The 131236-nt window shown below is 40.0% G+C and overlaps 1 protein-coding gene across 5 annotated transcripts; it reads right to left on the bottom strand.

The window, feature by feature from the left end:
• Positions 1-11097: 11097 nt before the first annotated feature.
• On the bottom strand, positions 11098-66607 carry LOC136883337 (zinc finger protein 501). Of its 5 annotated transcripts, XM_068229689.1 has the most exons (7): positions 65166-65351; positions 64946-65075; positions 48957-49046; positions 40974-41051; positions 38847-38900; positions 35172-35218; positions 11098-20553 (listed from the first exon to the last, which is right to left on the bottom strand). In XM_068229689.1, the coding sequence occupies exons 3-7, from the start codon at positions 49026-49028 to the stop codon at positions 19866-19868; spliced, it is 939 nt and encodes a 312-aa protein (XP_068085790.1). In that variant the 5' UTR covers positions 49029-49046; positions 64946-65075; positions 65166-65351; the 3' UTR covers positions 11098-19865. The 5 variants fall into 5 exon arrangements, with proteins under 5 accessions (XP_068085790.1, XP_067011676.2, XP_067011675.2 ...); XM_067155575.2 differs by lacking the exons at positions 64946-65075; positions 65166-65351 and adding an exon at positions 66474-66607; XM_067155574.2 differs by lacking the exons at positions 64946-65075; positions 65166-65351 and adding an exon at positions 65438-66191.
• Between the last annotated feature and the right edge of the window lie 64629 nt (positions 66608-131236).

Genomic DNA, 131236 nt, shown 5'->3' with positions numbered 1-131236 from the left:
GAAAACAAGAGACATGAAATCTGCCATAAGGGCGACTGCCCTAAATGCAAATCAGTTGTGACTGATTGATTTCCAATGGAGACACTAGTGCTTTCTGTAGTTTCATGATTGATATCTTCCGCATTTTACGTCACTATTTCCTAATTATCCATGTAGGAGAGTGGCCTCTGAGTGCGCAACGTGGCAAGCCACACCACCTGGAAGATGAACACATGTGACGTGTCCTTGGTTACTTCTTCATCCTCCGGTTTGGCCAAAATCTTCGTCCAAACGTTACCCATTTCTTTTTTCCACCCGGAATTCTTGTGATCGCGATTGTACAAGAAGAAAATATGATAGGCCCTATACAGACACGTGTCCGGAAACGCTGTAGGCTATTCCATGTTATAACTCATTTTCTACGACTCTACATTAACCATGGGAAACACACATGAACAGCATGTACCAACATACCACATGAAATGTTCAAAATGCCCTCAGCACTGATACAATACGTTTTGCACATGGATTTTACAATTCGTATACGACGGATGAGAGATGAAGCTTGGTATCATCTGAGTGGTTTACGTAAACGGCCACATAGTCTGTTTTCGGAGAGTAAAAATCCTCACGCAGTTCACTAATTTACACTGCACAACGAAAAAGTCGGATTATAGTGCGCGTTTAGTGCAAAACGGATAATACAGTAGGTTATATATTTCTTCAAGACTCAGTGAATTCGGAGCGTTATACGAAATAACATTTTGCGACCATTTTGCTTTCGATGAACGGATATTTACCCGAGGACTTAGGCCCCCTCGTTCCCCAGACTTAATGATTTGTGACTTTTATCTCTGGAATAACCTTAAACAGAAAGAGTATATGAACAACCCTCGTACTCTTCGGGTTCTCGAGGAAGAGCAACCTTTTTTGAGGAGTATAACAAAATATGAAATGCAACGAGCTTTTCAGAACCTTCTGCACCGCTGCAATTTGTACCTGAAAAAAGGCGGTGTCCACTGTCAACGTATCCTTGCAATACAAAAGTTTTCAGTCGGGCAACATTGCCACCACCTCCCCTTACGTGCTGCCTCGGCGAGCCTGCCCGTGTTGTTCGCCAAGTTCTGAACGCTCGGTATCTGAATGAGAGCCAAGCAGCATGAAGTTGGAACTTTTTTTGTATGCTATCACACAGCGTGTTAAGGACTCGTGCGACGCGTATCGGGTAAATTATACCACATTGCAATCGGAAAGGGAAGTTTAAGATGGCCCCGTTTAACTGTTCTTTTGAATCACATTAAAAAATCTATGGAGCAAAGTAAAGGGTCATATGGCACTAACAACAAAACTTTCCCCTTCTGGAAGTAAGAAAACTTTCCTGAAAGGGACAGAACTAGTGAGTGGTGGTGGTGGTGGGTAATGTTTTAAGAGGAAGTGCCATTAGACAACCACTCTGTATCTAATTATAAACAGAGAGGGAAAACTGATAGGATCCTACGCTTCGAAAATGAAGATATCGGCCAAATACAGACAAAAGCCACGAAGAGCGTGAAAATGAAAGACTCCTTAGGCCTCCATACATAATCCCGTCGGAGTCGGAAAGGATAGATTAAAGTGAGGAAGCCAGGCACAAGTGAAAACAATGCCAGGATTCAGCTAGAGCCCCGTGGTCGCCAACCCATACTCCCAAGTTCAGAGTCCCTGGGGCCCCTTTTAGTCACCTCTTACAACAGTCAAGGGTTACCGCGGAAGTTATTCTATCGCCCCCCACCCATAGGGGGTAACAGAACTAGTGATCCCTCAGCGTTGAAAAATGTGTGTACACCACATCAGGATGGAAGAAAAAATGTGGGCCATAGACCGGCTAGTAGAGGATGCTATTGAACGGATCGTAATAAAATTTAAAGATAAAAATTTCATTGTTCCGTATTGAAAGTATTAACGTTAAAAATTAAATAATTGAAAAAGAGGTTCAACCTATTCAATACATAAAAGAAAGAAATGTAGTGATTACATTCTTATTTAATAGTAACTATAAATGGGACCGGTTTCGACCCTAGTCCAGGTCATCGTCAGCCGTAAAAACATGTAAAACAATGCATATGAAAAAGAAAAAGATTAAGTGAACTCTGGATCGGTATAAGATGAAACATAAATTAACAAAGGGGGTAGAAATTGTGAGTCACTTAGAAGAAAACAGTACGTAATATTAAGAATGGTAGTATGGCATACGCAATGATAGGCAAAGTCTCATAATGTTTATGAATATTGGAGAACGGTCAAATGGGTCAGTTTCCACACTCTGTCAGGCACAAAGTCACAACACAATGAACTTGAAGTCGCAGACGAATAGATTTGTAGAAGCAAACTGCCAGCTCCCGGTGATCAGCGCGGCACATTCAAGGTCATGCGCTGCGGTCTCGAACGCCAAAGTAGAATGGAGAATATCCTGAAGGTCCAGTATTTGTCTCGGTAGCGGGAAGTTAAGTACGTATATATAGAAATATACAACGCAAGCTCCTTTAACATTTCTGATACACTACCCTTTCTCCTGAAATCCCCTGTTACAAATCTTGCTGCTTTCCTCTGCACACTATCTATTTCTTTTATTAGGTAATCCTGGTGAGGATCCCAAACACTGTTTGCATATTCCAATAATGGACAAACCATACTTAAGTAACTTTTCTTTTTTAATTTTTTGTTGCACCCTTTAAGTAGCCTCATTATGACATGCAACAATCTGTATGCTTTCCCAACAATGTTATCAACATGACCCTTCCAGTGCAAATTACTTTCAAATCTCACACCTAAATATTTGCACTTGCCATCTTTTGGGATAACTACCTCATCCAAAGTATATTCAAATTCAGTTTTAAAACTCCTGTGTGTAAATGTAACAGTTTATTTGCCTCCATTAACCTTCATATTATTCTCTTCAAGCCATTGCTGGATACCCTCAAGGTCCCTTTGTAATTATTAACATCCTCAATGTTATTTATTTCCCTATAAACAATTATGTCATCTGCATACAATCTTATTTTTGATGTTATATTGTTCCCTAAATCATTTACGTATATTAAGAAAAGTAACGGACCGATTATACTACCCTGTGCAATTCCCTTCCAAACTTTCTCTTCCTGCGATACATTATTTCCTACTTTGACTTTCTGAACCCTTGAATTTAGAAATGTTTTTATCCAACGTGTAACCCTTACGTCCAATCCTATTCCCTCCAATTTCTTTAATAATATTCCATGTTCTACTCTATCAAAGGCTTTGGAAAGATCTATGGCTATGCAGTCTAACTGGCCTCCTGAATCCAATTGATCTGATATGTCCTGCTGAAATCCCACCAGTTGTGCCTCACAAGAAAATTTCTTTCTAAATCCATACTGGCTCCCCATGAACCAATTTTTATCATCACATATTCCTCTGATGTACTTTGATATTAAACTCTCCAGTATTTTACAAACTATACTGGTCAGGCTGATTGGTCTGCAGCTCTGGTTTCCTTTTATCACCCTTTCCTTTATAAATTGGTATTATTATAGATTCCTTCCATTTCTTTGGTATTACACTATTATTTTTGACATAGTCAAGAGAAATTTTAAATAAGGCACTATGTACCACCCCATTGTCTTTAACACCTCCCCAGTAATTTGATCACTTCCTGCTGCTTTTCCTTGCTGAAGCAGTTGGGTTTCTCTGAAAATATCTTCATTTGTGAATGAGAAGCTTCTTGTTTCCCTCTGTCCCTCTCCCTCTCTATCTTCTGTTTCGGTTTCCAACTCCTGAATCTCTGAATTCCCTACTAAATAGGTTTGCTTTCTCAGTATGTTAAATAGTGTTCACCCCCTTCTCCCACCATTGTAGGAATTTGGATTCCTTTTCCTTTTTGATTCCTGATATATGAATACAGCTTTTTCCATTTCCCTTTGTGGTCATTACCCTCTTGAAGTATGCCATTCATATAATTCTCTTTTGCTTCCTTTTTCACTCTATTCAGTTCCCTCATTAGCTGTTTTCTAGTTTCTCTACTGTCCCTACCCTCTTTGATTTTCCTGTTTACTATTCTACATTTTCTTTTTAATTTTCTTATTTCCCTTGTATAATAAACAGGGTCTGAGGTCATTTTACCCTTCTTAACAGGTACAAATCTTTTTTCTCCTTCCCAAATGATTCCTTTAAATTTAGGCCAAAGTGTATCCACATTACTCCCTTCACTTATCCAACAACTGAATTGTGATTTAAGGTAAGTCCCAAAGTCATCAACTTTAGTTTTTCTGTACAATTTCTTGTCTCTTCTTAAGCCTTTTTGGTACCAGTCCTACATCCATTATTACAGCCTCATGGTCACCTATTCCTTCAATTACCTCAGTTTTATCAACAATTTCCCATGGTTTAACCAAGAATACATCTAGTAGGTTATTGAGACGAGTCAGTTCTTGTACTACTTGTGTAAATCCTACCTCCCAAATTAACTTATTTGCCAGTTTCTGTTCATGGGCTTCACTTACAGCTCCATTCCATTCAACTCCAGGCAAGTTTAGGTCTCCCCCAATTATTACCATATCATTATTATTGTTTTTATGAGTATAATCTATTATTTTCTCAAATATTTCCATGTCTCTTTCCTCTTTTCCAGGCCTGTATGTTCCTATAATTCCCACCTCCTTCATATTATTACAAACTAATTTTATTCCTAATATTTCATCCCTTTCTTCAGTAAACCATTCATGTGAACAATAAGTTTCCTTCACCAGAATAAACACCCCCCCCCCTCTCCCTTTTTATCTCCTCAGTTTCTACGATAGACTGTGTACCCTTCTGGAAACACTTCTCTATTACCCACCCCTTCTCTTAACCATGATTCCACTCCTATCACCACATCAGTCTCATAAGATTCCATCAATGTACCAAATTTTAATTGTTTATTTACTACACTCTGACAGTTTACCAAGAGCAATCTCAGACCCCCTTCCTCCCTAAAACTTGACTGTTGCAATTGGGTAACTTGAAATTCCTTACTTTTCCGAGTTTCATTTTCTAGTTGACTGAGCCAGCTTGAAGTACCGCTGGCTCTTTCTACTAGTTTTCCTGGTCAGTATTATAACTCAAGGGAGTTGCCTTTTTTTTTTACAGTACATATCTTAAGGTGAATACAATCTAGAACAATATTTGTTACTTTCGTTTACCTGAATTGTTTAGATGAAGGCCATGCTTTGTGTAACAGTGTCTCTCGAAACTGCTGCTATCAATTACCTGTGTATTACGAAAATGTTTACAAATTTTAACCATATCTGTATTAACTTTGTCCACTTCAATGTTCTCTCACACACACACACACACACACACACACACACACACACACACACACACACACACACACACACACACACACACACACACACACACACACACACACACACACACACACACACACACACACACACACACACACACACACACACACACACACACACACACACACACACACACACACACACACACACACACACACACACACACACACACACACACACACACACACACACACAAAATCATGCCTGTGGGGCACATTCACTACAAAGATGTTAGTGTGAGTCAGCTTACCTAGTGTACATTTAAGTTGAGAAATGACATTCTTAGCGTCATCGTGAGCTACGTCGTTCATCCCGCCGATGATCACTACTGCATCACGACTTCCGAGATTTCTTTCTGCCTGTTCTGTATTTACCGATACCTTCTTGATTGGAGCCCCAGGATAGTTAAGGCCACGGCCGCTTCCTTCAAACTCCTAGGCCTTTCCTATCCCATCGTCGCCATAAGACCTATCTGTGTCGATGCAACGCAACGTAACGCCACTAGCAACAGTATTTCGGCTTCAGATTACAAGACAAGCATCGCTTGCAGTATGAGTTGCGAGTCCGTCAATAGGCCAGTTCCAGTTTGTTAATTCTCGTGAAGAGGACTGCTTTCTTTCACAAGTTGGGTTCGATCCAGTCGCTGAGGTACCGCCGCACTTCCAATTCTTCCGCTCCTTTGATGTTTACTCTGTTCTAGTTGACATCTCTGTGTGAAGTCTCTCCCATGTTGGCAAAGTATTCGTTTTTCTCCAGTGGCACTTGGAGTCCTGTTTTGGCTGCCTGTCTGCTGCGAAAAATGACCTGTATCGCCGCTATTTTAAGATATTCAGTGATCATTGCCATGTCGACTGCTGGAAAGGCCAGACAATCTACTGTTAGCCCTCCCCTCTTGTGACCCAAGTAGACCACACCCTGCACACCGAAGATGACCAATTCCTTGTGCCGTTCTCTTTCTCTATCAAGGGCGCAGCTGGAAAGTGGGAAAAACACGTCATCTTTTAAGACTCCTGTTTCGATCATGTTTCCGAGATCTCGCCTCTGAATTTAACAATGGAGTGTGGACAATCAGGGTTTGTAGAGTGATTTTTCGGGTTTTGTTGTCTATTCGTAGTGCTTAGAGAATTTTACTAAGGGTTCGTCTATCCACAGATTTGTAGGCCTTCCTATAATCAACAAAGGTGACTACCACCTTGAGGTTTCTAATCTTGGAGCAGGCCAGTACTGTTCTGAGGTTGAGGATTTGCTCAGCATAGGATCGGCTCTCCCCCAGTTGATTCTCTGCCCTTGTTAGTAAGACCTTAGACAGAACCTTGTATGTTACTGGGAGGAGAGAAATCCCTCTGTAGTTGTTCACATCTTCAAAACCTCATTTCTTGTGCAGGGGATGGAACAAAAAGATAAGGCCCAGTCAGATTGCACCTTCTTAGTTTCCCAGATTTTCCAAGTGGCCTCAATGAGCTTGTTTATTGCCTTGCTACCGGCAGACTTCCAGAGTTCAGCCACAATTAAGTTCTCTCCACTTCTTCCACTGAAGGAGGAAGCGAGTCCAGTTGGTCTCGTTTGCTGGTTGACTGGGTGGAACAAAACTGAGCAGGTTCTTAAATTACTCGGCCAGGAGGTGGATGTTATCTTCGATGTTGTGAGTCTGAATGCTACATTCGTACCACACCAAACGAAATTCCAGGCGTGTATAGCCGCAGGTAAATGTTAAGTGTTACTAATATAGCCAATACCATATATATCTTACCAGTACTCAAATATCACAGGCTTTATGTAGTTGCAAAATACCTTCGCTTAGCCCCAACACATGTTAAACACGATGGTTGCTGAAATGCCGTCCTCAATTTCGTAACTAAATTATGAAATATGATACAAATGCCCAGTCTACATACAACCGTTGATCCGTAAGTGTATAGTGACATGAACAGTGTCTGAAATGCATCTTATCATTGTGCCCCTCCATGATTATCTTTGTGGGTGGGAGCATATAAGGCATCCACAATATTTCCTGTCTGTCTGAAGAGACGACTACAAGAACTAACTCCCCGACAACACACTTGGGAGTGTGGGTTTGCGATGGGGTCTGTAACAGAGTCTGGCAATTCTTCCACTTATTTGCCAGCCGTGTGTCTTTCATCTTTCCCATCCGATCTCACTTGGCCAACTCTTGTTCTTTTAACCCCCTATGGTATTAGGTTTGCGATGCCAAGGGAGTCTCATTTATACGATCTTCGTGGTGGTACTATTTCCTTTTCCAACACCCTCATTCATTGAAGGTTCAGAACTCTGCCATTTTCCCTAATAAAGTTCTTGATTTTCCGTCCAACAGCTACTTTTTGCAGTTTTCGGAGATCCTGAGGTGCTGGCATTTTGTCCCGGAGGAGTTTCTTTATGTTCCAGTAAATTATCCACGCGAGGCTGATGTATTTCAACTCCTTCAAATACCGCCGGACTGAGCTGGGATCGAACGTGCCTACTTGGGCTCAAAAAGCCAGCACTCTAATGTATGAGTCGCTCAGGGATCATGTCTCCCAGTTATCCTACGGATAGGTTTTAATACCTGGTGTACCTAAGGACAATTTCGGATTGCCTACTACAGGTCTGTCTATGTGATACAGGGTTGGTTATTATGAGTAATTTAAGTCATTTATGTTGGCAATCACATTACAGTGAGAATTGGAGCAGAAAGTTTTTTGTTCAAAGTAGTTAAATGAAAGACTGCCTTGTCTAACCCCTGTAACTTTTATTGTTCATATTTATACATGAAAGGTGTAAAATGACAGGAAGGGATTCAGTTGGATCAAAATGTAGCAAGCAGTTTAGCCCAGGCTGACGATTTGGTGTTGATGGCAGACTGTGCTGAAAGCTTGCAACCTGATATCTTTGGCCTGAGCAGAGGTACATTGATTGTGGTATAAAAATCAGCATTATGAAAACTAAGTGATGCCAGCAAAAATCCTAAGAGGGTTGAATATCGGTTACTGTAGGGAATATTCAACTTGAACAGATTGATCATTTCAAGTTTGCCTATGAAGGGCCTATGAAGGGCCTATATAATGGCTTGCAAAGGGTACTCGTATGTTGTGGAAAGCTCATCGGCCACTCGACATGCCTCTACGATGCAATCAAAGCCATTCGCCCAGTTATCAGAGTTTGAGAAGGGGTATTGTCCGAATGTGCAAAGCTGGTAGCTTGTATTGATGAACAGTCCGCTACCTAGACCATTCTGATCAGACTGTTAGGGTGGATGCACAAAGGTATGCACACACGGCAGCTGGACTCAGGACGCTCTGGAGAGAGGAGGGTCCGATCCTCAGACAAGCATGAACAGATCAACTGTTAGAGAGTCTACCATCTAAGCATGTGTAGCACTATAGTTACAGGACTGTCTTCTCAAACCATTTCCAGTTGCTTGATTAAGGATATTTAGTCTCATGGTGCCCATTGTATATCCTGTCATTGACACCAATCCACCGTACCCTCCATTTACAGTAATGTCATAAATGATAAAACTGGCGCAGTATGAACTGAAACAGCTTTTCTTTAGTGGCAAATGAAGGTTCTTTTTGTGCACTGATGACAGCCATGTTCATGTCTTCAGGCCTCAATCTTACCTTTGCTGTCGTGGGACACAACACCCCCATTGTTGGTGTGGTGGCCTGGGGAGCCATCTCCAGTTGTGATACAAGGGATATTGACAGCACTGAGTTATATGTACGATATGCTGCAGCCACATGCATTACCCTTCATGACAGGGCATCCAAAAGGCATTTTCCAGCAGAATAATGTTCGACTGTACAGACCAAGGGTATCACAAGAATGTCTGCCCAATCACCAGATTTGTTGTCCATTGAACATGTCTGGAACCACATGTTGTGCCAAATTCATCAGCTTAGAAGTTCATACAATAATTATAGAGAACCAGTTGTAGCAAGCATGGACATAAATGCTACACATACAAAACCTGTATGTCTCCTTGCTAGCTTGTATCACATCCTGTGTCCATGGTAGGGGCAGATCCTCAGAGCACTAGAGTCCCACTTCAACTTTTCAGATTTTGGCAATAGATGATCCCTTTGCTCTGATACTGTTTTACTTGCATTAATATTATAATCACTTCCTTCAGGCTAGCAACCCGTCGGAAGGACATTTGATTGCTTTCAAGTCTTGCAAAAAGTAAAATGCAAGACCGTAACGGGTCACATGGCCCAATACTTGGAAGGAAGATGATGATGAATATTATAATCACCCATATTACATTTGATTCAATTGTGATAACTCTTTAGTGGTGAAATCATTTGTTTTGTTTGCAAATGTGTATTTCCCCAGGAGGATGGTAGTATAGTAAATCAAACTGAATTATAGCATAACAAAGCTACTGCAGTGAACTCACAGCTGTCATCAAAGGTATCCTGTGTCAAATTATCGTTATACTGGTCTGTTTCAGATCGACTTTGATGAATGAAGTAAAAACTGAGTTGACTCAGGATATCTTACGCATACATTGAAGGAATGAGAAAGATTGCTGGAATGAACAGGTGGAAGCAATGGACGGAGAGTATTCACAAAATGAGAAAACACCTAAGTAATAAATGAACTTGAAGCTGTACCTATAAATTAGTTTATGTGGTGGGATCATGCAAGACAGATGGGAGAAGATAGGTTATTACCAAGGAGAATAATGGACTAAACCACTAAGAGTGCGAAAAGCAGGACACCAAGTCAAACTCCGTTTTTAATGATTTAAAGAAAAGAAGTGGGGAACTGAAGAAGAATATGGAACTAGTAGCAAATAGGGGATTTATCATTTTAGGACTGGTCATGTTTAAGAAGAGTACACCTAAGAACACTAGTCATCTACCAGCTGATGTGGTAAAAAAGACAGATGTATTTTAAATTTCTCCCATCATAAATCCGAAACATAAATTATAATCAATATTTCAATATGATGAAAATGACAATCCAGCCTGTTTCCAGTCATTCGGCTGGATCAGGAATGGAATGAATGAAGCCCCCATCTAGCAGCAAGGATAGGAATTGTGCTGGCTGCCGAAGCCTGTCCCACCCTCTGGGGCAATGATTAATGAATGACAGATGAAATGAAATATCGGGATGTTGCTGGAATGAATTATAACAGGGAAAACCGGAGTACTCGGAGAAAAACCTGTCCCACCTCCGCTTTGTCCAGCACAAGTCTCAGATGGAGTGACCGGGTTTTAAACCATGGAACCCAGCGTTGAGAGGCCGCGCACTGTCGTCTGAGCCACAGAGGCTCAATATTTCAATATGATCCTTTTCCAAAATGTTGAGAAAACTATTTGTGCAGAGAAAATGGATAATAAAGAGATATAGTGTAATTAAAATTTTAAAACGTGTTTTCGATGTATTCAATCAGTGAAATATCACTAAGCTGTCTTTTTAGCTAGTGTGACTGTTGGCGATGTAGTCAGTCTGTCTTTTTTTGAAACAGCAGACATTCATATCATCAGCTGGTCCTATAAGGGTCAAGGAGGTGATTAGTTTCTTCCAGAGCCTCGAGACTGAATGCTGAAAGGCACACCAGTCTATAATGAAGATGCATTTTTGTTATAATACCTCTGATGATCAGCTAATAGGTCATGCATGTAACCTGTGTAAAGCTTAAATGAATTCCAAATTCAGTCCCAACAATGTTAAAATTTGGGTTCTTTTACAATACCTAAACTTCATAATAATTTAAATGGGTACATAAGGTGTTAAAAATGAGTACACATTAAAATGTATCAAATCTTTAATGCTCACAATTTGTTCTCTTTATATGCATATCTCCCAGTTGCAGAATACATAAATAACGAGATCCTTATACAAACATTATTTCAAAAATAGAACATAAAACTTATTTGCACTTTTCCTCTACACTATGATACAGATTTTTGTCAGAATAATGGAAACACCTATATTCTGGAACACAGCATCTTGATCATAAAACTGATCATTCATGCGCTGCGTCCATCGTTTGGTGTTGCAGTGAAGGACATTAGTCTGCAGTATGCCAGTGTAGTACATTTTCATGCAAGAAATAGACCAGATATAGGTGAAGCATCTTTGACTTTCAACGAGGGAAGATTGTTGGAACTTAATTAGTTGGAGCAAGGGTATGGACAAAACATCACCAGTGAATAGTAACAGTGGAAGAAAACTAATCCTCAGTGATCGGGATTAACCAATGTTTAAAAGGATCATCATTAAGAACTGTAGAGGTAATAGGATACAACTGACATCAGAACTCAATCAGCATCTCCAACAACCTGTTTCTGCAAATCACAGTCCGATGCCGAGCTGCACAAACATCTGCAGTCGAGTGACGATATCTGAACCTCTGATCAGCCACCAAGAACGCTTTAGCAAGACGCAAATAGTGTCTAGACCATACATGGACAACGATGACTGGAAGAGAGTAATATGGTCCAATGAGTCATTCTTCACCTTGTATCCAACAACAGGTCAGGTTTATGAATGGCAGACACCCAAATAAACTTGTACGTCGGGCTGCCTACCATTCAACATGGAGGTGGCTCTGTAATGGTGTAAGCCACAATTTTATGGTAATCCATAAGTCCTATTTGTACTCTCACAGGACGAATAATGATAGAGGAGTCTATGGACATTTTAAGTGATATGTGCATCGTATGGAACTGATGTTCTTCAATGAGCACACGGTCTCTCAAGAGGATAATTCACTCTGTTCAGATGGGTCTGATGAACATGTGGATGAATTACATCATCCCCAGTGGCCTACCCTATCACCTGACTTGATCATTACAAAGTATCTGTAGTGTGTTTTATAGCACAAGAATCCAGTGCAATTTCCTTCCCCATCATCACTGACAGAATCGTCTGCTGCATTGCATGAAGAATTGTACAAAATTTCACTGGTCACAACTCAAAAGTTGTATTCATCCATTTCACAACGAGTTTCAACTGTATGACAGACTAAAGGGCTCTACAGGTTCCAGAAATTCTCTGAGGAAAACTGTGTAGGCCTGGTCTTTGAGATGTACAGAATGTGCATACTGAAAAACTTCTTTCTGGCCTTATCCCTAATTTGTACGGGTCGGCACTTGATGTGGATTAACCCAGTTTTACGGCCGGATGCTCTTCATGACACCAACCCTATGTGAAGGGATGTCACCATTATGTGGTTTTGTGGTGGTTGTATGTAGATGAACAAAAATGTATTAAGTCTAAAACAAACACACAGGCTCTGAATCAGAGGAATTAACCATACCTAGTTAAAACCCCTTGGCCTGGCTGGGAATTGAATCTGGGCCCCTCTGAACTGAAGGCCACTATGCTGACCATTTAGCCAAGTAGCCAGAAGTGTGTGGCAGAGACATATGCAGTTATAATAGACTGTACAAGCTGCCGTATCAGAAGAGAGGACACATTTGATAAACTTGTGCAGTCACGGACCGAACAGGCTGATTGGAGCATCTGTAGCCATTGTCAGTTGTCGAGTGGACGACAGTTTCTGAAGAAACATGTCTTGTTACGTTATCGAGGAATTTCTTAAAAATATATACACCTGAACCGTGCCTCTGGCACATCAGGAGTAAAGATTACCACGAGGGGACCAAAAGAGAAACTGCCTGTATGTGTTTAATGGAGAAATAGCAGGTTATAAAACTAAATGCTACCAAAGTCAAATAGTTTCTCTCAGCTGCTAAAAAATTTAAATTTGATAAGAAAGCCATTCTTTTTCATTGTCAACTCAGTTAATATCACTTATATTTTGTGTTTCAACGTACTGGAAAAACATAACACTTCAAAGACTACATTAACAAAGCCTGCCTGGTGGCCACGATCGTTATGGTGTTGAAGTCTATATTAAGATCTCCCACCACAGTTTGTCGGTTTGAGAGTCCTGTTGCCCGAAAAAATTCACAGTCAAAATGTTGGTTGGCAGGGCAGGTGAGATGGTGTACAATTTCTAATCACTAGATTGCATGCCAAAAGCCTCTGAAGCTGTTGATAGTGATTCGTCTGTCGGATGGGGACATAAAGCTTTGAGCAGACCCGATGGTGTTATTCATCAGGAGTAGGCTATGTGCCGACACAGGGTTTCACCATCTCGCTACCTCATTCTTTTTCTCCTTCTTGTTTTGAGACCACTTTGGATCACTTTAATCAACCCTTTGGTTTGTCGATTTCTTGGTAGGAACTGTCCAAGCCTTGCCCTCCTCCCAATACTTCATACGTGTTGATATTCTTGCCCTTTGTTGTGTAGAGAATATTCTAGTTGGTACTTTCTTCTTTGTGAGTGTAAAGTGGAAAGTCATATTTTTAACTGTTGTGTTTATACTGTCTGGTGTAAGGCCAATTTCTTTCAAATCCTCCCTAATTTCTTTTATCCATCAGCATCCAGTTGTAGTATTTTTTGAAGCAAGATTATACTGCACTAGTTGTTTCAGAAGTTGCAAATCTGGCATTCTCAGGATGTGGCCAAAGTACCCCCTTATTTTCTTGTGCATGGTATCAGTAATGGGTTCTAATTTCTGATATACAATATTGTTGGGTACTATTCGCCATTGACCATCTTTTGGTAGCTTTTATTGATACAAGTTCTTCCAATTAGTCTTTCGATCTTCTGTAATCTGTCAGTTTTGGATTGTTTGTTTAGATCATCATCATCATCATCATCATCATCATCATCTCACATCCAGGTTGCCCAAGGGCGTCAAATAGAAAGGCAAGTCAAACATGTCCTTGGACACTCCTATCACTAAAAGCCATACGATAAGTAGGTACGTAAGAAAGACAGTATAACATATCTGTAAAAAAATATTCGTAACAGAATGACATGTTTTGTTCTGCAAGAACATCCTCAGATTCTATTAAGTCACTTTTAACCATGCATATAATGTATGTGAAGGGTACTCATGATGAAGAGGGAATGTCAAATTTTCCAAGTTAAAATTAAATACAATACAATAAAATGAAATACAATACTACAATACTAAATGTACAAGAATGGCTGCATGTGTTTCATTTATTGTCAAGAGTTAGAATGGTACCTACATAATGCTGAGAACCTGAACAATTGTGGTAAGAAAAGAGATTTGAATAGTTTATTTCAGAAACCACCTAAGTGACACTTTTATCAAAATTGAGTTTTTGATGGCATTGTACTATTCAGAGATAAATACATTGTTTTTGGCAGAAACAACCCATGTTCCATATAAGCAATGCTGTTAGGCAGCTATGTAAATAGTTTGTTTATTTCAGAAAGAACCTAAGCGCCGTTGCTTAGGTTCTTTCTGCGGTAAATTCATTCCTCCACGCGTGACGGTTGGTGGCCCTGTTAGGATACCTGTTTTGTGACAAACAGAATCACAGTTTTGCGTTTCATATTGAATCTCTGTGACAGAGGTCGGTCTGAGACGATTACGCATAACTTCCCTGTCCGTAGGCACTCTATTTCGCCTTGTGACAGGGATTTTGGAAGTATTAAACGGCTCTTGAGGAAGGTGGTCAGAATTTATACTCTAGATGAGTATGCTGAGCTCATGTTAAAGGCAAGTGTGTCTGGACGTTTTACCGTTTACCATCTTACCTCCTTGAATCCGGGAGATAGTGGGTTCGAATCCAACTGCCGGCAGCCCTGAAGATGGTTTTCTGTGGTTCCCCATTTTCACGCCAGGCAAATGCTGGGGCTGTACCTTAATTAAGGCCATGGCCGCTTTCTTCCAATTCCTAGGCCTTTCCTATCCCATCGTCGCCATAAGACCTATCTATGTCGGTGCGACGTAAAGCCCCTAGCAAAAAACCATCTTACCTCGTACGATGTCTTTAGTTTTAAACGTTGGTGGCCTATTTCGTACAAGAAAACAACAATCTCTATTGAAACATCAGGCAGGGAAGTACCAAGAGAACGCAAGGAGCCATTGAAGGTTTCTAGTTACAAACAGTTTCTGTACTATAAAGATACTCCAGGACAAGTTGCGGCAAAGGCGTTTATTGGAGGATTTTCATCTACTTTCGCACTACTGAAAACTGACAGCCCACCTGAGCTACCTTCCGAGAAGGCTTATACTTTGGGAAAGGTAAGTTGATTACAATAATATTATTAAAGGGATAGAAATTATTAAGCAAGTAAAAACATTTGTAGCCTATAATAACTTTATAAACCTTTAATGGGTTCTGCACAATGAAATTTTTGATTTTAGGTTCCAGTCAACAAAAAGAAAGAAGACTTGAAAAAATTAATGGACTACACCGTTGGTTATGAAGACTTATGACAGCATCATTCAATGGTCAACAACCGAGAAAGAACCTGCTGAGGATATGCCAGAGGCTGAATAAAGCCAGAAAGGGTTTTACTGTTCTAATTTGTATTTTGTGGTTCATTAACTCATGTCTGATTAAATTTTGATGAATAGAAATGTGTTATTTACGTAACCTTTTATCTTAAAACTTGCATAGATTAATCGATTAGCTGTTTTTTTATAATAATTGCTACAAAAATTAACAGGAAAAGTTGTTTATTTCAGAAACAACCTAAGTGCAATGTTTAAAAAAATTGTTTATGGCATTTAAAATTTTAAAAAATTTCATGTTTACTACACCTTTCTAGCACATTAAAGTTTAATTTAAAAAAATTAGAAGGAGATCAGACTTCAACTTATACTCCCACACAGTTTTTTTTTCATTTTTCCAACAGTTTGAAAAAGTGTATTTAGGTGGTTTCTGCAATTAGCGATTCATTTGTAAAGCAGTGTAACTACACACTCATCATGAAAATAACAGAATATCAGTGGTATCTGATATTCAGTATATAACCTACAAACTTCAACAAACCATCAAGCTTGTACCAGTGGTTTGTGTTGTTCTTGGTGACTTTTAACATAAATCTTTTCTAACATAACACTGATTCTTTTCCGGCCCGTACTTGTAGACATGATATAGGCTCATACTCCATACGTCTGTAGTTCTTTTCTTCTCCTTCTGCTTTTCCCACACTGGTGTCGCACATATGGACTTGGCCTGGTTTTACAGTTGGATGCCCTTCCTGATGCCAACCCTATGTGGAGGGATATATTGACTGTTGTGGCGGTGGTTAGTGGGGTGTGTTGTGTGAAAATGAAGAAGAATGTGAAAAAACACAAAAAGCACTCCCTGAGCTGTAGCATTTAAGCATACACAGTTAAAACCTCTGACCTGAAGTGAATTGAACTTCAGGCTCTCTAAACCAAACACCAGTCCCCTGACCATTCAGCGAGGGAGCCAGACGACTCTTAATAAAATTATATATATTAATACATTAGGCTTGCATAAATTATTTTCAAAATCCTATACTTTTGCTTCACTATCAGCTTCATTCTGTGAAGCAAACATTATGGTTATTTACAGGTGTAAAACACAGTACCTCAGTTATGTAATTCATCTTCAATTTGCTTGTGTGCACACACTGTGCCGCTGATATAGTTCTAAGTTCGACCACATGTACTTTAAACATCCTGTGCAAATATTCACAACTTATTTGAAACTTCTCCAAATTATTTTTTCTGATGCTTTCATAGAACACCAAAATGCTGGATGCTTTTCCACATACACAGTATATGTTTTCTTAGAACTTCTCTCTAGCAAGAACAATTTGTGGGAATTGTCGAGTGTGCTGTGGATGTATCTATCCTTCAAGGACTTTTATGATATTTTGAATGGTTTCTGAGCCAATTTATAGTGCCACATTCTGCAACATACACCTGCTGACATTCCCATTCTTCAAACATACAACAATGACTCTCCCTAATCTTAACGTGTACAGTTTTCTATATTACTTCATATCTCCATGACCATTCCCTTTTTGTGTTGGACAACTTCTGCAATAACTCTTCAGCCCTTTGTGTACATATGAGCTGAAATGGCTAATTATCTGTAGTCAAGTGACATTCATGCACAATACTGTTTACATTGCATGAATTTGTCAGTGATTATGAATAAGTGTTGATGGGACAGATTTCAGGTCCCTGGTATTGACTGTGGCTTGCTAACACAAACATGTCTGTACAAGAAGGAGGAGCAAGAAACAAATCGGTCCGGTGGAGAGGGAGAAATTTTATGTGGTTAATGTCTATTTGTCTTCATGTGTATTAGAATATGAATGCATGATAGTGGTTTTTGGAAGAAATTAATGTGCGTCAATGGAGATTACTCTGATACAAAGTATGTCTGGAATGTGGGTCAGGTTATACTTATCTGTACAAAATTCTATGAACTTAGGCAGCGGCTGGCTGGGACCGTTTTTTAGGTTATTACTTTATCAGTAATGCTAACATCATATAAGATACTCTTTAATTCAATGCTACACATTCATTTCTTCCTAAATTCAATTCGGGCTTGGGCACTGGAGATAACGAACGTGAATCCGGAACGAGTTTTTAAGTCAAGTACAGAACAGTTTCTCAAATCTATTAAAGTGTCAATAATGGACTTGAACATTCATATAATTTGTCACACTTGTTCTTAATATCACCCATTCACAATCTTTGACAAGTCTACGAAACAAACAATATACATATATATGCATAGTTAAAAGTGTTTTGATAAAATCCAAGGATGTTTTTATACAAGGTGTGTTCCATAAATAATGCGACCAAATTCATAAAAAATCATTAATTGAATATATTTGTACAAATAATCAAAAATCTTCAAAATAGCACCCTCTTGCATCGATACACTTCTGGAGGCGGTGTTTCCATGCCTGGAAGGCCTTCTCCGGAATGTCCCTTAGAGCCGATGTAACATGTGCCTGGATTCTTTCAATTGTGTCCCAATGTTTTCCTTTCATGACTCCTTTTAACCGAGGAAACAAAAAAAAAGTCAGCGGGAGCCAGGTCAGGACTGTAGGGAGGCTGGGGAACCACTGGGGTGTTGGTCCTGGCCAGGAAGTCGTTGACAATGAAGGCGCTGTGACTCGGTGCGTTGTCGTGATGAACTTTCCACGTGTCCTTGATGTCGCTTCGGCAGCGCGAGACCCTCCTTTTCAGTCTTTTGAGTACCTCCAAGTAGAAAACTCGAGTTCAGTGTAGTCCCGGTAGGTACGAATTCGTGGTGGACAATGCCTCTGACGTCAAAGAAGACAATGAGCGTGGTTTTGATCCTGGACTTGCTCATGAGTGCCTTCTTGGGACGGGGCGACGATGGGGTGTGCCACTCTGAACTCTGCCTTTTTGTCTCAGGGTCGTACTCTAAAATCCATGTCTCATCACCAGTGATAACTGAGTTTAAAAAATTAGGATAATTTTCACACATTTCCAACATTTCTCAGCACCGAAGCACTCGCATGTCCATGTCGGTCAACACTTTTGGGACCAGTTTGGCACACGTTTCTCATGTTCAAATCTTCGGTCACAACGCGTAAAACGGTTGTTTTTGTCATGTTTAGAGTTTGTGCTATCAATTGAAGGCTCAGCCGTCTGTCAGAGTTCAAACAATCGCGCACACGCCTCACATTTTTGTCGACTCGTGAGGTTGATGGCCGTCCACTGTGAGGTTCGTCGGTGATCTCCTTTCGGCCCTCCATGAACGACTTGTGCCATCGGAAAACTTGTGATTTGGACAAGCAATCAGTCCCAAAGGCCTGCTGAAGTAATGGAAATGTTTCGGTGGCGGACTTCCCAAGTGTAACGCAAAATTTGATAGCGTACCGTTGTTCTACAGAACGATCCATTGTGCCGTGTTACATGAACTTAAAACGGGTTTGACGGAAACGCACGTCCTGACTCTCCGACAGCTCGCTGCCGAATGAGACAAAGAGCGTTTGAAGCTAACACCCCCCTCCACCTAGCCCAGCAGGTTAGAACATGCTGCGGTGTACAGTTGCGTCAGAAAAAAATTGGCGCATTACTTATGGAACGCACGTTGTAGAAGAAAATTTCATTTTGTTACTACTATTTCTTGCAGGTAAGTTATGATGTTCTAAGTGTTATATTTAGTCTTTTGACAGACTGGAAAAACATATGAGTTATAAAAACCTTAATGTCACCAAGTGTCTTGTGAGGTGAAATAGCTACTCGCATAACAGTGTCTTGTTTTATAGTGAGTAGCTTAACTAATATAGTTGGTCCCTTATTGGACATAATAAATTTTCCAGCTAACCAATTTCAATAAGTTTCTTCATCCATCCTTAAACAACCATTTCTGAGAGCAAGTTCATATAGGAAAACTCTGTTCATTTTGTAGCCACTCCTTCCATCATATAACCCTCTTAACAAGCTTCTTCAATTGCATTTTAATGCATTTTGTTGAAAACAAAAAATAATGTCTGATTGTGTCCAGACAAACAACTGAACTGAAAGGTTTTCTGGAAAGAACTTGTGATCGAGGGCGAATTGAGGCCGATCTTAAGTCCAGGCCTACATCTACAGTTTTTCTTCAGACAATTTCTGGAACGTGTGTGGGGCCCTTGAAGTGGGGGAGGAACTAAGGCCATATTATTCATGTTCGCTGAGGTGTTTCCATTATTTTTATTATCAACTGTATTTACTGAAGTGGGTCTCTTTCTTGGAGTAAGTGGCGACGTTTAAGATGATTAATGAGAGCTGATTTTCTTTGAAAGTTTCTCTCACACTGACTACAATCATGAGGTTGCTTTTTACGGTGCACAGTCATATGATATCGTAGACTAGATCGGAATGCGAAACTTTTCATACAATAGAGACATGAGTAACTCTTCTCAGAATTATTACCAACAGGAGGCAAGTCAGGACTGGAAATTTCTGCACATTTTTCCTTGCACCCCGGACATGAGTATTTATTCTCTCCTGCACAGACAGACTGAAGTGAAGGTTCGCCTATGAACGACTTGTTACATTCGGAACATATATAACATCGCTTACCGATATGTACTGCAGTATGAGCATCAAGCTGTGCACTGTTGGCAAATATTTGATTGCAAAGACCACATGCAAAAGAATCCTTTGTATGTATTGAAACGTGCTCAGTCAAGTAGGCCTGCTCCTTAAAGACCTGAGGACACAGCTCACAAGCGTAAGTTTTTATCTCACTGTGTTGTAACATGTGCTTCACCAGACTGCACTGTTCTGTGAATGTTTCATTGCACAACTTACACAAAATGTCTTTTCCATGTTCAAAATTAACAACACCGTCTTCATCCGGATCTCTTTCACCACTGTCTGGGCTGTCTTCAGCTATGTAAGAATGGTCCTTCCTGTTATCAAGAACAACAAGAAAAGGTTTTTAGAATCCCAAACACAATGGAAGAAAATATATTCAACAGACAAGGGAATGGGATGAAGAGCTGACAAAGTAAAAAAATATATGAAATGTCGTATGGCTTTTAGTGCCGGGATATCCCAGGATGGGTTCGGCTCGCCAGGTGCAGGTCTTTCTATTTGACTCCCGGAGGCGACCTGCGCATCGTGATGAGGATGAAATGATGATGAAGACAACACATACACCCAGCCCCCGTGCCATCGGAATTAACCAATTAAGGTTAAAATCCCCGACCCGGCCGGGAATCAAACCCGGGACCCTCTGAACCGAAGGCCAGTACGCTGACTGTTCAGCCAACGAGTCGGACAAAACAAAATAAATTATATATATATACAAAACTGGCAGAATCTACAGTGAACATCTGAACTAGGAATCAGCTGCATGTTTCTTTTCTACTTTTTGTTGGCTGTGGAAATGTCTATAAAATCAGGCCACATATACTCGAACCTGAAGGTAACAATATATATATATTTTTTTTGCTAGTTGCTTTACGTTGCACCGACACAGATAGGTCTTATGGCGACGATAGGACAGGAAAGGCCTAAGAATGGGAAGGAAGCAGCTGTGGCCTTCATTAAGGTACAGCTCCAGCATTTGCCTGGTGTGAAAATGGGAAGCCACAGAAAACCATTTTCAGGGCTGCCGACAGTGGGGTTTGAATGACATCATGCCCTCATATTCGGGCTTATAGCTCCAGGACTGAAGGTCCAATACCAACGTTTAAGTACCGTCCGATTGAAAATATGGCACACAAAATATAATATGACACACCTGTGGGCCTCAGTTGGGAAGGGAAGATTAAGAAAGTGACTATTTTGAGTAACATGATTTGGTTTATGATTAATAACACAAAAACCAAAAGACATACGAAAGTGGTGGAGATCTCAAGACAGAGCATTTGACTCCTTACGTTTGCATGATAAAATGGCCTTACTACCAAAAGAATAATGAGGCAAGGAAGGGGCCCAGAATTTAGAAAGGTTTTCTTTTTAACACGTTTGCTGCCACCATTTTCTAAAATATCTTTCTCAGAAGCTGTATTGGCAGTATCAGTCAATCCTAATAAATGGCACTATATTTTATCAAAAGCGTGTCTATCGAGTTAAAAAAAGTAAATACCGTATTATGCATATAATAATATCTATTTTTTTACGCTTTAAAGCGTCAAGCAATACTTTTCTTTTGTACTAATTATTTGTATGACAATCCACAACGAGATGGACCAGACAGCACATTATTGTAAATAAACATCATTTGTCGCCAATTGTGGCGAAATCCAGTTTTTTTGTTAAACAAATTGTTAAACAAATACTATAAATAACTGAAACACAAACATGCTAATTATGTCCACATAATGTTTATGAATGGCACAAGTGCTAAGAGTTTTGATTGTGCATCTATTTTTGACAGATGACACTGCATCGTAGACAGTACCCTGGTTGACCTGGACATATCGGACATTAGTAAACTGTGTCTGTTCACCTTCCTTCTTGAGTACAGAGTGTACATCTCTTCCTCATAATCTGTTTCTTCCCTGGTGTTGGTTCGCACTTTACAAGAACATGCTGCCGTGGCACATCATGTGATGGGCGGTTCTTTCCACTCATTGAAGGTAACAGCTGCTTGATGTCGTTCAGTCCAGTCTGAAAACATAAAGTGGCATAGCTCCACCGAAGTATTTATTGAACAAGTAATGTGAATTCAGTAAAATCATTTCAACAAAGTGTATGAATAGTTTCTTAGGCCAACAAACTGTTTTCCTTTGGGATGGATAATAGGATAACATTTGATCCTGTTTATCCACTTGTCATGAATTTGTTGTAACTAACAACTGGTGAAGACTTTTTTGCTGTTTCTTTCCGTATGTTTTCCACTTCCACAAGTCTATTATCATACTCCGTTGAGATGTAACTTGCATCTCATTTGTCTTTCCACTTGCCTGTCATAACTCCTTTAGCATATCTAGCAACTGTCTCCCCCCCCCAGTTCTGCAACTTTCACTTCCTTAGGTGAATTCCTTCTATCCAACCTTAGCGTTCCAGTACAGTGTGTTTCTTCATCCAAGAGTTTCTTAGCCTAATCAAAACTCTTGTAATAGTAGTCCATAAAAATGTGGTGACCAACATTTAATTTATCTGCTAATAAATGGATAATTACCTTCTGTGCATGACCTTTACCACCACAATCATCCAACAAACCAGTATACATCGTAACTTTCTGGGTGAATCCTTTTGCTGTTGTCAGCATGTAAAATTTCACTTCATATTTATTACACCTGTTCTGGATGTATTGACGAAATGACAAATGACCTTGGCAAAGAACCACACTTTCATCTAGTGATAGTTTACAACCTGGATGTTACACTTCTGACATCCTGTTGTTGAAATACGTGATCACTGGTTTTATTTCGTACAAGTGGTCGCTTTGTTTCGATTCACCTTCACCAGGATTTCTTGAAAAATGAAGAGCGCGCAACATCAGAAGAAACCTGTTACGACTCATGCTCGCTGAAATGCCTTTATTACGGAATAAAACATCTTTTGTCCAATAATCCTGTAACTATTCATTTTCACATTACCCACATGGAGAAACACACCCAAAAATACCAGTAACTCTTCTAAAGTTATGTCTTTCTGCTGACAGATTTGCAATTTGTCTTTAAATATCTGTATGGCATTGTAATTAGTTTAATCTACAACTTCTTGGAGAAATAAATCTTCCAATAAAAGACGGAAGTAGTCAGTAGCCTGGTTATCGTTCGGGCAAATAAGAAGGCTTTCCTTTTTAGTAAACGGGAAATAAGTTGGCTCACCTACCCAATTAATTTCCTCTTCATTTGGGGATGTTGATTGCACATTTTTATGAACGTTGTCATCTTCATTCAATGCACTGTTGTCGCTTTCACTATCAGAATTCCTTCACTCATCGCCCTCACTGTCTGACAATATATCAGATTTGCTGTCAGAAACCTTTCAATTCATTTCATTTCAATTAAATCTTCATTAGTATAAATTATCTCTCATATTTCTTCTTCTTGAGCCTCCGTGGCTCAGACGGCAGCGCGTCGGCCTCTCACCGCTGGATACCGTGGTTCAAATCCCGGTCACACCATGTGAGATTTGTGCTGGACAAAGCGGAGGCGGGACAGGTTTTTCTCCGGGTACTCCGGTTTCCCTGTCATCTTTAATTCCAGCAACACTCTCCATTCTCATTTCATAGCATCTATCATTCATTAATAAATCACTTTGGAAGTGGCGACCCCATCGTACTAACAGCCTATATCTGCTTCATTCATACATAACTGACCTGGTCAATGACTGGAAAACAGTTTGTAGGTTTTTTCATTTCTTCTTCTTAGGATGAAACAGACCGGGCGCTGACCTGTTGTTCTCCATTTCGAAGCAATACAGATCGTCACCTAATTGCTCAACATTGGAACCGCGTGCGGCAAATTGGTCTAAAGGTAACCTTCCTGCAGTGCCGGCATAACCACAAGCTTCAAGCGCTAAGCCGGCACATTTATATGTAGCTTTAGAAACATAGGGCTTTGGACACTTTAAAGCGTCAGTGGCAGTGAAGTGTTAAGTGGTACCAAGCGATTTGGATCATGTAGCTATGAGCTTGCATTTTGGAGATAGTGGGTCTGAAACCCACTGTCAGCAGCCCTTAATAACGTTTTCAGTGATTTCCCCATTTTCACACCAATCAAATGCTGGAGCTGTACCTTAAGTAAGGACTTAAGGCCACAATTGCTTCCTTCCCAGTCCTAGCCATTTCCTATCTCATCATCATCAAGACTTGTCTGTATTGATGCAATGTAATGCAAAACGTGTATATTTTTAAAAATTGGTAATTTGGCCGTTTAAATATTAATTCCGCCCCCTTCTTGGGAGTGTACTGTTAGAAAGATGACAATGTGATCATCATTACATTTATTCTTTCACCTCTATAATCTTTCCTTGCTGCCTTTACAATGTCATCCATCACCATTATGAACAGTAAAGGTGACAACACACTCCCTTGTTTTAGCGCATTGTCAATTCCAAACCATTCTGTTCTAGCCACTGTTGTCTTCACACAGCTGTAACACTTATCATATATTGCTTTTATCATTTATCATGTACCAACATATGTACAAAACAACGGAGTCATTTTAAAATGATTTTATACTGAAGTGCAACTTATCATGTACCATATTTAATATTAATCTATGTGGGTGTTACAGTATGTTTTGAAGTTGTTTCTAGTTACTGTGTTTGCTTGATTTGACTCTGTGGCTAATGATGGCACAAGTTTAGTGCCAAAACTAGTACCTTATGTGAACGACATGTGATTGATTCACATTAATAAATGTTTGCGTATTAATTTCAATTATTGTTATTGCTATGTGGCTTTTGTATAGCTGTTACCGGAAAACAAAGGGAAAATAACTCGTTGGGTTCATCCAATAAATTAAAAGAGGGACGAATCAGGTCTGTTTTATACACTATTTGAAGATCTAAGAAAAGATATAAGAAAGTCCTTTAACCACTTGACGTACTTTGACGGATCTCTCCGTCCTGGCTCTCGATTGCACTCCGGTACAAAGACGGATCTCTCCGTCCACGCGTAGTGTTTATTTCCGTACCCGCTCCAAGACGGTTTCCTTTGTGAAAGGATTTGATATTAGTAAGGTAACCTCTTGACAGATGGAATCACTGTTTTATTCCATTGATGTATTCGATAAACACGTCCGTGCAGTTATTCCACAGAAAGGATAACCAGTATCTTAGCAACCTCATTGTAAGCGAAATCATGGCTGCCTCCATGTTGAGTGACGAAGCGATTATATGGGAATTTTTAGAAAAGAATTACATTGATATAGAAATTAGCGACGAATAATTTAGTGGATATGGAAAGTAGTGAAAGTAGTTCGTGTGATAGAAACTTTAGCGCTGGTAGGGGTGAACAAAGTGCTGTTTTGCCGTCAAATATGTCGCTGAATTTTAGGCCTACAACTGATGCGGCACCAGCGGCTTCTAATCATGTTTTATGCGAAAGGGAGTGGGAGCACATAAGTAATACTCCAGAGTATCATTCATGCATCGCAACTGGTGAAATAGTGTTTTCCAAAGGCACCTAGGACAATGCCCGAACGAACTACAAGTTGTGAACGAATTTCTAACAGCAGACTTTTCGGGAACATCTAACCAATGAGGTAAATGCTTATGCAAGTAAATGTCTTGTACCGGCTGCCGAGGATATAAATAGGGTAATGTCATCTGGAAAGGAACACTGGTTTCCTGTATCTGTGGATGAAATGAAGGCCAGATTACCTTGAAGTGGTAATGTATGATGGAAAAAAAGATGTTCAGACCCAATCTTGTTGTTGACTACAACTGTGGAAAGGGTGGTGTTGATTCCCATGACCAGGGATTCGCATCATTCCTCTTGATGAGGAAGTATGTAAAAGGATACAAAAAATATACTTCTACATGCTAGACATGACTCTTCTGAATTCCAACATCATTCATCCCCTCCTCAACCCTGAAAAGAAGCAAGTAGGCTTTACCACGTTCTGGATCAATTTGGCCGAACAGCAGTTGGCAAGTGTGACCTTGCCTGACTATCCAAAATAAGGCACCCAAGCCCTGGGGATACAAGACTGAGACTTCAAGAGAGGCACTGGGGACACTTTCCGACCAAAATACCCCCCAAAACGAAGAAGGTTATCCCATCACGGAGATGCAAAGTATGTGTGACACGGGGTCTGAGGAAGGAATCTTCATTTGAATGCCACCGGTGCAAGGAGGCGATGCACGAAAATGACTGTTTTATGATTTACCATATTCATAAAGACTTCACAAAGTACATCTGACAGTAGTTTGGATATTTCCTCTCATTACGTTGCTGTAAAGCATGCTTTTTTAGTGTCGGTGATAACATCATGTAAAGCAATGAAAATAAATGGTACACCAAGGCATAAATAAGTTCAGTTAAATGGTATGTGAATGGGTTAACTATTTTCATATGTCCATTTCTACACTTGACGATTTACATGAGCGGTTGAAAGATACCATTCAGCATCAGAACACCAAGATGAGGAATTGCAGTCAACCTGAGCAGATGTTGGCTTCTGCAATAAGGTAAGTAGACATTTATTAGCTCATCTCACAGAGAGCTGAAGTCTGTAACTGTATTATATGAAAAAGTTGACAACACCTGAGATGCACTGTCTGAGTGACTGATTTCTAATGCCGATGTTGTAGACGAGTGTGGACCACAAGTTGTGTAAAATTGGCTTAATGACGAAAATTACATTCTCGATGACCCATTACTAATGCACGGGGAATTTCCTTGAAATGCCAGCGGCTGACTTGGATTGAACATGTACTGACATGTTATTTGCACATCGGAAATGGCTGGAGACTGATTAAAAAAACTTGGCTTTTTCTATGCTGAATATTCACTATGAGTTGAAGGACACCTATTTGGAATTTGATGATTTCATCATCAAATGTTTGTCAAGAATGTATAATAGCATTGATGAATGACAGGTGGAGATTTGGCTGGCTACTACTTTCAAGTGCCTGCAACGTTTTTATCTCTAGCTCATCAGGTTTACGACGCTTTCGGAAACCCTCTTCTTTATTCGGCATTTTCGATTCCTGGGAGAATTTAGTCCAATCATTTACCCCATCTGTGTATTGTATTGTCTGCCAAGCTAACTTCTGTATGCCGTCCTTCAGTCAACTTCATAAAAAAATTTAACTGTTTTAGGCATACTCTTAAAACTCACAACTACTCCTTTGATGTTCTTTTGCCTTTTCTACATGATATTACGAAAGCATCTCTCATGTTTCCCCACTTTTCATTACTTCTTTACCTGTAAAGAATATACACATATTATTGTCCTTGTTTTAAATATTTAGCAAGTGGATGCACTTTCACAGGCCTCCACTACAATTACGGAATTGGCATTTCAACAGCCATCTCTATAGTTAGAGATGTGTATTCCAGTATTTGGTCCAACTTACAACGGGAATGTATTCATACACCTACAGAGGACCGCTGGGAAACAACCGCTTCAGAATTTGAAAAGAGCTAACTTTCCCCACTGTCTAGGGTCAGTAGATGGAAAACATATCTGAATAATTAGTCCATCTGACAGTGGTATGTTGTTTTACAATTACAAGATTTTTATTTATTTTATACATCTGTTTATGTAAATATTGGAAGTTTTGGAAAAGACTTGTGATTCATCAATTTTCATAAAGTGTTCATTGTGGAAGTCAATCGAGACAAACAATCAGGAGGTACCAGAGGAGAGATGTCTTCCCAGCACAGAAAGTCCAAATGTGTCTTACTTTTTTTGTTGGAGACTAAGCGTTTTCGCTACACAGACATCTACAACGCCTTTATGGAGGATCTAACCTCACACTCAAAAAAAGGATTTTCAATTATTGTCCGTGTAGAGCAAGGAGATATGCTGAATACACATCTGGAATTTAAACAAATGGAGAGAGAAAGCATATGACAGTGTAACGAGGGAAAATATGTTCACCATACTGGGGGGCTATGGGATTAAGGGTAGATAATTAAAATCAATCACAGGCATTTATGTTGACAATTGGGCTGCAGTGAGAATTGATAGTAGAATGAGTTCTTTGTTCAGGGTACTTAAGGGGGTTATACAAGGCTGTATTCTTTCACCTTCATTGTCCATAGTTTACACGGATCATCTGCTGAAAGGTATAAAGTGGCAGGAAGGGATTCAGTTAGGTGGAAATGTAGTAAGCAGTCTGCCCTATGCTGACGACTTGGTCTTAATGGCAGACTGTGCTGAAAGCCTGCAGTCTAATATCTTGGAACTTGAAAATAGGTGCAATGAGTATGGTATGAAAATTAGCCTCTCGAAGACTAAATTGATGTTAGTAGGTAAGAAATTCAACAGAATTGAATGTCAGATTGGTGATACAAAGCTAAAACAGGTCGATAATTTCAAGTATTTAGGTTGTGTGTTCTCCCAGGATGGTAATATAGTAAGCGAGATTGAATCATTAACTCCCCTGATAAGGTTTACGTGAGGAAGAGAATTCGGTTGTAAAAACTAACTACGAAGATTCGTCTCGCTTCTTATTTGACTCCGAAGAGAAAAGGAATAAGGGTATCTTATTATTGTATTATGCATTATTAATCAAAAGAACTTAATGGCCAGTTGTCTCTCAACTGAGCAGTAGGCCTACCACACAGTAAACCTGATCACGTCTTTCATTTGAATTATCATCATCTTGTGCCGCCAACTTCCCTGATACCGGCATGTCGTCATTCAAGATTCTGTCTTTTCTTAAATTCTAAAAATAGTTTTGTTCTCGACTATGAAGTCCAAAAAGTGAGAATCTATTCGCAAATGGTTTGTGGAGATGGTGTCTTATTCCCAGTTGGTATATGTGTAGCAGAAGCCACCCCTTCCGAATAAAGCTGTGCTGTATAAAGCGTGCCAATAGACCAGCTGATAACTAGCGTATATTACGAGTTGAACTTCTGAATGTAATACACAATGACTTGAAGCATTCTTTGGATAACTGCAGCTGTTAAAAGCGAGACCTTTATTTTTGAAGTATATTGCATGCTTTTTCTCTACAATTATCACCACAGGATTTACCTAAAGAGCTGTAATTGAGATAAGAGAAACCGCATTGTTCAGGTTAGGTATGTTATCAAGTGCCCGGATAGTGCTAGAAGTTCCATGGCAGAAAGAATTAAAAAAAAACAGAAAGCTTGCCGCATTTACGGATATCTACAGGTGTGGTGGTAATGCGTTTTAATATCATAATGTTTAATTTTGTACGTTCGTTGTCTCCAATTTTTTATTAACACAGGATACGTTTTGCTTGGGGTCTCCGAAAATCATGAAAGTAGTTAGTGGGGACATAAAATCAATATTATTTGTTAGGTACATTGCTGAGTAAAATTTTCGTTATAAATGGATTGTTTTTATCACATTTTAAACCCACTTCTCTCCAAAAGTTACGTATATTGGCCCGAGTAATGAGATATTAAATGATCACTTTGTTAATGATCTCCCCTGCTATATTGCTTAACCAAAGTAAACTTGTATCCTCACCCCGAGGTGGTGCAGCTCTTTTTAGGCATGCCCCCAATGGAGATGGGCTGCATGCACCATTTATACTGTATATCAACCTTACTGCCTTTCTTAAATCTCTGGCGGTACTGTACTGGGAATCAAACTCAGGCCCCTCCCTGAGAATGGCACCAAATTGTGCTAACCATCACGCTGGCGACATTCTTGATGATGCTTGTTGTTTAAAGGGGCCTAACATCGAGGTCATCGGCCCGGACATTCTTAACTACAAAACACAGACATATAGCATGACCAATGCATGCTTGCAATACATGGGCTGGTTACAAAACTTTTCACCTATTCCTGCGACATCATCAGAGCTGCAGCAGGCCTACGCTATGGAGGCGGCTATTTCTTAACTACGAAAAACAGATGTACCGCAAGACTTTGATGCGTGTTTGCATTGCAACATAAAGGCTAGGGTGCATTAATATCGGTAACAGAAAAATCTTGCACGCCTAACAGATCGTTATTACGAATGCGTAAGTGATAGGGCTCTCGCTGTAACCGAAGGATAATACACAGTATAAAATAGAAATTTTGAAGGAACAGACAACAACTGTTGTTATAATAAGGTTCTCGTCATATGCCGCACTCGCTATATTGGACAAATTCACAAGAATTTGGCAAATTATTTGTTTCACTGCAATAATAGGGTGTGGTGTCCTAGCAGACCTCGGACACAGTCCCGGTCTCGCCATTACATTCAATTATTCAATAGATGAACTTTCTATTGACAATAAGCTTCTTTAAGATATTTGACTGTTGTCTTCCTACCTTGTGTAGCACTATTACTACGACAATTTCTTTTCATAATTGCCCCATTCGATGATTATGTGTTGCAGAAGGGTACAGAATGACTTCAGAGGTTAACGCAGACTGCTTACAGGAGAGATTCTTCTATATACCACCAGATGGTGTTGAGAGGAAAAATACTAGATTTGGAGGGGAGTGTGTAATAGTATTTAGGTCACACTAGGTCATCATCATCATCATCATCATCATCATCATCATCATCATCAAAAATTAGGTCTATTGTTCCTGTGTGACCTCTGAAGCTGTCTTGTTGTTCTTCAAACTGATGTTCTATCCTTGTTTTTAACCTCTTCACTATGATCTTTTCCAATATCTTGAGGCAGTGTGGTAGCAGGGTAATTCCTCTGTAGTTTGTACACTTTCTTCTGCTTCCTTTCTTGAATACCGTTATAATCAATCCTTTTTTCCATTCATCTGGTATATTATTTTTATTTTCTCTCCAGATTACTCCTAGTGTTTGATGTAGCCACTGAAGACCTTACATGCCTGCCACTTTGTATCTGCAGGTGATCCATCTACTCCTTGTGATTTTCCTCCTTTCATAAGCTTCAGGGCATTTTCTATTTCTGACCACGTCATTGGTCTTTCTTCTTCTCCATGTTTGATAGCTTCATTGCTTTTGTGCTTCTCTTCTTCACTGCCATTTAATAACTTGTTGGAATAGTTTCCCCATTTCTTTTCTGATGTTTTCTATGTTCCAGATTAGGATTCCATCCTCTGTTTCAATTGCTTTAATATCCTCTTTGTCTGATCTCCCACTCTTCAATATTCCATACAACATCTTTTGATTCCCTTTTCAGTCGTCCTCTAGTTTTTGTGTGAACATCTCCCAACTCTTATCCTTCTCTTCCTTCACAATTCTCATCACTAATCATTTTTCCTATATATTTGTTCGAGGTCAGCTATTTTTTGGTTATCTTGCGGTAAGACACCTTGCATTTATTTTTGCTTCTCAACATCTTTATGTTTCTTTGCCATATTTCCATCTTGAATAGCTTCTCTTACTTTTTCACTCCACCAACTGGTCTCCTTCTTCCTTCTCTTGTTTTGCCACATACTTCTGCTGCACAACTCACTAATGTTGTTTTAAACAGGTTCCATTCCTCCTGTGGACTTTGTGTTTCATTTTTCGGTACCTTTTCCATTACTAACTCTTGAAAAGCTTTTTTATTTGCTTCATCTTTCAATTTCCAATTTTTTATTCTTGGTATTTTCAGTGTACCTGGTGTTCGCACAATCTCATAGTTCAAGTCAGCTACTAGTAGCCTGTGATCGTTGTCTAAACATTCACTGGGAATAACTTTTACATCTCTCACGCCTTCTCCACTTTTTCTGTCTTATTACATAATCAATGACTGTTTTAGTTCTTCCATCCCAGCTGTATCTGGTTATTTTATGACTCTTGTTTCTTGAAGGTGTTTTTTATTATGTTATTTCTGGCACAGAAATCTAGGACATTCTCGCCTTCAGCATTCCTTCCCCCATACCCAAAGGGCCCCATTACTTCTTCATAGCCTGTTCTATCTACTCTAACATGGGCATTTAGATCCCCTATTATTATCTTGTACAGGGTCCTCCAAATTCTCAAGGAACTCTTGCTTTTCGTCATCATTACATCCTGCCTGCGGAGCATATACTTGGATTATTGTGAGACTGTTACTGCCAAGTTTTACTCTGGCTTTAATCATTCTTTCATTTATATATGCACCTAGCTGATCTACCTGTGCTTCGCTACGGAATTCTACATTTGCTAAATAAGGAAGTTATCTAACTCCCCAGCTATTTTCTGCCAATATTCACGCAGGCTGTTACACTCGGTACGCAGCAGTAATCCCTTCTATCGGAGATGAGTGGCAGCGTAAGAGACAAAGAAGATCACAACAATGGTCAATGTAATGTTGTTGTTTATCACGGTTATGCGCTTCCGATATTTTAGGCATTCACATTTAGTTTTCTTCCAACTCTGAAATACCACTCTTATTATAGTCGGTATGGTAAAACTGAATAAAACAAATGATTGAAAATTGTATTCTCTATAACTTTTGTTATAAAGTACTTTTCGATAGGACCAATAACATAGGTATTTAAAAATTAAATTTTAGGCGCCTTCCCCTGAACTACCATTTTATCCAGGGTAAATAAAATTGTTTATAGCTTAGACTGTAGTTTCTTATTCCCCGACTCTATATACAAATTTTCATTAAATTCCGTTTACCCATTTTCTCGTTCCTCGATGTTTATATGGACTTGGCAACAAAAATCCCAATTCATTAATATCTCTCTTATCATAGCCAGTACAGTAAAAATGTAAAAGACATAAATGATCGGAAATGTTATTCTATATAACTTTAGTTATGTAGTATTTATCGATATGACCACTGATAACATGAATATCTGAGAATTAAATTTTAGGCCTTCCCCTCAACTACCATTTCACTCAGTGTGAATAAAATTATTTATAGCCTAGATTGTAGTGGCTCATTCCCCGACTTTACATGCCAATTTTCATTAAATTCTCTTCAGCCGTTTTCTCGTGATGCGTGTACATACATACATACATACATACATACAGACGTTACAGAAAAGTAAAAAAGTGCATTTGCTTGTTACTGTGGATATGACCGATACAGAAATACCATTCTTTTTAAATTCTGAGCAATATACAGACAAAACTCTTTATTTTATTTATATAGATATCTGTTATGGCTTCAATATCTTATGTAACACAAATACAACTCCATTCTTTGTTTCCTTTTTGTTACCATGCCGGTATAGCTTGTAATCTTCCCTTAGTTTCTTTTATTTCATCCCCTTCCATTTTGACTCACTCATTCCAAATATATGAGTCTTCCCCCTACTAGGTAAACTGCACAAATACACTGACTGACAGAGCAAATGCAACACCAAGAAGGAGTGGTCAGAACTTTATGCCAATTGCAGGGTAGACTGACGTCACTGAGGTATGCTCATGATGTGAAATAAAATGTACAATATTATAGGTTAGGATCCACCTTTCAATACTCCATAATAAGATGGTAAAAAGTAGTTACAACCTGTTTAATGGGACCGGTTTCAACACATTTTAACCGGTCCCATTAAACAGGTTGTAACTACTTTTTACCATCTTATTATGGAGTATTGAAAGGTGGATCCTAACCTATAATATTGTACATCTTATTTCTCTATTCAATACGGAACAATAATGAAGTTTTTAACTTTACATGATGTGAAATGCGCCGCTGTGCTGCGCACGTAGCGAACGATAAATGGGACACGGCGTTGGCGAATGGCCCACTTCGTACCGTGATTTCTCAGCCGACAGTCGTTGTAGAACGTGTTGTCGTGTGCCACAGGACACGTGTATAGCTAAGAATGCCAGGCCGCCGTCAACGGAGGCATTTCTAGCAGACAGACGACTTTACGAGGGGTATGGTGATCGGGCTGAGAAGGGCAGGTTGGTCGCTTCGTCAAATCGCAGCCGATACCCATAGGGATGTGTCCACGGTGCAGCGCCTGTGGCGAAGATGGTTGGCGCAGGGACATGTGGCACGTGCGAGGGGTCCAGGCGCAGCCCGAGTGACGTCAGCACGCGAGGATCGGCGCATCCGCCGCCAAGCGGTGGCAGCCCCGCACGCCACGTCAACCGCCATTCTTCAGCATGTGCAAGACACCCTGGCTGTTCCAATATCGACCAGAACAATTTCCCGTCGATTGGTTGAAGGAGGCCTGCACTCCCGGCGTCCGCTCAGAAGACTACCATTGACTCCACAGCATAGACGTGCACGCCTGGCATGGTGCCGGGCTAGAGCGACTTGGATGAGGGAATGGCGGAACGTCGTGTTCTCCGATGAGTCACACTTCTGTTCTGTCAGTGATAATCTCCGCAGACGAGTGTGGCGTCGGCGTGGAGAAAGGTCAAATCCGGCAGTAACTTTGGAGCGCCCTACCGCTAGACAACGCGGCATCATGGTTTGGGGCGCTATTGCGTATGATTCCACGTCACCATTAGTGCGTATTCAAGGCACGTTAAATGCCCACCGCTACGTGCAGCATGTGCTGCGGCCGGTGGCACTCCCGTACCTTCAGGGGCTGCCCAATGCTCTGTTTCAGCAGGATAATGCCCGCCCACACACTGCTCGCATCTCCCAACAGGCTCTACGAGGTGTACAGATGCTTCCGTGGTCAGCGTACTCTCCGGATCTCTCACCAATCGAACACGTGTGGGATCTCATTGGACGCCGTTTGCAAACTCTGCCCCAGCCTCGTACAGACGACCAGCTGTGGCAAATGGTTGACAGAGAACGGAGGACCATCCCTCAGGACACCATCCGCACTCTTATTGACTCTGTACCTCGACGTGTTTCTGCGTGCATCGCCGCTCGCGGTGGCCCTGCATTCTACTGAGTCGATGCCGTGCGCATTGTGTAACCTGCATATCGGTTTGAAATAAACATCAATTATTCGTCCGTGCCGTCTCTGTTTTGTCCCCATCTTTCATCCCTTTCGAACCACTCTTTCTTGGTGTTGCATTTGCTCTGTCAGTCAGTGTACAAGGATTGAAATAATTAATGCCAACATGCACCTTATCTACAAGATTAAAAGGCTTGACTTACCAAATATTCAGCACATCATCTTCAATGGTAATTTCGTTTTTGATGTCCTAGAAGAAATAATAAATCTGAGAATGTAATTTAAAGATTATGGTAACACAAATTATGAGGTTATCCTATTGTAACTTAGACCTAGGGTGTTTTTCACATAATGATGCCACTCATAGGTAACGCAAACCCACGGTGTTCCTCACATAGGTGTACCAATCACAGGGATTCGTACTATCCCGTGGTGTTCCTCACATAGTGGGTACTGATCATAGGCAACGCCCAGACACGTCGTGTTTCTCACATAATGGTAATCACAGGTACTGCAAACCCACAGTGAAGCACTCTCTGCTGCTACTAATCACAAACCTATTGTGTACCTAACATAGTGGTACTACTCGCAAGTAAAGGTGACCCAGGGTGTTCCCCGCGTGTTGGTACTAATCACACGTAGTTTCATGGCTCTAATTCAATCATCCTTTGGTCGCCCCTTTCATCGCAAAGGAACTTTCAACGGAAGAGTTTAAGGCAAGCCGAAGATGGGTTTGTAATTTTTATAAAAGAAATGGGTTGAGCGTACGAAGGCGTACCTCAATTTCACAGCGTCTTCCTGGTGCCTGCGATGAGAAGTTATTGTCTTTTCAGCGTCACACCATTAGAACAGGTGTACGGTAATGTTGTGTATTCTTGCTGACTGAACCAAATTGCCGTCATACATTGTTCTCAAGTGTAAGAGTCTTCCTAAACATCTACTCGCTGGTGTTATCGTCAATCTCAGAACTCTAGCTGGATGGACAGTTCACTTGTGGAAGACTGGGTAAAGTGTGTCTGGCAACGTTGCCCTGGTGCATTATTGGGACAAAAGAGCTTGCTTGTTCTTGACAGTTACCGCGGCCACACAACAGACGCTGTGAAGAAACATATCAAGGATGGGAAAACCGACCTAGCAGTCGTTCCGGCAGGATGATGTCTATGCTACAGACGCTGGATATCTGTGTCGACCGTCCATTTAAAGCAGCCTTGAAACAGCTCTATACAGAATGGATGGCGGCTGATAATCACACACTGACACCAACTGGTCTCATTCAGCGCCTGGAAGTTCAGCTGCTGTGTTCGTGGATTTTGAAGGCATGGAATCGTATCCCTGGAGACCTCACATGGAAGAGCTTCAGGAAATGTAGCATTTCTAATGCTATGGATGGCAGCGATGACATTTTGTGGGAAGGTCATGGTGATGAAAAATTCCGAAGTTGGTACTGATGATGATGAATGAACTCGTTGGATATTGTTCTGGAAATGCTTGTTTACTTTTATTTGTATTTTTTAATCATTTGATGTGTGTTAGTAAAGATTGGAAATAATTTTGACTTCACTTTTCTTTTAAATTTTGTTCTTTCAAAATAAGGGTGAGGGTCTTATTCAGTGGCAGGTGGTATTTGAGATTATACGGTAAATCTTTTAGATAATACCTTTACATCTCTGTGGATATCCCTGTTCTATATCAATCCTCCCACACTCTTAAAGAATCCATTTGCAAACTTTCCTCTTTCATTGATTTCAACGCGTTTGCTTCATTTTCTCCAATTACACTTCCCAGGTATTTAAAGCCTTCAGCTCTTTTCAACCGCTCCCCTCCTAATGTCATGCCATTATAAGCTGTGTACTAATGATCATCATGCTCTTATATAATAAGCCTACGGTTAACAAATCCGACTGTGATTAATACAGCCTAGAATGGAAACTTAGTACATATTATAACTGTATTCATTCCGTTTCTGATTTACTTTGTATGTACTGATAACGTTGTCACATCAAAATGACTAGTTATCTTTTGTTCCCTTGAATAACACACACTTTTTGTAATATGGACAAACTTCCGCCCCCTTTTAGTATGAGTTATCGAGCATGGACCGTAGTGTAATTTCTGCTGCTAGAAAAACTTTTTAAATAACTAAAAATTAATTTTTTATTATATGAGAAGAAAAATGCTATGCCCACTCTTTCACCCTTGATAATTAGCAAGGAAATGAATTATTATATGTAGTTTTTTCACAGGTAAAGCTATGGAAGGTTTGTTCTTTAATGTTACCGAAATAATTCTGCTTGAGAGAACAAAGTTATTGTTGATAAACTTAACCATGATAGGTTAATATGGTTGTTTGATCTGTATTGACTTGTCTGAATGTAATACAGAACTATTTAAAATAGTTTTACTTGAGTCCACCGTGTCAATACACCTTATAATCCAAGAAAGCTATTTATTTTACCATACAGATTTTGGGAAGTCATCTATTCCCTTCATCAGTGGTCAGTTCAAAGAATAAAACAATATAACACTATCTCTATATTATAATGTTATAAATATAATCCACCAAACTGCTCGTAGCAATGGATATCCCAGAAAATTTATTAATAGAATGATGAATAAAATGAACGATTTTTTCCGACATGAAGGCATTTTACAACTTGTATCGTGGGTACAGTGGAAACTATATCCACCATTTCTCAAGATGAGGGGAAATTATTAAAAGGTGTGTGAAAATTTTTTCTGCTGGAGCTTATAGTATTATTGCAGATCACGCCAGAAGCCTTTTATTTTGGAGCAGTGGGTTATAAAACATTTTCTGGTCACACTCTTAGACAATGAATTGGAAGTTATACTTGGCCATGTGCAACTGCGACAGAATGTCTTTGGCTGCCATTTCGAAAAACTTAGACCAAGTCGAAACTCGAAGGTGCGAGTTCAACATTTGCGACCTCTGTATGCTTAATGATGTGGATGCCAGTCCATTTTCTGAAAGATTTTAGTGTTGTCTTCATTAGAAAGGAATTTCACTTTTCCCATATCAATACCTAGGCTATCACAAGACAAATATGCACCATGCTAGTAAATTTCACACAATGATGTTCCTGATCCAAATTTTGGCTACTGTATCACGGAAAAATAAACAATTGTGAATGGAATACAAGCACGAATAGATTCACTTTTTCCGTAACCACACAACTGTGACGACGGCTCTCACCTGAGTTGTAAATCAAGTTTCTTTAAAAGGGATGACAAATATCATTCTCAGGGCAAGGCAAAATGTGATCGTACTAAGTGGTAATAGCGAAAATTCGTGACGCGATAAGTGAAGTATTTTAATATAGATTTAATACGATGAGAATCGAGACTTAGAATTTACGACGTGCTAAGCGGAAAAATGTGTTAGTGAGGAACGTACTAACGAGGTTTCACTGTATTCAAAGACAGCCGCGTATAAAGCTGAGGAGACTGTCCTCATCCTTTTGTGTTTTCAAGGTTGTCCTTGTCTTCTCTTTCTGTTGATCTCTCTTCCCATAATGACCTGCCATTATGTTTGACCTATTATGTAATAATAATGTTATTTGGGTTAATGTTTTTCAGAAGTGCCACAGGAGTTTTCCTATATGCTGGTAAACCTACTGAGCTGAGATCAAACCCAGCAACTTGAGCTCAGGAGGCCAACGCTCTACCACCCGAGCTACTCAGCCTGGCCGATCTATTTTGTGGTGTTCCTTCTTGTTCCTATCTCTCTATATATGACTTGATTTTGACTCTAGTTTGTTCCTTTCCAATATTGACCTTTCACTGTGTTTATCATATTACTGTATGTGTTCCTTTCGATGTTTATTTTTCTATGTAAGATTACATTTACATTTTTTACTTACTTCACAAACAGGATCATTCCAATCTGGCTCACTCTTCACAGTTTCCTCCATCATCTATGTAAAACAGAAGAAGAAGAGAATATAAATTCTTGAACACCAGTACTCATTATGCAAGGTTACATAGACTGCAATCCAATTAATTAAAGTACCGTACATGCCACAAAAGTGAGATTTTTAACTTGCCTATAAATCTACAGGAAGGTCTCTTGCATTTCAACATTCATGAATGCCAACTGACTGTACAGTATATGGATTTGATCTCACGGTCTACTTAGAAGGCTATCACGTAACCTACTACAATGTCTTCCATCTTGTCCAATATGTTGATGGCCGAGAACGAACGGGTTACAAATCAAAATCCAAGATTTTTCAGAAGAAGAGTTTAAAGTTTTAGCAGCTTACATCATTGTCTCTCTAAAATACACTTATTACATAATTTTTCTGCAAATTGGGGTGTACATAGCTCTTACATCATTTACTATAATCTGGAAAAAGTTAAAACTCAAAATGTAACGCTTTTGAATTAAGCAAAGTGACTCATGTCAGAACAGTGAAAACCATTAGAAGTGTTTCCTGGCATGAATACATTAGATTTTGTGTTTTAACACTTTCAGAGGTTGTAGAGGTTGAAATACATTGATGGCAATATCTCGAAAATGCATGGTTTTGAGTGGTAACCATTTCAATCTCAGACATCGAGGGGTGTATGTTCTTGTCTGGGTCCGGCAAATGCAAATTCTGAGTTTTGTTCAGTATTCTGAAGTCTAGCTCTTTGACTGAACGGTCAGCATCGTAGTCTTTGGCTCGGAGGGTCCTGGGTTCAATTCCCGACTAGATAGGATTTTACTTGTCTCTTTTGAATTCCTCTGGCTTGGAGACTAGGTGTTTGTGTTCGTCTCAGTACAGATCTCCTCATAGACACAGTATATCAAATTTAGACAAATCTGTCCCATGGAGAATTCGTTTTATTTAATTACTTTGTCCACACTATCTGTAACCATAGAAACAAGCAATAGATCACACTCTACACAGGATTTAAAAAAATTTGTTAGCTTCTTCAGTCTAATTAAATTTTTTTTTACTAGTTGCTTTACAGTGCACTGACACATAGGTCTTATGGTGACTATCGGACAGGAAAGGACTAGGAGTGGCCTTACGTACGGCACATCCCCAGCAAAAGCTGTTGATATGAACAATGAAATTGATGGAGATCTCTCTTTAAAAGCAAGCATTGGCAGGTAAGATAAATTTCAGTTTCATCACTATGTTAGAAAGCTGGACATAACAGGTTGAAAACCTGAGTGCGGATAGTTCAGGGAATTTTTCATCACGACATTGGTCCTTACCCCTAATGGACAATGGAGTTTCTACTGCATTATATCACCGTTAATATCTAAGATGGCAATTTGTTTGCTTTTTTGTATTAATATTCCTACAACCGGCACAGCCTTCTGCCAGATGATTTGTCCTCCTTTCAGTACAGCTTTAGTTATAAGTGTGTAAATATAGGCTATAGGGAACTTCAGAATATATAATTTATTATGCTTGAAACCATTTGTTAAAATTGAACTAATTAAAACTAAAACAATTCAATTAGGACATAAAGAAAGGCATACTTGCTGATGCTTGAGATGTTTGACTTAGGAGACATGATCAGATGTACCATTTTATTTTATTTTTTTATTTTTTTTGCCTTACGTCGCACCGACACAGATAGGTCTTATGGCGACGATGGGACAGGAGGGGGCTAGGAGTTGGAAGGTAGCGTCCGTGGCCTTAATTAAGGTACAGCCCCAGCATTTGCCTGGTGTGAAAATGGGAAACCACGGAAAACCATCTTCAGGGCTGCCGACAGTGGGGTTCGAATCCACTCTCTCCCGAATACTGGATACTGGCCACACTTAAGCGACTGCAGCTATCTAGCTCGGTAGATGTACCATTTTACTCTGGAGAATTAGAATGGATATCAGAAACAAAATTGCTGGAAGTAACACAAAAAGTTATAGACTTATTTAGAAAAACTTTAATATAAGGAAATAACAAGTCAAATGGATTATCCGTTCCCCCAACTCTCCTTCATTACAATGGATAATCAAGGTTCTACTATATTTAATAATTCCTACTTACGTCATGAGAAAAATCCTCTGTATGGGGTTCATCCTTGACGTCTGGATATGCCCCAGAACTTGTTGAATTTGACGGGACCTGGAACAATTCAATTACGACATAAAGAAAAGCATACTATGAAAGAAAAGACAGAATTACAGTATGGCAAACGTAGAACCTACCAGAGCAAGGACATGGAAGCGACAGGAGTGTAAGGGCAGACTATCTTATACAAAAGATAGAACACACACACCACAAACATCAGTAGAAACAATATCCCTCACATGTCTTCTTATAATAGAAGATCAGAAGTCCATTGAATGTGTACACAAATGTACATACCTCGACACTATTATAAATGACAGGTTGGATAGATCTGAAGAGATAAGATTTTGCACAGAGAAAGCCAGGGGTTACAGTATCTTCAAAATATGGAGAAACCTCTTCCAAAGCTGTGAGATAAGAATTAACACAATAGGTCTCTCTGTTCTTTCCTATGATGTTAAAATGTGGACAAGGACAAAGGCAGTTTGCAAGAAGTTGGAGGTTTGAGATGCGGCTGTGTGGGAGAAAAAATGTTCAGGGTACTGTGGCCAGGCCGCACGACAAAACAAAAATTCTATGCAGAAAGAAGAAAGATTAGGAAGTACTGACAACTGTGAAAACACAGAAGCTCCAATACCTCAGTCACATGAGAAAAACAGACAATACAGATACCGGCTACTACAATCCACTCTGCTAGAGAAGAATCCAGGAAAGAAGTGTTGAAAGGAGAAAGATTTCCTGGTTAAAAACCCCTTGTGGGTGGGTGGTAAAATACATCCACAGTATTCCCTGCTTGTCAAAGAGGTGACTAAAAAGAGGACCTCAGGGGCTCTTGGTTTGGAAGCCTGAGTTTGTAACATTGGGGCCTCTAGCCGAGTCTGACGTTGTTTCAATGACTTCTGTTGTGTTCCTCAGTTTCACCTTTTCCATCTGACCACCACTGGTCAACTCTTGTTCTCTTCCAACCCCAACAGTATTAGATTTGAAAGGCCTAGAAAGTCTTCCATTTCCCCACCCTTCATGGCCCTTGCTTTGCTTTTCTTGATATCTTCATTCTTTGCAGTGTCGGCCCTCTTCCATTTTCTCTTCGATTGGTGTTAAGAGAGGATGGTCGCCCAGTGGTAAATCCCCTTAAATCAATAATCACCATCACACCTAGTTAAAAATATCTGAGAATATAGACGTTGAATACAACCACAGAGCTATTCCGAGCAACAGTCGACAGGAAAGACACAGCTATAATGGCCACCAACATTCAGAATGAATAGAAACAAAAAAGAAACAACACACAGGTGTCCACTTTTATGGATCAACTGCAGTGTGTCACCAATATTTCTGAAATATAGTCTGTGTCCATGTAATGTTTACATTAACACGACAAATAATGGGGCCGATGACTTAGATGTTAGGCCCCTTTAAACAACAAGCATCAAGACAAATAATACAAAATTTCACATCTTGATGTTGGCATTGCTGGACTTGTTTTAACCCTTAGTACTTACGCAGCAGGGCAGTCCCCAGAGCAAATGAATCTCAAGGAGAACCTATATTAGGCCTCACCTGACAACTTGTTCCATCTATAACTCCTGTGCAGAATTGCACCTGCCTGGATATCATTAGCATTATATTTCTGCCATCTATTGATGTCACTCTGTCATCTAATGGCCATGCATGTTTAAAAACAGTTGTTGCCTAGCAACATGGGTTCACTGGAAGATTGTGAGAAACTGTATCAAAATGCATTCAATATTTTCCTACATGGATTTCCATATAAAACCCGACTGCTCGCACACGCCTGAGCAAGTAATGCCAATATAATGGTCCGTTATTGGACATTATAAATTTTCCAGCTAACTCATTCTTGGTTGCCTGCGTTTTGTCCTCGTGTGCCAAGTTAGGCTCGTCAGTTGGGACTTAGCACACCACCCAAGACGCAAGGCTAGTGCATACTGTGGAGGCCAAGGTAGATAGAGTATATTAGGTAGGCCATTCCCGCTCACAGCGCTCTCATTGGTTGATCGCGCGTGACGTAGCCGGGAGGGCTAGAAGCGCGCGCCTGCATTGCCTGCATGCAGCATAAACCTCGATAATTAGGTAAAATAAGTTCAATTTCTTATAAATAATCAAAAGGTTTGCATTATTATAATAAAGTGGTACTTTACACACCACCTGCAATCAGTGATATAATACTGTTGATAGAAAAATAGAAGAAAATCTGAGTAATTACATCTTAAAAGCCGACTGTAAGAACAATACATACATAGAAACACTGGAATAGTTATTGGTTTAATTGTATTTAAAACTCACTTTTTGATGACTTAGGAAGTTGTTGAAGAAGCTGAAGCTGCCCACAGTCGACTCTTTTTCGCTGAATACTTCTTCATAGCATCTATATAATGTTTTTTGTTGAGGTGACGTATTCTAATAAAAGTCCTAGTTCTGACGTATAGTGATATAATATTCTCGTCAAGTTCTGGAAATTTTGATTTAATTATAGAAATCAAAGTCTGCATTACTCTTTCACATTTAGAGATATAAATCCCATGAAAACTGCCAAACAGTACCTCAAACTGGATAACTTTTTGATACCATTCTTCGGTTGGACGAGTAAGGCCTCCTTTTGAAATGATTGATAACCAGTCGTGAGGCACTTCCTGTGGCAAGGCAAACATTTCACCTTTATCACCCAAGCTGTCATCAACAGAGCGACATTTGAATGCCAAGTAGCCTGCAAGGTATTTAATTGCATCCTGGTTTACGTCTTCAGTTTCGAAGTCCTGGCTCAAGTCTTCCATCCTTAACAACTCTAACGTTTCTTCCTGTTCATCTACGGGTACAGTTGTTAACGGCCCCTCAAAAACATCTATACATAGTTCATTGCTTACGAAGCTCAAGAAATCTTCTTCATTATGAGCATCAGGATGAAAAATACCCGTATCACACGGCGATGAATAATTTTCGGCTTCCACTGACACACTACAGGAGAGAGGGATTTCATTACTCCCTGTGAGTAATAGAAGTCGAATTCTGTTACGAACTTCAAAAGGGGACGGATTGCTATAAAAAACTCCTAGGCCACGGACACGTGAAAAAAAATTCTCCAAACAGTCTTGGTTTAATCTGGCAGTTAACATATAAGACATATTTGCATGTTTCATGTCTTCAAAAAGCCCTAAGAGAGAATTTATAGATATTATGAACCCCTTCTGAAACGGAAGTAAAGTTTTCCGTTTACCAAATCTCACCTGTGTAATCACCTCCAGAAAGCGCTTCAGAGTATTTTCCTGACTCCTTAAGTTTAAGCCGTACCCACTCCTAAGGGGAGTCTTTTCATCCTTAGGCGCCCTGGAGTTCAACACGTCGAAGGTGTCATTGACTAGCTCGATGAAGTTGCTTTCAGCGTCCTTGTTTAAAGTATACCGCACTGCCAGAGCTGTGCGCCTGGAAAATAACTGCGCAGCCATTCTCACATTTTGACGGGATCTGCCTGTTACACTCAGATGAGCCTCATTAATATGATGTGTAGTTGATAGATCCCCTGTTTGAGTTTGTAATAAGTGTTCTATTGTCTTCTTCTGAAATTCTGAACCATCAGCTAACGTCAAACCTTCATCTAAAAAGTGGTTTCTCAATAATTTCAAGAGGTGGGGTACATCACAGAACACCCACACCTTCCTTTTATCGTCCACTGGATTGGTAAAAAAGCTCTTGTCCTTGTGTACATTTAATTCCTTCCACACTTTGGCATTTTTGCCCCCCATGTCACAAGTTACTGCGACAGTATGAATGTCACAAGCCTCAAGTTTACAAATTATGTTTCTTAACAACTCTGACGTCATTGTCACGTCGAAATCATAAAAAATGGGTTGCTTCCATGCAGCAAAGAGCCCTCGAACCATCGCTACCTGGACGTTGCTGTGAGGTCCTAGTATGCGGTCATCAGATGAATCGTATGAAATGCGTCCGTCTATATTCATTTCATCAAATGTCAAAACCGCGATCTTTTCAGACTCCTTGTAATTTACTGCTCTGGCTTTCAACAGATATAGCACCTCTGTTAAAATTCCGGGCCTACATTTAAAGCGCCGAATCCATTTTTGTAAGGTTGACCGACATGGTAAAGGAATGTTCCGGTTCCTCAAATAATCATATGCTTTTCTGGAAAGCGATCTCAAAGACAAAGCATTTGCTATGTCCTCCGAGGACCATTTCACTCGTTTATTGCCTACCAAGAGACATCGAATCTGACCTGGCGTAAAACATTTCGACAGAATCTTAACTACTTCCTCTCTGTGTGCACTCTTCTTTACTTTCGGCAGAGACGGTTGTTGTCGTCTTTTTGAGACTAGATACCTAGATCCCTTGAGCTTCTTTAGAGCAGCCTCCCTTCTTCTTAAATCGCGTTTTCCTTTTCCAAAATCTCCACCTGCTTACGGAGTTTTAAGATCTCCTCATTTTGAAGCGATTCAGTGCTAGTCGCCTGGTCAACTTTCCTTTTCTTTGGTGACAAAGTCTCTAATGTTGATCGCGCCCGCTTCTTCACGCTCCTGACTTCATGATGCAAATCTCTATCACTGGAAATCTGTAAAATGAAGATAAACCTTTATGAGCGATCACGTTTTAAACATTTATAAAATCTAAACTACGATCGTTAAGTAAAATAAGCCTTAACTACTTAACGTTCGAAGTATATGAAGAGTTATAAGTTAATATAGGCCTACTGTCGTAACTCGGTGTTCTCACATAAAACGTTCTGCTGGTAAACAACAGAACAGTGTAAAAAAATTCGAAAAATTGTTCCAGTACCAGGAATCGAACCCAAGCCTTCTAAACGTAAGTCAGCTACCCTAGCCGGTATACAATACCGTAGTACGACAGAATAAGTTTATTCATACTTCCACGTAGCTGGTCAAATTTATTACGATTTATTAAATATTGTATTTATTAATTATTAAATATTGTATGAAAATTAGTACACAAACCTGCTCTGCTGTTTGGCTGGGAACGGTGCTAGTGGTTGAACACGAAGCTTTATCGCCATGCCAATTTGCAATGTACAGAGACGGAACAGCATCTGCCCGCAAGATTTTTCTCTGTGGTAATCCCAGTAGTTCATTTCTCAAATCTCGTTCATAATCCTCTTGACGAAAATGTATGGAACATACCCTGGCATTATCAGGATTAAATTTGTCACTTCGCTTACAGCGCAACACCCACACTCGCCTAATCTCCTCACGTTTTGGAAATCTGTGGTACAAGACACCACTTGTTTTCGATCCCCAATTAGTACATTGTGCCATCGCACAATTAACTTTATAGTTAGAAACCTTACTCATCTTTAACACAACAATCAACACAATTCGGAAAATCTTACAAGACTGCGTACCGTACCGCAAAATAGACCTATACTGAAAGCGATTTCCTTATCGTTTACCGCCACAGCTGCTGACAGGAGACCTCCACGTGACGTCAGCATGAGGCGATGCTACGCTGGAAGCAAAGCGCGGGAGTCGGGAATGAGCCCCCCCTGTGTGGAGGCTACTGCATAGGCTATTTGAAGCCACCAGCAGTGCTAATGCACTATGAGAGCTATGTCTCATTTCCAAAAATAGATGCCTGTCTGGCCATCAAATGATGTAGATGTTGATTCCCATAGGGAACCTAAAATATTTGTCCTGAATGAGTAAATTTATAATACCAATATAATGGTCCGTTATTGGACATTATAAATTTTCCAGCTAACTCATTCTTGGTTGCCGGCGTTTCGCCCTCGTGTGCCAAGTTAGGCTCGTCAGTTGGGCCAGCCGGCCAGCCTCCCCAACACGTACAGCCCACCTGTATTCTACCTCCACTTCTATAACCTGTAAATCTGTATATATGAGAAACTAAACTCTTATCTCATAGCAAATGCTGGAAAAGTCTTCCTTCTGCAGTTAAATAGGCAATGTACCAGATAAACAAATTTCAGTTGACATGCAACTGTAATGGTTCTTATTGCAGTTTGTATGCTTTCCTTATATTCCTCCAATGTGCATGGATTTGTTTGGTACATTTTGCCCTGAACTCCCCGTTCGTTTCTCTCTGGCCGAGAGGCAGTATTTTCGATCTTCTAATTAAAGGATTGAGATAGAACAAAGTGCAGGGGGAATTCTGGATGTCTATTTTAATAACAAGAAGGTTTTTTTTTTTTTTTTAGAACGATTAGCAGTTTTAGAGTTTCAACATCACCACTTTACAGTTCCTGCTTCCCGGGTACCGTGGGCGAGCCTCTGTCACTTACCGAGATATGTTCTGTTAATGACAACCTCTAGTGTCCTTCCCCAATCTTCAAAGTCCATTTTTTACAATTTCCATCCAGTGGGTTCTTGGTCTTGCCTTCCTGCCACATGCCTCTCCAAGTTAACATAAGCTGTCCTTGAAGAGTTTTATGATATCAGTAAAAAGTACCACCTTTACAATACAATATATATTAATATACAGGTTCTCTCGTGTAAACCCAGACCGAATGCACGGTGTTTGTACTCTGGACTACGGCAGCTGCAGTATGGGAGGTGTGCGCATAGTTCTTGACCTTGCAAGCAGCCTGCATGTTATCGACCTGGCAAGCATCAGTCGCCAGTCTGAATCTCAGCTCTTAACATGGTGAGACAGTTATCATTACAACACCGTATTTTCATATGTTAAAGTTCTGGTTTCATCTTAATGGTCACGTGAACAGTCATAACTCTTTCTATTTGGAGTGTAGAAAATCCTAATTGTGTTTATGAAGTCCCTCATTACGACAGAAAGATTGGTGTTTGGTGTGTTGTTAGTGCAAGATGAGTAATTGGGTCTATTTTTGAGACGACAGTAAGTGCAGAAAGGTACGAAGATGACATTTTGACGCCATTCTTCCATCAGTTAATGGAAGAAATATCACGTGGGTGGTTTCAACAAGATTCAACCTCTGCTCGTACAGCAGAAAATTCCCTTCTGACAATCTCGGAAGTGTTTACAGACAGAGTGATCAGTGTTTGTCTATTTGCCCCTCGTTCTCCAGATCTAATAGCGTGTAATTTTTACTTGTAGGGTAAACTGAAAGAAAAAGTATCGAACAAATCCTCACACATTGGAGGAACTGAAAGAAAACATTACAAATGAAATCAGAAAATGACAGTGGCAGAACTCACTCGCGTCAGCCAGAATGTGGTTACCAGATGAAACACCTGGATAACCTGGGAAGGATGAAACTTCCAGCATCTTTTATAAGATTTCATGTAAGACTGTCGCGCGTAACACAAGTTCTGCTCAGGCAGCTCCCATAGCACAGAGTACTAACGCCATGTGTTCAGTCTGAGTTTATACGAAAGACCCTGTATATGTATTACATGCAATAAGCTGTCCTTATTAGCTCCATCCTCATTAAATACCCGAACCACCTCAATCTGGATATGCTGACCCGATCTAACAATCCCAGCTTCCTTTCTTACCATGTCATTCCTTGATTTTTCCAAGTTTCTTTTTTTTGAATTGCGGACCTGACGAACCTTATCTCTGATGCCTGTAACCTTGACGAGTCCATCTCAGTGAGGGTGCATGTTTCGATACCATGGGTTAAGATCAGTATGAAATATTGATTGAACATCACCAGCTTTGTTTTTGTCAGTACTTTGGGGTCCCAGAGGAGTGCTATTGCTTGATGGTAAATGTGAGAGCTCTTCTGTACTCTCATTCACCACCTCCTTTGTTGTTAAGTTTATTCAATTCAACAGACAGTCAGTCTGACAAAACATTAAAAAAATGATTATCATCTCCCAGCTGTGTTTTATCATCATCGTGAAAAAAACACCAAAACTACAAATGTAGGAACAGACACTACACTCTTATTTTATCAGCAAGATAAAATCATGTTAATTCTTTGTGGATCTGGCCACCTTAAGAGCAGTATTAATTAATCAGCTATTTTGTCAAATTACTCACCAAACTGTCAGTCCCACAAGCATCCTGTACCCACTCTGGTTCACACTTGATAAACGTCAATTCCTCTGCCATTTCAGAAGTTTTTACTTCCTAAAAAAAGAAAAAATCTTCATAAAAAAATCAAAACATTTCACAGCTGGAAATTTCTATAGCAACAACGAAATAAGAAATAATGGTTTCAGGGAAATTCATGCAGTATTAGTTTGCCCAGTCCAAATTTTGTCCTCTCAATGAAATTGATTACTTTTCTCATTCACCGGGACATTTTGTCTCATCCTAATTATCCATTACTATGTCCAATTCTTAAAATTCAGCCATTTCATATAATGCTAAGTAACCAGTGATCGAAATATACCGGGTAAGTGGCCATGTGGTTAGGGGCGCGCAGCTGTGAGCTTGCATCCGGGAGATAGTAGGTTCGAACTCCACTGTCGGCAGCCCAGAAGATGGTTTTCCATGGTTTCCCATTTCACACCAGGCAAATACTGGGGCTGTACCTTAATTAAGGCTACGACCACTTCCTTCCTACTACTAGGTCTTTTCTATACCATCATTGCCATAAGACCTACCTGTGTCGGTGCAACGTAAAGCAAGTCGTCGTCGTGATCTAAATAAACTTTCAATTTATTATGTAGTGTTCAGTACATGTAGTACGTATTGAATATGTGATCATTAATAATAACTAGGAGACTGTCATTCCATTTCTGCAGCGACTTGCAATTTTTAAAATTTATGAGTAACTTTTAATCCTTAAAAACTGTCAAGGAAGATGATTATATTTAGCTAAACTCCCGATATCCGTATCAGTTAACTCATTTTCACACGCCATGCACATCAGTCTCCAAAACAAAAATACCAAACCCACAGTGCAACAGCCCGAAAGGGCCATGGCTTACGAAGCGAACACTACCCAGCCCAAAGGCCTGCAGATTACGAGGTGTCTTGTGGTCAGGACAAATCCTCTTGGCCATTGTTCTTGGCTTTCTAGACTGGAGACGCCATCTCACCATATTTTATACTCGTAAAGGTCTGTACAACTTTAAAAAACTAGCTCAAATTAGTATAGTCTTCAGTTTTCACTCCTGATTTGATACATTTTGGGTCGAATGGGATTATGTACATAGAACTCCAATTATTTGAAATAATAGTGGATTGGCATGATTGAGATAAGCTGAAATATGGATGACTAGGTCTGAACTTAACACCAGTGTAGCAAAATGTTGCTGTATCGTGAAACTGCGGTAGGCTATCACATTATCATTTTTTTATTTGTTAAATTTGCTTTATCTTTAAACACACAGGTCTTACGGCGACAATAGGATAGGAAAGGTTTAGGAATGGGAAGTGGCCGTGGCCATAATTAAGGTACAGCCCAGCATTTACCTACTGTGAAAATGGGAAACAACGGAAAACCATCTTCAGGGCTGGTGACAATGGGATGCGATCCCACTATCTTCCGAATGTAAACTGACAGCCACGCGCCCCAAAACCATGTGGCCACTCGCTCGGTATTACGTGTATTAAGAAACAAAAGTTTCTATTTCTAAATACAGTAAAACATACAACAAAACATTAAAAAGAACTCATCATACTGCACTACAGATAACTGCTATTAATTTACAAAACTCCCTCAGTTGAAGGTTGCCACAATGGACAAAGCGTAACAAAACAACAAAATGTATAATTTTGGCTTACAATAATAATTTTGTTGATTATGTTATAATTATTATAAATTTCATTAAATTACAAGAGTTATAGTATGTAACAATGATTTCTGAGCAATGAAATGGAACATTGTAAAACTAATAAACAAATAAGCTTGCAGTTCTGGAATGTCAAAATTAAACTACAAAATACATAAAATTTTTTAATTAAACCTACTGCAATCGAAATAGACTTTCAACCTATTAGGTTGTGTTACATACATTCAGTACGTGTTGAAGAGATGTTATGTACAGAACAAAAACGGCCATCCGGACACCAGTGGGTTGAAAGTCTATTTTGATTAAAATGCGTTCGTGAAAATTCAATATTCATTAAACCTACTGTATCTAACAGTTAGTTGAGGAGGCCGATACTCTGTTTGTAGCCAGGTGTCGCAAGTGCTTAATGGCAAGAAGCTGTGCAGGATCACATTCAGTTTGTTCTTCCAACTAATATGCTGTATGCCACACACACAGATAGGCCTTACGGTGACGGTGGGATAGGAAAGGACTAGGAGCAGGAAGGAAGTGAATGTGGCCCAAATTAAGGTACAGCCCCGGCATTTGCCTGGTGTGAAAACTGGAAACCATGGAAAACCATCTTCAGGGCTTCCAACTGTGGGGTTCAAATCCCAACCAATTTAAGGTGGTTTCAAAACAGGATAAGAGTTCACTAGTTCACCAGGAGTAGGTCCTGTTTCTGATTCATTTTCAATCATGTTGTCGCAATTACTATCCACTTCCAGAGATTCTTCGTTGACACTTTGTACAGTTTCATCATCACTTAAAAACCCAAAATCTTTGGTCTACTGTGTCGTACAGTAACCACTCATTTACATCGTCGGATCAATATCATTACAGCCAGGACACGGCACTGGCAGAGTTAAATCTTTCCGGTCTTCATCTTCCTCAAAGCTACTACTCAGTATGAGGGCAAGAGGTTCCTCTGCAGTCTACTGTTACTCCTATATTATGGAATACAATACCAGAATGGTTTAAAGCTACCAAGCAGTAATGCACTGGCAGTGAACAGCAGGGACAAGTGGCAAGTGACGAGCGCAAAGGTCACTCAAACCGTTATCTCTGTATTGACTGCTCCTGACATTCTGGCCACTCTTAGTAATGACAAACTTTTAACACAGCTATGAAGATATCAAGAAGGTCAAACTTCTCCAGCAGTCTACCAAAGAGAAGCAAAGAAAATCCTAACCGCAACAGTTCACTGGCCATGCGACATCGTTCCCACATGGCTGCTGGATTAGTCCACCAAATACCCAGCAACGTTTTCTCCTGGTTGCTACAGCAGTCCACCAGAGTGAAAAAGTATGTTCACACACATACACCAGAATGAAGTCTTTTCCGTTTGGTTTAGTGAATGGTAATAAATCTGAACAAAAATCATCCCCACCTCCCCTCCCAAGTGGTCACTGTTTGAAAGACTGATACTGGTAATTTTTGGATACTCTTGCACTTATTCACTTCTGAATCCTCACAGTAGTCTCCAAGAAGCTCACAGAGTGTGTCAACTAGAAACCACAGGGTATCAACTAAGCCTGGCATTTTTTCAATCTGTCAGTGCCAGGCTCCTATCTGACCCACACGTCATCAATTTTATAAGGTAAGAGTGGTGATGATTATGGTTTTAAGATGAAGTACAACTGGGCAACCCCTATCTATATAACACTAACCAGAGAGAAGAAAATGGAAGGGATCTGACTTTGAAAAATGAAGGTATCGGCCAAAGAAAGACGAGGGCCACGAACGGCATGAAAATTAAAGACTCCCTAGGCCTCGAGTGCAGTGCTCTAATACAATCGGGGTCAGAACAGAACAAAAGTTTATCCAGAGAGGTCGGATAGGATAGATGAAAAGGGCGAGCCTGGCACTTGAAAGCAATGCCAGGACTCCGCTAAGGGTCCTGTGGATACCAAACCACGCTCCCAAGTTCAGAGCCCCTGAGGCCCCACTTTTAGTTGCCTCTTATGACAGGAGGAAACAAGGTAAGAGATTCTTTTATTTTCATCCTTCCCCCCCCCAAAGGTGAGGACAGTAGAATACACTCATGGTATCCTTTCTCTTCATACGAGGAGACTGAATAGGGAACCCTATGTGCTCTCAACTTACAGGCATGGGTACGTGATTCATCATAGAATAAAACATGAAAACAAAATGTAGCATTATAATTATATTGCAATTTAAGAATCTCATACTGCAATGCAAATGCTCATCAGGCTGAAAAAGTTGTGAACCAGTATCTAAATCCAAAAATCAAATTTACTAAAATAGGCAAAGACATTGCCTTCTTGAAAAACTGTAATGACACAGCAAGTTGAAGTATTTCAAGACTGATCTTTCATAGGACTCTTAGTGCTGTGTTATATTTTTGTTTTCAAGGCTAAAGAAGGTCCAATGGGGGCCAAAACATGAACCTTTTATATGAAAAGTTTCTTTTAATAGATGTTTTGTTGCACTGGCCAAAGTGGAATAATTATACACAGTACTTTTCTTTATAATCATATATGTTGCTTCATGACCTCATTTAAGAGGCTTGCCAGATTGCCAGACGCCAAATAAAGAACAGTACATTGTAGGAGTGCATAAATACGTCACGCAAACATAGATTCCTACAGTACGGTACAGTAAGGTTAGTTTTCCTTTACACACTAGCATAAGAAAATGAACACAACAAAAATTGTTCTGATGGACTGTATATCCATATGTTGCCAGAGTTCTCCCACACGGGCATAGAAACCTGGCGTGGGGTAAGTGCGTCTCTAGCGCCAAATGGGTCTGGACCCACGAAACGAGGCAGTTGAGGGAACGGGATATGGCAGTGCGAGTCAATCAGCAAGCTGTTACGGAGCACTGTGGTGGTGTTATTCATTACAATATGGCCCGGAGCCGTGTGGATGACTTCAACAGGGAAGAATCATTGGGGAAACTGGAAGGACAAACTGTGACGAGTGTAGCCCAGGAGTTCGGTATTGCTTACAGCATTGTTTCAGGTGTATGGAGATCATTCCAAACCACAGGCCCTGCTGCCCGAAGGAGAGAAAGAGGTTGACCACAGTCAACTACAGCAGCAGATGACCGCTGCACTGTGCAACAGGCAAGAATAGACTCGCGCCAAACAGCGGATGCAACTGCAACCACATTTAACATGACTGCAAGGCACCCAATCTCATGCTCCATAGTGCCACGGCGACTGCTTAGGGGTGGTCTGTTTGCTCAACGACCATTACGTTGTGTTCCACTGACAACTGCACATTGGCAGCACCGTTTGCGAAGGCACCAAGAGCATCAGGTCTGGACTGACGAGGAGTGGGCTCGTGTGTTCTTCTCAAAAGAGAGCAGATTATGCCTGAGTAGCGATTCTAGACGTACCCGCATCTGGCGAGAAGTGGGAACACATAATACACCCAGGAACTTTGTCGAACATGATAATTTTGGAGGTCGAAGTGTTATGGTGAGGGGAGTCAATGTTGCAATATTTGGACGGGGTACACTCACCGGTTAATGTTATTACGACAGTGTACTCCTTCCCCATGTGCATCCTTTCAAGAGTGCATTCGGCCCCGACTTCATTTTTATGGATGACAATGTACGAGTGCATTCGGCCCCGACTTCATTTTTATGGATGACAATGTATGACTGCATCGAACAGTGGAGGTGCTCTTGGAACGAGAGAATAATATTCGGCGAATGGACTGGCCTGCCCGTTCCCCAGGCTTAAATCGCATCTGGCACATGTGTGACATGTTTGCCAAACGTATTGCAGCACATCCACAGGCACCAACGACCATCCAACAGTTCCCAACTGCGCTGGTGGAGAAATGTAACGCCCCACCACAAGAACTCCTTACCAATGGTTTGTCACCATTTCCGTGCTTTTGTAGCAAAGGAAACCAATGACTATGCAGTGTTATGCCTTGACAGCACAGTAGCTTATCCCCCTACATCAAGATACTGGAAGAGACTCCTTGGCTGAATGGTCAGCGTTAAGGCCTTCGGTTCAGATGGTCCTAATGTCACTTCAGTCGGAATAATACGCAAGAACCGATTCATCGTCATGAATATATTTCAATCTGAAGAATGCCGGGCCCTGTGCCCTCATGCTTGACCCGCCATGTTGAATCTCTAACCTCATTAACCATAATGACATCGTCCGTTCGCGAAGGCTCGTGTGGAAATTTTACCTCCATTCACCTACAGAGAGTTGGTGAGGAGCGTGGTAAACGGACACATTGCACGTAATAATAAAACTCATAGAAGTCAGAATGTTAAAGAGACTCTGGTGAATGTAACAGCTGTACTCTTATGTGGTGAGGGATGAATTGAGGTTCTGGGAATCGGGCGGTCTGTGTGATATGACTGTCGATCGTCTTGGCATTAATCTGAATGATCTGAGAGAGAGAGAGAGAAAGAGGAAAATCCGACTAGGAAGGAGTTCGTCCTTTATCAGATTCTAATTAGGTAAACTGTTTTAAAAATGGTCTTTCATATTGTCTTTTCAAAACTATATTTCCTTTCTAGAATTCAATTTAATTGAAATATTAAATATCAAAAGTGTGAATTTTTCCTTATATGTGCTGCTGTGAATGATGTATTACGTATCAACATTTTGGGCTTGACCTGAAATCCATCAACCTTCTGTAATTTATTTCACTTTTGAGGTGTTAAATATCCAGATGTGATGGAATTCGCTAGTAGTTTATTCCTCGCGGACAGTGAATATAATTAGTTTCGTATCCATAATATCATAATTGCATTTCATCTACACATCATCAGTGGCCCAGCAACAGTCTAATGCAATCGCAGCAATCAGGCGAGGTAATGACAGTTCCTAGTCAACCCCACGTGGCTCTTGACATGTTCTCGGAAGTAGCCCGGTCATTCTCCAATCAACATGAAGACCATGGATGGACACATGGTCTTTGTTTCCATCAGTTTTGGTTCTCCCAATGACGGCAGAATAGTGTGTGCATGCTTCGAAACAGTAAGCCGGCACAATCAGCTGTCTCAACACAACAATGCTTCACTGTTTCGAAGCAGTGAGATTGCTTCGTGTCACAATTAAATTGAAATAAGAAATAATGTAGTTCAACCTATTCAATACAAATAAGAAATGTAGTGTTACATTTCTATTTAATCATAAGCAGAATCGGTACCAGTTTCGACCCCAATCTTGGTCATCATCAGCCGAATAAAATGCAAAAAACAATGCATAGGTAAATAAGAAATTAAAGAGCGAGTCTTTCACAAAAATAGTTGAAGAGGCAAAATATGTTAATGGTGATTGGCACTGCGCAATTTTAAATTGTAAAATCTAGAAGAAGTAGAAAGTCATTCACTTATAAGAAGTAAGGCGCGATCTTCTGAATAGTAGCACAACACACGCAAAGTTCAGCACTGCCTCATAATGTTTACAAGAAGAGGTGAAAAGTTAAATGAGCCAGCATGCATATGTTATCAGGCACGAAGTTACAACATAATTTAATGAATATGAAGTCCCAAAATTGTCTAGAAGTCGAAGACGAGTCGCTTGATTGAAGCGAATTGCTAGCTCCTGGATATCGGTGCAACACACTCAATGTCCGGCACTGTGCTTTCAAATGCCGACAGAACTCTGCGAATAGCTTGATGTACCAGTCTATAATTGTTTCGGTTGCGAAAATGTGTGTGTGTGTGTATATATATATATATATATAAATAATACAATTTAATAAAACTGAAGTATGTAAACAGGATTTCATTGTGATACAGTTCAATACGGAACATCATGAAATTTTTATCTTTAATTGCTTCATGTGTTGTGTTGTGTGAACAGAAACACACGTTGTTCCTTACACGTCAGCTACATCGATGCTTCGAAACAGCGATGGTGTTTTGTTTAGCCCCTCGTCTCAACAGAAAATCTCCACCGGACATTGCTCTGAAGATGAACCGACACTTGTTAATAGAATTTCATATTCCGAACTGCAAGTCAAGTTACTAAATGAACAATGTATTCCGCAATGTAAGATCTTAGGTTTTACACAGAAAAAGAACATTACTGTTCTCAAAGCAGGGTCATACAACAGAAAGACGCTCCTGTTTGTTACGTGCAAAAGTTTCAAAAATTATGTTTATAAACTTCAATTTGAAGTAGATTTTAAAAATGGATTAGGTCAAGTCTGTTACTGCACATAATAGCAATCTTCGACTCTTCTTAGATTTCGTTACTCATTTTATATGAAGGCCACTAGGAAAGTTTTGCAATATGCAAAACGGTTGGCTGGACACTCCTGTTATGGTGAGGGATGAAAAGAGGAGTGAAAACCGGTCTAGAAGACAGCAAGGCGTGACCTTCACACCAGTTGTTACTAAGCAGTGGGATTGAAAGCAAGTTGAGATGTCAATGTGGTCTAAAAGGTGAATATCGCACGATTATCCACTACAATTTTGCTCGTGGATTAACTGTTGACCAGTGCCTGGAGGAAATTACTCCTGTGCTAGGGAAAGACTGTCTACATCGGACAACAATTTTCTTCTGATACAAAGAGTTCCAGAGGGGAAATTTTGGGGTTGAAGATGATCCTTGTTGTGGGCGACCGTCTGAATCAGTGATTGAGGAAAACATTGAAGCCATGAGGAAAATGTTGCAGCAAGACAGGCGACTGACATATTGGCAGGTAGAAGAGACTCTCCACATCCCTGCACCAGCTATTAATTCAGTTTTACACAACCATCTCCATGTTAGAAAGGTTTGTTCCCTTTGGGTGCCCCATTCACTTTCAGAGGAACAAAGGTCACATCGAGTGAAATGGTGCCACGAAATGCTAATGAAAATGGGACTTCGCGCAACGTCAATAGCATCGTTACAGGTGATGAAACTTGGCTTTATTATTACAATGTCCCAGCAAAATCCTAGAACAAGGTGTGGCTGTTTGAAGATGAGGGTGCGAAAGTCAAGGTCAGTGAAGAAAAGGATGATTGCAGTAATCTTCACTAAAAGGGGCATCCTGACTCGGGTTGTGCTAGAAACACAAAGGACAGTTACTGCGAAGTGGTACAGTGAGACTTGTCTGCCTCAGGTCATCCAGGCTCTCAAGCAGCTCCGTCCAAGGTCACGGCTCAACACTTGGCTCTTGCATCACGACAATGCTCCAGCACATTGTGCTTATCTAACAATCTATTTTCTTGCCAGATCAGGGTTGACTGTACTTGATCACCCTCCATACAGTCCTGATCTTGCCCCATGTGACTTCGCACTCTTCCCAAAAGTGAAGATGAAGCTGAAAGGGCGGTGTTTTGCATCCGACGAGGAGCTTCTGGCAGCATGGGATCAAGAGTGTGAAATTGTAACCGAAGAAAAGTGGCAGAGCTGGTTCAGTGACTGGTTTCGATGTACGGAGAAGTGTATTGAGTGTGGTGGAAATTATTTTGAAAACGTATAAAGCGTTCACTCGCATTGCAAAACTTTCCTAGTGCCCTTTGTAATTATTCAAGTTAGTTACTATTTCAGTGTGCTTCTAAGTGTAAAACCAATTCCCTTTAGTCCTTTAGCATCATTGTGTGTAGTGGAGAAACAAATGCAATTTATTACTATATACTGTATCTATCATATGGTATTTTGTACATCTGCTCATTAAATATTTGATGAACCTCATATTTTATAGTTATCAGAACGTCAAACATTTTATTCAGTTAACTGGTTCATGTTTCACCACGCCATTGCGAAACACTGTTAAGATACCGTGTACAAGAACACTGCTTCTCTTGTAGTCCAAGACAGAAGTGCGCTGCGTCTTGACACGCTATTTTGAAGCAGATTGCTGTGCCAAATAAAATGCTTTCAAAAGTCATCCGTGTCGCTTCGCTCACCTCTACTTCAAAGGTCATGTATACATGGTTTGTCAGAAACAATCTACCATTATAGTATAGGTCCTAAGTAACAATAAATAGGGAATAAAATGACTTGAGTTGTAAATGATAGGTAACAATGCCACTTCATGCTGCAATAACACAAGCCATGTTTTATTTTCATTTTTTGAAAAGCACATCTTTTAGATAACCAGTGCCCCTTACGATGCACGCATGGAGTTGACGAACGAAACTGTCCATTACTTTCACCAGCAGTTCAGGTAGAATTGCCTGAACCTCTTCACGAATGCGTTGCCTCAATGTCTCTAAGTTGGGGATACATGATGGAAACACTTGGCTCTTGGTACCCCCACAGAAAGAAATTGCTAGCACTCGAATCAGGGGATCTGGCCAGCCATGGTATGTCCCTGAAATGGGAGATAATTCTTCCCGCAAACACCGCACATAACATTGCCATAATGTCTCAAGCGGTATGTGGTCTTGCTGGAAATAGTGGAAATAGAATAATGTCAAATGAACGCTCTATCTCCGTAATTCGGGAATCAAGAAGATAGTAGGCCTCTGTAACATTTCAAATTAACTTTGACAGTTTCTGTGTTGATCCTCAAAAAATAAGCGCCCAGTATTCCTGGAAGCCGTAACACCACACCAAACCGTGACCTTTGCATTACGGAGGGGTTTTTCATGGAATTCTTGGGGATTCACATTACTCCAGTATGGCGTGTTTTGCTTGTTGACATAGCATGTCAGTTCAAAGTGTGCATCATCCAATATTATCAAGTTGGGAAGAATACAGACTTATTGGACAAGAATAGGGACAAAGTTGGTACAGAACTGTTTCCTGGAGACATAGTCACGCTGCAATAACTTACGAGTCACTTGCATTTTGTACGGATGGTAAGCTAAATCATTGTGGAGAACGCAGTGTACTCTTCTCACTGAGATGTATAAAACTGCAGCGTGTTTGTTTCCTGAACGCCTAGGATTCTTGTCAATAGCATTCCGTTCTCTCAAGGTTTTCCGGCATCCGCACTGTTCTTGGCTTTCCCGGTGGCTTTGCAGTAGCACAAACTTCTCAACCCACCTCTGAATTGTGTGCTTTTCTGGTACTCGTCCATGTCTCCCAATTCTGAATTGCTGTTGAAACATCCACTGCGTAGCTACCACACTGTCTGCACACTTCAAATATGCTGAAATCACAAAAGCATGATGCATCGCAGTCCAATACTTCATGGTAACTAAAATGGCATCCTTCCTGCTACACGCTGCCCTGCTTGGTTCCCCCCCCCACTGCAGGGCTGAACATGCTACCAATGTTGAAAGTGGTAGATTGTTTCTGCCGGACTCTGTATATCAAACAGTACTTGCCAAACAAAACCATTAGCTAAATGGGGCATAAAAGTCTGGTCACTGTGCAAGAGCAATACAGGATATATACTCTAGTTCAATGCGTGTACTAGGGAAGACGTGAATGTAGATACCACTGCCGAGGATGGGTTATGTACAAGAGATGTAAAGACGTTAGAGGATTTTGAAAATCAAGGAAATATTCGTGGACTGCTATTAATGATATGCCAGTACGTACCTGGCAATGTACGAGAAGAATTAACATGTCATCTGCAGTAGGAAATACTGGAGTTACTACACTGACGTTTAAGTAAACTCAAAACTTAACTTGCAAGTTAGTTACAAGGAGTACATGGGTGGAGTAGACCATTTTGAATGCTACTGTTCAACCTACCCATTTAGTAGAAAGACAGTCAAATGGTATGAAATAATCTGGCATTTCATTATCAAAGTAGTACAGTAGAACCTCAATTATACGTTCCCGGAAACTAGGTTTTCCCGTATTCTTCGTTCAAACTATGTGGTCCCGCGAGCATCCTAATTAAATCACGTTGTAAAAATCCTGCATTATCCGTTCCTCGAAGAATAGATTCCCGGATTAGCCGTCCAGAAATTTCAGTCCCATCAACGCTAAATCCTCGATCACACGTTTTCCAAGAAACTGCACCTCACGAAAGGACGGCTACGGCATACTTACGGATCTTGGTGTTAACGTCTTGTCACTGCAGTAATTTGAGGAAGTACTGTACTGGAAAAGAGATAGGCTTCAAACTTGCATAAGGGACCATCTTAGCATCGCATTCGGGAGGTATTGTTTAGAGAATCCATGGAAATCAAAGCAGAGAGATTCCACAACAATTGGAACGAGACAGAGCGCATTTCGACAGCTCTACCTGAAGATGGAACAGATTTCGTCAAATGTTCGCACTTGCAAAACATCTACATTATGTCCAGAGTTTTGTGTTTATTTTTTATTTTTTTGAGTGTTTCGCCGAACAGGTTTTTTGCATTTCCCTCAGGGCACTGTATAGTCACTGGGCTTTCAGGCAGGAATCAAAACTGCTCCTTCTTACGTAACACAAATTTACAGTAGTATTTTAATATTAGGCTATCGTACACGATTATGTTATCGAGACATGAACAGATGTTGCACGTTACACACAAAGCCATGGGAGGTTTCGGGATTGCCTATTACTGTTTTCGTCCTAATATAAGACTGGGAATTTCACGTTTTTGTGTTAAAATGTTGTAAAAACCGCAGTCGTTTTATATGTGCACGTTACATTTAAAGCTTTCTGTCATTTCGCACTCGTACCAACTTGTACAGCGAACGCGCTTTCCAGCTGAGTTCAAGGTCTCGAATAATCGTAATTTCCGAAGTGTTGATATTTTTTCTTTCCAATTTGATTGTGATTAGTGACGGGTGGAATTGAGTTTAATGTATTCGAGAACTTTGAGATCGATGCTTACATTTGAAAGAATTCGAAACCACATTCTCGAGTTCAACGTAAACTTGAAAAGCCGATGTAGGCCTAATTTACGCGGTACAAGATTTCCATAAACTGACCATGAACAGTATACCGGTGACCAAATTATTAATACAATGGAACATAGAAAAGAGGATTACGCCATCATGTTGGGCACTTTTGTATCTAATGTGCTTTATTTTATTAGATTAGAAAATTTAAAACTACTTGTGGTCGATTATTGTTTGGCTTGCCGTAACGGGTATAAGATTTTTCGAAGAGTTTGGCTCAGGCTGATCAAAGTTGCTGAACTGAAATAAGTTTTCAGAGCAAAACTGACGAAGTTTCCCCGGTAAAACTGACTGTAAAGTTTTGAGATTTTTAAGTTGGTAATTAATGTTTGAAGCCGGCCCCGTTATCTAATTTGCCTGCCTCTCACCCAAAAGGCCCAGGTTCGATTACCGGCCAGGTGAGGCATTTTTACATCGATATGAGGGCTGGTTGCAGGTTCACTCATTCTACGATTACCTACCTTTAATTGCGGAGCTATCGAATGGTGAGATGGCGGCCCCAGTCTAGAGAGCCCGGAATAACGGCCGAAAGGATTCGTCACACTGACCATGAGTCACCTCGTAATCAGCAGGCCTTCGGGCCGAGGGCGGTTGCTTGGTAGGTGGAAGGCCCATTGGGGCTGTAGTTTGGTTTGGTTTAGGGGGTCTTTGTAAGATTATAAGTATACATATTTCATTTTTGTGATGTTTAGCCAAATTGTTGATGGTTCATTCGTTCCTGGATTTACTGTTTTCCCCTGTTGTACGTTCTTTATTCCGTGGGCCCTCCAAAAATGGAGAATCGAGGTTCCACTGTACATGTGAATGGTTGCTTCTCATAAAAGTTTGAAAATCCTCCAAAGCAGCTCACTGCACATTCTGGCAAATAGTAACTGATGGACTACCGAAAGGATTTGAAAAATTATCAGTAAGAAAAAATGTCATTTCTGTAACCCACTTGAAGTAAGATTTAAAAGAGAAGCATTCTGCTTCACTATTTGAGGACTAAAAGCACAAACCGAATTGTTCTGCCTGGAGTATAAAACTCCTGCAAATCGTCAAAAACGCAGCAGGAGTAGCTGTAAATGGAAGCAAACCACTTCTGCATCATTTATTGTTTTAAGAAATACCACAGCTAGGAAGTGGACAGAGCATCACATGAATGCGTTGTGTAGTGGAACAATCCCTTTATCTTTATGTAGGTCGTGTATGTAAAATATCAAATGTGGTATGTATAATTGTAATATTCCAATCTGCTGTCCTTATAAGAGAGCCTGAGGTTATTTAGATATTCTTGCTCTTCAGAAAATGAAATAAAATTTACATTCTCACGTATCATCAATAATACACACTGTTAAAGTCCAATAATTACACTTACAACCTCTGACAAAGTTTGGTGAATGAAGTCAGAACGGTCGATTCGGCTACACTGGCAACACGCAACGCTGCAGCTGCGTAGCAGCAGGTTTTGACCACCTGCTCCCAACGTTGTTCAGTTGAGCATCTTATGTGTGCTGTGTAAGACCTGTTTGACATAGTGCGTGTTTAGTACGTTGGTTCTGAACTGCGAACAGGAACATGAACGACCAAAAGATCAATGTACAGTTTTGTTTTAAGCTTGGCAAGACACCGAAAGAAACGCATGCGATGCTCGTAAGTATTTATGGAGATCAAGCACTGTCCTTGAAGTGTGTGTATGAGTGGTTTGCCCGTTTGAGGAGGCCGGGAAAGTGTTTCTGACAACCCCCGTAGCGGAAGACTGACGACCGCCGTCAGTGACGAAAACTTGAGAAGGACATTAATCACGAACGATAGGCCATTAACTGTGCGCATGATAGCAGATGAACTGCAGATTAACTGTGAATCCATGCGACAAATCGCTACCCAGAAGTTAGGGAAGAGGAAAACTTGTTCTCGTCTTGTGCCACATCACTTGACTGACGATCAGAAGCACGTACTTTTGCATTTCTTGAACCGTATTGTCACTGTGGATGAAACCTGGTTATCTAAGGTACGCCCCTGAAATGAAACTGCAAAGCATGGAATGGCGTTCTCCGGTATCCCCTCGTCGGAAAAAGGCCAGAGCTGAAAATTCATGCATCAAAACGATGTTCATCACCTCTTTCGATAGTCAAGGCATTATCCACAAGGAATTTCTACCTGAGGGAACGACGTTGAATGCTGCACGGTACACTGAAATTTTGACCCGTTTCATGAAACATCTACACGGGGTACGACCCCAGTACGCACAACAAGGTTCATGTTTTTTGTCCATGACAACGCTCACCCACACACAGCCAATATCGTCAAACAGTTCATGGCAAAAAAGGGGGTGGTGCAACTTGAACATCCCCCATACTCCTCAGATCTCAATCCTCCAGACATCTTCCTATTTCCACAACTCAAACTCGCTTTGAAAGGAGAGATTTGACGATATTCCTGACATCCAATGGAACATGACAAGGCTTTTGAGCACCATCCCAAAGGAAGCCATCTTGCAATGTTTCCAGGACATGTATTGCCAATCTCAGCAGTACATAGTTATGGGAGGGGAATATTTCGAAGGACAGTCAGATCACTGTCGTGCATTGTTCATCTATGTTGATACAGGACTATTCACTGAACTTTGTCACAGGTTGTATTTACTTTAGGAAGTTCCTATTTTGTGCTGTAACATGGATAGCACATAAAAGACCCAATTTGAAGATAAAATTATATTATGAGACAAAAAATTATCATTAATGGGTAAATTTTTGGCCTCATAATAGCATTCTGTTGTTAATGGGTCAGTAATTCGTTTCACAGCATAACCTACACACTTCTGTACTTTTCATTCATTATATAGCCATTACCAGAAATATTTTTTCATATAGGCTATGCATCAGAATGAAATAACAGAAATGTGTTTTTAAAGTGCTCTTACGATTTTCTGCACCAATTTAACTTTTAACATATACCCACCTCTCTGGCAGTTTTATTTTGTGAGGGTTAGGATTCACTGGCAGGGGTGCATGTTAGGAAGCACAAAATCAAGCAAAAATAATGTGAAACTATTCTTCAAGTACGGGAGAGGGGAGATCATTCTTTCTTATATTATAGAATAACCGAACGGAGACTATGTCAATGGGAAATGGAACCATTTTGTGTGTTCGTATTGGCCGCAGTTTACTATCGTGTCCGATAGAGCTCACATCATGTTTGGCCACAGAACTGCCACATTAGGTAAAAAATAACTTAAGATTGAAGTGTCGATGTATCCATTACGGAAATGAAGGAGTGAAAATTACTGATTTTTTAGCCAGACAAATGGTCTGCCACCAGCCATAATCAGGTTGGCAGCCTTGTGTATCGCGCTGACCACGTCATGCTGGATTCCTAACCTCTCTTTTGCAAGTTTGACATTTGTTAGGGTGCTGCTTCCGTACCCAGTGTGCAGACTTAGGAATAATAAAAATCATAAAAATGAAGTGCAACAATACCTGAAGTAGCCGAAAAGAGAGATCCTGCCTTTATGCTTGCCAGAAATCCACCATTCCGCCCAAAAAAGTATTCTTACTTACACAGAAGAATTAAAACCGAGGCTGCGTAAATCAGCTGATTGCGACCATGTGCTGTGTTTCTATTCGGACAACCTTCCCCATGTCTCTGGCAGAGCTTGCATCGTGTGGAAGTACAGCGCTGCCATATTTGCTAAAAGTAAGAGAACCACGAATTTCAAAGTTCACTTGTTCTGTCACTAACCTACCGTAACATAACCAGACCAATTGTTTTGTCACTAACCTATCCAAACCAATGGAGGTGTCACGTGGGATAATAGAGGCCTGAGGGCCGCTCCCCGGCTTCTAACCTGGAACCAATAGAGTCCAATGGTGTTGTCACTAAGAATGCGTAAATTGGCAAGCCTGCTGAGTTACGTGACGTCGCCCGAGCCGCGCCATGTTGGATGTCTAACCTCACTTTCGCACAACGGGCACGGAAGCTTTACCAAAAGATGGGAGGGAAAATTATGCGAATTTAATATTGAATCTGAAATACCGATGGAATTCCACCACCTTTTCGATAGGGTCCTTCGGCAATCGCTGACAATGAGATGTCCTCCTTCGAAGAGAAAGGTTGTTCCTCTTCATGAATCTAGTTACCCAACCTCTGCTTGCTTTAAACTGCGTGATTCCTATTTTGTTTTTCTTTGCAATCTCCAGTGCCATTAAATGTAGCATTTCGTATGAAACTGAACTGCCGTCGTTCCTTAATCCGGTTACATAATTCAATAGTTCTTTTTCAATTTCTGGATACTGGCCCGATTTTGGTCCCCTAAATGATAACAGTGTCTTCTTGGCACACTGCAACTGTTCTTTCTGTTTACTCCAGTAGCGTACATTTGATGGCTCTATACGAAACTTACGAGCTGCAGCACGATTGCCCTTACTTTCTGCGAACGCGATCACTTTTAATTTAAACTGTGCGTTGTAACTCTTCATGAATCTACACAGACGCCCTTTGCTTGCTTTCAACTTGGAGATCCCTATATTGCTTTTCTTTGCACTCGCCAGCACCTTTAAATGTAACATTTCGTATGAAACACTATTGGCCGTTTTTGAATCCGTTTTCAATTTCTGGATACTGGTCCGACTTTTGTCCCCGAAATGACGAGACTCTTCTTGGCATACTGCAACTGTTCTTGTTTACACCAGCAGCGTACGGTATATTTCATGGCTCTACACAAAACTTACGACCTGTCTTCATTTCCTGCGAACGCGACCACTCAATTTAAATACAAATAGTGCGTCGTAACTTTCTTACTCACTGCTAACCACATTCACTTACATGTTTACAAATTAAGCACAGAGACCGCTCAACACCAGATACACTTCTCCCGCATGGTTTTCTTCTTCTTCTTCTTCTTCTTGAAAGGTTGGACCGTTGCCTACGCTATAATTCTACACGCGAACCTTTTCTTGAGCCCTGAGCTCCCTAGCACCTTAAGTGCCACATATGCAGTGAAGGAAAATTCTGGAAAATTCCATCCAGGCCATTCTTTCTTATTTTACTATAGAGTATAAAATAGCGCATCTTATTACAGAAAAGTACCTTTTAGTCATCTTGGGCCAAAATTGTAGTCATAACATTGTGTTGAAATTGTGGTGACACATTGGTCTCACGCGGCTTAGTGATGTGCGCGAATCACTCCTGGAATCGCGAGAATCGGTTCCTACGACTCCGCGATCACACTCAATGTCGCATGCGAGGAATCAGTTCCCAATGACGTCACCAGAGTGTACTGGGCGCACTCACTAGAGTGAGTCTTCCGTACATAAGTGGGGCAAATTCGAACGTGCAATATTTACTATTTCTTTTGTATACAATGAAATGCCTTATTGGTTGTCACGAATGAATTATGCCACATAATGAAATAACCATTCATCCTGGTAATCTTGAAATCACATTACACATATCGACACTTTGTGTAGCAATCGACATTGGTATTTATGCTTACTATGAAGATGGACTATAGCCGTGTGAGCGCTAAAGGTGTGTTTTGTATGTGCCATCTGTCAGCATTCAACTAAACTATTGGAATGGCGGTAATAGAAAGCGATTTGAATTTCTATTGCGTACTACTTCCTACTTCCTAGCGAATGACTCCATGGCTAGCGTACTGGCCTTTGGTCACAGGGGTCCCGGCAGGGTCGGGAATTTTAACCATCATTGGTTAATGTCTCTGGTACGGGGGCTGGATGTATGTGTCGTCTTCATCATCATTTCATCCTCATCACGACGCGCAGGTCGCCTACGGGGTCAAATCAAAAGACCTGCACCTGGCGAGCCGAACATGTCCTCGGACACTCCCGGCACTGAAAGCCATACGCCATTTTTTTCCCTAGCGAATTTTTTACTGCATTGTACTTGGCGGCAAGGGCCGATGATTTGAATTTTTAGAGCGAAGTACTTCGTAGCGTTTTTCGCTTTGGATTCTGGATGAAACTTTCGATTTACAGTTATTATTCTGGGCTTTTCTATTATTACGTTTAACTCTGCTTGGTTTTTGGTACATCGTCTTGAATTCTGGATGAAGTTTGCTCGATTTACTGTTCTCTGGTCTTTTAATTAATAATAATAATAATAATAATAATAATAACTTATCAATTTGCCGGTCCCATGATGTAGGGGTAGCGTACCTGCTTCTTACCCGGAGGCCCCGGGGTCGATTCCCGGCGAGGTCAGATTTTTACCTGGACCTGAAGGCTGCTTCGAGGTCCACCCAGCCGCGAGAGGATTCGACGTGCTGACCACACGACACCTCGTAATCTGCAGGTCTTCGGGTTGAGCAGTGGTCACTTGGTAGGCCAAGGCCCTTCAAGGGCTGTAGTGACATGGGGTTTGGTGGATAATCAATTTGCTCGGTATGTTTCACTTGATAATGATACAGATGTTGCTTCCCACAGGGAATCTGAAATATTTGTCCCGAATGAGTAAATTTATAATACGAATATAACAGTGGCGTGCGGTGGTTTCGAAAAGCGGGTATGCTGTCCAAAGTAGGGCGTACTAATTACGGGGCGTAGGAAGTACAATTTAACGTACATTATATAAAAGAATGTAACGAAGCTGTAACCATACAGACTTGTGTAATATCATGAAAATTGAAGGACTTCTAACCAGAGCGTACGGTATCATGTCAAATCCTTGTCTTCTCAAGAAACACAATAACTGGTGACATATCTGTAGATTTAAAAAATCGATATAATTTCTAAAGCTGCAATGAACTTATTGAGATTATAGAAACAGGTTATCTATTCCCAATGACAGTGCATAATCCAATGACCGTGCATAATCCTTAAAAAAGACAAGCGTGTCATTGCGTTTTCGTCTTAAAACATTTATTTTACTCAGTTTCCTACATCAAAGTGCATAGATTAGTAGAAATCACTTATATTTCATGAATTACCCATCACTATTCTGTTAAAAAAAAAAAAAAACTCCTTGATCTCTTATGTATGTATCAGAAAACTGTCCTGTTGCACTATTCACCCTTCAGGCTAGAAGCCAACTTGAAATACCTCTGACACTGATGCAACAGCACCATATATACTACATTGTACACATTTGCCTATCTCAAAATTGATAGTAACTTATTTGCTAAGTTTTTGTCAGAAGTTCTTCTATTGTCCACTGTATGCTCCACTACTAACAAAACTATGCATTAAGTCCCTCCATATGATTTGTGGTTGCTTTGAGTCTACTTGAAGGTGAAATCTAGTTTGTCTCTCTTGTTTTGTGAATGTTGTGATGGCATTATCATAAAATGTGTGATTTTCAGTTGGTGCAGAACTTCCCCTTCTCTGGACTGCCAAGCCTGAAAGTCGCTCTTGACTCTTTTGACCTCTGATAAGTCTTAATTCTCCTGAGAGCTGAAAACTATATTTCAACTGACGCTGTTGTGCTTGGAACAGTTACTCTAACTACACCCAACTTTTACACTTCAGGCAGGGCTGTATATAATTGTTTGCTTTTCAGGGAACACTAATTGATGAGCGTGTTAACCATAAAATTTGTCAAACAAATACAGCACGGTAAGTTCATTCTTCAATCGGATAAAATCAAACAAGTTTTTAAAGGATAGTTTAAGATTTTCAAAAGCAGAATGAGGAAAAGTAGCATTGCACGCTTCATACTTCAGAGGATCCAACAAGGTAGTAAACTATAATAGGTTTTTTTGGCCCAAATCGTTCATCTAATTGTACAATAATGTTGTCAAAAATAGAGTGGTTAATGGCATTTCCTTGAAGTTATTGGATCTTCTTCCCGATATTGTCGTTTAGTTTGTAGAGAGTCTTCGACCCTATGATAGACCAGAGTCTTGGCCCAAATTACGTAGCATTTATTCCTGAGGTTTAGTATCTCTCTTTTGATTTCCTGAACTTTATTGGAGCAATATAGGACATATAAATGCTTGGATTGAAGGTTGTTGAAAACAATACCGATGAAGGTAAAAATGTTGCTAAAATCAGTAACACAAAGGAACTTTCAATGCTAGTTAGTATTTTCATGAAACCTTGTGCCACTACTTCTGTTTCACTGTTCCAGTTTGAACTTTCATCTAAAACACTCCGAAAGAATGAAGTGCGATGTTCTTTCACTAGGTGAACAAGACGAGATGAAAAATTCCACAATGTTGGGGCATTTCTATCAATCAATCCTGATCTGCATTTAGGGCAGTCCACCAGCTGGCAAATTCCCTATCTGTTGTTTTCCTTGCTTTTTCTTAAATGATTTCAAAGAATTTGTAAATTTATTGAACATCTTCCTTGGTAAGTTATTCCAATCGCTAACTCCTTTTCCCCAATTTGTCCTCTTGAATTCCAACTTTATCTTCATATTATGATCTTTCCTACTTTTAAAGACAACACTCAAACTTATTCATCTGCTAATATCATTCCACGCCATCTCTCCGCTGACAGCTCGGAATGTACCACTTGGTTGAGCAGCTCGTCTTCTTTCTCCCAAGTCTTCCCAGCCCAAACTTTGCAACATGTTTGTAACGCTACTCTTTTTGTCGGAATCACCCAGAACAAATCTAGCTGCATTCTCTTTGCTGTAAATTCTTTCAGTTTATGAGATCGTTTAGAGGATTTATGAGAAAATCATTCTAATCCCGTTAAGGTCTAAGAAATATTCTACAATCCTTGATACAGGAAACTGACTATGACTAAATCAGATTAAGCTTGTGACTAAAGCAAAATATGGCCTTCGGAAAGAGTTCTTGTACTTTAGTTCTTAGTCCACTTGTGTGGCCGGCCATCAACCCTGCTCCGTCAAATGTTTGTGCAACCAACCTGTAGTTTAAGTCAAACTCAGTAAAAAATTTTCACATGTTCAAGCAAACCAATGGCTGTTCAAACTGCGCTCTAAGCAAGAGTTGATATTCGATTCCTTCCAAGGTAAGATATTTCTTTCTCCACATATCCTTTGTCACTCAAATCTTCATCTTCATTTTCTCGGTCTTAGCGAGGGATCCCACCTCTACTGCCTCCAGGGCGGTGTCTTGGAGGTTCAGAATCTGGGTCGGAGGACACAACTGGGGAGGATGACCAGTACCTCGCCCAAGCAGCTTCACGTGCTATCCTGAACAGGGGCCTTGCGGCGGGGGATATTGAAAGGGATAGACAAGGAAGAGGGAAGGAAGTGGCCGTGGCATTAAGTTAGGTACCATCCCGGCATTTGCCTGCAGGAGAAGTGGGAAACCATAGAAAACCACTTCAAGGATGGCTGAGGTGGGAATTGAACCCACCTCTACTCAGTTGACCTCCCGAGGCTGAGTGGACCCTGTTCCAGCTCTCGTACCACTTTTCAAATTTCATGGCAGAGCCGGGAATCAAACCCGGGCCTCCGGGGGGTGGCAGCGAATCACACTATGGATGGCGGGATAGGAAAGGGATAGGAGTGGGAAGGAAGCGACTGCAGCCTTAATTAAGGCAGAGCCCCAGCATTTGCCTGGTGTGAAAATGGGAAACCTGGGCAAACATCTTCAACAATGAAGACACTGGGGTTCAAACCCGCTATTTCCAGAATGCAAACTGATAGCTACATGACACAAACCATGTGGCCACTTGCTCAGTCCTCTGTTTTTGTTTTGTTTTCAAGTCCGTCATTTTGTCCTCTTTCTGTTGCTCCTCCTTCCTGCACCAACCGACCTGTCATTGTGTTCGTCCTTTTAGGCGTTTCTTTCCTTGTTCCTGTCTCAATACAGGAGTAATCTTGATGACAGTAAGTTTTTTAACATTGAACCGACACAAAAAAGCTCTTAAGGGATGGTGGGATAGGAAAGGACTTGGAGTGGGAAGGAATCGGCCATGGTGTTTGTTTGTTTGTTTGTTTGTTGCTGGGCGAGTTGTCATGCAGTTAGGTGCGCCCAGCTGTGAGCTTGCATCTGGGAGATAGTGGGTTCGAACACCAGTGTTGGCAGTCTTAAAGATGGTTTTCTATGGTTTCCCATTTTCACACCAGGCAAATACTGGGGCTGTACCCTAATTAAACCCAGGGTTGCTTCCTTTTCACTCCTTCCTATCCCATCATCGCCATAAGACCTATTTATGCCGGCATAATGTAAAGCAAAATTGTATGTTTGCAAGCACAAGATACAGCTACAGTGAGTGCATTTCACTTGTACTGTCAACAGACTAACAAATGTAAACATTCATAATAAAATATAACAAACATACAAAAGATAAGATCAGGTATACAGTCTACTAATAACTGTCCAAAACTGAAAACAGTATGAATGTCCATGTTTATAGCCAAGTTGTCGTGGGTGAAGATGGCACCAACTGTCCTAAAGACGTTTACACCTCTCTGTAATATACTTGATCCTATATTAAGCTGTTGTCTTCCTATTTATGGTCCAGTAATGCCCACCTTCAGGAGTATATTAATTGTAAAAACCTGTCATTTTTACCTTTAATACCTCAGCAGCCACAGGGATCGAATCAGACTAGCAGTGTCGTGTAGGTATTACGAATGTCCGACCAGCCTGACAGCAGCTGGTTGCTAGGGTAATGTGAAATGGAAGTCTTATACTAATTGCATGCATTCTAGCACAGAAATAATGAACCTAAGAATCTCAATGACTCTTTGGTAATCCAGTGGCATAACACTGTTACCCAATTCAGTCAGCTTCACAGCATATAAAATGATGCTTATATTGGCCTTATCTGGTCAGCATTTGCTTTTACTTGGTAATGACCAAGGTGAAATTGGGAACTAAGAAATTCTTTTATTTTCTTGTATAGTTTTTCAACTTAAATATACATAGTAATCATTTGTGTGTACTTGTGTACTGATGATAAACCATAAACAAGGCAAAAATGTTAATATTCAAGGGCTTTCAACTGCCTTGCCTGGTCAGCTCATTTACTTTTGGTCATTACAAGCCTTTACGGCATAAAGGACTGTCAATGGCTTAAACTATGCCACTTGCTGAGTATTACTCATTTCCATAGACACTAACAGACAATAGACTTTGACATAGTGAAAAGAAGCTAACAACGTGGCTTGAAGTTGTCACGTCAAATCTCCCGTGAAGGCTGAACATTGGCAACTGCCCAATTGGGTCAGCAGCTTTATGTGCGTGTAATGACCAAAACTAAATGTGCCAACCTCAGAGCCCCTGAATATTAATATCATTTATGGCACTTGTACACTATGAAATATGGAGATACCATGGTTCATTCAAAATGGCACTTAAGTGAGGGATCGCCAAACGTAGCACGACAGCTACCATGTTAAAGCATTACAGTACCCACCCGGAAAGCCAAAGGTGATGTCACTGTTTGTACCAATTACTGCCCAATCCATCTTCTGTGTGCTGGTGGGAAGGCAGCATTTTGAATTAATTGGAACTCATTTATTTGGCTGTATAAAAATTATTTACATCTTGCTAGCTTATTGTGAAAAATGGATAAACGGTAAAGGTTGGTCTGAATGTTTGGACTTTGAAATGTACTGCAGAACATACACAGTCCTGGTAGCATTATTTCTGGTTTCATAAGCCTGGACGTTTCCAGAACTTGTGCAACTAACAGCATCAACATTAAAGAAGAGCAATTTCATTGGACAGAACGAAAGGGTTTTCTATCGGTTAATGTAAAATCCTATTGGCATCCCTTTGTGCTTACAACACTCCATGTTTCTCAAAAATTCATCACTCCTTGAAAGGAGCGAGGGAGGTTCTGTTTATTCTGGTTAACCATCTTAGCGGCTAGATGGGTGCTCACTCCAAGGTCCAGCACTTGGGGAGCCCACATCTTAGGGTAAGTGCTCTTGTTTCTTATTTTCAGTTGTACTGTCACTTAAATTTTAAATGTAATACTTTTCTTTAAATACGCAGGAATTCGCCTTCGGATCTTACGTTTACTGCAAACGTTTTAATTTTGTGATTTCAGCTTTTCAGCTAACATCTACAACCTTCTTTAAGTAAACTCTTGATATTTTCTCTTTTATTAATTTTAATTTATCCACCAGGTGTCCGGCTCCATGGCTAAATGGTTAGTGTGCTGGTCTTTGGTCACAGGGGTCCTGGGTTCAATTCCTGGTAGTGTCAGGAATTTTAACTATCCTTGGGTTAATTTCGCTGGCACGGGGGCTTGGTGTGTGTCGTCTTCATCATTTCATCCTCATCATGACGTGCAGGTCGCCTATGGGTGTCAGATCAAAAGACCTGCATGTGGTGAGCCAAACATGTCCTCTGACGCTCCCAGCAGTAAAAGCCATATCCGATTTTTTTTAAAAAATTATTGATCAGGTTTGCCATCTGTTAGTTTGTTTCACTTAATGTAATTTAATTTTAACATTCACCTACTGCAGCGTTTTGAAGTGACCTTGTATGTCTTGAGATCTTTATGTTAACTAAGTTACTCTTGAATTGTGTAGATTGAGACTTGCCCTCCGTAAACAGAGACTTAAATTGTCAAAATAAGTTTTGGGAGGTTTATCCTTTGGTGCCAACTTAAATGCGACTCCTTGTATGTAACCTGATTTAGTGCACCGCACAAGTTTGTTTAGAAGGTATATTTTACTCAAACGTAATTTTTTTTTTTTGTTGTTATGTGTTTAGCTTTTGCCTTCCTGAGTTTTTGAATCATGTAATTGAAATAAAAATTATAATTTTAAGGAAATTACCTGTCTCAAAAGATTTTTAGCCATGAAAGGCTATGTTCCACTACCTTATAGAGCTGCTTCCGTTGTCCACATCCTGCCTGTAGTGTATTTAACCTTGATTAATTTTCATTTTATGATATGGTTTTAACAATATTCTAAATTTATTTTCTTTCCTGTTTCAATTTTTTCCTTTTATAATTTTTATGTTCATGCACTCAAAAGCAGTTACATTCTATGCCACAACAAGTTGTCGTGGGTCAAGATGGCACCAACTGTCCTAAAGACATTTACACCTCCCTGTAATATACTTTTACTTGATCCCAAATTTGTAGCATTGTTACCTTTTCACCAAACCAGTGTGCCTTTTTGAAGGAATGACCAACATGATCCATGCTGTTTGTCCGCTAATAGAGAGGCATTTGGAGAAATTAACAGTCCACATGGAGTTTCTGGACTTCGAAAAGGCATGTGAACAGATCCCACAGTAACTGCTCTGGTACTTCCTCAGTTCCTAATGTGTTCCTGAGGCTTATATTCACTGGGTACAACTAGAGGCCGAGGAGAAAGACAGGCCGTCGCGTGCACAACACGCTGAATGTCATGCGACTATGCCACTGTACTTACAGAACACATCACGAGGACCAAGTTACTGTAGTCTCCCATGTCAGCCTCCGGATTTGTTCTCTAAGCACAGTGGCACAGACACGTGACGTTTAATGTGTGATGTGCGCGCCACAACCTGTCTTTTTTTCATCGGCTTCGGTACAACTCCTATATACCACTACCAGTTCTGTTCACTGCACTGCTGGTATCACTTAGTGATTTAGCATTTGAGCAGGCGTCCATGAAGGTGAGCTATATTAATATTTCTTTTCATTCTCTGGATGGACTCTGCGACTACAGATATACAGAACTCTCAGCCATGGCCTAATTTATACTGCTGAATTTATACTCCCGTAACAGACTTAAACAACCTGTCAATCACTGGAAAGAAAAGCCAGATGTATTTGAACTACCACTTTACCTCTCGAAGACTGTATGCCTGGAATGTGGCACCCAGACAGATGGCACAATTTTGGCCAATTAAATTCCTCTTTATTAAGTCCTGCAAGTTCAAGTAACTGTTCTCCCCTGTCAGTAGCTGATGGCATGCTCGAGGATATTTGAGCTGGAGTAAACTCTGCCTGGCTTAAATGGTGGCAAGTTACAGGCATTCACTGTAACACAGGAAGATATCTCTGCATCTGAAATCAAAGATCTACGGCACAATTGTCTGCCCAGTGGTGCTCTATGGGATGGAGCGTTGGCCTTCGACTACAAGAAACTAGCAGATGCTTCATACTATGGAAATGAAGATGCTCCGAGTGTCGCTGGGAGTCATAGGCTGAATTACATCAGGATTGAAGCCATCTGGGCCTCATTCATAGTCTCTCCAATACAAAACAAGATGCTAGAGACAAGGCTTTACTGCTATGGGCACATGGCCAGAGCTCATATAACATCCATTCCGCCACAAGCCCTCGCACTTAACCTTGATGGATGGAGACCAAGAGGAAGGCCAAGAAAACACTGGATGGACTAAGTGGCATGTTGGCATACAACCTGCTGATACCATTGACCGCATGAAGTGGAAGGCCTCTTGTAGTATTTTGGTGGACCCCAGCATCTTGACAGGAATACACTAGGAGGAGGAGGAAATTATTTTACCTTTGAAATAGAGTTTTATTTGGAGTATTTTTAAAAACTCACTATTTTACTCTTTCTTTATTCGTGTCAGAAGTATCAACTTATAGATATTTAACAAAAAGCAACATCTACATTTCTACTATACAAATATACAAGTCTATTATACAATCACAGATAGAGCAACAATATTCAAGAGCTAGATGATGCTTGCCCAGTATTGGGCGACGTCAATAGCGTTGGGGGAGGCTGCAATCAAGTCTGTTCAATCCCTATATAATGCTTGGCTTTCGCTTTGTTCCTAGAACATTTAGTTGAGTCGAGTTTTTTTTAGTCACACTGACACCGATAGCCCTCATGGCGACAATGGGACAGGAAAGGGCTATGAGTGGGAAGGAAGCTATCCATTTTAGGGCTACTGACAGTATGCATATATCCTCTAGAACCATAGAACACAGTCCTTGAGGATGTTGCACGTTTTTCTTTCTGGCACTGTATCAAAACAATAGTTTCTCTACTCTGGCATTTTTGAAAAATGAAGTGAATGAGTTTATCTAAGTGGTTTTTATTTTTTTATTTTATTTTTTTACAATTTGCTCTACATTGCACTGACAGGTAGGTTTTATGGGATAAGAAAGGCCTAGGAGTGGCAAGGAAGCAGCCCCAGCATTTGCTTGCTATGAAAAACAACTTGGGTGATACCATAGATTTTAAAACTGGCTACCTTAATGCATTAAGTATGCCTGCTGTACTTTTTACAGAGCATGCTGAAATCCCTTGCCATAAGCTCCAGTTCTAGTTTCTTTGAATGATTCTACCTCTGCTATAGTTTTTAATAGTACATTAACCACTTAGTGCTTTTTCAAGCACATCAATTTTGAAGGACACTGTCTTAAGGAATATAGCAGCATAAATAAGAATAAAATGATAAAAGCATAAAGATAATTTATTTACTTTGATTACATACAATGTATGTTAAACATCAACTGAGTTATAAAAACCACAATCTATATCAGCACAAATTAATTTTTTTTTTTTTGTAGAAAGCAGTTTTCAGAAATGAAATTCCATCATCAGTAACAAATTACTTCCTTAAAATTTGGTTACAACACTTCTGAAAATACACCAACATTTGTGAAAATTGCAACATTATTCAAGAATGGCCCAAATGAATACAAACTCTGGATGTATAGAACAGAGTGCCAGCAATAAGTGATTAGGATTAGAGAGATCAGGTACACACAGGCTCAGCAGGGCCCTGTCTTGTGTAAATAAGGACAGTATTATGCCAACTGTGGTCAGTGAAAACTGACCAACAAGGTGGAAATTTGAAAGCAAGTGCCATTATGCCTCATCGATGTAAGAGCTCAATATCAACATGCGAGGGCAGATTGATCCGTCTCCATAAAGCAGGTTTGTCATACTGTGACATTTTGGCTTGTACAGGACATGTTGCCACAACAGTGATGTGCGTGAGGAAGCCGTGGATAGAAGAGGGTCATACGCAACAACAAGCTGCTACTGGACCGTGCAATATGACCGCCATCTTTTCTGCATGGCCATAACTGACCATACAGCTTCGTCAACAGTGTTGGCTTGACCCTGGAGCATTGTAATCCTGCTATTCAGTACAAGATACCATCTAGTAAGCAAGGAACTCCATCTTACAGTACAATAAATTATCTTGTCATAAGAGAAGTATGAATCTGTCTGTATCAACGGTTCAATGCCATCTACCGTGGATTCTACTGGTTGCACAGATGCCATTGCATCTGCTTCCATTGTTCAGAAACCAAAAAAGCCCCAGATTGCAATGGGCAAGCAACCAGTCACTGGCATGTTGAGTGGAAAAATGTACAATTTTCAGCCGAGTCTTGCTTCAATCTGTCCTACAGTGATTAACACACGTGTTTGGCGCTACCGTGATGAGCGCAGTCTGTCAGGCTGCACTGTTGAGTGGCATAGTAGACAAATATTAAGTGATTGTTTTGGGTGCTATTGTGTACAATGACTGATCTCACTCCTGTGGTATAAAGTTAATTACAGTCACGTGTTTCCTTCTTGGTGTTGCAATTTTCGTAAACGTTAGTGTATACATGTTATATTTTTCTCAGAAACAATTAAACCTATGGGTATAATGTTTGTTCGGGATATACACACTGTACAGGCTGTATGAGAACTATACCAACAAAACGAAAATCGGGGATGCTCTTCATGTCATGGATTGGCGGATCGCGACAACATTCTCAGGGGGTTCTCAACAACACTTGTTCACATCTCGAATGTACCAAAATAGAATGCAAACAGTACAAAATAACATACATCTCACTGGAAGTTCCTGGTAGAGTTCCTTTTCTACTCATATGGTAAAACCCCTACAACCAAGGATGCATTTTCCCCGAGCGTAATCTGCGAGTATACAACAAAACTACTACTAAAATATTTTTGTTTAGAACCCTGCAGGGATACGGTGGACCTCCTACAGGACAACATCCTCTCTCACCAGGAGATGCCTTGTGGTGATTTGAAGTGTGGAGAAAGCAAGTGCCCGTAACCTTAGTGATGAGAATGGAAAACCATTCTTAGATCAGCCAACGGTGGAATCATTCTGCTACCTCCAAAATGCAGATCTGAAAAGTCACGGTAAAGCCGTGGCGATCATTAACTGAAGCAACTCAGCTTGGTGAAAGTAAAATTCACAGCAATCTTGCTACAATGCTGTACTGTAGCGAATATTAAAGGATAAAAGCACCATTCTTGGTTTTACATATGAAAGTTCACCTGGGTATGACAGCAAGCATAGAATTAATGCATACTGGTACCAAAATTAACTGTACTTTAAATGATTCTCCACCCACAATGTAAAGCAAACTTCTTCCAGTGATTACGAACACCTGTGCAGAATTACCTGCTAGCAAAATCTTCCGGCAATGTAAGGGTACGTCCAAGATGCACGCTGGTTTTCTGAGTCAGACAGTCGGCGCCGAGTCGACATAAGTATGACCTGTGTTTTTAAGTGGGTCTAGCCATAATGCACCTGCGTGCAGGAAGCCTGCGCACTGGTAGTCTGACTCATATTTACCGGAATGATTCGTTCATTCTGGTTTCAGACAACCTGCCGCGTAGGCTGTTTATTTTTGTGTTGAGTGTGGTAATTCGCCCAGTTCTCCGTAAGCCTGTGTTCAAATTTTAACAAAATAAAACAAAACGTATCCGAACTCATTCTGAAATATTCCAAAATCTGTTTTCGTCGACAAGTAACTGTGGAAAAAGGTGTTTGTACTCCCCGTAAATATATCTTAATTCATTTAGTGGATGTATATCACTTCTCATTCGTTTTAACTTGGTTGTAACATGGTCACTTAGCAGCAATAGAGCTGCAGTCTGTTCTCTTGTTAGTTCCATGCTACACTGATCAGTTGTATTTCATATCTTTTCTTTTGTGGCAGCTCTGTCTGCGCTGACAACCAGCTTTCATAATGGCCACATCCCACCTGCCACTCTGAGTCAGACATTCAGCGCCGACTGACTCAGAAAACCAGCGTGCATCTTGGACGTACCCTAATGCAATAGTAACTTCTGGGAGGCTGCGGCGAGCAGCAACAGGGGAGGTGGTGGACCCTTTTAGTCAAATTAATACCGACTAGTTCAAGAGTGGTCGTAGACCGAAAGGCACATACATTACTGTGCTCCTCGCTTACGGGGATATCTGTGCATAAACCATGACATCATCTGCGTGCACATGCAAATAGCCTTTAGGATGAAACTACAATCTCCAGTATCCTCCCCGAGTTGCCGCCTGAAATGAACAGGTGGCATTTTAAATGACCTATGTAAATCGAATGTTTTCCATCTATTGATGACATCAGGTTGAAACACTGGAAACATTATCCATGAACACGTGAATATGCATTAGAACCGGGTGTTCATGTGCTACTGTGCTGACGAGAGCCCACTGCCACTGATGTTATGTTAATGATGGTGCAGTCTGATTGGTGGAGAAAATCTTTCTTTGAGAATACGAGGTTACATTTTTATTTCAAATTGACGAGCGTTACCTCCTTCTCCCAATTCCCTTCCCTCCTCTCAAGCACAGCAGCAGGCAGCAGTTGGGTTTCTTGCGTAACAAATTTGGCAAGTTCATCAATTTGAATTGCACGCCCGGAAGTAAGAAAGTAAAGTCATTTTCTCTAAAAGAAAAAAAATTTTCTCCACCAATCCCATTGCACTATATTCCTTAACATAACACTAAGAGCATCCCTGATGCTTTTGTCTGCATAGTTCTGATACATCCTGTATATACACTGGGTATCATTGTTATTATCGAAATATAATTCAAGTCTTATAAAATATTAAATGCAAAGAAGAGACACAGAATGTCGTTGGAGGTAACTGAAGACTCAACTTTCACAATGCATTTTACAATTGGTTGCATTTCATAATGGTGTCTACCACCAACAAATGTATTTATTATTATTATTATTATTATTATTATTATTATTATTATTATTATTATTATTATTATGACAGTAAGCTTTAACACTTCCTGAACACTAATTTACAGTCATAACAAGCAGAATAATTAATTTGAAGATAAGAGGGCAGAGTACTGTAATGCCATGGACTGTGATTATACTCGTAGTATTCTTAACGATCGGTACCTAGGGTTGATGATCCTTTTCAGTAGGATTACCTAGCAGCTAGTCTAAGCAAGAATTAAATGCATTTTCTTTATCTGTAGACTAGGTAAACGTTGATCAAATATCTACAAAAATTTGTATTTGTATTTTCAGCACTCAAAGACAAGAGTGTTTTGAATGCTTAAGTATTCAATGATCATTTCTGGATGAAGGTGTTACTTTGAAAGTGAAAACTAATTAATTTATTCCTTCCTTCTGAGGGTTGGTCATATTGATAATTTTTTTAAAAAAATTTGATCTCTCACTGCGTTGTCATTTTCAGCTTCTGGATTTAGCCAAACAGACAGCTTCACAGGCAAATTCGAACAGGCTTTCTGAGGTGGTGTTTCTAAATCTGCATGTGGCTTCAGACTGGGTTGATTGCCATGCCGAGAAATCAGCATCAAACAGAAGCACACTATGAGTTTCAACCGGTGTCACTGTAGTGCTCTTCCTATGGCGCGATCCTGTCAGCTCGGAGGTTTGTGTTTAAATCCTTTCCCGGGTGAGCTATTTTTTTTGTTCAATTAGTGCTCTTAAGCCACATGCAGATTTAGCAACACTGGCACACGAAGCCCACTTGAATTCACCAGCAAAGTGATCTGAAAGGCTAAATTCAGAAGGTGATAAGATGACAACACAGCAAGATATGAAAATTTGAAAGAAAAAATACATCAGTATGACCAATGCTCATATACCCAGTTTGTGTTTCTGACCAACACGTGTAATTTGACAGCCAGAAATATATTTTGCTTTATTAGAACTCTTACAACCATGGTTGTTATTCAACTTGAAGTTGAATATTTTCCAAAACCAGACATATGCATGGAGTTGTCAACGCTTCATTGTTTCTTTGGTGCAAATTCTTCCTTCACTATGATTAATATAGAATAACTATTGGTGTAATGATGCAGTTCTTTTGCACTCTATTTTACTTTAATGTTAACCAAGTGTACCTACTGTTGGTGGAATGGAGGGAATGTAAACAACTTTATAGAGAGCATGTAACACGCAACAATATTCATGTCAGCGTTTTCTGAGCGTGTAGGCCGTGGTCCAGAAGCATGCGATGGTTCTGTTGATTCACCAAAGACTGCATTCAGCATTATCAATGGTTCCAACTTCAATGGCTTTTTTTTTTTTTTTTTTAATCCTCAGCTTTTAATCATCAAATTACTATTAGGACACAGTGACGTCATAAATGAAGGGGCGGTTAAACCTCTGAATTAAGGCTACAAATAAGAACACATAAAATACACTAGTGTACGCATTAAACATTTCATAATGGTCAAGTGGATATAAATAAAAACTAGTAGGTTACAAGATTAATGACACTTAAAATGGTTTCAAAACTGCACTTGCGTTGAAGATTTTTTATTAATAGTCCCATCATGGATCACAGTAAAATATGCATTCTACGTAAATATCATAGTATTGATGAAAATAAAATTAATTGTTGATATGCCTGTCACTAAAGGAACAATCTTCTTTTGTTACAATATTTTCTTGTAACACGCATTTTACTATGAACCATGATGGGACTACTAATAGACAATGGCTTTTCTTATGTAATCTTTTCTTTGATACAAATGCAGTTTTGTTGCAAATGTTTTCAAGGATATCCTGCATTATATGGGTACATGTTTACACATTATAGACACTTATTGCAGCAAATCCTTTCAAGATATTACGTAGATGTCAGGGCTGGTAGGTTCATTTTCTCTGAAGAAATCTTGAGACAGTGTTGAAGAAAGACAGCAGACACTCCTTTCTGAAAGAGAGAAATATTTTGTCAATTTTGTTAAGAGAGATCTAAGTAGATGGCAGCTCTCAGCCTGTGCAACACTCAACAGGTTCTGTTTACAAGTCTGACCGGAGATAGAGACACAAAATGGAAATTTAGAGCCGAGGATAGCAAATTGGTGTAAGATGCATGAATTTGGTGGACTAAACTGCATACAGTGATGGCAGTTCTAGGGGAATAAGTTTGGACCCACTCAAACTACATAGCTCACATGCTCATTTTCACACAAATTCAAAAGCAGCAAGATATTCAGAACTTCGTTAATGCAATCATGTTATAGGGATGATTCAAATTCTTTCGAAACATGCATTTTCCAAACTTCAGAAAATATACAATTAGACTGTAATATAAATATAAGCCAGTTCCGAAGTGTAGGAGATAGCATGCCTGCGTCTTACCAATAGGCACTGGGTTAAATTCCCAGCTAGGTCAGGGATTTTTACCTAAATTTGAGGGCTGGCTCATTCTACGCAATTCCAATTGAGGAGCTATCTGACTAAGATAGCGGCCCAGGTCTAGAAATAGAATAACAGCCGAGAGGATTCAACGTGCTGACCACACGGCACCTCAATCTGCAGAGCTTCGGGATGAGCAGCGGTTACTTGGTAAGTAATTTATTGGTCACGTCATGGTATAAAAAGAACTGAAGCCTGCAAGTTTGTCAATGATGGCATCTGGGGTTTATATATAGATGGCTTTTCTCTTTCTTACTTTAACTCGCTGCTAGGTGACTAAAGTGTTCCCCAGTCATAGTCATTTGAGTGTTTTGATATATTTCATTGTCAAGAAACTTCGATCTACTATGGTAGTAGTCTCAAGAAGAACTAACATGCAACAGTAATAAATCATTCACCTCCTTGAAAATGCCGTTTCCATTAATGCCAACCAATAATATTGTTAGAAACAGAATGGAGTGAGTGAAGCTGCATTAATATATTCTCATCGTGCTCTTGTCTTTTCCAATGCCATTAATTTTCCCTAAAATTAAGATTTTTCAGAATTTGAAAATCTCATGTGGGCCCACCCGCTGAAACTTCCACCGACTGCATAATAGGTTTTGTTCCTTTTTGCTGTATCTTTGACAGATGGCTTTTTAACACACATGATAAATAATATCAAAGGCTGTGAAAGTAATTATCTATAAGCGAGATTCAGTAACTTCTGTCACCCAAAGCTGATACTACCCACAATCGGCTTCTCCTGAAGTTGTGAATTCTAAACAAGGCTGACAGAAAATTTTTTTTTTTCTATAACTGAAAAAGAACTCCTGTACAACAGCCATTTTGCTGTGAACAGGAAAGTTAAAACAGCCTTTCAGTTGTCATATTATTATTGTAAAATTGCCTCAAGTCTCTCAAAAATTTAGAGGATTCTGATTTGAGTCCAACTCGTTCCACCCAAAGCCATTACAGTACTTATTTGGTTGTAAGTTAGACCTTCTAGTATTTGATCTTGAACAACTTATTTTTTAAGAAAGGATGACAGGATATGGCAGGAAGAGAGAAGAAAAAATTTGTGCCTTAAGCTCCGTAATTTAGAGGGTTGAGTGGTGTACAGTTACCAGGACTTACCACGTGGAGGTGTCTGCCTCAAGCCCCAGGGTAGAGACACATCCTCTACCCCCCAGAGAAGAAAAATTCTCTGGTACTCATTTCAGGCTGAGCTAGACCTTGAGTCAATGTCTTAAGCACTGAACTCTAATTGTGAGCACTGTTACATATGCTCCATTAGGTGGGAGGAATGTAGAAGACATTTCAGGTTTATGAAAGGTTATTACTGTGAGGCTCAAGTTGGAAGACTCCAGGAAGATAAAGCAGATATTTTAGATTCAAGAGGTATTGTTAACAACCTATCCTTTGACAGGCTAGAACATGGAAGACAATATTGGACTAGACAAAAATAGAGACTTTCTAGAAAAGAAAACTAAAAAACAGAGTAGTGAAGCATTATTTGATCCTGCAACAATTAAGAGGGATGTCCCGCAAGGCACTATTATTGGACCTCTGTTTCTTCTTATATATCGTATCGGTAAGGCACTGGAATCACAGATAAGACTTTTTGCAGTTATACTGTATGGAGTGAAATACATTACAGGATTGAGAGAGAGTGCACAAAAAAACCTCAGCAAAGTTGTGAAATGAACAGCAGACAATGGTATAATAGCAACCGTTTTAAAAAGTCAGGTTGTAAGTTTCACAAAGAGGAGAAATCCTCAATTTTAATTAGGTACTGTGTTAATGGGATGACTGACTCCTGGAAATAACTTAATATAAGGTAAAGTCTTCATTGGGGTAATCACATAAATGGGATTGTAAATTAATGTTACAGAGCTCATCACATGGTTATGGGGGTGTTTAGGGTCATAGCAAGGATGTAAAGAGGGCTAATAAGTCACTGGTAAGACCCCAATTAGAGTATGGCGGAAGTATGTGGGACCCTCACCAGGATTACTTAATACGAGCACTGGAAAACATTCAAAGGAAAGCAGCAAGATTTTTCTGGGCAATTTATGGCAAGAGGAAAATGTTGCAAACTTTGGGCTGGGAAGATTTGGAGTAAGGAGACGAGCTGCTCTAGTAAGTAGAATGTTTCGAGCTGTCAGTGGAGAGATGGCTTGCAATGATTGTAATAGATGAATAATGTTGAGTGTAATTTTTAGTAGGTAAGATTGATAAATTTGGAATTCAAGAGGATAACTGGGGCAAATACTTGTTTATAGGAAGATGAATTAGGGATTAGAATAATTTATCAAGGGACATGTTTGGTAAATTTTCAACTTTTGGAATTTAAGAAACATCTAGGAAAACAATTGATAGGGAAGCTGCCACCTGTGTGACAGCCCTAAATGTGGATCATTGATTGGCTGATTGATTAAATGAACATCAATATTAATCAAAGTCCATCTTTAGCTGAAAGGAATGTAGAAAAATGATTTAATCAAGTTAATCCAAATCCATCATCAGCTGGAAAAAAAAAAGTTACAATGAAATAGGCCATGTTTTGGAAAATATGATCTGAAAACTACAGTTATTTTACACTTCAAGAGGCTTAGAGGTGCAAATTGTGATCTGAAAAGGATGTAAGCACATTTAACAGGACAATGACATTAGGAGCAGCAAATAGTATTAACTTCTGAAATAAAAATAAAATATTGTTATGGCCTTGACTGAAATACGCTGCAGGAACTAATCTAACGAATGCAAAGAGTAGAAAAAATGAATATTATGATACAGCTATAGCTGGGTAACTTAATGCAAGTCCATTAGGTGCAGAAATGGAGAACTAACCTGGAAAAACAAATTTTCTTCGACTTCTGAGGTATGATTTATGATGAGCATAAATACAATGAGAGGTGAAAAGGAGTAATAATCTAAGGAATACATACAGGTACAAAAATAGGTACTTAACACTAAAATGGATACATTAGGAGCTATAAGGAACACTGATCTAGAACACATACCATACATTGAGCTATAAAAGACCAATATTCTACAGAAAAACCATAATAGGTATATGAGCTAGAAAACACCTTAGTCTAGGGAGTCAACATATATACACAAATAGCTTAAATTTGTAATTATTCTAGAGGTTTAAAATATAATGTACATTAGGAGTGCAAATGGATCATTGTTCTAAAGATATTGACATAAAACCCCCATGGCACTACAGCCAAATGGGACTTAGCCTACCAAGTGACAAGAATAAATAAATTAATGAGATAGAAAGGTGCCTTAGACATAGGAGTTAAGATAGACACGAGATACAAAGCATAAGCACAAGAATAAGTACATTACAAGCTAGAATATATAGTCTGGAGAGGTAACAAAACAGGTTTACATAAAGAGCTGAAATGCATCATCATTTGAGGAAATTAATACAAGAACAGATATGCAATAAAGGAACCTTAAGCAAGGGGGTACAAATATACACGAGGACCTGAAATGGATTGTTATTGATATTATTAGAGAGAGAACAAAACTATATGCAAGCTGAAGTGGATTATAATTCTGTGGAATTAACATGAAATTAACACAAGTATGTAAGTTATTCATTATAAGCTAGAATGTAATATTAGGCTAGACTTAAAATATTCATTACCTATTCTAGGGAATTAAGAATAAGCACATTACAAGCTAGAATATATATCAAGACCTGGAATTTATCATTTTCTAGAAAACTAATATAAGGTACCGGTACCTTACAAGCTAGAATATAGTACCGGTATTAGTCTAGAGAGTTAATGTAAAACACACATGCTGAAATGGATCAATATTTCAAGGCATTAACATAATATGTACATTACAAGCTAGAATATAAAATTAGTATAATTATTGTGGGGAATTAACAGAATAGGAACATTATGAGCTAGAATATAATATCAGTCAACAGAGTTAACTTAAAATATAAATGAAGAGGTGAAATTGATTCATATTCTAGGGAATTGGTACCGTTACATTACAAGCTAGAAAAGAACCTTGATCTAGGAAGTTACATAGAATATTCAAGAGCAGAAATGGATCATTATTCAAGGAAATTAATACAAGAATAGGCACATTACAAGGTAGAGTATAACAGTCTATAGAGTTAACATAGAATATACACGAAGAGCTGAAATGCATCATTATTCTAGGTAACTAATGTAAGAATAAATACAAGCTACATTAACACAAAAAAGAGGCACATTAAGTGATAAATGAATTACTTCAGATTTTCAAATGGTCAACATTTGAAACTATAACTATTTTGGAAAATGAGGAAAATGTGGTCTGAAACATCTGAAATTATAAGTTATAGTTAACATGACTTACTACTATTGCTGAAAAAATTTCCATGCTAATTGAAATTAATGTAATGATCAGATTAATATGAACAAATATCTACAAACCATAATCATAATAGGAAATAGCCTGTATCCATACATACAATAAAAAAGCAAATCAGCAGCAATATTGTATACTGTAGTGGGAAATCTGAAAAGCAATTGTGTCAAGAATATTGAGTATCAAAATTGCTGACAGGAAACAAAAGGATAAGATGAAGAACAGCTGGAAAGAAAAATTATTAAATTAACTGAGAAACCTTCAAAATACTGTTAAAATAAGGAAAAAGAAATGTCAGAAGCCAAAAATAAAGATAAGGAACAACAAACAGCAACACCTGTAAAATACAATCATTGGCAATACATCAGACTTAACAGTACAATCCAGCAAACCATGCTAATCAGAATAACTGAAAATGTAAGCCATATGGATGAAACCGGATAATGGAGTAGCTGAAAATGTTCATTTAATGATTAGTCAAATGCTCATACTGGATGGAAGTGTAAAATTACTGCAACAATAGAAGTATAAGGGCTGAAAGGGAGTACGCATTGAAACAGCCTTGAAGCTCCTCTAGAAGTTTAATAGTGTTCTGGAATAGTTGGAAATCAAAATTAGTAGAATGATTAGGATATAGTGGATCAGCTGTAAAAAAAAAAAAAAAAAATCAACCAGAACAGTTGATGGGATCTACCAAATAACCTGGAAACATAGTATAAGGAAGTGAGTATTATGAAAAGTAAAATACAATCGTAAGTACTGGTAATAAATACTTTAGAGAACTGAATTTTTTTTTTGCAGGAAGTCTTTCCTACCACCATACCTGAAAAAAAATAACCAATGTATGTAAAGGGATCTTAGTAAACAGGTGAAAGGAAAAGAAAACTGTCAGATTTTTGACCGGCTGTAAAGGAAATTTAGATCAAGGGTTGTAATATTCTTGGAGAGAATAAATATAAAGAACAGCAGGAAATGCAGGAAAAGGGACAAACAGGAACAGCTGATAAACACATGGAAGTTTCATCATTTTTGAAAATGACTGAACTGTGAAAGAAAAAAGCAAAACTGAAAAATTGATTCGTGTAAAACTACATAAAAGAAAAAAATGGCACAAGGATTGGAACATTCTGGAACATCAGATATTGTAACTTAGTTAAAGCAAGGAAAAATGAATACATGAACATTCGATTAATAGAATTAGGATAAATATTAGGACACATTTACAACTAGAAGTAAATTTGATATAATCAGATAAGGATTGAGACCAAATCAAAACTAAGAAAAACATGTCTTAAAATTAGGACATGCAGGACAAAAGCACAAAATGTACATGGAGATGTATAATTACAATAAAAAATGACAATTAGGATGAACATTGTAACATTGTTATAGCTGAAAAATAAAATTAATATAAAGGTCAAACAAATTAACATACGGTAAGACAACAAGACACTGATATTCTGGAATAGAGTGAAATTTTACAGTATCTGGAAGGAAAAACAGTTCCAAATAGCTAATCTATATAACTAAGGTAAAAGTCAAAGAGTACTAACACCATACAGGGATGAAAATTACACAGAAACAGGTGAAATATAAATTCAAGCAGAATATCTAAAGTATGGACTGAATGTCCTACAACAGATTCAGACCAAAATGATGTCCTGGGAATGCTAAAAAGTAAAATTAGAATACCATCTAACATTGTATTAGATCTGAAACATTAAGCTATTTTATTATTATATTTTTAAAAATTTACAAATGGCTGTGAATAAAACTAAGCAAATTGAAGTTATACAGCTGAAGGAAAATATGTATTTAGAAGAAAATTCTGTAATAGCTAAAAAGTACAGTAAGAACAGCAATATAACAAATTATATTCTGGAATAGTTAGAAAAGCACAATAAGAACAAGGATCAAAATGTATAACAGATTAACAAAATTAAGGGAAGTAATACTGTATTCTAGAATGACTGAAAAGCACAATTACAACAGACATTATGAAAATAAGGATATTCTGGAACAGATGGAAAGCATTAAATTACTATAAAGATTAAGATGTACTGCACTGGATTTAAGTATTAAGGAAAAGAATACTCTGGAACACCTGAAAAACTCTAAACAAGGAATGAGATGTTAAGAATAAGGAAAATCTGGAAGAGCTGTAAATCCTAATTAGAACTATCATAATACACCAGACTGAAAACATTAAGGAACAAGAGCTGAAAAGCATAATTTATACTTAAAAATGTACCACTCCAGATTACAGTTGGTACAGGAATACAATATTCTGGGACAGCTGAAAAGTAAGACATCAGAGTAATCAGCGAGAAGCATAAGGAATACAGTACTAAAAAAATACTGAAATGTACAATTAATACATGGATGGGGACAAATCAGGTCGATAGATAATTTCATGTCCAATGATTTGAAACATATTGCTAGAACTGAAAAAAACATTAGTACGGTACAGGTAATAAAGGTTACATGACAATTTAAGAAAAAGAAAATACAAGTATGTTACAGTTGGACATAAGAGTGCTGCTGAACAAAAACCAAGCTGGTCAAAAACAAGACTTGTTCAACCTAAAAAAAAAATCTGAAATTAAGACATTAAACAAGCTGCAAGAGACAACTGGTACTGCTTCAATAACTGAAAGAAACTGCATCTGCAACTGCATCTCAGTCAGCAGAAGTTCTGGCAAAATGGTTGAATGGTACGGACAGAATCTTTGAGGAGCACAAGATGAAAAATAAGTCCAAAAGTAATGGAGTACAGTCAAAGTCTGCTGAAGCAGGAAATAGATTAAATGAAGTGTGGAAGGAAGTAGAATATTTTTCTTGGGTAGTGAAATAACAAATGGTGGCTGAACTTAGGACATAAAACACATACTAGCAGAAGGAAGGCCTGTAAGAAAAATTTCCTGACTTTGATGTAGGAATTACTAAGATGCTTTTCAAGATTTTCATCTGGAATGTGGCATCATATGAAAGTGGAACATGGACAATAACTAGCTCAGAAAGAAAAACTAGAAGCTTTTGAAATGTGGTGTTACAGAAGAATGTTGAATGGTAGATCGAATCACAAATAGATACCAAATTGATTTGGTGAGAGGAGATTGATTTGGGTAAATTTGACCAGCGAGATAGAATAACAGGATACATGTCAAACACAGAGCGACAGTTGCTATATTTCTAGAAAATAGATCTCAGAGAATTAGAGTAGGCAAAGCTTTATCTGACCCTGTAATCATTAAGAGGGGAAATCCTCAAGGCAGTATTATTGGACCTTTAGGTTTTCTTATATATATGATATGAGTAAAGAAGTGGAATCAGAGATTAGGCTTCTTGCAAATGATGTTTTTCTGTATAGAGTAATAAAGTTACAAGATTGTGCGCAACTGCAAAATTACCTTTATAATGTGCAATGGACAGGAGGTAATGCTATGATGAAAAACTGGGTTAAAAATCAGGTTGTGAGTTTCACAAATAGGAAGAGTCCTCAGTTTTAGTTAATGCATTGATGGGGTGAAAGTTCCTTATGGGGATCACTAAGTACCTAGGTGTAAACATAAGGAAAGATCTTCATTGGGTAATCACATAAATGGGATTGTAAAAAATGGGTTCAGATCTCTGCACATGGTTGTCAGGGTGTTTAGGGGTTGTTGTAAGGATGTAAAGGAGAGGGCATACAAGTCTCTGGTAAGACCAACTAGAGTATGGTTCCAGTGTATGGGACCCTCACGAGGATTACTTGATTCAAGAACTGGAAAAGAATCTAAAGAAAAAGCAGCTCAATTTGTCCCGAGTGATTTCCGACAAAAGAGTAGCGTTAAAAAAATGTTGCAAAATTTGGGCTGGGAAGACTTGGGAGAAAGAAGACGAGCTGCTCAACCAAGTGGTACGTTCTGAGCTGTCAGTGGAGAGATGGCATGGAATGATATTAGCAGATGAATAAGTTTGAGTGTTGTCTTTAAAAGTAGGAAAGATCATAATATGAAGATAAAGTTGGAATTCTAGAGGACAAATTGGGGCAAATATTCATTTATAGGAAGAGGAGTTAGGGATTGGAATAACTTGCCAAGGAAGATGTTCAATAAATTTCAAATTCTTGGAAATCATTAGAAAAGGCAAGGAAAACAACAGGTAGGGAATTTGCCAGCTGGGTGACTGCCCTAAATGAAGATGAATATTAACTGACTTACGCAATTGGATTTTGAGACGTTTAGGCAGTAAGAAGTAATAACAGTCAAGGTAGACCAAGATAAAAACATGACGAGCAGTTTGGAGCAGGTGCAGGATATAATAGGTTTTTTTTTTTGCGTCGCACTGACACAGATAGGTTTTATGGCAACAATGGGAAGAAAGCGGCCTTAGGGTATAGCCCCAGCATTTGTGTGGTGTGAAAATGTGAAACCACAGAAAACCATCTTCAGATCTGCCAACAGTGGTGTTCAAACCCACTATCTCCCGAATACTGGATACTGGCTGCACTTAAGTGGCTGCAGTTATCAAGCTTGGTAGGATATAGGTTATTTTCATTTTCGCCTTGCCCAGCTAATGCCAGGTCGGGGAGTTAACGGCACTTTTAACCGATGCCTCTTTCCACCACTCCCCTTCAGTAATTACATTCCAGTCCCGTCTAGTTTTTCTTATACCATTCTTGATGGAGTCCATCCATCTTGCTCTGGGCCTTCCTCTTTCCCTTTTTCCTTGTATCTTAGCCTCCAACACTTGTTTTGGTATCCTTTCCTGCTCCATTCTCGTAACATGTCCAAACCATCTGAATTTGTTCTCCATCGTATCACTCTAGTCTTTCTACACCTATCTCTTTTCTGACCTTAACTTTTCTTGCTCTGTCTCTCCTTGTCTTCCCTATCATACTCCTGAGGAACTTCATCTCACTGGTCAGAATTTTACTCTCATTTCTTGCTGTAAAAGTCCAAGTCTCTGATGCATACATTAATACAGGAATATAATAAGTCTTGTAAATTATCTGTTTACATTTCATAGGAACTTGTCTGTTCTACACCAAGTTCCTTACATTCTGGTAGAATGTACTTCCTGCTTGTACCCTTCTCCTTATCCAACCCTGCATCTTGCTTTATTTCACTCTCGAAATATTTGAAGGATTCAACAACCTCAAGGTTTTGTCCCCTGATGCTAACTATTCCTTTTTCTTCTCTTTCTCCTCTTGTCACCATTGTTTTGCTCTTCTCCACACTGATTTTCATACCATATTTCTCAATATTGCCATCTGAAGTCTCTAGTTGGATTTGCACTTCTGTTTTGTTGACTCCCCAGATCACCATCTCGTCTGCAAACAATATTTCCATATCTTGCCTTTGTTTCATTTAGAATTTCATTCATAACCATTACAAACTTAAGTGGAGATAATACATTTCCCTGTCTTAGTCCAGCTTGGTTTCTAAACCAATCTGTTCTCCCCACTGGAGTTTGGACACAACTGAAACCATTCTTATACATTGCTTTCACTAGTTCTCTTTGTCTTCCACATCCTTTTCTTTCCAGGGTTTCACCACACCTTTTCTCCATTAACACTATTGTATGGCTTCTCTAGATCAAGGAATAACATCACCAGATCTTTTGCATATTCCCATTGTTTTTCCGTCAGTAATCTCATCTGCCACCTGGGCGACTGCCCTAAATGCAGATCAGTATTGATTGATTGATTGATTGATTGATTGATTGAAGGAGCCTCCGTGGCTCAGACGGCAGCGCGTCGGCCTCTCACCGCTGGATACCGTGGTTCAAATCCCGGTTGACTCCATGTGAGATTTGTGCTGGACAAAGCAGAAGCGGGACAGGTTCTTCTCCGGGTACTCCGGTTTTCCCTGTCATCTTTCATTCCAGCAACACCCTCCATTATCATTTCATAGCATTTATCACTCATTAATAATTCACCTTGGGAGTGGCGACCCCATTATAATAACAGCCTATATATGTTTAATTCCTACCATCCCTGACCTGGTCAATGACTGGAAAACAGGTTGTAGGTTTTCATTTTCAATCTCATGGTAAACACAGGGTCCACTGTTTACCTGTCCTGTCAAAATCCATACTGCTCTTCTAAATTTCTTTCCACCCTTCCTCTCATCCTCTTTTCTATTCTCTCCAATATTTTGGCTACTTGTGACAACAGTGTAATTCCTCGATAATTATCACATACCTTCCTGTCACCTTTCTTAAATAATAGTATTATTCCACCTTTACACCAAACATCAGGTACTTGCTTTTTCCTCCACATACACCTTAGCAGCTTATATAACCAATGTAGACCAATAGGTCCTGCTGCCATTATCATTTCCACACATTTCAACCACTCCTACTTTTCCTGTTTTTATTTGTTTAACTGTCATTCCCACCTCTGCCATTGCAATAACACTCCATTTCTGGATAATCCTTTTATTACTACACTCTTCTGCATCATTTCTCACATCCAGGAGTTTGTCAAAGTAGTCTTTCCACCTATTCTTCATCTCCTCTGGCTCTGTTGTTAAATTTCCTCTCTTCCTTCAGTTGTTTTGTGTAGATTTCTTCCTTTCTCTTATTTTTTATCAATCCATACAATATCTTTTTTCCACCATTTTCCAGAGTAGTTATATAGAAAAGAAAAGTTTAACACAGGGTAGTGCAACACAGAGCAGCAACCAGTCTATGGACTGATGCCCCAGACAGCCCTTGTCTAGATGACGAAGGCAATAGCTGATGTGCTGAGAGAACTCTCAGCGTTCAGCTGTCGACGAAACTGGAAACATACAAGCAAACACATAATTACTAAACGTGTCTGAATTAATGAACAGTTATTTCTAGAAATATTTGTAATCATACTGTCCATTTTATATTTGCATTATTAATGAACAATTAAAGAAAAATAATATAAACAAATATTATACAACCTCACTGAAGCAAACTGGTAGAAAATGAGACACTCAGAAGATCAGGCACCAGCAGTGAAGGTGGTTCTCTAAAGACTGCTGGACATCAAGTGAACACCAGAGAAGCCTCCTCCACCAGTAGTTCAGACCATGAAACATAAAATGTAACATTAAGAAAAGCATGATATTTCATTCATGAATATGGTAAATATTTCAAGTTCTTTGATCACTTCAGCTCATAACATTAATGGAACACTAAAATTTTATACCACCTGACAGATCAATTCATCTTCATTAGAAGCTGAAATTTTAGCAGCTTACCAATACTTATGATACACTTCCATTATTAACTGCTTGCTGCTCATGAAAGAAAATATACCAGGTTTAGACCAATTAAGAATTGAAGTCATCCTGCAAAAGAAAATGCTATTAATCTTTTCAAGATCACAAGGATTCAGGAAGGTTGGAGTTGAATGTAAACAGAGTGGTCACTCTAAGATGGGCAAAGACACAGTTTGAAAGTAACTCAGGACTTAAGCATGAACAAAAATCACCACCCAGACATTGGAGTTAGCACAGTACTTACAACAACCACCAACCTTGGGTCCTGAAATAAATAGAACTGTGGGAAAAGAAATATATTAGTAATGAAGGCATATTATGGTACAGCCCCACAATCACAAATGACACACTAAAGCACCATGTCAGCCGTATAGTTATATCTCTTTCTTCATGGCTGGAGGTGTGTCAGAATAGCACTGGCAATACAGCTTCAGTGTTCCTAATGACTTACCAAGATGAAACAAAGTAGAAAGTGTCGACCGAAGCCTTCCTGTAACAGAAAACATTCAGTATTAACTTATTGAATATCACAAGAGACCCAAGGAAGGTCCACCAAGTTGAGAGTAACTGAGCAGTCCCTCCGAGATAGGCAGAGAAACAATCTGAACATAATTCTGGGGTGGGGGCCTAATGTAACCTAACTTGAGCATGAACAGACTGAATCACCACCCATACACTGGAGGTCAGCACAGTGCCAACGACAACTACTGGTACCGACCAACCTTGGGTCCTGAAACAAATAGACCTGTGGAAAGAGAAGAATTAGATTAGTAAAAGAGGTGCGTTAGGGCGCACCCCACAGTACAAACGGCACAGGAAAGGTAGCAACATTGGCAAACCCTGGCCGTATAAGTAGTGGTATCCATGCTTTAGGGCTGGATGGACCCCGGACAGGCCTATGGAGACCACAGGCAATGCAGCTTTGATCGCCCTAACAACCGAGCTACCTGTCCAAGAAGAAACGAAGCGGAAAGGTCGACCCCCCTCCCCCCAACAACGATGGGTGCCACCCATGCGGAGTGGACACTTTCGCGGAACTATGGGTACGCGGTCTCTAATGTGGTTTTCTCTAGGCTTACAACTATTACTTACATTCATCCAGGACTGGTACCCGCGCGTCCCCCGTTGGCACAGACGTAAACAGCGTCACTGCTATTTCTACCCCTCTACCAACCAGTGACGCTGCCTTCATCTGCACTGCTGCAATAAAACAATAGAGCACAGCACAGCACATACGCAACAGACAGTGGGATATTTTGAAAAAACATTGGTATTTACTGAAGTGTGTACTGTGCTTTCAAATAACACTCAAATCCCACTAGAACATGCCTAACAAAGTCTGCAGGGACTGATTGTAACCATCTTCACCAGTATCCACGAACTTTGTTAAGTAGCACAAGTCCTCCTGCAATCTAGCTGAATGTACAACAATTCCTGAGGGAACTGCTTCAGTCAAGACAGCTCCTGGGGGGAACTGTTAGATCATATCAAACTGTTCTTGAAGAGAACAATTCTGGAGGACAAGTGCTATATCTTAAAGCTCACTCACCATTTGAGGTCCCACGAAGTGAAGGGATGTGATGCGAAGAATCTTCTGTCTTGATGCTTTGTGTGGGGTGTAAACAAAAGTAGTTCTTTAGACAGCCTAGCTTAGTTGGCACCGTTAGGATCCACTTGGTTGTCAGAACTACAATGTTTACATGTTTGTATGTGTATGTGTAACTGTCCTAATATTAGTGCTAGCCCTAAATATTACAGTCAGAATACCTGACTATATCTCACAAACCTATCATCCTATTAGTAAGGAAGGGCTGATGTCTGTTCATATGGCTATCTGTCTGGTTATCCTAGCATCCCATCCGCTATGTAAACTAGGCCCTAGCACTATCAAAAGGACAATTCTCTCCTGATGAAAATATAACTATACTAACCACTATACATACTAGGCCCTGGTACTATCAAGAGAGCAGCTATCCAAACCAGACACTAGCACTAACAAGACAATGAAGTTCTCATGATGTGGTGAAAAACTATGTAATTACCAAACTATCTACTTCCTATTTAACATATAGTCAATGCCAGGACAAAACTCCTATGGGATAATATTTTTGGAGACATACTGACCCACAGCACATATATTATGAAGAGCGAGAATGCCTTGACAATATTATTCACAGAATACTAAACCTTAGATGACAGAACCTTACCGGACATAATTATAAGGTAAAATTTTTCACATAGGAGGTTTTGTCCTGGCAGCGACTATATCCTTCCTTACTAGTCCCTACAAAATTAAGAGGGCACACATCTTGAAGTGGACAACTACTAACTGTTCCTGACATCTAGGGGAGGAAAGTGATGGCTTGATGCGGGTTCTTCGTATGTTCTTTAGTTGCACACTAGCTGAAAAGGGAAATTTAAACATTAATTAACCTTCGATGAACAGTACATACTAGAATGTTAGAGAAAAAGCTAGGTAAGCAATTTATAATGAATCTATTATCTGAATGATAGTCCTAAATGCAGATTTTTTTGCTAGTTGCTTTACGTCGCACCGACACAGATAGGTCTTATGGCGACGATGGGACAGGAAAGGGCTAGGAGTGGAAAGGAAGCGGCCGTGGCCTTAATTAAGGTATAGCCCCAGCATTTGCCTGGTGGGGAAACGGGAAACCAAAGAAAACTATTTTCAGGGCTGCCAACAGTGGGGTTGGAATCTTATCTCCCGAATACTGGATACTGGCCGCACTTAAGCGACTGCAGCTATCGAGCTCGGTAAATGCAGATTATCCATGGTTGATTGACAGAGGTACAGTCACTAACTTAAAATAAAATGGAATGAGAGCATGGTATTGTACATTCCGATATTTAATATTTCATTACTAGGGTTCGGAAGTTTATGATGTAAAGGAATACAAAATATGCAAGCAAATATGTCCTGAAAATTTGCTAAATATGACGAAGCATTTTAGGGACAGGTAGTAATAAGTGTTAGAATATTACTAACATTAAACATGTCTAACTGATTAGTAATAAAACAGCAAACACATTTAATGATTCAAACTGACAGCTACAGTAGGTGTGTTAAAACTTGATACACTTAACCAGTATCAGCCCTAAGCCACAAACCTTGATGTATTTTCCTTAGAAAGAAAAAATTTAAAAACCTGAAAAAAAAGTATTAGCATGCTTTATAGTATCTGCTGGCACCTAATTTCGTACAGCACCCCCTTTTTTTGGAATCGCATCTTAAATCTGCAACCTACCTGTTCCAGGAAAAGAGAGAAACACAGACCAACTACATTCTTTTGAAATCCTGTGTGCTACCCTTTGTTTTACAATCAACCCAGATAACATGCACCTATCTTATTGAAAACGGTGCCTCAGTTTAAACAATAGTACTCTAATTATAACCAAATATGACTAAAATGAGCAGAATATAACCACATCAATGAAATTGGCCGAAATATGTATTTGTACGCAAACAAAATTGATTTAAACGAGGGCAGGGGCCCATCAGTCAGTTATTTTTCAGGTTTCATGTCAAATAACCTCAGGAAACAAATGACTTTTCCTTTACATCCAAACCTTATATACCATTATTTTATTTAATATTAAAAGACACTGTAGATACAAATCCTATGGATACGCCCATATCTATCTATAGGTACGAACATTGTCAAAAATGCACACCTGTGAAGTACTTTTACTATACCATGCATTCATTCACTTTTTGCCTGGCCTGTACATTGGTCTGTAATCAGCCAGGTAGAAGAACAGAGCAGAAACAAATGAAGGAAATGGACAGCAGTTAATAAGGAATAACTAATCTTTTTTTCATGCCTCACCAACTACTTTTGCAGTTCAGAGACAGTACATTGTACCAACAGAAGGTTGACTTATTTGAGTAACTTTCACTATCACCAGGCTGAGTTAGAATAGAATTTGCTAACTCTGGTAAGGAATTCAGCGCTCTACAAACTTAGCTGCTGAGCCTGAGTGCTGGTTGTCAGGAATGAACATATTCAAAAACTGTACTTGTGGTTAAAAAAAAGGATTCACTTTCCATTCCAAACTCCTTCTGTGCATACTTTTGCTTGGACTTTACTACACCGAACAGTGAAGGAGATTAACAAGTCACATAGGCATCCAATTTCTTGGATATCCGAAGTATTATATACAGGAATGTGCATTTTGTTTAACTTTCCCTGTTCCAACACCCTATGAAAAGTGTAATCAGTAGTGCTTTGTGGATACTGATCAAAAATTAAATTCCCTAAGGAAAACTTCAATATATTGCTTCCAATTGAGAATTTTAAATACATTCAGGGTAATCAATCATAAGAGTACCAGTGTTTTTGATCACGGAAACCTACGCGGGTATATATACCAAGGGGAGAAACATATCTCGCCTCTTACTTTGGCTCTGCATTGTGCTTAGCGCAGTACAGCTTGCATTGATGTCACAATCGTGTACTAGCCAGACCATGTCTTGTAGTAGTGTGGTTCCCAACTGATGTAATCAAGCTGCACTGGGTGGGGGAGAAACTTATTTTCACAACTGAGCTACCTAAATTTATTTATCTTAACTAGAAATCCGAGTATAATCCTGCCAGTAAGCTGTTTTTTGCACCTATTTGAAGCTGTGGTGTATTTGGGGCATTTGCTTGCTGACTTCTTATCATCATCATCATGATCATCCTCCTCCATTATTATTATTATTATTATTATTATTATTATTATTATTATTATTAACCATCATATCAGTACTGAAGTATTAAGTTTAAAACTGGTTTTCAGACACTAAGGTCCATCAGTGATTGAAACTTACTTTAAACATACTAATCCTCTAAGTTTTAACTAATAATGATTGACTTTAGTGTCCAAAGCCGGTTTTAAACTGAATACTTGTGTGCTGACATGACCGATTTTAATAATAATAATAATAATAATAATAATAATAATAATAATAATAATAATAAAATAATAATAAAATAATAATAATAAAATAATAATACAACCATAAACACTGTTTTTAAAATGGTTCTGATATTTTATAATGATTATAACTCAACCTTTCTAGTATTAATACAAGTGCTGGTAATTTAGTTTGTTTTAAAATTATGCATGAAGAATGAACAGAAAACACTGCAAACAAAGTACAGAGTTTTCCATGTGTATATTCATGCTAAATAGACTGTATTAAAATTAACCAATCTAAGGCTTTTAGTAGGTGGATACTTTCAGAATACTTACTTCCATTCCTAGTTGCTTGCTCTGATGGAAATAAAGGTACCCTTTTTACACCAATTAAGAGTTGAAGTTTTCCTGCAACAGAAAACACTATTAGTCTTTTAAAGATCATAGGGATCCAAGAAGGTTCGAGTTGAATGTAAACAAAGTGGCCACTCCAAGACAGGCAAAGAAACAGTTTGAAAGTAACTCAGGACTTAAGCATGAACAAAAATCACCGCCCAGACATTGGAGTTAGCACAGTGCTTACAACAACCACCAACCTTGGGTCCTGAAATAAATAGAACTGTGAAAAAAGAAATATATTAGTAATGGAGGCATATTATGGTACAGCTCCACAATCAGAAACGGCACACGAAAGCACCATGTCAGCCGTATAGTTATATCTGTTTCGTCATGGCTGGAGGAGTGTCAGAATAGCACTGGCAATACAGCTTCAGTGTTCCTAATGACCAAGCTCCTTACCAAGATGGAACAAAGTAGAAAGTGTCGACTGAAGCCTTCCTGCAACAGAAAACATTCAGTATTAACTTATTGAATATCACAAGAGACCCAAGGAAGGTCCACCAAGTTGAGAGTAACTGAGCAGTCCCTCCGAGATAGGCAGAAAAACAATCTGAACATAATTCTGGGGTGGGGGCCTAATGTAACCTAACTTGAGCATGAACAGACTGAATCACCACCCATACACTGGAGGTCAGCACAGTGCCAACGACAACTACTGGTACCGACCAACCTTGGGTCCTGAAACAAATAGACCTGTGGAAAGAGAAGAATTAGATTAGTAAAAGAGGTGCGTTAGGGCGCATCCCACAGTACAAACGGCATAGGAAAGGTAGCAACATTGGCAAACCCTGGCCGTGTAAGTAGTGGTATCCATGCTTTAGGGCTGGATGGACCCCGGACAGGCCTATGGAGACCACAGGCAATGCAGCTTTGATCGCCCTAACGACCGAGCTACCTGTCCAAGAAGAAACAAAGCGGAAAGGTCGACCCCCCTCCCCCCAACAACGATGGGTGCCACCCATGCGGAGTGGACACTTTCGCGGAACTATGGGTACGCGGTCTCTAATGTGGTTTTCTCTAGGCTTACAACTATTACTTACATTCATCCAGGACTGGTACCCGCGCGTCCCCCGTTGGCACAGACGTAAACAGCGTCACTGCTATTTCTACCCCTCTACCAACCAGTGACGCTGCCTTCATCTGCACTGCTGCAATAAAACAATAGAGCACAGCACAGCACATACGCAACAGACAGCGGGATATTTTGAAAAAACATTGGTACTTACTGAAGTGTGTACTGTGCTTTCAAATAACACTCAAACAAATCCCACTAGAACATGCTTAACAAAGTCTGCAGGGACTGATTGTAACCATCTTCACCAGTATCCACAAACTTTGTTAAGTAGCACAAGTCCTCCTGCAATCTAGCTGAATGTACAACAATTCCTGAGGGAACTGCTCCAGTCAAGACAGCTCCTGGGGGGAACTGTTAGATCATATCAAACTGTTCTTGAAGAGAACAATTCTGGAGGACAAGTGCTATATCTTAAAGCTCACTCACCATTTGAGGTCCCACGAAGTGAAGGGATGTGATGCGAAGAATCTTCTGTCTTGATGCTTTGTGTGGGGTGTAAACAAAAGTAGTTCTTTAGACAGCCTAGCTTAGTTGGCACCGTTAGGATCCACTCGGTTGTCAGAACTACAATGTTTACATGTTTGTATGTGTATGTATGTGTAACTGTCCTAATATTAGTGCTAGCCCTAAATATTACAGTCAGAATACCTGACTACATCCCACAAACCTATCTTCCTATTAGTAAGGAAGGGCTGATGTCTGTTCATGTGGCTATTTGTCTGGTTATCCTAGCATCCCATCAGCTATGTAAACTAGGCCCTAGCACTACCAAGGACAATGCTCTCCTGATGCAAATATAACTATACTAACCACTATACATACTAGGCCCTGGTACTATCAGGAGAGCAGCTATACAACCAGACACTACCACTGACAAGAGAATGAAGTTCTCTTGATTTGGGATAAAGCTATCTACTTCCTATTTTAAACCCATCCTTCCTTACTAGTCTACGAAATTGAAAGAGGGCACACATCTTGAAGTGGACAACTACTAACTGTTCCTGACATCTAAGGGAGGAAAGTGATGGCTTGATGCGGGTTCTTCGTGTGTTCTTTAGTCACACACTAGCTGAAAAGAGAAATTTAAACATTAATTAACCTTTGATGAACAGTACCTATGTACTAGATACAAGGTATAGTCTAAGAAATTAATAATGAATGTGCACATAGCATTTTAAATTTCTTCTATTTTAATGTTTTTTCACAATTTCCATTATCAAGATACAGGGTTATTCAGCTACATAGCCCAGCTCAAATTTGTGAACAGTTAATGATATTGACATTCTGTTTTCACTTTCAGCAGTGGTACCAAGGGGCTCATGATTGGACTTTCAGTACTTTTCCATGGTATGAGTATCTTCACGAGATAAATTGTAAAAACTTTGGTTTCTGAAATGGAACTATACCATTTTCTACACACAGCTTTAAACATACAAATATTATGAATTCAACACCGTGATTATTTTGAAAATTGGACAAGTACTCCAAGAAAATGTGATTCATTCAATCTTGCTTGATTTACCAGCTGGGGACTACCCTGTTAAGATTCCTGCTGGCCGTTGACATACAGAGTTTCTTCACATTCTTCTGACAGATAGGTATTCTCTACTGTACTCCAATACAGTATGAAAATTTGTGATTTAACACCTTTAATATCGCCATAGGTAACCAGTAAATGAGAAACGAGACTGGTTCAGTGAAACCACTTATTATCCTGATGTGACATTAAAACACACAGAACTAAATGAGCTAGTTGTGTGGTGCGAGTTGCTTAGCTGTTAGTTTTGCGAAGTATAAATTCCATATTGGGATCCGTATTGAACTACGTATAAGCAACAGAGACTGCAACTTGAACGATGTCACCGAGTTACATAGCCCCTTCATGGACTGCTTCCACATTTTCAAAATAAATTAAAATTAGGAGAGACTACTTCTCAAATTACAGATAACCCCTCTCCATCATCAACCTCGTCAACCAAAAAGCCTCCTACCCCTACTATGATAGTTCCCTCCATCCCCCCCTCCTCCCTCTCCTTCTCCAGCATACCCGTCTACATACGGCAGTTACAATACTATATGTGCAGCCTTGGCCATGGCCAGATCAACATATTGCAGCACCTAGGCAGTCAGCAAAGCGAGGAAACTGGGTAAGCCTAATGCTAATTCTCAGTCCTACGTTATATTCCCCCCTCCCCCCCCCCACATATATATTGGCCTTGAGTTTTTAATTAAGGTTATTTCCCTTTCTTTTTTTCCACTTCAGACTACTCTCCCACCATAACAGGACTTTCTTTTGCATTAAAACATTTCCAGCCACAGGCAGAACTTTCTCTTGAAGTCCCCTCTTCTACTCTAACCATATAGGGCTGCTCCATCTTCATGATGCATAGAAATAAAGCCCAGCTACCATGACGTCCGAAGTTCATGATCTTAAATTGCTACAATCGCAACCTAAATCGATAGGATTTTTTTATCCTAAGAAGATACAAGTTTTAAAAATACACATACAAGTGTACCTGAGTGCTTTCAAATATTAACTGCCAAACATGACCAACAAAAATATTGTTTCACCCACTATGAAGTATTAATGATAAAACAAATGTCAAGTGCACTCATATGCTCATTGTATGTAGCATTTTAAGTTTAGCCTAATGTATTTTCTACCACTTCAATTTTAATATTAAAGGACAATACGGCTGAAGATGCCTATTATATTACCGTATAGGCAAAACATGTCCCGTTGTTATAACATGTAGCTTCAACTTTGATTTTTAATACACTGACTGACAGAGCAAATGCAACACCAAGAAGGAGTGGTCAGAACTTTATGCCAATTGCAGGGTGGACTGACGTTACTGAGGTATGCTCATGATGTGAAATGCGCCGCTGTGCTGCGCACGTAGCGAACGATAAATGGGACACGGCGTTGGCGAATGGCCCACTTCGTACCGCGATTTCTCAGCCGACAGTCATTATAGAACGTGTTGTCGTGTGCCACAGGACACGTGTATAGCTAAGAATAATACCAATATAAATGGTACGTTATTGGACATTATAAATTTTCCAGCTAGCTCATTCTTGGTTGCCAGCGTTTCGCCCTTGTGTGCTAGGGTGGGCTCATCAGTTGGTACCTAGCACACCTACCAATACGCTGGCTAGTGCATACCATGGAGGCCAGTGCGTAGGCTAACTGGAGCCACCGGCAGTGCCAATGCACTAAGAGACTTTGTCTCATCACTAAAAATTGATGCATGCTTAATAAGCATATTGGTAGGTGTGCTAGGTACCAACTGATGAGCCCACCCTAGCACACAAGGGCGAAACGCTGACAACCAAGAATGAGCTAGCTGGAAAATTTATAATGTCCAATAACGTACCATTTATATTGGTATTATAAATTTGCTCATTCAGGACAAATATTTCAGATTCCCTATGGGAATCAACATCTATATCATCTGATGGCCAAGCAGGCATCAATTTTTAGTGATGAGACAAAGTCTCTTAGTGCATTGGCACTGCCGGTGGCTCCAGTTAGCCTACGCAGTGGCCTCCACGGTATGCACTAGCCAGCGTATTGGTAGGTGTGCTAGGTACCAACTGATGAGCCCACCCTAGCACACAAGGGCGAAACGCTGGCAACCAAGAATGAGCTAGCTGGAAAATTTATAATGTCCAATAACGTACCATTTATATTGGTATTATAAATTTGCTCATTCAGGACAAATATTTCAGATTCCCTATGGGAATCAACATCTATAGCTAAGAATGCCAGGCCGCCGTCAACGGAGGCATTTCCAGCAGACAGACGACTTTACGAGGGGTATGGTGATCGGGCTGAGAAGGGCAGGTTGGTCGCTTCGTCAAATCGCAGCCGATACCCATAGGGATGTGTCCACGGTGCAGCGCCTGTGGCGAAGATGGTTGGCGCAGGGACATGTGGCACGTGCGAGGGGTCCAGGCGCAGCCCGAGTGACGTCAGCACGCGAGGATCGGCGCATCCGCCGCCAAGCGGTGGCAGCCCCGCACGCCACGTCAACCGCCATTCTTCAGCATGTGCAAGACACCCTGGCTGTTCCAATATCGACCAGAACAATTTCCCGTCGATCGGTTGAAGGAGGCCTGCACTCCCGGCGTCCGATCAGAAAACTACCATTGACTCCACAGCATAGACGTGCACGCCTGGCATGGTGCCGGGCTAGAGCGACTTGGATGAGGGAATGGCGGAACGTCGTGTTCTCCGATGAGTCACGCTTCTGTTCTGTCAGTGATAGTCACCGCAGACGAGTGTGGCGTCGGCGTGGAGAAAGGTCAAATCCGGCAGTAACTGTGGAGCGCCCTACCGCTAGACAACGCGGCATCATGGTTTGGGGCGCTATTGCGTATGATTCCACGTCACCTCTAGTGCGTATTCAAGGCACGTTAAATGCCCACTGCTACGTGCAGCATGTGCTGCGGCCGGTGGCACTCCCGTACCTTCAGGGGCTGACCAATGCTCTGTTTCAGCAGGATAATGCCCGCCCACACACTGCTCGCATCTCCCAACAGGCTCTACGAGGTGTACAGATGCTTCCGTGGCCAGCGTACTCTCCGGATCTCTCACCAATCAAACACGTGTGGGATCTCATTGGACGTCGTTTGCAAACTCTGCCCCAGCCTCGTACGGACGACCAACTGTGGCAAATGGTTGACAGAGAATGGAGAACCATCCCTCAGGACACCATCCGCATTCTTATTGACTCTGTACCTCGTCGTGTTTCTGCGTGCATCGCCGGTCGTGGTGGTCCTACATCCCACTGAGTCGATGCCGTGCGCATTGTGTAACCTGCATATTGGTTTGAAATAAACATCAATTATTCGTCCGTGCCATCTCTATTTTTTCCCCAACTGTCATCCCTTTCGAACCACTCCTTCGTGGTGTTGCATTTGCTCTGTCAGTCAGTGTAAATTGAAAAGTGTATTAAGAAGGTGGACTTCTATGTGACAATTCTTTCATGAGCTTAGCTGTTAGCTTACTTTCAGGAATGGGTAGGTTCGAATCCCAGTATCAGCGGTTCTGAAAATGGTTCTCCGTGTTTGAAATTTTCACACCACTTTCACTTTAATTAAGGTCCTTTCCTAACCCATTGTCACTGAAAACCCACCTGAGCTGGTGCTAATATTAGGAAAAAAAAACCATACATGCACGTCAGAAAGGACATCTCCCCATAAAACTGAGCCAAATAGACATGAGCAACATGGATCGCAACACATCCACTCCAAGTTGTGGGAATAGTGGCAGAGTGAGGAGAAACATTAATGAATCTAAACAAGGAAAGGCCATGTTTTAAAATAGTGGAGGTAGTAGAAGGGAGCATTTTTGAAGAAGTATAACTAGTATAACTGGGCAATCACCCCTTCTTAAAACTAATCAGAAGGGAAAAAAGAAGCAATTTGATTCTTCAAAGAATGAACAGAACGGCCACAAATGCCCTGAAAATGAAAGACTCCCTAGGCTTTACAAGTCTAAAACGGTCGGGATCCGAAAAGAGCAAGGTTTGAATAAGGGAAGTTTAATATGAAAGGAAACTTGTCACATATTTGCTTTTCCTTTACCTGTTACCAACATCAATATTAAAGGTGTTAAATCAGACATTTCATCGTAGTGTATTTGTGAGCACAGTAGAGAAAATACCCATCTGTCGAAAGAAAGCGAAGCAAATCTATGACAACAGCTAGCTCATGTTTCATACGTAGTGCTAATCAAACAGGGTGTTCCCCAGCTGGCAAACGAAGCACATTTGAATACATTACATAGAGGCAGCTAGAACAGCAACTGTTCCCTATATTGAGGGCGGTTAATGAACAGCAAATAGTGGCATGGAGGAAAGCAATCGGAAATGACCTCAGTTAATGTTGCCATAGATGCTTTCATGGCCCATACTTATAGGCATGATATTGTATAGGCTTTTGGGCTTATGCCACGTCAAAATTAGGTGAAATTCTTTACGTTTCGCACATAATTGTGTTCTGCGCATTCAGAAGAAAATCGTGACTGTCCACGCGAAAGGCTTCTTAAACAACGACTTTTTGCAATTTAGACGTTACAACACAAGTGGAAATGGTATATTTGTCACCAGATAGCTCCCCGAACATGGCACAGCGCTAGTGTTCAAAGCGGAAGCTGACCGAACCATCAGAAACAGTGTAACAGGGTCACATAACGTGTACACAACATGACATTGTAGCGCTGTGCCACGTCCGGGGAGCCATCTGGTAATGAATGAACGTAACATTTCCACTTCTATTATTACGTCAATTTCAAAAAGTCATTGTTTAAGAAGCCTTTCTTTTGGACAGTCGAGATTTTCTTCTGATAACACAGAGCACAGTTCTCTGCACAACGTAAAAAATTTCACCTTATTTTCTTGACATGACATAAGCCCAAAAGCCTATCCAGTATCAGACCTCAGTTAATTTTTCCTAGGATATAATGAATCTAGTACTGAAAGGCAGAACAACCTATAATGATGCTATTTTTGCTAGTGGCTTAACGTCGCACCGACACAGATAGGTCTTATGGCGACGATGGGATAGGAAAGGCCTAGGAGTTTGAAGCAAGCGGCTGTGGCCTTAATTAAGGTTCAACCCCAGCATTTGCCTGGTGTGAAAATGGGAAACCAGGGAAAACCCATCTTCAGGGCTGCCGACAGTGGGATCCGAACCCACTATCTCCCGGATGCAAGCTCACAGCCGCACACCCCTAACCGCATGGCCAACTTGCCTGGTATGATGATTATGGTATATACATTATGATTTGAGAAGAACTGGTATCATATACAAGGCCATGTTCAGATGTTATACTGTACAGAATAATAAATAAGTTACACAATTGTGACTGAAAAATGACCTCAACGAAGTTGGCAATCATAAATGGGGTGAAATGTCAGGTTGTAAGTTTCACCAGAAAGAAAAGTACTCCATTTTAATTACCTACTGTGTTCATGCATTGATAGCAACTCCTGGGGATCACTGTAATTACCCAGGTGTAATCACATAAATGGGGTTGTAAATAAATGTTACAGATATTTTCATATGGTTATGAGGGTATGTACAGTAGGGCCCACGAGAGTTGAAGTCTGACTTTTAGCGCCACCTGCGAGAAAAAGTTGACTAACACTGCTCGAAAATGGTCTGTTGCTATGGCAACGATAACAGAGTTGCAACATTTTAGGACGCTATCATCACGTGGATTGGCTTGCTCTCAGTCACTTTTGTTGTTCATATTCTGACTGATTTCTTTTCTCGATGAAGTATCGTCTTCCTATTGTGTTTATTATACCGTAGTTTATTCCTGAATTGTACAGGTACCGTTAACAATCCGTGTTAAATAATAAAAAAAACTATCAATGTGGGTAGTGTTATTCTATTCTGTGATTAACATGTGCATTTGTTGAGGTTATTGTCAGAAACTGATGATTTTGTTAGTGATTATGAAATCTTTTATATATATATAGATAATGTCGTGTTCTGTCTTAAATGCTGGAATTATTAACACTAGCTTAGGAACCGGTCAAGGGTAAATGAATTGTATTAGGCCCAGGCCTACATGTTTTATTAAACACTCAGCCTGTCTGAAAGGGTGGTAGGCCGCAAATGGAGGTAACTATGACAACGCAGCGTACTTCGTAGTTACAGCTTTCGTCGCTCACCTGTCAGACTTCAACTCTCGTGGGCCCTACTATAGAGATATGCAACCTCTCCTTTATACCCTGATATATAAGTCACTGGAAATACCCTGATTAGAGTATCATTCCAGTGTATGGGACCCTCATCAGGATTACTAGATTCAAGAACAGGAAAAGATACAAAGGAAAGAACAAAATATACTCCGGGTGACTTCCGACAAAAGAGCAACATCAAGAAAATGTTGCAAACTTTGGGTCAGAAAGACTCGAGTGAGCTGTATGTCAAGAGATAAAAATTCCATATTGTTCCATATTGAAGTGAGTTCACTATTAAGTTAAAAGAAAGTATAAAATGGTTCAGCCTTTCAGTACTATTAAAATAAGAAATGTAAGTTTGCATTCCTATTTAATTGAAGTTGGTACCAGTCAGTGGCAGTTTCTGGTATAGCGCAATGGAGCAATGCACCTCCAGTTTATATCAAATTGTACTCAGCTACTTAATTTTCACGATTCCCTTGTCATTCTCAAAGCTCGTGCTAAGCCCATCTGTCCGTAATATACTCGTACTGGCTCTTAATTCATGTGAGCTGCGCATAGTCTGTGGCTGGAGACTCGTCTGGAATGAACCCCCATACAAGGCTGCATCTCCGTCCGTACTTAGGCGAAGGGACCAGTGAGGTGCGGGGGGAAGTCTGTCAGCATTAAAGCAAGACCTGGATATCGCAGAAAAGAATATCCGTGGTGTAGGCATGCGCAGTATGCCACTCTCTCTCAAGTCTGTCGCAAGTCGTGTTGTTGGGGTAAGAAAACTGTAATAGTATGTGCCTGCCATCTGTTGCCCTTACAGGAATTTAACCAGGCAGCAGAGAATAGTGCACATAATTAGCGCTAGTGTTGAACAGCATCATTACTACCAAAAGTCATATTAAATTGCCAAATTCCAATTGATACCTTGTCCCAAATATATCAATACTTACTAAACATCTATTCATTTGCCTTCTTTGGAATAATTACTTTTTTGGAGAGAAACATAGCTTAAAAATCATTGAGGCAAAGAGTAGCGGGAAGGTAATACCAATGAAAACGCTAATTGACCAGCTCACACTAGTTCTTAAAATTAAGTTACCAACATTGTGAAAAGTGCGAACATTCATTCCTATAGTTTCCTCGTGTTTTTCAAGTGTGAAACTAGTGTTTGTAAACGTTTGTACTTAGCAATTATCATAATTCGTAACATTATTGTACGCTGTGCAAGCGTGTGAGTGTTTTTTTGCACCGTTGTGCCGTTCTGAAACTTAATTTTTAGGATATAAAGAAGTTACAATCTTTTGTCCGTGTGCGTGTGTGTGTTTTTGTGCGTTGTAGTTACGTCCACAATCTTTGTGCCCCGGAAAGGTAAGGAGCTACATAATGAGTTTGAACAGTGTCCAGATACTTAAGAAGACAAACTTTTCTTGTCTCTCTCTTGAGCGAAAACTTGAGATTAAGAATGCCGGGCGCCCAATGCCTGATCTTGTTATAACGAAGCAGACTAAAAGTAAAAGTAAAGAAATCGTGCGTAAATTCAGAATGGATATATACAAAAGAACCGAGTGGATCTGTGGGTGCGAAGTTACTAACAGGTTGTTTTGTTTTCCGTGTTTATGCTTCGTGAGTGATGAAAGCGAAGGGACTTGGACCAAAGTCGGAGTAGTAGATTTAGGACATTTGTCCCAAAAAATAAAGAAACACGAAAGTTCTAAATCTCATATGCTTGCCCAGTTAGAATTCGATCTTCTGGGAAAACACGATATCCGGCAGCAACTTGATTGTGCTTACAGGCAGTCTGTCGAAAGACAACGATCAAGTACGGAAAAATCGTTATGTGCTGTCAAAAATTATCGACTGTGTAAAGTTCTGTGGCGCGTTTGAGTTGGCATTGCGCGGGCATGACGAAACAAGTGAATCCTCGAATCCTGGCATATTCCGAGGCCTCGTTAATTTTAGTTCTGAAATTGACGTTGCATTAAAGGACCATCTGTCCAAAGCTACTGTTTTCAAAGGCACCTCGAAAGACATTCAGAATGAACTGCTTTCGTGCATGTTTGAAATCTGTCGCGAGAAAATAAAGAAAGAAATCACAACTGCGCCCTTCATTTCGGTAATCGCAGACGAGACCACCGATATATCAACTACAGCACAATTAGTTATTGTACTGCGCTACGTTCTTCCCAACGGTAAGCCAGTTGAAAGATTTTGGGGTTTCCTCTCACCCGCTAGTCATGATGCTAAGACAATAGCAGAGTGTTTAAAATCTTCTTTGAGCGATGTTGTTGATAGCCCAGATAAGTTAGTTTCACAAAGTTACGATGGGGCGAATGTAATGAGTGGTCGCCATTCAGGAGTGCAAGCTCTCATCAGGGAAGATTTTAAGCATGCACATTATGTTCACTGTTACGCCCATTCTTTGAACTTAGTCATGGCACAAGCGACAAGCCAGAATACGGATGTCCGTATATTTTTTGCAGATTTAAGTGAAATCCCCAGCTTCTTTAATAACTCCCCGCAGCGATCAGGTGTATTGACCGAAATAGTTGGTAGAAGAGTACCTCGTGCTTCAAACACAAGGTGGAATTTTAAATCAAGGACCGTTGAAGTAGTTTACGAGAACAGAGATGCCCTCATCGAATGCCTTGATCAACTGGAAACTACCTCTCGACAGCCTAACACCATATCGCAAGCAAGAGGTTTGCGTTTAAAATTGGAGCACCCGTTATTTCAGTTCTGGTTGGCTGTTTTCCATCAGATAATGCCTCATGTGGACATTTTATACAGTCAGCTACAAAAGCGAAATTCAGATCCGTTGGAAGTCAAAGGCGCACTTTCAGGTTTCGAGGCTGCTATAAAAATGGTTCGGGAAAATAAAATTGACCACATCGCTGACGAACATGATATACTGCCCCCGCCAGTGAAGGTATCACGAGGGCCGCTGCGTACCTCGAAACGAGTTGCGGCAAAAGAAGTTTGTGACAGTCATTCTTCAAGCAAAGCAACGGTTTCAATTCACAAACCACCTTCTTGCAGCAAACTTGTTTCAAGCTGAAAATTTCAGCAGCTTTGAGAAGCAGTTTCCCCACTCACTTCTGTACAAAGCATGTGAGGCCTACCCATTTCTCGACAAACCGAAACTGAGAACCGAACTTGAAATATTATACATGAGAAATGATTTTCGAACTGTTTCTGGGGCTACGACTTTGTTGCAGTTTCTTTTAGAAAATAAGTTGCAGAGTGTCTTTGGTGAAAGCATAAAACTTTTAAATATAGTTATTACTATTCCCATGACGACATCTGAAGCAGAAAGGTGCTTCTCAACCCTGAAAAGAATAAAGACTTTCTTGCGCAGCACAATGACCGAGGATAGACTTAATGCTCTTGCTATGCTGTCAATTGAAAAGGACTTGGTTCGAGACTCTGTGGACTTCAACGAAGCAGTTATAGATAAATTTGCATCCCTCAAGGAGCGCAGGATGGATTTTTTGTATAAGCTGTCTATATAGGGTAAGTCGATTGTGAAACATTTCTAATTTTGCATGTGGTAAATATCGGCATGTATTGTCTGCTTCTCTCGTATTCGATCACATTTTCAAAACTTCTATCATCTTATTTTGGGAGGTTACGGCCCACGACGGGAGAGGTGGAGGGGGGGGGGGTGCAATTTTTTTCTTCTGTTGAACCCCCAGTGACGAAAGTCACGCGCCGCCACTGGTACCAGTTTTGACCAGTATTTTTGGTCATCATCAGCCAATCACAAATAAGTAAAACAATGCACAGATAAATAAATTGCAAAGTATAAAGAATTCTGTAGGTTGCTGACAAAGAAGCACTAAAATCTTTAGGGAGTACTGTGCGTTGAAAAATTGTCAGTCACTTGCAGTTTATGAAGCATTATAACAATGTTATGAAAAAAGTCTGAAATCAAATTCGTATTTATCAGCTGCAGTTTATAAGGCACTGTATGATTTTAAGGATCAGCACTGCGTGTCAGTCATAAAGAAGTCGTGGATCAAGAATGTTAGTAAGAAAGAAGTGTTAGACAGCACTGTGTGTGAAGAAGTGCAGAATCAAATACATATATAAATGTAGCACACAAAATAGGAATGTAAACTTGCATTTCTTATTTTAATAGTATTGAAAGGTTGAAGCATTTTATGCTTTCCTTAACTTATTAGTGAGCTGTATGTTTCAAGCTGTTAATAAAGAGATGGTATGGAATGACATTTAAGTTAGGTTAGGTTACAAGGGGGAGGTCATTGTACAACCATGTACTGCTTTACCCCAGAGTGTGAAGGTGAAACCCGATTTCATCATGCATATAGCCTACTCCTGCTGAGAGACACCAAGGAGTCTGCTCAAGGCTCAACATCGCCATATGTCAGATGAACCATTAACAGCGTCGTACACCATCGCTCCTAATAAGCACATTGGAGAGGTTTGAAATGGAAGCCAGTCTTTTAGAACGCAATCTACAGATCAGAAATTGTATACCACCACCTCTTACCCTGCTGGGCAACATTCGGATGGCAAACAGCTTTCCTACCAATGGAACATAAGTTTTCCAGCTAACTCAGTCCTGGTTGCCAGTGTTTCACCCTCGTGTGCTAGGTTGGTATTATAAATTTACTCATTCAGGACAAATATTGCAGATTTCCTATGGGAATCAAGATCTGTATCACCAACGGAACATTTAAACCAACAACCTTGAATGGATTTTTTTTTTTAAACAGGGAAGATCATAATATGCATATAAAGTCGGGATACAAGAGGGCATTTTGGGGCAAATAATCGTTCTTATGAAGAGTTAGGGATTGGAATTATTTACAAAGGGAAATTTTCAATAATTTCCAGCTTATTTAAAATCACATAAGAACACTTTAAAGGGTATCCGTCACCTGGGTGACAGTCGCCGAGTACATGGAGATCAGTGGTGGTGACCGATTTAAGACAAATTAATCTGGGTATCTGTATGTGCACCCATCTCCGAGGAGATGGGTGGTATGAGGGGTACCGATACTGGTGTGCTCTTGGCGCTCCTCTGTCAGTCAAGTTGGTGAGTTTATATTAATATGATGTTAATTATAGAGTGTATTAAATTAGAATAAGTGAGAAAATATATGTTGTGTTGTTAACAATTTAGTGAATTTGTAGAAGTGTGTGAGGTGGCCAGGGCTCACATGAGTTATTCTCGTGTGGCTGACACAGCGAATTTGTGTTTACAGTGTGACAGTACTGATCAGTAGCCTGTTCAGGAACTGACAACGCTCATGTTGCGTGGGTGTTGCAACGCTTGCACCGTGAAGTTTGCGCCCCTTATTTTGTTGGGCAAATAAGAATAGGCGGGTGTTGTGAATACAGCGTTTGTAATTAGTAGCATCTTGCCGGAGGGCATGAAAGCAGCCTCCTGCCTTTAATGATCTCATCCCAGCACATCAGCTGTTATCAGGCACTTCTGGTGTTCTATTATTGCTCGTAATGCAGGAGCAGGAGTGAAAAAACGGCTTTTTAAGTATGTGATTTTTGTAGCTGTGATTAGTTTCTTCTGTTAACTGTGTACTTTAGAGTCGTGTCTGTGCATGTCTAGTAGTTAATCTGGGTTGATTAGTATGTCTAATTAGGAAGATGTACTTAGGGAGTATGTGTATTTTATCCCGTCGGTCGGGTTCGTAATGTCCTAAGTTTTGAATGAGTGGATTGTTGAAGAGTTAAGTGTTGTTGTAAAAGTTTGTGGTGAGTTTAATTAGGTAATCTAAGATGTACGGGACTTTCGTGATGTTGTGTATGTCTACTGTGCGGGTTCTGTAGTTTTTGACTGCTAGATGAAGTAGCCAGTTTTGAATAACTTGAATTTTAGATATGCTGGTACGTGCGAGAAAGCCTATGGCTGGATATGCATATGTAAGTATGGGCCGTATTAGTGTTGTGTAAATTAATTTTATGTTTCATTGAGATAGTGTGCTTCTTAAGTGTATAAGTGGGTATAACATTAAAATATGTTGTCTGGCTCGCTGTATGGTGTTGTGGATGTGTGCTTGAAGTCAGAGAGTATTGTCTAGGGTAATTCCAAGATACTTGAGGCTAGTGACCCATTCTATGGGCTGGTTATGAAGTGTGAGTTGTTGACGAGGCTGTGCGTGTCTTCTGGTGAAGTGTATTGCTTTAATTTTGTGAGGGTTTACTTGTATTTTCCATTTTATAAGCCAGGGTTCGAGTCTGTAGGTGCTGTTGTACATGTGTGGCGAGGTCAGGGTTACGACTTTTGGCCGTAATGGCTGTGTCATCTGCATATATGGCTGTGAGAGTGTCTGTTGAGCGAGGAATGTCATTGATATATAGCAGAAACAGAATTGGGCCTAAAATATTGCCCTGTGGTACGCCAGCATATATGTTTTTGTGGGAGGAGTTCACACCATTTATGTTAATGAAGAATGTGCGGTTAGTGAGGTAGTTGTGTATTAATTTAATGTATGTTGGGTGTAGTTGGAGGCAGGTTAGCTTGTAGATGAGGCTGGGGTGGTGAACTCTGTCAAAGGCTTGGCTGTAGTCTAAAAAGATTGAAATTGTGCCTTGGCGATGTTGAAATCCTGTTGTGATATATTCTGTGACCCGTAACAGTTGGTGCGTGGTGGAGTGTTGAGGTCTAAACTCAAACTGTTCATTTATAAGATTATTGTGAATAGTGGTTTTAATACGGGAGAGAAGTAGCTTTTCAAATATTTTAGAGAGAATATTTAACTCCGCCATTGTCCGGTCCCAAGTCCGGAATGAGAAAGGAGGAGGGTTTGCTGGTCTGGCACCCAGCTGTAAAATTGCCAACGCCGAGTGTTGGGCGGTGGGAAATAACCTGACTCCCTAAGGGGGCCAACGGCTTCGGGCGAATGAGCCCCTTTGGGTGGGGTGATGGTCCCCACAGTGGAGGAAATGCCACTGGAATCCATTATGCAGCGTTTGTTCTCCAGGTTAGGGGCGGCTGCACAAGGCGTCTGTACTCCAGAGGAGCGGCCTCATTATCACCTCACTGGATCACATCCAGAGTTGTAATTCGGGACCTAGTCCCACACAGGTGACACCTTGACAGTCAACCATGGAAGGTCTTTTAAGGAATACTCCACCGGCTGAACCAAGAGTTCAGAGAAGGCAGCATTCGGATACGGTGGGCTGCCACCTGAAAGATACCGTGAAGTCGGAGGCACGGAAATACCCCAGTACTACATACACGAATGAGACAAAATCAAGAATCAAACCAAAGCAGATAACATACTTCTCTACACACAACATAAACTCACTCATGCAAACCGGTCAACTAAAAGTGATCACCGACATAATGGACCAACACAAAATTCTTATGGGATTACAGGAAATTAGAAACACTGACCAGGATGCCTTGGAATCTCAAGGGTACAGACTTTATAAAGGTATACCCGGGAAGAGAGTGATGAAGAATGTCTCACAATTTGGAACAGGATTTTTGGTCAGCCTTAAAATAATAAACTCAGTTCAAGAATTCAGATCACAGTCTCCACGACTCTCAACGCTCACCTTAAAGGCATCTAATAAAATCTATACTATAATAAATGCCTATGCTCCCACTAATGATAAAAACAACTCCTCAAAAGACCAGGAGGAAACAGGAGAATTTTGGGACCTATTGGACCAGACCATAGATAACATCCCCAAACACCATATAAAATTATTAATAGGCGACTTCAATGCTCAACTAGGCAGAGAAAGAAAATACCGTGACATCATCGGAAAATGGCCAGCACACAAGAAAACAAATAAAAATGGAGAGAGACTAGTTGACCTGTGTAGAAACCATAATTTAATCTCAAAATCTACATGTTTTAAGAGGAAACCTCAAAAACTCAAAACATGGAAACACCCTGACTACACTAAAGGAGAATGGCAACTGGACCACGTCTGCATGGACAAATACCACCACAAAGAGATCTATAATGTCAAAGTCCTCCGAGGAATAGAAACAGGTTCAGATCACTACGTAGTTAAAATTAAAATTAAACTCACTCCCCAGAGGAGACAACAAAAGCAAGCCCTTAAAACTAAAAGAAAAATAGATCCTACCCAGCTAATCAACAACAAAAATTACCAGAAAGCAACTGAAAAAATAAAAATCACAGACAAACTTGAAGACTTAGTACACAACCTTAAACAAATTGCAGAAGACCTAGCTCCAATTAAACCACGTAAAAAACACCAATGGTGGAACAGTGAATGTGATTAAACAGTGGAGAAAAGACATCAGGCATGGCTATTACATCAGTCCCAAAAGACAGAAATATCCTATCAAAAGCTAGTAAAACAGAGAAAAGAAACTACCCAAGTCTTAAGAAGAATAAAAAGACAACATCATAAGGACACCCTGCAGTTAACTGAAGAACAGTTCAGTAAAACTAAATCAAGGGACTACTACAAAACCTTCAGAAAGCAGCTCCAAAAATATGAACCCCCGACCCTACTGATGAAGGATGAAGATGGTAAGCTGGCCCATAACAATAAAGACAATGCAGAAATTCTGGCTAAACATTTCAACAAGCTTTTAAATTGTGAGGAACCTACAGAACTCCTTCATTTGGACACCAACACCCCGATAAAAACATCACCAGAAAACATCAATCCCCCCACAATAAAGGAAGTCTACCAAGCTCTGAATAAATTAAAAAACTACAAAGCGCCAGGAGAAGATCAGACCTTTGCGGAAATCTGGAAATATGCAGGAACCTCAACAAAAGTTGCCCTCCATCAACAACTTGTCTCTATCTGGATTAAAGAAGAACTACCAGAACACTGGACAACAGCCCTCATTCATCCTCTGCACAAAAAAGGGGACAAAACCGACCCTAATAACTACAGGGGAATCTCTCTCCTAGACATAACATACAAAATATTTTCAATAATCATCCTTAATAGGATAAGTTTACAACTTGAGAAAGAACTAGGAGAATATCAAGGAGGTTTCAGACCCTGGAGGAGCTGTCCTGATCAGATCATGAGTCTTAAGTTGATAATGGACTATAACAGGAGAAGAAACAGAGATATGGTGATAACATTTGTAGATTTCAAGAAAGCTTATGATTGCATCCATAGAGAATCTCTGTTTAAAATTTTAAGACACCTTGGACTACACCCCAAATTAATAAACATGATAAAATTGACTCTCACCAATACCAAGTCAAAAGTGAAGTTTAGGGGTGAAACATCAGAGACATTTGAAATTAAAACTGGACTACGGCAGGGAGATGGGCTCTCACCACTATTATTTAACTGTGCTCTAGAAATGGTAATGAGGGAATGGTTTAGGAAATGTCCCCCAAAAATAAAGATTGGCCGAAAAATCAAAACAAATTGCCTGGGTTTTGCTGACGATTTAGCATTACTAGCAGTGGACATAAAAGAAGCAAAAACCCAGATATCAGAACTTCAAAACATTGCAAATAAAATTGGCCTCAAAATATCATTTGAAAAAACAGAAATTATGCCCCAAAAACCAACACAGCTAAAAGAAGTCACCATAAATGGTAATAAAATCAAAATAGTAACTCAGTTTAAATATCTTGGAGAAGTAATAACTTCTTTTCCTGCCGCTTTTTCCCACACCTGTGGGGTCGCAGGTGCGAACTGCGTCGCACATGTGGATTTGGCCCTGTTTTTACGGACGGATGCCCTTCCTGACGCCAACCCTCTATGGAGGGGTGTAAGCACTATTGCGTGTTTCTGTGGTGGTTGGTAGTGTAGTGTGTTGTCTGAATATGATGAGGAGAGTGTTGGGACGGACATATACACCCAGTCCCCGAGCCAGAAGAATTAATCAGAAGCGATTAAAATCCCCGACCCGGCCGGGAATCGAACCCGGGACCCTCTGAACCGAAGGCCAGTACGCTGACCATTCAGCCAACGAGTCGGACTGGAGAAGTAATAACACATAACTTAAATGAAAAAATCTCAATCCAAGTAAGAACAAATAGATTAGCTCAAGCACAAAAATTAACATGGGATATCTACAAAAAGAAATGTCTATCAATAAATACAAAAATAAAACACTACAACACAGTTATAAAACCAGAAGCTACATATGCAGCAGAAACACTCTTTTACCTGAATAAACAATCAAAGACTGACAGACTTCAGAAAATTGAAAGGAGGATTGGAAGAACCTGTATCAACAAAAAATATCAGAAAGATGGACAGTGGCGGTTAATACCTAAGAAAGTCTTGTACAAAGAGCTAGAACCCATTACATATACTATGCGTAAGAGGAGACTGGGATTCTTTGGACATATCATGAGGATGCAGGACTCGAGACTTCTGAAACAACTAGTACAACACAATCTCATCTCAAAAAATACCACAACAGGATGTAAATGGATCAGAGAAGTAAGAGAGGATCTGAAGGAAATAGGCCTTACAACAGAAGACACCAAAAATAAGATAAAATTGAATACAAAACTCAAGAATACAAACCTCCGCTTTACCCTTACACAAAACAAACCAACAACACGCACATTTTCGACTGAGGAAAGGGCACGAAGATCGGAGCGTCCGAAGAAGTACTGGGAGGACCGCAAAGCCCGAACAATCCCTTCAAAGAGACCTGAACGACGGACTGACTAAAGTGATCCTATGTGGTCATAAAAGAAGAAGAAGAAGAGAGAATATTTAGGAGGCTTACAGGGCGGTAGTTAGCGGGGTCTTTAGGGTCTTTACCTGGTTTTGGGAAGCAGATAATTTTAGCTATTTTCCATTGTTGTGGAAAGTACTCTAACATTGCGTTATATATGTGAGTTAGTTGGTTGATCATGTCCTGATTTAAATGTTTTAATAGTGGTGTGGGTATCTCATCTTCTCTGGGGGCTTTATTATTAGGTAATTTTTTGATGATATTTTTAATTTCAATAGGTTTAAAGAGTGGGACTGAAGTTAGATTGGGGGTATGTAGAAAGTTGTTTACAGTATTGTTAATTATTGTGTTGTGTTGTTGGTTTATTAAGTTGTTCTTTGGTTTAAAGTTTTCTTTTAGTGTGCCTGCTAGAAGTTCGGATTTATGCTTGTTAGAGGTGGTAAAAGTACCATCCGGCTTAATTAAGGGGGGCGGTCAGATTTAGTGAGTATTTTAGTGGTTTTCCAAAGATAATTTTTGTTATCATCATCATCATCATCATCATCATCATCTGTTAGGTTTACAAGTTTTTCGTACCATTTATCATTAACATGTTTTATTAAAGCTCTTTTTGTCTTAGAATGTAATCTATTATATTTTATTTTATTTTGGAGGGTGCAATTACGTTGAAGTGTGGTTCGGGCTCTGTTTATGTCTCTGACGAGTTGTAGAATGTCGGGGGGAGTGTATTTTGTTTTATTTGATAATGGGGTGTGATACTGGCATTAGCGGCGGTGAGAAGGATGTTGGTGAATAGAGATACTGCTGTGTCTATTTGTTCTGTGGAGTGTAACGGCGGCATAGGGTTTGACATTCTCGGTAACTCGAGCTGTTCACAGAAGATGGGAAGGAAGATAGGACTCCCTCAAACAATGTACAGGTTACAGTAGGTGTACAAGAGGGAGGGGAAGGAAAGGGAGGAGTTGTAGAAGACAGGTGGTCAAATGTTCTAAGGGGAAGGAGATTGCAGGCCAAGGGCTCTATTCAGGATCAGAATTCAGGACAGGTGTCTGTGCGAAATCGGTACGAGTCGCTCCAGGTAGAACAACAGAGGGAAGATGAGGGACAGGGAACTGTTGCTGAGATGCGTGGAAGTAGGAGGAAGGGAAAAGGTAGAAAAGGGAAATTTAGAGTAGAGGATAGGAAAAGACAGGAACAGGCTCATGGGAAGGAGAAAAAGGAGGAAGTAGCTTCTGCAGCTATTAGGAAAGATAGGGCTGACCAGGAGGGGAGGGGATCAAATGAGGTGGGTAGGGTTGAGGCTCTGGTCATGGGGGATTCCATCGTTAGACACGTGGGGAAAGTGTGTGGAGGAAAGGGAACCAGGGTAGAATGTTATCCAGGAATTAGGTTGAGGCAGATGTTGAGGAAAGTAGAAGAGAGGGAGGAGGGGAAGGAGAAGGTGGTAGTGTTTCACGTTGGTACCAACAACGTAACGCAAGCTGATATAAGTACCAACATAGTTGGAGATGTGTGGGATCTGGTAAATGCAGCACGGGTGAAGTTTAAGAAAGCGGAGATTGTTATTAGTGGAATACTGTGTAGGAGGGATACTGACTGGAGGGTGATTGGGGATTTAAATGCGACTATGGAGTGGGTATGTGGGAAACTGGGAGTGAAATTTCTAGATCCTAATGGGTGGGTAGGAGAAAGGGATCTGCGCTCGGATGGCCTTCATTTAAACCGCAGTGGTACGTATAAGTTAGGAAATTTGTTTGGAAGGGTAATAGGGAGGTACATTCAGGGAAACGGGATGGCCTAGGGAGCGGTGATAAGGGAACAGGGAACTGGAAATCAAGTAGGGATGACATAAAATTGTTAGTGATGAACTGTAGAAGTATTGTAAAGAAAGGAATAGAATTAAGTAATTTAATAGATATATATTTACCAGATATTGTAATAGGAGTTGAATCATGGCTGAGAAATGATATAATGGATGCAGAAATTTTCTCACGGCACTGGAGTGTGTATCGTAGAGATAGGATAGGAAAGGTGGGAGGGGGGGTTTTCATTCTGGTGAAAGAAGAATTTGTAAGCTACGAAAAAGTTAAAGATGAGACACATGAAATTCTAGGTGTAAGGCTCATTTCTAAAGATAATAGGCAACTTGATATATTTGGAGTGTGACAGATCGGGAAAGGGTAGCACTGATGCAGATTCGGAATTATTTGATAGGATAGTCAGCTATGTGGGAAACGACATGGAAAGAAATGTGATTGTAGCGGGAGATCTGAATTTGCCAGATGTCAATTGGGAAGGAAATGCGAATGACAGGAAGCATGACCAACATATGGCAAATAAGTTAATATGGGAAGGACAGCTGATTCAGAAAGTGATGGAACCAACCAGATGGAAAAATATTTTGGATGTGGTGCTGATAAAACCAGATGAGCTCTATAGGGAAACTGAAGTAATAGATGGTATTAGTGATCATGAAGCTGTTTTTGTGGTAGTTAAAAATAAATGTGATAGAAAGGAAGGTCTTAAAAGTAGGACTGTTAGGCAGTACCATATGGCTGATAAAGCAGGTATGAGGCAGTTTCTAAAAAGTAACTATGATCGGTGGAAAACGGTAAATAAAAATGTAAACAGACTCTGGGATGGGTTTAAAGAAATTGTTGAGGAATGCGAAAACAGGTTTGTACCTTTAAGGGTGGTAAGGAATGGTAAAGACCCACCTTATTATAATAGAGAAATAAAGAGACTAAGAAGGAGGTGCAGACTGGAAAGAAATAGAGTTAGAAATGGCTGTGGAAGTAAGGAGAAATTGAAGGAACTTACTAGAAAATTGAATCTAGCAAAGAAGGCAACTAAGGATAACATGATGGCAAGCATAATTGGCAGTCATACAAATTTTAGTGAAAAATGGAAGGGTATGTATAGGTATTTTAAGGCAGAAACAGGTTCCAAGAAGGACATTCCAGGAATAATTAATGAACAAGGGGAGTGTGTATGTGAGGATCTTCAAAAGGCAGAAGTATTCAGTCAGCAGTATGTAAAGATTGTTGGTTACAAGGGTAATGTCGAGATAGAGGAAGAGACTAAGGCCAAAGAAGTAATAAAATTTACATATGATAACAATGACATTTACAATAAGATACAAAAGTTGAAAACTAGAAAAGCGGCTGGAATTGATCAGATTTCTGGGAATATACTAAAGACAATGGGTTGGGATATAGTACCATATCTGAAGTACTTATTTGATTATTGTTTGGCCGAAGGAGCTATACCAGATGAATGGAGAGTTGCTATAGTAGCCCCTGTGTATAAAGGAAAGGGTGATGGACATAAAGCTGAAAATTACAAGCCATTAAGTTTGACATGCATTGTATGTAAGCTTTGGGAAGGCATACTTTCTGATTATATTAGACATGTTTGTGAAATTAATAACTGGTTCGATAGAAGGCAATTCGGTTTTAGGAAAGGTTATTCCACTGAAGCTCAACTTGTAGGATTCCAGCAAGATATAGCAGATATCTTGGATTCTGGAGGTCAAATGGACTGTATTGCGATTGACATGTCTAAAGCATTTGATAGGGTGGATCATGGGAGACTACTGGCAAAAATGAGTGCAATTGGACTAGACAAAAGAGTGACTGAATGGGTTGCTATATTTCTAGAAAACAGATCTCAGAGAGTTCGAGTAGGTGAAGCTTTTTCTGACCCTGTAATAGTTGAGAGGGGAGTTCCTCAGGGCAATATTATCGGACCTTTATGTTTTCTTATATATATAAATGATTTGAGTAAAGGAGTGGAATCGGAGTTAAGGCTTTTTGCGGATGATGTTATTCTCTATAGAGTGATAAATAAGTTACAAGATTGTGAGCAACCGCAACGTGACCTCGAAAATATTGTGAGATGGACAGCAGGCAATGGTATGTTGATAAACGGGGCTAAAAGTCAGGTTGTGAGTTTCACAAATAGGAAAAGTCCTCTCAGTTTTAATTACTGCGTTGATGGGGTGAAAGTTCCTTTTGGGGATCATTGTAAGTATCTAGGTGTTAATATAAGGAAAGATCTTCACTGGGGTAATCACATAAATGGGATTGTAAATAAAGGGTACCGATCTCTGCACATGGTTATGAGGGTGTTTAGGGGTTGTAGTAAGGATGTAAAGGAGAGTGCATATAAGTCTCTGGTAAGACCCCAACTAGAGTGTGGTTCCAGTGTATGGGACCCTCACCAGGATTACCTGATTCAAGAACGGGAAAAAATCCAAAGAAAAGCAGCTCGATTTGTTCTGGGTGATTTCCGACAAAAGAGTAGCGTTACAAAAATGTTGCAATGTTTGGGTTGGGAAGAATTGAGAGAAAGAAGAAGAGCTGCTTGACTAAGTGGTATGTTATTACAAGTGATGAAAATCATTTTTCGTCCGTATTGAAAGTTACTTAAACTGTATATAGGATAATATCTTTTGTTTATTTCCACCTATTCAATACATTACAATGTAGCCCCATTACATTACAATGTATTGAATAGGTGGAAATAAACAAAAGATATTATCCTATATACAGTTTAAGTGGTATGTTCCGAGCTGTCAGCGGAGAGATGGCGTGGAATGACATTAGTAGACGAATAAGTTTGAATGGCATCTATAAAAGTAGGAAAGATCACAATATGAAGATAAAGTTGGAATTCAAGAGGACAAACTGGGGCAAATATTCATTTATAGGAAGGGGAGTTAGGGATTGGAATAACTTACCAAGGGAGATGTTCAATAAATTCCCAATTTCTTTGAAATCATTTCGGAAAAGGCAAGGAAAGCAACAGATAGGGAATCTGCCACCTGGGCTACTGCCCTAAATGCAGATCAGTATTGATTGATATATAAGCGTCCCAGTCTATGTTGTTGGTGTTAATGAGTTTGTGCGTGTTTCGTATGGTTGGGTCTAAGCCTATTTCTAGTAGAACGGGTCTGTGGTCGGAGCGGAGTGCTTGCATAGTGTCAATGTTTACATTGTATGGTATGTGTCTTAAGAGAGCAATGTCATTTGTGTGCGAAGAGCAAGGTGTTAAAAGCACCTGCAACCATATATTGAAGTCGGCATTGTAAAGAAAAACAAGAATGAACGCCTGAAGCATTTGACTTTACGTTTGAAGAGTGTACAGGGGCTTTGTAGTCAATCGAATCTCTGTCGAAGTCAGCGATCTGTTATTTCTGATTTAACGCATAACACTCGGAAGAAAAAAAAAAAAAAAGTGAAATAGGTGACTTCGCTAAGGATGTTTTGCGGCACAATTTTCGGTACGCTATGCCTTGATTTACTGCAAATCAAATACCGGTAACCCAGGAATTTATCGGGAACGATACTTTAGGATGGACTTCATCAGAAAAGGAACAACGGGAGGAAGTAGCTGCCAGAACAACATTTCTAAGAACAATACATGATATCAAATACGGTGGAACATCAGGCCTTTCTTACCTGGATATTACCGAAGATCCTCTTAGACAAAGGTATCAGTTTTATCGTACTTCACTTTGCATTAGCTGACACAGTGTTCTTTCCTCAAATAAGTTTATTTGTAAGACAGCGCCGAGAACAACGTCGAAAAGAATTCTCACGATTACAATTTATTAATGATGTAGGTTATATTGTTTCAAAATAGCAGCTCATCAAACAGGAGGGTATTTTCCTGGTGGTGGCGATTTTTTCAAGGGTAAAATTACGCTATTTCTGTCCCCCAGTAAGTCTCTCCTCCCACTCGCTCCGTTCTTTAAAAGAAAGTTGACATGGGCTGTATTGACGTTTCCTTTTCATTTCATTATTTTGCCCAGTTTTTGTCCGGGAAGGGGGCTTTCAGGGGAATAATGTTTTTTTTGTTTTTTTTTTGCTAGGGGCTTTACGTCGCACCGACACAGATAGGTCTTATGGCGACGATGGGATAGGAAAGGCCTAGGAGTTGGAAGGAAGCGGCCGTGGCCTTAATTAAGGTACAGCCCCAGCATTTGCCTGGTGTGAAAATGGGAAACCACGGAAAACCATATTCAGGGCTGCCGATAGTGGGATTCGAACCTACTATCTCCCGGATGCAAGCTCACAGCCACGCGCCTCTACGCGCACGGCCATCTCGCCCGGTGGGAATAATGTTAATAGTGTTACTGGTTTTGCGTCCCACAAACTACTTTCACGATTTTCGGAGACGCCGGGGTGCAAGAATTTTGTGCCGCAAGAGTTGTTGCGTTGACAGTCTACTGACACGGGGCTGACTTAGGCCCTATTTGAGCACCTTCAAATACCACCGGACTGAGCCAGGATCGAACTTGCCAAATTGGGCTGAAAAAGCCAGCGCCTTAACCTTCTAAACCACTTAGCCCAGCTCCAGGGCAATTACGCGCAACCCCATACTGCGAAAGAACCAAGGTACTGACTTAATTCGCTTCAAAGCAACATCTCTCGATATATGTGAATTACTAACTACGCGTCATATGCAGTAAGTATGTGGTGTCGAACTACAATACCAGACATGCTGTAAAGTCTCCAACCGCTTCCTTTATCGCCTGGTCGCACACTACCGGCGCATTTGGCAATGTTACACTACAGTGCACGCATTGCGAAAATATATTAACTTAATTATAATACTTCGCTGTCGTCCATTTCTTGCACACAAGTCGTACTTAGTGCGTGTTAAACATCGGTGTAGATCGAAACGGAGGTGTGACGCAGCATATAGCCTACAATACTCTACCTACAAGATCACCGAACATCCAGGCAATTGCCGGGGCAGTCATATTCATAGCCCAGAGCAGATTCCTAATGTTAACGTTATTTGTTTTACATCCCACTAACTATATATTTTTTCTGATTTTCGGAAACTCCTAGGTGCTGGAAGTTTATCCCGCAGGAGTTCTTTTACGTGCCAGTAAAACAAGATTAAGTCGACACTACGGTACTTTGATGAATGCCATACTTGTAAATTAAATGCCTGAACATGGTGGCCGAGGCCATAGATAAAATAGTAAATGTAATTATATATTATGTTTAATGTAGAACTGATGTGTGAAGTTAAAAAAGTGTACTCTCCCAAAAGGTAGGCTACCGGGCGAGTTGGCCGTGCGCGTAGAGGCGCGCGGCTGTGAGCTTGCATCCGGGAGATAGTAGGTTCGAATCCCACTATCGGCAGCCCTGAAAATGGTTTTCCGTGGTTTCCCATTTTCACACCAGGCAAATGCTGGGGCTGTACCTTAATTAAGGCCACGGCCGCTTCCTTCCAACTCCTAGGCCTTTCCTATCCCATCGTCGCCATAAGACCTATCTGTGTCGGTGCGACGTAAAGCCCGTAGCAAAAAAAAAAAAAAAAAAAAAAAAAAGGTAGGCTAATACCATAACCATATCTAACGCATTTGATCTCGGCAATCCACTGCTATCGACAGATCTAATGGCGCTATTTGGATAGCTCAATAGAATTATAATATTTTCAGAATAATATTTATTAATGAATTCGTAGTGCTGACCACATATTGACAGAAGTAATAGTATGTTTAATTACATATTGTATTTATTTTAATATAGAACTGATGTGTGAAAACGTGGACTCTCTCAAAAGGTAATACCATCTCTAATGTACAGCACTTGATCTCAGCAAGCAACTGCCACCTGCGATCGGCAGGTCTAATGGTGCTATTTTCATAAGTCAATAGAATTAGAATATTATAAAAAATTACCGTAATGAATTCGTAGTGCTGACCACATATTGATAGAAGTAATAATAAATGTAATAATATATTGTGTTTATTACAATACAGAACTGAAGTGTGAAGTTCAAATGCCATCCCTAATGTACAGTATTTGATTTCAGCAATCAACTGCCACCTGCGATCGGCAGGTCTAATGGTGCTATTTTCATAAGTCAATAGAATTGGAATATTATAAAAAATTACCGTAATAAATTCGTAGTGCTGACCACATATTGATAGAAGTAATCATAAATTTAATAATATATTATGTTTATTACAATGTAGAACTGAAGTGTGAAGTTCAAGTGTCATCTCTAATGTATTTTAGATTCGGATAAATGGCGTACTTTCCATCACTTTGAAATAGCAGTAAATTTCAAAGGATTCGTAAAGAAAGGATACTTAAGAACAAAACTTAAGTCGCTGATGATTTTAAAAATATTCACGAAGTGTTTCAAAGATGAAACACTCATTTATCAGCTTGTAAAATAATTTGCAGTCTCTAACGCTGAAAATCGCGTTACAGGCAATGCCATAAAATCGTAATTAATTTGAGAAAATGTTGTACTCTGAAAGTAACCAAAGTAACCATTATAATTGTAAACACTGATTAAAAGTAAATAGTTCATACCTGAAATAGGAGATATTAGGAACTTGTTAACACAAGTGCTGCTTCCTCGGAAGCTGAAAGCGGTCTACGCAAGTGTTCTGAGTGTTCAAAGAAGGTAGGTTTACCGCGTTCAACAAAGCGTACGTGGCGACCTCTTTACAAAAAATAAATACATAAATGAAGAAACAATAATAAATGAATTCTGAGTAATACGTGTATATAAATAAACCGTACTAGAAATAAAAGATTTAATGATATAATTTATCTTTGTTTTAACCTAGAATAATTTACTATTGCTGCACAAGAAATTAAATTTCACGCTATAATAGGAGAGATAATTTCCCCACTAGCGCTATCTATTGTTAAAAATTATCAGCGTTTAAAATGCATATATACATTTTTTCGTTTTAAGATGATAGAAACTAGCCTATATACTGTATATGCGTGATGAAATGTTCTAGAATGTTTTCACTAGTAAATTTGATTGCGTCTAAGATCATTCATTGGTCTAAAACGTATCTGTGGTAATGTGAGGAGGAGGAAGAACGGCAATCACATGAAATAAATGGGGAAATAGAAGCAGAAAGCGACGATACAATTCTGCTTGTTTATTACAAGAAATACAGAAAGTAAACATACGGCACTGTTTTCACAATTCACAGATACAGATGGCAACTCCTATCCTAAACGAAATACTACCTTGTTAATCACTGGTTTGCTGTGATCCGTACAGATATCCAACCTATTCATAGGTGCAGTAGGCCTAGGCCTAGATCCAGAGTTTGGAAGTAACTGAGTAAAAGTAACCTAATTACTTGCAATAAATCATTTTTAAAGTACTTTTTTTTTTTTTTGCTAGTTGCTTTACGTCGCACCGACACAAATAGGTCTTATGGCGACGATAGGACAGGAAAGGCCTAGGAATGGGAAGGAAGCGGCCGTGGCTTTAATTAAGGTACAGCCCAGGCATTTGCCTGGTGTGAAAATAGGAAACCACGGAAAACCATATTCAGGGCTGCCGATAGTGGGGTTCGAGCACACTATCTCCCGGATGCGAGCTCACAGCTGCGCGCTCCTAACTGCACGGCCAACTCACCCGAAAGTACATTTTACCAAATGTAATTTTTACTCGATCCTGGCTCAGTCTTATGGTATTTGAAGGTGCTCTACGTCAGCCTCGTGTTGGTAGATTTACTGGCACGTAAAAGAACTCCTGCGGGACTAAATTCCGGCACCTCGACGTCTCCGAAAACCGTAAAAGTAGTTAGTGGGACGTAAAACATAACTTTTATTCATTTATTTCGTAATTTTATTTTATTTAATTCGTTTTCACTTCAGGGTTGGTTTTCCCTCGGACTCAGGGGGGATCCCGCCTCACAGTCTCAAGGGCGTGAGATATTTGGTCGGGTTTACAACTGGGGAGAAGGACCAGTACCTTGCCAAGGCGACCGCGCTTGCTATGCTGAACGGGGGTTTTGTGGGGGATGGGAAGTCTTAATGTAGGTACCACCCTGACATTTGCCTAGAGAAGAAGTGGGAAAGCACGGAAAATCACTTTGAGGATGGTGGAGGTGTGTACCGAAACCCCTCTAAGTCAGTTGACCTCTCGAGGCTGGGTGGACCCCGATCCACGTTTCAAACTTTGTGGCAGAGCCGGGAATCGAACCCGAACCTCCGGGATTGTAGCTACCCCACAGAGGTGGACTACTCGTATTTTACTACAATTGCACTCGTTACATTCTAGTAATGGCATGAAACGGTTACAGATTAAGTCACCGGGCGAGTTGGCTGTGCTGTTAGGGGCGCGCAGCTGTGAACTTGCATCCGGGAGATACTGGGTTCGAGCCCCACTGTCGACAGCCCTGAAGATGATTTTTCGTGGTTGCGCATTTTCACCCCAGGCAATACTGGGGCTGTACCTTAATTAAGGCCACGGCCGCTTCCTTCCCACTGCTAGCCCTTTCCTGTCCACTCGTCACCACAAGACCTGTCTATGTCGGTGCGACGTAAAGCATCTTGTAAAAACCAGCAAAGTGAAAAAAAAAAACCCTTCCAAAGACATCAGACTTACCCTATAATATCGATCACTGCCGAGGATGTTCTTAATATTTTTTTCAGTTAGAGCATCTTTTCAAGAAATGCAGGGATGTACTCACCAGCCTCAAGATGTAGGACCCGGGTTCAGTTCTCAACCAGATCAGGGATTTTTACCGAGATCTGAGGGTTAGTTCGAAGTCCACTCGGTCTACATGATTACAATTGAGGAGCTATCTGACGGTGAGAAAGTTTCTGTGGTCTAGACAGCCAAGAATAACGGCCGAGATGATTCGTCGTGCTGAACACACGACACCTCCCTTCGCGCTGAGTAGCGGCAGCTTGATGGGTCATTATCCTTCAGGGTTGTTGCGCTATGGGGTTTGGTTTGGTTTGCGTAATTATAACTTTTCTCGATTGATTTTTCGAACTACGCAAACCCCGTATGGGTCTTATTTTCTAACAGTGAAGGAACTTTTAATACCTCTCATCAGGGGCGGCCCTTGGTCCGCGCAACCTGTGGGATAGGGCGCCACTACTCTACAAATACTAGGCCTATAGATATTCCCGTGTCGGTTGGCGTGAAGGAGCTACAGCGTTGACATTTGCTGAGTGGCTCAGACGGCTGAGGCGCTGGCCTTGTGAACCCAACTTGGCAGGTTCGATCTTGCCTCAGTCCGGTGGTATTTGAAGGTGCTCAGATACATCAGCCTCGTGTCGGTAGATTTACTAGCACGTAAAATAAAATCCTGCGGGACTAAATTTCGGCACCTCGGCTTCTCCGAAAACTGTAAAAAAGCAGTAAATGAAATGAAATGGCGTATGGCTTTTAGTGCCGGGAGTGTTCGAGGACATGTTCGGCTCGTCAGATGCAGGTCTGCGCGCCGTGTAAAAAGCAGTTAGTGGAACGTAAAACCAATAAAATTATTATTATTATTATTATTATTATTATTGTTGTTGTTGTTGTTATATTAGCCTTCGTGGCTCGGGCGGCAGCGCGTCGGCCTCTCACCGCTGGGTTCCGTGGTTCAAATCCCGGTCACTCCATGTGCGATTTGTGCTGGACAAAGCAGAGGCGGGACAGGATTTTCTTCGGGTACTCCGGTTTTTCCTGTCATCTTTCATTCCAGCAACCCTCTCCATTATATTTTCATTTTATCTGTCAGTCATTAATCATTGCCCCAGAGGAGTGCGACAGGCCTCGGCAGCCGACACAATTCCTATCCTCGCCGCAAATGGGGGCTTCATTCATTCCATCCCTGACCCAGTCAATGACTGGAAAACAGGTTGTAGGTTTTCATTATTATTATTATTATTATTATTATTATTATTATTATTATTATTATTGTTATTTGTTGTTGTTGTTGTTGTTGTTGTATTTTTCGCTCATAAAACAGGCGCTGACGGAAATCAAAGAGGCATTTGAAAAGGAAATTGCAATGCAAGTAGAGGCAATCAAAACTCTGAGATTTGCCGATGATATTGTTACTTTATCTGAGTGTGCAGAAGATTTGGAGAAACTGCTAAAAGCACAGTCTTGCAGAAGGAGTACGGTACAAGATGAAAATAAATACAGTCGAGACTGGTTTGTACGCAACTCAGTAATGCGTAATTCTGTTTTATACGTAGGCTACCTTTCTGTAGGTCCCGGCAAAATATAACCTACAAACCTCATTTGTATGTGATTCGGTGTTATACGTATTCATTTTCGTTAAATAATACAGTTTATTTGTACGTAACGAAGTCACGGACAAAAACATTTCCTCTGATCAAAACACACACTAGTTAGAAATGTGATACATTTCAATGACGGTTTTGTTGGCGGTGGGAATTTTGCTGGAGATGTCGGAGGGATACGGTGCGGTAGTCAAGGAAGGACGTGTCCGCG

This window comes from Anabrus simplex, chromosome 11, assembly GCF_040414725.1.
Source record: "Anabrus simplex isolate iqAnaSimp1 chromosome 11, ASM4041472v1, whole genome shotgun sequence".
Lineage (NCBI taxonomy): Eukaryota > Metazoa > Arthropoda > Insecta > Orthoptera > Tettigoniidae > Anabrus > Anabrus simplex.
This window is presented reverse-complemented; position numbering and strand designations above follow the sequence as displayed.

Bases quoted from the DNA above. Each gene is read 5' to 3' on its own strand.
- LOC136883337 (XM_067155574.2), bottom strand. From the start codon at position 65,953: ATGTTACATTTAAAGGTGCTGGCGAGTGCAAAGAAAAGCAATATAGGG. The intron at 41,052-48,956 runs GTGAGTAATTTG...GAATTGTTCCAG, and splicing joins CTTGTGGGACTGACAGTTTG to GTCCCGTCAAATTCAACAAG. The intron at 20,554-35,171 runs GTAAGTCAAGCC...TCTTGATAACAG, and splicing joins GATGATGTGCTGAATATTTG to GAAGGACCATTCTTACATAG.